General features: G+C 43.2%; 1 protein-coding gene across 1 annotated transcript; it reads right to left on the minus strand.

Moving 5' to 3' along the window:
• Window positions 1-13,213: 13,213 nt before the first annotated feature.
• On the minus strand, window positions 13,214-16,311 carry LOC148020151 (F-box protein FBW2-like). Its single transcript, XM_087700437.1, has 4 exons — window positions 16,148-16,311; window positions 15,704-16,053; window positions 14,911-15,623; window positions 13,214-14,482 (listed from the first exon to the last, which is right to left on the minus strand). Exons 3-4 carry the CDS (start codon window positions 15,261-15,263, stop codon window positions 13,855-13,857), a joined length of 981 nt encoding a protein of 326 aa, XP_087556563.1. The 5' UTR covers window positions 15,264-15,623; window positions 15,704-16,053; window positions 16,148-16,311; the 3' UTR covers window positions 13,214-13,854.
• Window positions 16,312-144,179: the final 127,868 nt, after the last annotated feature.

Genomic DNA, 144,179 nt, shown 5'->3' on the forward strand with positions numbered 1-144,179 from the left:
ATCAGTTGGGGTTTTTGGTTGCCATTGCTTGCACAAGGGCCCTGATTAAGGGGGCTGCATAAGCAATGTGCTTAAAGGGCCAAGTTCAAGCAAAAAGCTAAGGGTGGCTTGATTGTCTTGAGAAGCTCAGGGGTTGCTTATATTACAAGATGGGGGTCAACTTCTTTGTTTGACATAGAGAAAGAGAAGAGAGGAGAAGAGATTGATTGGTGACTAGAGCCATTGCACTCCAAAGTTCATTGTGCTACTCAAAGACATCCTCACGGCCACCCTTTCTTTTTTTTTCTTCTTAATAAGGTTCATTTTTAAACTTTAGCCTAAACCTTATCACTAGGGTTTGAAAATCTTATCCATAAAAGCCCTTTTCACATTTACTTGGATTTGAACTGGTTTGCTTTAAATATCTATTCACACTGTTTTATCTGAGTTGGACATTTGTAAACTACTTTTACACTGGTATCTTGAACTAGATTGTAAAAAAGGGATGTCTCTATGTGGGATTTGCATTGTCCAAACCCCGATTTTAATATTTCCTACTCTTATAATTGGAAATCATATATTAAAAGACTAAAAGGGTTGCTCTTGATCAAGTTTTTTTAAAATTTTCAACCTTCATTGTAAAATCCCAATGTTGTAACTAGATTAGACACTATCATGTGAGTCATAGTAAGACCTCTTTGTTTCCAAAATTTCTAAAATTTAGTGGAAAAATTCAATGGCAAAAATTTTCACACTTGGAAAATGAAAATCATGTACCATTTAATGCAAAAATTTATTTGGGACCTAATGTTTTGTTCTCCAACTTTGGATCAATGGTTCTAAAGCAGGACCTCTAGTCTTGCATGTTGCCATTTGACAATGCTTATACTTTTCATTTTGCAAAGTAGTTGGGAACTTGGAGTCATTTGGAATGCATATATGTTATACATGATAATTCATGCTTGCTAGATGCTTTGAAAATCAAGGTTTTGAATGCAACATTATGTACTTTTTGATCATTTTCCACCAGAGTTTGAGATTATTAAACATCCCATTTATCTTTTCAAGTGATATTTGAGTAGGCTATTATTGCGTTTTAATTCTTCTTTCCTTTGACATGGAATATTTGGTGGCTACATGTGACTATTGTTAGATAAGCTTTCACTTGTTTTTCTTATTAAGGGGGCTTCTTCTTTGATTTATTAGTCTCTAATGTGCAAATAGTTGCCATACGGTATAGAATCCGTCATGCTACACTTCTTCATAGATAAAGATTGGAGACTATCGAAGAGCTTTTGAATCCATTCTCAGTTGGTGCTTCATGGCCACTATTTCTCTTTTTCTTATAGTCAACTCCCTACCTTCTTCCTCCCAAGAACTAGAAGTTTCTTCTTCTTGAATCATTCTAATGGCATCTACAAGTCATCAATTGTGTCCTTCAGACTTTGTCAAGGCTATTTATGTTCATAATACAAAGGACAAGCATGGGTGATGGATGGAAGAAATGTTCAAGAAAGATTCATGGATGTACATGCAACAACCAAGAGCACCAAACTCTCATCGAGTAAGATGTGGTATATTGAAGAATCATTCGAAAGGTAGATTGCTCAAGTTTAAGGAAGTTCAAGATGACAGTCTAATTGCAATAGTGCAACATGTTTACACTGCAAAGGATTTGGAGCTTGCTTGTAATGATATGCACAATGTATTCCCATCTAATTGTAAGTCTCCATGGTAGTACTCCCTTTCTTGGTTTAATTGCTTTTCAATCATGAATTTTGTCTACTTATATATATGTTGATATAAGCCAAAAATTTATGACTAGAAAGTCTCTGCAAAGCCTTCTTAGCTTTGAATTTTTTTAAAAACAAGTATAAATATCTAGTATCTACATCTTTGAATCCATATGGTACTCTTAAACGTCTTCCTTGCCTACCATTCAACTTTTTTGAGTGGTCGATCTCTAATCAATGGTCAATATAGATGCTATTAACAAAGATAAACGTTATTTACAACTCCATGAAGTTCTCAAAAGCTTCAAGATTTGTGAGCCTTTCTTGTTTTGTGCCAATTCATATTTTCATGCATATTTTCAAGGCAAGGGATCTACATCATTGTCCTTATATATCCATTTGCAGCCTTGCCCTCCTCAAGGGCTCATCCGCAGAGGCCACTATGCTAGTGAGGAGGATGGATCCTCCATTCAAATAGTGCCCTAAGTCTGCTTCATAACTCAAGACTAGGTGGATGAGAGTCAGGATGTGGACAAAAAAGTGTCCAGCTTGGCCAAGATCTTTGTCAACCTAATTGACTTCGTCTACCTCTATGATATAGAGAATATGTTTGGTGTATGGGAGGATGAGGCACTCTCCATTCTAGCAATAGCATGTGAGTTTCCTTTGGACACCATGCCAACATTGTTGGCTCCTGCCTTGTCGCCCAAGCTCAAAGAGATTGAGGGTGCAATTGATGCCCTGGTAGCTACAATTTCCACCTTTGAGTAAGTTGCTTTTGAGAAAAATGAATTCAAGGCCATCCACATGGGTGGAGGCGATGAGACACCCCAACCTTGCAGCTCAGGTAAAATCCCCCCTCCCCCCCTTGCCACACATGATAGATGAATCAGCATGGATGTAACCCAAGAGGCCAAAGTTGAGAGTGATGAATCCCAAGAGGTAAATTTTAATTGCTCATATATACTTTTATTTAGTTTAGTGAAATTTCACTAATGGTTTCTCTTGTGATTTTTGCAAGACATATTGGATATAGATGAGTTTACCAGTAGGGAATCGAGGGGCTTTTGAAAGAGATGAGACCCTCGCTGAATACATAGAGTGCATTCCCCCTTGATACATTACTATGGTCCACATTGACTTTACCCCACTGCTTGTGCCTAGCTCACAATCCTCAAAGTGGTTTCAAAGGTGCTATGTGTCTCCAGTATCACCACAAATGCCAACAAGATTATCCTTGTTGAGAAGGAGTTGGTGAGATCCATTTTTGGCATGTGCTTATGTGCAAGAATCATTAGCTTGATAACATTGGGGAGTGCTTTTAAGGCTTTGAAACCAAGGATCATGGCTAACGTGGTGCAAGGGTGATTGTGACGATGAATAGAAGCCGAAAACAAAGGACTAAAGCCATAAAGAAGCTACATCTTCATAGTGCCAACTAATTGCCCTTGTATAATTGTATTTGTAACGTTGTCATAGCTCTACACTAGTGCTTGGCTTAGAAGCCATCTAATGTAAAACATATTATCATGTTAATATATTTTTCTCTTTCTACATGACTTCTATTTGCAAAAATGGTATCTCACTCTTGTTCTATTCAACACATGTATGCAAGTGTGAATGTGTAGTGTTAACCAGTAAACCGTTGTTGTGGATTTTGTTATATCTAACAACCGGTATTCAAACTTAGGCTAGCAAATGCACCTAGGTATAAGTTCACCATACATGCCAAAGTTTAGCATAGTAATCCCATTGTAGAGATTAGAAATGATTGTCTATGTGCTGCCAAGGCCTAGAGGGGTAGCAATCCTTTCACATGCTATAGCGTACTTTTTTTGTTATAGTGCTCCTTTGGCCTTCAAAGCATTCCTCTGGCCTTGGCAACACACAGACAAGTGTATGCAATATCACATCATAGCAGCTATATGGCAAGCATTAAAAACATGTGATTGATATAACTGAAAATATATAAATCACTAAACACTTTTCAAAACAAGAGCGAAAATAGACAGAGATATACAAAACTCAATTTCATTGATATACATATGTATTTCTATGCAAAAAGAATTACAAATCCTCCTTGATTGTTAAGATTTACAAACCAAGGACTTTCATCCCATTCCCCTCGAATTCTCCTAGCTAGTTGCATATGTATATGCATGTCTGCAGCATGCTTTGCATGGATCACACAAAGATACGTGTCTTTGAATAGGCTAACTAAGCCTGCCTATATTGCCTCTTGTAGGCCCTCTAAGGCTGCAGTTTGTGTCTTCTTGTCATCCATGTCGTTCCAAAAGATTTATTTTATTGATAGGGTAAATGATACTTTACATATCAAGAGCTTAGTGTTATTTTGATACTTAAGCTCTCTCAGGGCCTTCAAGTGGTAGTTCCCCCTTCTCATCCTCCACTGCCATGGAACTCATGTTGCAAGAGGTCCTCTCTTTGGCCCCATTCGCAAGGTTGTGTTGCTTGTGTGGATGGTGGGGGGGTTGCTACAATGGTGTGGGAAGTGCAAGGATTTGTCACAAAAGAATGGAATCTTTAATGGTGAGCATCCTTATAAGCACTTTGCCATGACCATGGCACTTTGTTTCATCTCAGTGCTTTGTATCTAAGTGTGTTTCCTCACTTTGGGAAGTGTACTCGTCGTCTCCTTACTCCTTATCTCTATGCCCCTTATCTCCACCCTCATTGAATGGCACATAGGTCTCGTCATCATGGAGGTGTCATTGTCATCCTCCTACAACCTCTTCCCTTTGTATTTATTGAGCATGGTCTTCTTCGTTGTTGTTGGGTGACCTTGGCTATAGGTAGAAGAAAAGCCTCTGTTATGCGAGAAGTTTAGTCAATTTCATTCTTATCATGATGGGAGCTTTGGATTTTACCCCAAGTAACGAATGGGGTTGTGATTCATGCAAGCCATTCCTGTGTAGAGGGAAAGTTCTGAGTCCTAGAGATAAATAAGAGTGAAGTATGAAAATGAACTACATACTTTCTATTTAAAGGGCAGAGAGGCAGGGGGGGGGGGGTGTTTGGGGGGGTGGGGTGGGGGTTGTTTCAAATGAAAAAGTGGAGATTCACGAAGTTTAAGTAGAATCCCATTGGAGCCTTGGTGTCATCTGTTGTTATGCCATGTAACACATGTATTTTTTGTACTGCTAGTTTGCCATCTTTCACTATTGTGAGCATGTGCTTCGTTTCTAATAGACTTAACTAGAGCATTGGCCCTTGTATTTTCCAATGTGATTGAATGATCAAAGGCGCATCTATAGAATCAATTGAACATGTCAACAAGGTAGCTCCTTTTTTGGTGGCCTCCATAGCAAATATTCTTAAAATATTCACCATGAGCACAATAATGTAACTTCTCTATACCTTGTATACTTCACATTTCCAAGGATCCATTCTTGTTGAAGCAATTTAATTAGGTTGACAAAAATATTCTTGAACTCATTATCCTCGTAGAAAATAGTTTTTTTGGATTTGCTTCTTTCTATTTCCATATGCTCCTTGATAAAAAAGTATTGTCATACTTACTCTCTAATTGATGCATTTTGTGTTTGTTGCATAGATCTAAGTCAAAATGGATGAGGCAAGGCCATATGTTTTATGGCATTATTTATGAGCTAGTGCATTTGCTATTAGGTTATATATGGCCCCATAACCCTATCAACTAACCCAAGTTGTATCACAAGTGATTTGAACTTCTTCCACCACTAAAATATTAAGAACATCCATAAAAACCTCCAATTGTTGGCCCTCACCTTGGCCTCTAATATCATAAAAAATGTTCCTTTCAATGGGAGATTATGAACCTCAATACTTGCATATGCCTTTTCCACATTCCATCATTCAAGAATAGTGATAGCATTGGTCGTAGTCGATGTTTTCTTTCCTTATAACCCATAAGAGTTTGCTTGCACCTTTGCAAGAGTGTAAAGTGAGTATGTAACTATCTATGCATAGTCCTAGACACCACATGTATAGATATTAAATAAAGTTAACTAATTTGGAGATAATTTAATACCAAAAATGTATTTAAAATGAGTATTTCAACTTGTAATATAATTGGATATCCTTTGAGAAAAAGAAAGCATGCAATAATGACTATGGAAGAGGAACTAATCCAAGATTAAGGATTCCTAATCAATTTCTCAGGAGACCCTTTTTGAGTCCATTTTTTTCCTAATGTCCTATATGTAGAAAACCAATTTGACCATCTAATCTAGTAGTATACATTTAATTTTATCCAACAAATTTTAAAATAACATTCTTTCTTATATATTGAAAAGATGGCTTGTAAATAATAAAAAACACACATCCAATATACTTTCAAGTTTCAACCACTCCTTTATTCATGATTCTTTCATAAATTGAGACATACCCCTTAATGGTAGTAACATATTAAACATTGATGTAGCCTCCCAAGTTATACTAGATAGTTTCCTACATCCTATTACAACTTTCAAGACTCTACCTCACCTTGTCTCCCTTTGTCGTTTTGCTTTGATTATTATCCTAACTCTCCTTAAAGTAGTTGCCTATTGTATGGTATAAGTCAAGGTGCCTAGTTTTTAAGTGCCTCCACATCCCTAACTAAATTTGATGGACAACATATCCACATTTGTCTACAAGAAATGATACACAAGTAGGTGATGAACATGATCAAACATGTCTTGCCCCTCTATTTAAAAATTCCCACTCCTTTCTCTACTAGAGCTAGTAGTCAAAAGTAGTAACATACTCATATATATGGTAGCAATGAGGCCCAACCATGAGGGGACCCTAAGCCAAATCTCCAAAACCACATAATTAATCCACCCATCAAAGCATCCCATTAATTGTGCTTGTTCAAGATGTAGCCCTATTTGTTGTTACCTTATTCCACTTAAGACCTACAATCATCAATATATATCGTAGATGAATGTTAAAGGTTCACCACTAGAGCATCCACAATCTCACAAAACAACCCAATGATAAGTTTCCAAAGCTAAGGCCTATAGGGACCAAGAAATTTCCAAATCCATATCAAGAGGCAATCATTCATGTTGCACAATCTCCCACTCATTAAATGTTTTTATAATGGCTAGCTCGACATTAATCTTTATACTCCAACTACCTGCCCTATACGAAAAAGCTTCCCAAATAGTGGAGAGAACTTGCCAACTAGAAGGCTAAACCAACGCTTTGATCCTAATTGTAGAAACCAAGTTCATTCCCCCACTTATTACAAGAACTAATGTAGAAACAAAAACAAGAAAGAGCGGACATAGTTCATAACTAAAAGCAGACATAATATTGCAAACATGTAATTTGGCAAAACAATAAATTCAACAACTTTAAAACTACTCCTACACCACTTGTTACACCTATTGGCCCCAATGCTTGGCACCCTTCAAGATTTTCCTTGAAGATTATAATATACAACTTCAAATTAAGCACATGAGCCTAGATTTTGAACAATTTCTCAAGCACAACTAATCCACAAGACTAAATATCCATAAGTAGACTCCCACCAACTTCAATTTACCCAGAATCCACTTATAGACTTCAAGCTACTAAACCCTACAAAGCATAACCAAACAAAGCTCAAATTCATGGAGCACTCCATGTAAATCTATCATACATTGTTTCTATGCATACCCACATTCTCCTCACAAGAAATGAGTTTTCTCATGACAAAATTGTGAGAAAGACACTTTATCCACCATGACATTCGTGTCCAAAATGTGGAGATATCAAAGAAGAGGATAACATCTCAACCTTAGGTGCCGTATAAACCTTTTCCAACAAGGTTTAGAACAAAAACTTCAACTTTATCTATTGAGTTTCTCACAACAAAATTGTGAGAAACACACCTTGTTTGTTATGTAAGTGTCCAAAAAGTAAATGGATCTCAAAGGAGAGGAGAATATCTAACCCAAGGTTCTATATGAACTTATTCCAACAAGGTTTAGATCAAAAACTTCACTTTAACTACTCAGAGTGGAGATTTAGAACCACCAAAAGGATTCCCATGATTGGAAAATAAGATTGGTTGATATCCCCAAACCCATTTTGTCATTGCATACACCATGGCAAAAATTTGCAATTTCTATGACCAAACTAGTTGCTCAACCATCCAACATGGCATGGATTACTGAGGGGGAAAAGAAAAGAGACAAACAAACAGAGAGAGTTGCATGTTGGAGATGAATGCTCCATTGCTCATGTAACCACATAGGTAATTGATGACTCTCTTTGTGAGTCCCCCCCACATGAGAAGGCATCATGAGCAACAGATCTACCTCGTAGGTCATAGTTTCAACACCATTCATCGCCAAATAGCTAGAGACAAACCCAAGATGGGATTGGCACAATGCCAACAAGGGTACATGCATGCATAGAGTCATTATCACACTAGGTCCTTATTTGGAGGACCTGTCACAATGCAGCTTTTTCCACTAGACTTCTTGGAAGGAGAAAAAGGGGGATGGAGACTACTACTACTACTACTTATTGGGCAATGTAACTTAATTCTAAGGTTCAAACTTTCAATTTAATGAAAATTCTGATTTAACCTTGATCCATTACTATGCCCATGCACAACATAGCCCATACCCTTGTCCGCTTCATACTCAATGTCAAATCCTCCACTACAAATGCACTGGTCACCGTGTGCAGAGCTATGGATACCAAAACTAGAGTTTAATTATAATCGAAACTCTTATTGCACATCTCATTCTGGTGACAACCTATACAGGCAGCAACGATGAGTTCAGACAGGAGAAGAAAGGCTATTAGTAGGTGAAGGTGAAGTGCAAATGAGTGGAAATGAACAGGAAGTCCAGTCAATCTGCAAGCACCACAAATGAGGCTCTTAAACAAGTGAAGGCAGCTAACTCTTTTGGGCTTATCTAGCTGGCTGACCTGACCTGTAAATATAGTTTTTCCATACCTGAATCAAACATCAAACGCAAACACGTATGAAAGTATGCTTCGAGTATGATTTGAATCCTAGACCTGAATCATACATGACCCTAATCTGTTGACATATTTTAACAAATAATGCAAATAAAAAGATCAATGAGAGAGACAGAGAGAGAGAGAGAGAGAGAGAGAGAGAGAGATCAGCTTTTACAGTGCTGGCTGATTGCACTGCAGACTTTTTAAGGCAGAGAGAGAGAACTTCAGATTTCAGCTGTGAATAGTAACAGTACAGGCTGAATACATTGCACTCTTGTTGAGGCAGCAGTGTTTCTAGCCAGGCAGCTATGTTTCCCACTGTTTGTGGACTTCATGCAGGCTGAAATCAGTCATTTTCACTCAACAAAAGCCATTTGCAGGCTGCACACACTCACAGACCAGAAAACAGAGAAAAGCCACCAAAAATCATCATTTTTGAAAACAAACTCCCCAAATATTTTAGGCCCCAAAAAAAATCAGGTATTGATTTCAGATAACTGTTTTTCAAACATCTGAATTTTTTTTCATACGAGTCCGAAAACAACTATGCCTGTAACAGGTCATTCTGCCAAATGGGAACTAGTCAGCCTGCCATGTCATGACAGTCCAGATGTGAGCCCACCATCTCCACCCACCTATGCCATCACTGACTGTTGTCCATGCCGTCTTCCCCAGCTTGACCTCTGTGTCAATGAAATGATCCAGTCAAGTCACGATTCAAGAAGCAGTATCATACAAGAGCTTGACCAGGCTAGACAAGGGTCGATTATAGTCAAACTGTTTCCCTCCACCCTCCCCCACAACCACCGCCACCAAAACCTTCTTATCTTTTCAAATGTGCTGTAAAAGCCACTGCCATGTCCTTACCCAACAATACCCAACACAAGCATCCACAGCAACATCCATAGTCACATGGCAGGGTCTCTTCTGACAGCCTGAAACAGCTGGAGAGGCCACAAGTCAGAGCAGAAAACACAAATCTTTTAATTATTTTTTCCATGGACCACGATGAACCACAGCCATGAAGCTTACATACTCCACAATAAGCCATGAACACTCTTTATCACAGCAAAGTGTCTTCAAAGCGCAGAAGTTCACTGTCCTTTCCAACACCCCTACAACAGCAGGTCCTGAATATTAAGGGGCAGGCCTAGCTGAGAATACAAATTCTCATACCAACTCAACCTGTCTCAGTAGCACATACTTTCAAGCAGCAAAGCAGAACATATATTTAAGGCAGCAAGAATACAACCATGATCTCATTAATGTGGGGATGAGAGACAATTGGGGAGTAAGTGGGAGGAACATGGATGTATGCAGAAGTAAAAGTGCGCCCTTTGCTTGCATTGACTCGGACAAATGGGTAGATGCATAGAGCACAACCATACACAACAAGCTAGCTTATGGCTGCACTGGACCAACCTGCCTCAAACATGGCTTTGCCACATGCCATCAAGATGCTGATGACCAGCTCCCCAAAGTCTCAACAGGCCCTTAAGCTCAGCCTTTGCATCAGTGAATGCATAGAAGTTGTTCTGCAGATTGCCTTGTGCCAGTGGGTTGATCGTAAACTACATTCCAAGCCTCAAGGAGAAGCCCAGTGGCTAGACTGGGAAGTTAATTTATCTGCTAAGTGTTGAAATAATTCGGAAGGATGCTGGTGCTCTGATTCATCATAGGTAGTTTGGAGCACGACATTCCCTGCATATTGAGAGATTGTTTGACAAAGTCAGCCTTTGGAGGCAGGAAGTCAACTTCAATTTTCCCAATATTCTTTTTCCATTATATCTAGGGTCTTCTCTTCGATCAGCAGCAGCCTAGAGCAGCGCTTTCTTCAGCACTTGTGAGGTAGCAAGAAGGATAAATATGGTCAAAAGTATAATAGACTGAAGCAATGGGCACACAAGTAGAACTCATGAGCAGAAGACAGAAACTTAAGGGCACAGATAAAGGCAATGAGGAAACAACAATGGTGATAAAGGCTGATGCAATGAAAAACCCCTACATGTGTCACAGCTGTCCTATAAATAGGCACATGATCTAAAATGGCACCAAATGTGTTCAGAGCCCAAACCCCAAACGACACAATGAACAAACATGGATTGAACCACCCTAAATGACCATGACTAGACAGAGCTCTTAAGGTCCTTAACTGACTCACTCTAGAGCTCACAACCAAAAGATGAGCATCACTACTAACGCTCCCTCTTAGATCCTAGGTGTGCTTGAACTCCCAAGGAGTGCGAATGAAGAAAAAGTGAAAGCAATGGAAAAGCCTTTGTGAAGATGTCCACCACATTGCCAAGGAGTGTAAAATGAGGATTCTTGGCTATGGCCAAGGCCCCGGACCACCTCTGTCACAATGAAAAATTGTAGGTTCTCTTTGCGGAAAGCCACTATTGGCCAACCACCACCTCAATCTTGGCATGCAAAGCAAGCAACTTTGTCCTCTACCTCTATAGAAGAAAGAGCGATGGTAGGATGTCACTTGCTGCATCAAGTAATAGCAACAACACCCAAACTAAAGCAGACATATAATGCATCTCTAGGTGTCTGGTGACCCCCTCTCCATCATAATCCCATGTGTTGGTGTGCCCCACAAATACTACAGAACTTACAAAGCAATCGATGGGACTAAAGAAGTCTCCGCATGAAAGAATTCAAAATGGTGACTAATGTAGAAACATCGGGTCCAATATGAATGAGCCAAACATCCATCATTGCACCCTCCTTATACTCCAACAACTTGAATCCTAGGTCCATGGCGCAAGAAACAACCCTGCAAGCAATCATCCCAAAGCCTATCAACATCTTAGTCAAATATTCTATTGTTGAGATAAAAATGCATTGGGGTGATTGAAACACCTCAAGCCCAACAAAGGAATGAAGTAAGCCAAAATCTATCATCAAAATTCTAAGGGTCATCCCACATCAAAGCAATGTGCTCCATATGACTCCCCATAACGATTGAATCATGCCACATCAAAGCAATGTGCTCCAAAGCAATGTGCTCCATATAAATCCCCATAATGATCAAATCATCCACATAAAAGAGCTCTTTGGGGTCATCCCACATCAAAGTTCCATATGACTCGATCGAATCATCTGCATAAAGGATAACACGGGTCATCAAATCATCTATCAATTTGAAGTAGAGATAGGAATCACTAATATAATCCTAATCACCTTTCTCTATTAAGGACATGGAACCAACTCCAACTAGAAGGGATGCATCATCTAAGGCAATGGGCTAGGAATCCAAAGAAGGCAATAAGTTGGACCTCCCCTAAGAAAGGACCACCTAGTGAGTACTACACTCACAACATCCTCGAGTAATACCCCATCCCTACCAACAACGAATGTCTAGACTTTGGATCATGTAGCCAACATCCTTGGGTAACCAACATGGCATCTAAGATTGCACTCCTCTCTTGCATTTAAGACCCTAAAACTGAGCAACCAATGGCTTATGCCCAAAATGAGCCGCATTGGGAGTCATTCTTGGAGCAACAGCAAGAGATATTATGTGGATATACATCACTCGAAAATTGCCTCAACCCAAAGAGAATGAGAGAGTCCCCTATGCTCCAATATCGAAATAATGAAAGACACAATATTGATGAAAGAGACAATGCACAAGATGAAATCTAGAATGGAAATCCACTAAGCAAATCAAGTGTACAATGGTTAAGCACCAACTCACACACTCCATAGGCTCCCTCTCTCCACACCAAGAATCTGCAAGTCATGAATAGCATGATTGTAGCCACACTCCCTCCTTTTATAGAGAAAACTAAGGGAGTTGTTCTACACAAAATAGGTTGGGCAATAATTAGAGAAACAAAAAAGAAGCTTCCCATAAATTAGGATGTGGGCACCCGTGAACCTGTGATATGACCACTTATAACATCCTCTCCCAAAGCACAAGTGAACAAGCAAAGAATAAGAACAAACAAGACATGCCAAGGATACTCCACTAGTGCGCACTCCATTGAATGTGTCTCCAATAAGCAAGCACCCTAAAGAAGTCCAAATGCCATGATCCCTCTATGAAATCAAAGTAGTCAAGCTATCCACCTTGCCCCTCTTGTGGCTACACAAACTCCATGGATAGCTCATTGTCATAATATGGGCAGCAATCAATGGCTCAACGTAGGGCAAATGTCAACATCGCCACAGCCTAACACGAATGCAGCACATGGAGGAAACATGGCGTATCATATTCCAGAGGCAAACACAGCACTGTGATCCAGACAGGCTCAATGCTGCAACCATTTAGTTGAAATCAGTGAAAAAGGAAGGCGCAATGCAGATCAAGGGCAAGCACATTGCACGGACCATGGAATCATAAAGATGGAAACATAACTCCTATGCATATGTAGTTGTACAGCGGTGTGTTTTGGAAAAATAGGAATTTTTGGCCATTAACTCTGTGAAAGCAGTGAATGAAGTCAATGGATACCAAGATGTGAAAAGTAATAGATGGATACTAAAACTCAATGTGAAACAAGATCCACAACTTATGGTCAATTTGACCATCCACATACCTAGGAGAATGCAAGATTATAACGATAATTTCTTTACAGCTACTACATAATACCAAGGGTCAAAAACACTTTTGAAAAGTCACAGTTTTAGAATCAATTTGTATTCAAATGCACAGCCTCACACCAACCATGAAGTCAATACATCTGGAAGTGATGAATTTCTCTTCTGAGCTTGAAAAGAAAGAAAATGCAGTAACCTTGGCTTGCACTGTTTTGGCAACCAGGAAGATGACAAGCTTTTTGTCAATCCAATCTACTTCTTGCAGTCTAGATTCTTTTTCTCGACTGAAGAACAGCATTGCCAAAAAGCTCTCACATGTGCACTTGGAGCTATCACACAAATCCAGTCCCCCATCGCTATCAAACAATGAGTAACTTCCAGAGAACCACCTGCTAGCAGTGACAAGATCTGGTACTTCACATAGAGCGTTGTCTTCAGTAGAATCTGCCTTGACTTCAGTATAAAGCAAGTATCAAATTTTCAACCCACTTTTAACTCTAAGCCCCATAAGAAGTAATCCAGCAAGAATGGATCTGATTGCACCTGTCATTATGTTTGGAGACAGAGAAGCAGTCCAAAGGAGTTGAAGTACCTGTCTATTGAGTTATGGCAGCAATGATAAATGCCTCTAGGTTTCATATCAGGATCATGGAGAAGGTGATGTATCAGGCCAGAAATATAACGTGCCATTAATCTCTTCCTCATGCATGTCCATAAGCAGATCATCAATATCTTCAAATTCACTATCGTAGCCCCACATATCCACATCTGAATCATAATCATAAAAGTCTGACCCATCAAAATCTGATTCATCTATGTTGTAAATATCATCCTCAACAACTACCGGTGGATAAAACACCTTCATCCGTTTCAATGCTTCCTTCACAAAAGTCTCGTCCATATTCAAGTGCCAACATCCACGCAAATCAAGATGCTCCAGACTTCTGCACCTATCTAACAGTGCTTTTAATCCTACATTTGACAGCATTCCATAGACCATTCCAAGGTGTTTTAGCTGTGGCATATACTGAGCTATGGTAAAAGCCACATCATCATCACTGTATGCAACACTAGACGTTTGTGGATACATGTTTACATCCAGTCGAGTGATGTGTCGACAATTCTTTCCAAATGATTCAAGAGATGCTTTTGAAAGTGACACACATCCACTTATATCCAAGTAAGTGATTAGAGGAAAGCTAGAAGTGAGCTGACAGACACAGTCCTCAGTCACCAAACTGTAAGGAATCCGAAGTACTTGAAGCAGGGATCCACTGCATACAAAGCAATCATATGTCACATGTAAAACCTATGGAGTGCACTGAGCAACAAAAAACAGTTCAAACACCCAAAATATGTGCATTATCGATTACTGAAGAAAAATTCAGAACATGAGTCAGAATTTGCTGGTTAATCCAGGATGGAACCATTGTGTAGTTAGTGAAGTGATTAGAGTTCTGATTGCAAAGCAAATTCATCGAAACTTGGCCTGCTATTGACGTACATGCACAGGCATGCGGTTGAACATACAAACAAGCCACCCCCCCCTCCCAGTGTGCCCGCATGCATCCACACATAGTTGCTTTGATGTGAAAACACGATACCACATATATGCACGTGCACACCCACCCACCCACAGTCACAGACAAGCAAAGGCATAAGCATTCTTGTTCCCCTATTCCCCGGAGGATGGAAAACAAACCTGGAAGCAATGGCTCGGAGCATATTATCATTAGCAAGGTTGGGAGCACAAATCTCCCTAAGGCAGCCCCGGCTCCTGTTGACTAACAGCTTGATCATCTTCTCCATTGTTTCTGGCTTTCTTCCAACACGGCTCCATCTGTCAAGGTCCACAGTTTGCCAGCACACCGTGTCTTGCGAGATAGACTTCCATGTCCGACACACTATGGGCACCTTGGTCAGCATGTCTTCTAGAGATAGTCGGCTGAAGATCTTAGCAAGGGCATCAGGTAGCATGTCAGCCCAGGAGGGTCCCCCTGCTCCATCTGCCTTTTCTTCCTCCTGTCCTCCTGTAACCCCCTCCGTTATCTTCATCTTTAAGACAGCTCGACCACTGTGGGAGAGATAAAGAGTGACAACTCGGGATTCAAACTAAACCTCGGCAATCCCTTTCTTCTACAGAACCCTAGCTCTATAGAAGAGGAACCGGTCTTCACTGCTCGACTTTTTCAATTCAAAAGAGACCAATGGGATGCAGAATGTGGTAGAAAGAACTGTAATCCTTCTCCAATAGTCCTCCAGCAGCCTGAATTTATGCTTGCAAGTGACAGAAAAGTCTTAACAATCCTGTTCTGGGCAGGGAGGAACAGGGGAATGGCTTTGTGGGGTGAATATGGACACCGAAATGGAAGAAATTTTCTTCTGTACTTGTTGTACTTCAAAGAGCTCTGGTGCCTGAAAAACCCAACCAGTTTGCAACTTTGCACTCTCCTGCCTCACACGGAAACCATTAATCAATGAGAACAGGGCAGTACCTGGGTGCTCTGTTCGAAGCAAAAAGCTATTGAAATGGGTCGAAAAGAAGGCCAATCGGCCATCAAAATTCCAACATTGTGCAGCTTCTTTAAGGAGCCCTGCCCTGCTACCTGGCCAGTGGCCCTTGACATAAAAGATTGAATGCAGCAAAATCACAGTACACCTACCACCACCAATGTCGCAATAGGAGAGCTCCGAGAACTGAGTGGAAAAAACCCCCAAATTCCCGATCAAATGTCAAAGATTTTTGGGGACTCGCGATTCATCATCCATTTCCTCAGATCAGTAGTAGTACTAGATATTCCTCTCTCTCTCTCTCAGAGTCTCTCTCTCTCTCTCTCGTGTGTTTCTGTGACGCACATGAACACAAGCCTTCAAAATCCAGATGGGTTCTGACAAACAGGACACAGAACGACAGAGACAAAGATGGAAAAAATGCATACTTTTTAGAGGAGTAAAGGCTTGTTGTGTCAGAGAGAGAGCCTCAGAGGACAGTCAGCCGGCTCCTTTATATAAATGTTCCCTCTTTCATCAACCGAACTTCAAAGAGTTTTTTTAAACAGCTTATACAAACTTACACAGGCTACGGGGCCTGATGCCATTATTATGTAGGGCTGTTCCCCACGGAGGGAGAGAGGGGGGGCGGGGGGGGGGGGGGGGGGTGAGGAGAGAGGATTGGAATCTTAACTACTAACTCTGTCACACAAAACATTTTCAGGCCAATGCAAAAACTTTCCACATTCATGGTCCATGGAGCACAAGGCCTAAAGAATGCAATTAGGAAGACATGTTAAGTGTGGTTTAATTTTATCCTTCAAGGAAAGAGGATGTTGTATCATCTCACCCTCACTGCACTACAATTTTACGTATCTGCGATTTTTCTAACTTGTGGTGTGGATGGCACCTTAACTTTAACCCAGGAGTTCTTGAATGAAAGAGGATGTTGCCTAGTCTCATCGTACAACACTTTTAGGTATCCGTGATTTTTTTAACGCGTGGTGTGGACAACACTTTAACTTTAACCCAGAAGTTCTTGAATTGGCAAATGGAAGCACAAATGAGTGGCTTAGAGCAAGTATAATTTTTTGAGGTGCAACATCATAGTTCGAAACGAGGCAAGGCCATGTTGTTGTAGCCCTCAATAGTTGTTGGAGATTGTGTGCATGTTACTAGATTGTGTTTACTTAATTGGATTTTTTGGATGATCATATTCATCAATTGGTGGGTTTGATCTGATGCCAAGAGATTTCTATGTGTGCTTGGTGCTATACATTTGGGGCTCTATCTTGTTCACTATGAGACCATGAATTGGCACTCAAAATATTAAGATTGTGATGTGTTTGCATTACCTATTAGTTTGCTTTCTGATCTAAAGCTTGCTCATTGTAACAACATGTTGAAAAAGAAACCTTAAATTTGATGGTCTCAATGGAAATGAATGAATCGTAATAGCTTTTTATGCACTCATACAAGATTGCCATAAGCATCTCATAAAGCACTTTCGAAATATAATTCACATATGGTTTTGGTGATGCTACAGTCTTTGTGGTACTTGTAGAATGTGAGGTTTTGTAAGTTTGGTGGCCAAGTCCACCAAGTGCATGACAATATTGCCTAACCTTGTTAGCTTTCATTGTCATTATCTCTGTAGGGGAGGTGTCTTGTGTATTCGACAGCCTCGCTTCTTGGCACTATCAAAATTCGCATGCATTTTAAGGCTACTTCATTAGGCGATACGGTGTCATGTACCTATCTAACAAATCCTTGATATCACGATTTTAGTAGTCTATGAAGGGGTGTATCTAGGGGACTCCGTCTGGAACTTGTTAATAGGAAATGTGGAAGGCTACAATTAATGACAAAGTCGATGAAAGTCAAATAAAGCACAAGTGCTAAGCATTATTCTTTGGAATGATATTATTTTTGGAGCTACAATATATTATTTTTGGGCCTTTATTCTTCATGGGCATCATTGTGCACATGGATTTATAATCAAAATAGCATAGACTAAATCTAATTGGACTAAGGAACAAGTATGCTTCGAGCAAGGACCAACCTAGGGCCCACAAAAAGTGGGTAGTAGGACACTCAAAAGAGGACGCAAACCCTAATTTGTAGTTGTGGAAACCCTAACATGCAAAGTGGGGTGCAAACCCTAAAATGCAAAAGTGGGGCATAAACCTTAAATCATAAATGGGGTGCCACCCTAGAGAAAGGGTATAACCCTAACCCTAATTTTGATCCATGTAAGGCTGGGGAGGTCTTAGTTGTATTTACCATTTTCGTGTATCCACACTACAAAAGCTCTATCATTTCAACTATTAAAGCTTTCCATTCACTTTTTCTATTCTACTTATTTGGTCTTCATTGTTGAGATCAAGGGAGAGAGTGTGTGAGAGGTGTAATGAGCAAGGGACTAAGGGAAGGTGAAGTTCTACATCTTATTGCAATTCTTATTCTTCTTCCCATCCATGGTAAGAGGGTTGGGTTTAGAGTTGTGTGTGAGATTGTAAGATTGTGAAAGAATGAGGGATCTAGTGAGGTGAATCTCTTCTTCTTCTTCTTCTTCTTCTCTCATCATTGCATACTTGGTGGTGGATACAAAGGAGTAACAATATCAAATTGTATTGCTTGGGTTATGGAGCCGTCTTTGAACCTTCAAGATTTCAAACTACAATGCAAAAAGATAAGATAGATGAGTTTATTACACCTCAAAGCTAGTCTTGTGTTCTTACTTTCTCGAATTGGAAAGAAGAATATATAGTTAGTTAGAACAAAGTGTTGAGAAGACAAGGTAAGAGATTGTGGATGAAGAAAAGTATAGCTTTTGAAAGAATAGAAGTCGGTACAATGTCCCAATCATTATGTATTTAACCTAATATTTTGGTTCCGTTGTCAAAACAAAGGACAATGCAATCATTGAGGTCCTCGTACTCCTACTATGTGGCAAAATAGAAAGCTTGTCTACTTGAGTGTGGATGGGATTGATGGGGTATCGATCATCTGCACTTGCAACTTGTATATTTTTGAAACACATTGCTAGTTTAGGAAGGTTGAATAAGAAGGAACTGGTTTGTTAGATTGAGATTTATTAAAATAAAATAAAACAAAAAATTCAAAATAAAAAGCATAGTAAAACGCAAAAAAACAACACAAAATTTGCAAAAACATAAAAATGACTCAAAACACAAAATACAAATTGCAAAACTCAAAACTCAAACTCTTCTTGCTTAAACAAACCATGTGACATTATTTTGGATTGAAGATACATCATACTTGTCATGCTTGTTTGGTTATGTGTACATTAAAGTGAAAACAACACAAAAACACAAAACACAAAGTGCAAAACATAAAATACAAAATTCAAAACTCAACTTTTCTTGCTTGAATAATCATGTGATTGATTATTATAGATGCATCTTCCTTATTATGGGTGATTGATTATGTGTGCATTAAAGAAAGGAAATTGAGAAAAACTCAAAAAAAGTTAAACTTAAAACACAAAACTCGAACTCATCTTACTTGAGTAATGTGTGCCACATTTTTGTGATTTGAAAATACATCGTGCTTGTCGTTGTTGTTTGGTTGTATGTGCATTATTGAAGGAAGGGAAGTGATCAGAACTAGAAAAAAAAAGAGCCTAAACTCAACATGTAAGCATGGCCATTATTTTTATTATTTGGTTAGTTATCATGTCATATGCTAGGTTGGCTCTTTGCTTTTGGCTCTTGTTGTTTGCTTTTATTTTTCTTGATACCCCTCTTACTACATTCATGCATGTATCACTTTACTCTTACATATAGAGTTCACTCATGAAACTCACTTATCCACTCATCTTGGCCAATCATCTAGTTTAATCATTTAGCTCACTTGTCCACTCATCTCAATCTCTCAGTATTAACCTCTCAACTCACTCTCTCATCCAGGCTCGACCTATTGTCCATTGGCGCTCATCTCAACCTCTTGTCCACTACCTCTCATCTCTCATCACAAGCTCCCATTCACTAGCTCTTGTCTCTTGCCTCTCATCCACAAGATCTCATCCCTCATATCTCATTCATCACTAGCTCTCGTCTCTCGTCTCTCGTCTCTTATCCACTAGCTCTCATCTCTCATCTTAACCTCTCATCCACAAGTGCTCATCTCAACCTTCCACAAGCTCCCCTCACTCTCTCAACCCCACCACTATCATCTCTCGCCACAAGCTCTTGTTCACTAGGTCTTATCTCTCATCTCTAATCCACTAGCTCTCATTCCTCATCTCTCATCCACAAGCTCTCATCCCTTGTCTCTCATCTCTCATCTCTCATCCATAAGTTCTTGCGAGGCTCTTGCCCACCACTAGTTCTCATCTCTCATCTCTCATCCACTCTCATCTCTTATCTCAAACTCTCATCCACAAGCTCTAGCATCAAGGTCTTATATCTCATCTCAACCTTCCACAAGCTCTCTTCTCAACCTTTTGTCTCTCATCCACTAGCTCTTATCCAAACCTCTTATCTCAACCACTCATCCACTAGCTCTCTCTCGACCTCTCATCTCATCACTTGTCTACTAGCTCTCATCCACTCATCTACACTTGTCTAATCCACTAGACCACTCATCCACTCATTCACTCACTTACTAACACTCATACCCACTCATGCCAATGCAAGAAGATTCACGAGTTTCATATGGCTATTGAGAGCCCGATACTCACTTGACATAATTCATGTAGAATAGATTGAGAAGTCTAGAAGTCCTAAAACCTTATAGATCAACTAAGAATGTATGTCCCCATTCAAATATCCATTGATAAGATGATAGAGCTAGTAGCAAAAATGCCATAACCACAATTGGCAAATTGGATGGAGATAGATAAATCCACAAAGGTTGACCTAAGGTGCATCGAGTGGCAATACTACTCACATGTATTGTGATTTTCCAACATGTAATGTGTCCTCATTGGTAACCTAACTAGATCTACAATGCCTAGCATTTGGAAGGTCAAAGCCATAATAACTGACCCTGAAAGATGGAGAGCCGATACCTCTTGCATATATTTAGGTCAAGCTAACTACCACCAAGCAAAAGCTCCTCATTAATGCTCTCATTGATGAATATTTGGATTACAACATCCTCAATTATGATGCATGGACTAGACCCAACAATCTGAACTTGTCCCAACTAATGTAGCTATTAGACCTTACAGAGGATTATTGTACTCCATCCTAGGCATATGCAAAATTCTCATAATTGTAGAGACTAGAAGAATTCCCATCATTTTCTATGTGCTTCCAAATCAAGAGAACATAGGCAAGGAAGTCCTCCTTGGAAGACCTTTCAAGCATGCAACTCAATTTGAAGTCGACTATATAGCACACAAGATATGCTTGAGCTTGCCAAGCATCAAGTTAATCATTTCTTTCAATAAAGGCGACCTTGTCTCTCCTCAGGGGAAGGCCAAGACACTTGCCTCTAAGTCAAAACAAATCCCTAGTGAGGACAACCAAAGAGTTCTAAAGGAACTACTCAAGGTACGCAATAGCAGATGTCATGAGGCCCATATCTAAGCTAAATAAAAGGAGCTTTGCTTGATTCCCTCATTCTATACTAGCCACTATGAAACCAACAAGAAAAAACCTAAAGCATTGGCATGGAAGGGAAAAGGACAAAGCATGTTTGAATAGAAATGGTATTCTAGTCGATGTTTACCAACTTGAATTTGATGTTGACTAATGGCCAATGTTTAGCAAAGAAGGGCGCTTTAAATTTCAATGCATGATCTTACATATGTAGCTCCTACTTCTCTCAAAGTGTTTGTAGCCTTACAAGATTTTAAGCTACCTAAATCAGTTTAAGGCCACCCTCTACTAGATAAACTCCTCACAAAGGAATGTTATCATGACTATGCTCCACTTCAATACAATCCCAATATCTTTAATTTATTTATTCCAAGGCTAAGTGGCACAATTTTAAATCTTTTCTCTATTTTCATGACCATGGAGAACTCTTGATTGAATATTGTGGAACAAATGACGTATATAAATCTTCAACTAACAATGATATAGTAGTAGAAAGTAGTGCACTTGAGACTCTAGACCCTAAGCTCAAAGCTACCAATGTCTCTATTAGATCCACCCACTAGTTAGACCAGGTTGAGCTAGTTGAATCCCAAAACACTTCAAAGGAGGTTGCTTAAACTCACCTACAAATTAGTGCTACAAAACCTAGTCTACTTGCTCATATAAAATGTTTTCTAGTCTATTGATCTTTGAGAAACATGGCTACTGATTTGATCTTTGAGCAACATGGCTATTGATTTGGTCAAAATAAAATTATTTCTCTAAAGTAGAATGGCTAATCCATTTTGAATCTATATTCACTACTTATGCCAAGCTGTTTGCAATGATTGATTTGGGCCTTATCCATAATGATATGATTCAAGTCGCTTTCAGCGTTGACATCCCATTGGGAAAGAGAGTGAACATCTCGACTGCAAAAGCCTCTTAGTTCAAACCAAGTACGCTAAGACTCTCCCTTAGAAGCAATTACATCATGCCAACTTATCCCTTCTTATGCTTTTTTGACTGAAATCGAATACTACTTATACTCAATCAACTTCAATAGATTGCCATTTCTTGAGACCATTTTTATAGAAGTGGTTTTCTCATCAACTTGAGCTTGCTGACAAGGGTAGTTGCCTCATGACAATTGTTGAGCAACAATGTACAGTTAGTACACTTCAATTAGGCCCAACTTACTATAGGACCACTTCATTACAGTTAGTCATCATGGCTTAGAATTTGGGCATTCCATCATAGTTGCAATATCACCCACTAATTGATAAGATTTTGATTGAAGAGGAACTACATATTGCAATTTTCTTTGTAGAAGCTTCCTTGCTTTGCAATCTAACTACTTAGCTTTGTGGACTGAGCAACAAATTAATTAACTTGGATTATTTTGCCGAATTGGAATACAATTCAATTTTCTACAATTGTGGATTTTTAAAGTTGAAAAAACATTACTTCTTGTATGTAACTAGCCATAGTTAGCCTTCTATATATTTTATTATTCAGTTCAATGTGTTGCATTGGCAAGAGCCAAAGCCTCTCCAACTTTTGAAATAATACTACATCTTATGTGAGGGCAAGATCAGAGGTACAGGCTCTATACTTTTATTCTAGGTACAATGGTAAAACATGATAAAGTTGACATCGTTATGTTATCTTTTTCACTCCATGGTACTCTCAAAGTTTCACAAAGTAAATGTAGGAACATGATAGATTGTATCGGCACTCTCAAAGTTTCACCAAGTGAATGCAAGAACATGATAGATCACATTGGTGAGACAAAACCCAACAATCAACATTCAAGACTTGAAGAAGATGGCACTAGCACCAAAAACTTTTCTAAAAATATCAAGCCCTACAAGCATCAAGACAGAAGATCATATGAATCACAAGCTACCAAGATCATCTGAAAGACTCCAACAAGAGACAAGGACATCAAAGAGACATTGACCATGACATCCCAATCTCTTCAAGCATGACATATCTTGATGATAATATTCAATGGTCATCCACTTTTGTAGGAGGGGTTGCAAATTGCTTCATCAATAAAGCACCCAAGTCTTCATCAACAATTCGATTTTTTCTTTAACAATAACTTCAACAATAAGGATAGATTGTGCTTTTAATGTCCAAGCTCAATATTTAATCTTCCACATGTGCACTTTACTCAACTTCACTCTTTGAGCTAAATCTACTATTTGCAGTTAGCCTTCAAATATTTCATAAATCAATTTATATTTGTAAGATTGCATGCCTAGTCATATGCAAATGTGATTATTCACAACAAAAGGGAAGAAAGAGAGAGAAAAAAGAGAGGAAAAGAAAAGGAGAAAAATGGAGAAAACCAAATAGAAAAAAAGAGACCGAGAAAAAGAAATATGCACTCATGACATTGCATCGCACCTAGGGGCTCTCAAGTTTAGATGTATCTGGTGACATTGGTCAACCATCTCCATCTTTAACCCACTAGTCTTCTCCCATTTTTCCCCATATTTGCTTAGGGAACATTAAGGTCCAAAAATACCTAGGGAGTCTTAGCTTGCCTTGGTTAGACCTATCTCCCTGAGTTACTTGTACTTTTCTCTTTCTAGTTCACCACAACTCTAAAGAAAGGAGGAAAAGTTTCTTTACCTTAAAGATTCCAATTCCATCAACTACCACATGTGGTTGATCCTAAGGAGAACCATGTGCTTCAAGGTCTTATCAAAGTAGAGTACTCTTCTTTAATAAATCTTTTTCTCTCACTAGCAACAATTATTCTAATCATCATCACTCTCAAGAGTTCTTTCTTTACCAATCTTCATCATCAACAGAAGAACCCATAGAGTAGTCTTTCAACTAAGTATTAGCCTATTTAAGCATGTGCACTCATTGTATATTTGCACCATAACCTATCCAAAATTTTGGATCCTCAAGTGTGGGACAAGACCATGACTACTTGGAGTTCAATTCATGTGCCAAATTGATAACATCAATGTCTTGTGCACAAATAAAAGACTAGCACTCTCCCCTAGGAGGTGAATGCACATGAGGTTCTACTTTATAGGTACTCAAGGTATGTCCTACCTTGATGTGCCCTGGGTAAGTGTGGGAAAAATTGGGAAAAGAGCGAGGGGATCATAAACAGAGCTGGGCGACCAAGGTCACTGTACACATCCAACTTGAGGACCCTTAAGTGTAATGAAACGTGAGTGCACCTAACTAATCATGGAACTTACTCTCTCTCTCTCTCTCTCTCTCTCTCTTTCATTTGTTTTTCCTTATTTTCTTTCAAATTTTGTTTTTTTTTTCCTCACTTTTTTTTCTTTTCTACTTTTTTGGCATAGTAATAGTCTTTTACAACTTGGCAAGCAACCTTTTGGAGTTGAAATGGAAGGAGAAGAGTTTGAAATGTTGATTGACGATAGTAAACCTAGCTCACAAAAGAGCTAGGGCACTGAGGTGTGTATAATGAAGATGAGAGATTGAGCTTGGACATTGGAAGCACATTGTTGGGTTATTGATGGGAGCTATTACTAAAGAAGAACCTATCCTTGTTAGTGAAGACTTGTGTGCTTGTTGATGAAACTACTTCTTAAGAAATACATGACCATTAGATGTTGCAATCAAGGTATGATATTGATGAAGAAATTGGATATCATGGTTGATGGCGCTTGGATGTCTTTGTCTTTGGTTAGAGTGGCTCAAAAGGGGTTGTTGGCATGAGTTTACTAGAGCTTTGAATCTTCAAAGAATGCTTTCATTGCCAATGATATTGTCTTCATGTGCTATAGCTTGAATCTATAGTGCTTTTTTATTTTCCATGATATTGTTGTCAAGTCTAAATGTGCAATGCATTGCTTTGTTACCTATCATTTCCTTGCATTCATGTGGCAAAGCTTTGAGAATACCATGCGGTAGATGCAAAGTCAAAAGATAAAAAGAATTACAAACAACTTTACTAGATTTCACCATCGTACCTTGAGCAAAAGTTGTGATATTGTACCTTTGATTAGACCCTCACATATGATGTAGTGTTGTTCCAAAATTCAAAGGGTGTTGGATCTTCTCAATGTAACAAAAGAAATAATGTTAGTTATATACAAGGATTAGTATTTTGTAGTTTTTAAGATCCATCAGCATAAAATTTGTATATAACTAAAGTTAGTTAAATGCGAGGATTAGTATTTTCTAGTTTTTGGGATCCACCAATCATAGAAATTTGGATTGCACTTTGACTCAGCAAAAGTGAAGTAAGGATGGTCCTACAATGCGACTAGTAATGTGTAACTCCTCTTAATTAGAAGTGTATCGAGCAATGGGTGATATTTTAACTTTTGTGGCAATGCTAGATTCTGAGAGAGGAGGATAGAGTACAAGGAAGTGGTATCCTCGGCTACTGTCATAAGACGACTACTATCACAAGTAATCTCAAGTTGATGAGAATACCACTTCTGCAAGAATGGAACTGAGGAATCACAATTCTACTCAAGCTCATCAAGTATTAACCAGTCTTAGATGTTGGTTATAGAAGTATAAGAAGGAATGAATTGGCACGACTACAATTATACTCAAACTCATCAAGTATTAATTGGTCTTGGATGTTGGTTATAGAAGTATAAGAAGGAATGAATTGGCATGACTACAATTGCTTCGGAGGAAGATTTTAGCATATTCAACTTGAAACAAGAGGCTTTTCTAGTAGAGTGTTCACTCGCTTCCCAAGTGGGATGATGCCATTTGGAACTAACTTGAATGGTCTCATCATCAACAAGGCCTACATCACTCATTGTAAATAGCTCTGTATAAATAGTGAATATGGTATCAAATTGGAGTAGCCATTTTTTTTCAGAGAAATTGAATTTCTTTGCCAGATAAGCAACAGGACATTGAGTGGTCGACAAACAAGAAAAGATTGGAGGCCAAAAGGAGGGATGATTTGGAGGCGAGTCTGAGCAATCTCTTTTGAAGGGTTTAGGGATTCAACCAACTCACTTGGGTCTAATTGGTGGGTTGTATTAGTAGAGACCTCACTAGCTTCAGCCTTAGGATCTAAAGTCTCAAGCACATTGTTTTTGGCTATTGTGTCCATATGAGTTGAAGTTTTATGCACATCACTCTACTTTACATAAGGTGATGAAGATGCATTCTGGATGGTGGTAGAAGTAGAGAAAATATGAGGTTCTATGTCACTAAGCCTTGGGATGAACCATTCATAGAAATCAAGATCATCCTGCAATGAAGCATGGCCATCTAGAAGTTGTGGGATATGTGTAAGGTAGAAAATACATCTAATGACATCAATCATCATGTTGCTTTGTCTCAATCGACTTTTGATGTGTAGCTCTTCCTCTGAAATGAGTTTGTCACACAAGCGATCTATTTCATCAAGTTTAGAAATGTTGACATTGTGGACCAGATGTGAGTACTTTTAGAGATATAGGGGCTACATATGTTGGATCACGGAGGGAAGTGCTCAACAATAGTCATGAGACAACTGCCATACCTTGTAGCTAAACCTCAACTTGAATACCATTCCCTTTCAAACTCACTTTGACCTTCTACTTTCTTGGCTAATGCTACAGCTTTCTCCTTGCTTGCTTAACACTACCTAGGTGGAACACATGAATCAAGCGATGCTTTTCTTTCTTTGCCTAAGTCATTTTCTTCATGTCTTCTCCCATGGTTTCTAGGTAACACCAACAAATTTGTGATTGCTTTGACCATGCCAAAGGAATTTCTAAGAGCTTCTCATCCTCAACAGTCTGAATTCCAATGTTGGCATGAATATGTGCACGAGTGAGCAAAGTTAAGAGTCTTTTATCTAGTTCCTAAGAACTCGTAAACTTGGTTTTTTGCCCCATATTTTCTAAACTCTCCATGAGAAATCTCTCCATTGGCTTTAAATGCAATGAAGCTTCTGTCGAGAAGAACAAGATTTATGAAGCATTGGAGTCATTGTGCTGTTTGGGCTAGAGTTAGTATTCTATTGTGAGGCTAAAGCACTAGAGGCGTGTTCCTTAGCTAAAGTGACAGGTTTGGTTATAGCCAAAGGCTATGACTATGTGGGTTCCACCTTAGAATTGGAAGTAGTAACTTTTGATGTATTAGATTGGTTAATTGTGACAGTCAAAGAAGACTGTACACTTAGATTTTAGGACTAAGTGGAAATAGACTCAATTTGGGAATTTCTAGCAATGTTCTTGACAAAACTCTCAGAGGGAGGTTATCGATACTTTGACATTTCCTTGGCTGTCCCTTGTGGATCCATTTTTTAGGATTGAGCAACTACACAGACTGCTACTGCTGGATTTTCAATTTGAGCTTGGGTAACAAAGGTTCTTTGTTTCTGGGAGACTCTGGTTATTTCGAAGGACCAATAACAACTAAAGGTTGTTGCTTGTCAACGCTTTAGGGCTCTATCTTCTCCTTCTTTGGATTGGCTATTTGAGCATGAGCAAGATCACTAGGAGGGACTGTTTTTTTTCTTGCTCATGACTCGATGAGTTCTCAAACACTACAAATTCCTCATGTGAATTAGCAATTATTGCAAGTGGTTGCTCTTCCAAAATTCAAGATGCTAGTATCACAAGAGCTAGCTTTTTCATAGTCTCATTAACTTGTCTATTTTTAGCTCTTCAAGCATCTTGATCATTGACCTAAAACCTATGTTTGGGTCTCTTTCTCTTTCACTTGGATTTCAATGGGACTTGGGCTATGTTCAGTGGAGATGGCTTTGCGGGTGGTTTCAACAACCAAATCTACATAAAATCCTTGAGCATGTAGCAATGATTTGGAAACCCATCATGGCGTTGTGCTAACTCTCGATCAATGCATGCAAGGATATGCCCTAAATCTCCTCTTCCTTCTAGATGAAGTGCTCTTTTTGACAATTTGAGAAGCTGTTGTATTGGTTTTAGTATCTTTAGTCTTTCCTTAGATTCTAGGAGGATTCTTATTGATAGGTTCCCACTTGTCCTCATGTGCCAGGAGCAGTTTCTTCAAAACCCTCTAGCTATCCTCACTACGTTTTTGGGATGACTCTAAGACAAGTTGCTTGCCTTTCCTTAGAGAAGAGACAAGGTTCCCATTGTTGAAAGCAATGACAATCTTAACTTTTGGTAAACTCAAGAGTATTCAATGTGCTTCATAGTCCACATCACATTTGGTTACATGTGTGAAAGGTCTTCCAAGAAAGACTTCCTTGCCCATATCTTCTCAGTTTGAAAGCACATAGAAAATGATTGGTAGGCTCTTGTCTCTACAATCAAAAGAATCTTGCATCGTCCTAGGAGGGAATATGGTGATGCTCCATCTGGTCTAATGGCTACATTGGCTGGGACGAGTTTAGCAACATGTTGTGAAGGCTACAATCAAAATGTTGAATTTGAACCTTCTTAATGAGAGCATCAATGAAGAGCTCTTGTTTGACAGTTAATTCTAAGCTACATAGGAGATATCATATCTTCATCTTTTGGGTCAATGTTGGTGGATTTGACCTTTCAGATGGTAGTCTTAATAGACCTAGTTCTGGTGCTATCAAACACCTTGCATGTTAGACAATCATGATACATGTGAGTGATGCTACACTTGATGCATCTTAGGTCAGCCATTGTGAATATATCTATGCTAATCTAGTCTGCTGGCTATGGCCTAGGCTCTTGAGTTGATAGCTCAGTCATATTATCAATGAATAAATGGAGGGGAAGGTTTCTTTTTGTTGTTGACTTCTAAGATTTTAGGACTTGTAGACCTAAGGCCTAGTCTGCATTGAGGCATGTCAACAGAGTGATGGGATCCTATTAACCAAATAATAATTCTTTAACTTTTCTTGCAAAATTCTTGTGTGGTTCCTTACGTATGTGTTCTTTTCAGCTCTGTAGGCTTGTAAATTATTATTGATCTATCACCTTGTTTCTTGGGGTGTTTATCCTTTAAATTTGTCTTTCTTTGGTCAATCTTAATTGTGATCATGCACTAAGTGCAAGTATTGAAATTGTGGACCTAGTGGTTTGCTTCTTCTCTTAGTCGCTTTGGTCTTGGTGCTTTCTTTGGATGGGACTCAAAATGATTCAAAGTTGTCTAAGGACTCTTGGTAGCTTGGTCAATAGATTCTTACTTGTTGTCCTACACAATGATTGGAATTCAGCTCATGGTGGTAGCTTGGATTATTTTCCCCTCTTCGACTTGTAATGGGTCATATGGCTAGATACAAAGTTAGCCTAATGTATGTGTGGCTAAGGTGTGCAATGTGTGCTAGGTTGTTGCAATGTGACAAAGTGTTTCCTTAGTTTAACAAGCTCCTTGTTGAGTTCTTATAGCATTATGGTAGTTAGTTCAAATGCTTGATTTCAAAACATAAAAGTTCTCAAGGTACTTTGCAAGACTTTGATTCCAAAATTCAAAACAATGAGTTGTGCAAAATGAGAATTTTCTTCTTTGCAAAAGTAAGGTGCACTTGTGCAAGCAATACCACAAGATGTCAATGTGTTAAGACTAGTCATGCACAATGCAAGAACAAGCTACCTGGATGCAATGAGATGTGAGCATGGACAAGTGAGTGCATGGAATTGGGTGTGTGTGGAGGTAGTGTGTGTGTGTGTGTGTGGATTTATTATATGTGGAAGTGCCAAGTGTGAAATTGAGTGCAAAGGCTTGCGTAGAAGCACAAGGCTAATCTAGAAGTCCAAGGTGAGTGTAAAAGGGCTACGCAAAGGTAGAAATCCCAAGGTAGTGTACAAATGAGTAGGGTGTAGAAGTGGGTGAGTAGAAGTAGAAGTGGTTGAGTAGAAGTGGATGGGTAAAAGTAGGTGAGTTGAAGTGGGTGGGAAATAAGTAGGTAAATAGAAGTGGACAAGTAGTATTAGGTAAGTAGAAGTGGATAGGTAGAAGTGAGTGCCCAGGTGGAAATGAACTTGGTGGAAGTGACCTTATTGGAAGGGAAATGGTGGGTGCCTTGCTGGAATTGAATTCTAGAGTGGAATTAATCTTGAGTTGGAAGTGAATGAATTCTAGAGTGGAATTGATGTTGTGTTGGAAGTGAATGTAATGGAAGTGAAATTAGGGAAAGTACATATGGTGGAAGTGAATTCCTTGTGAAAATGAATGTGGTAGGAGTGATTTCCTTAGAGAAAGTGACCTTGTGGTGAAAGTGAATCTAGTGGAAGTGAAGTTGGTAAAAGTGATCTCATAGTGGGAGTAAATTTATTGAAAGTGAGTTTGGTGGAAGTGAAGTTAGTGGAAGTGATCTTGTGGCAGAAGTAAATTGTGTGGTGGAAGTGAACTCATGGTGAAAGTGAATTCTTTGGTGGAAGTGCATTCCTTAGAGGAAGTGAACTTGTGGTGGAATTGAATTCCTTAAAGGAAGTGAACTTGTGGTGGAAGTGAATCTAGTGGAAGTGAAGGTGAATTGCATAGTGGAAGTGATCTTAGTATAAGTGATCTTGTAATGAAAGTGAATTCCTTGGTGGAAGTGATTATGGTGGGAGTAAATTCCTTAGAAGAAGTGAACTTGTGGTGGAAGTGAATCTAGTGGAAGTGAAGTTGGTGGAAGTGATCTTGTGGTGGGAGTAAATTTAGTGGAAGTGAATTTGGTGGAAGTGAAGTTAGTGGAAGTGATATTATGGTGAAAGTAAACTATTTGGTGGAAGTGAAGTACATTGTGAAAGTGATCATGGTGGAAGTGACTTCCTTGGTGGAAGTGATTGTGGTAAAAGTGAATTCCTTAGAGGAAGTGAACTTGTGGTGGAATTGAATCTAGTGAAAGTGAAGTTGGTGGAAGTGATATTGTGGTGAAAGTAAATTGAGTGGAAGTGAATTCCTTGGTGGAAGTGATCATGGTAGAAGTGAAGTGCTAGTAACATTAAGCCATTAGCAGTCAGAGAATAAGAGCAGGAGAGATTAGGTTTCTAAAGTCTAGAGCTTCTATAAGTGGATCCCTACTACAAAGAGACCACCACCAAGGTAGTCACGAAAGCTTTCATCAAGGGCATTTGGGATGAAAGAATATATGAAACCCTAGCTAGAAACTTTGAACTTGTTTGCTCCATCAACTATATTCTAAATGAGGCTATCTATGTAGACAACCTCCATCACGAATGCAATAGAGATAAAAGGTCACGTGGATTCTATCAAGGTACCCTTGTAGGATCCACAAGACAAGGCTGCACAAAGCTCAAAGACTTGATCAAAAATGTTAGGAAGCCATCTTGATCTTGCACAAACTATGGATGGTTTGGCCATGAATAACATATTATAGAGCTCATGTAGGTTCCTTCTCCTAACTTTGCCTACAAATAGTTTAATTGAAAAATCAATTATGCTAAATAGTCCCCGCTTGCTCCATAGCTGCATTGCCAACCCCACTAGCAATAACTATGCAATGTATTGAGACTAATCCCTCAAGAATTCCTATACCTCTAGTGTCGATTGTCATACACCCACCTAGTGATACCCTAGTCCATTTTAGCAAAAAGAACTAAAGGAAGTAGGGAGATGCATGAATCATTTTGCCTATTACAATGATGAAGGACATTTTATCCTTATGGATTACTGTCATGTACCTATTATGATATTAGGATAAGGCCACAAGTGAGGCATGCCTATAAATTGAGATCCTATAGCCTGTTGGAGATGTGGGTAGCCAAGTCATGTTTCCTCAAGGTGTCCCCAAACAAAAATAGCAATCTAAGGTCAGCGATGTTGACTGACATTGCCCTAAATGCAAAATCACTCACATGTACCCAAATTGTCCACACCACAAGATGACTGTGCCATATGTTCCTTTGAGCCTATTCACAGTGGGAATGATTAATGACAAATATAGTATTCCAATTCCAGTGTAGGCCATCACTCATGCACAAAGAAAAATTAGAGGGTCAGCATTGTAAGACCTATGATGAACAAGGGGATTAGTTATTGGCAAAAAGAGAACCAACAAAAGAAGAAATAAATCCAAACTCAATTGAAGAGCTCACATCACCATCCAAAATAGGTCATTTTTCTAGTGCGAACCACACCAGAAATTGCTAAAGAAACCATCATCACAAGGATAAGGAATGTCCTGATCTAGTTTAGTAGTTAGCTAGATTGACAAGGTTAAAGGATGGGTAAAAGAAACTCAAGATGAGTTGCTAGTAGGACTAGCCAAAGAAAACTTGAACCTTCCAAGCTTGTCCCACACACCTCCATAAGAGAAGCCCCAATGTCTAGAAAAAATCACAAGTGAGACCTTACATGAATCACAACCCATAGAACAAGGGAGTTATTGTTCTTGATGCAAGCAAACTACAACACCTCTCAAATTGCATATACACGGAAATAAATAATGCATATATATGCAAAGGCACATATCTATAGGTATAGCACTTATATATATCAATAGACATGTGTGCACACACACACCACATACACTTAAAATCAAGAAGAATTTTAAGCTGGTCAAGTTCATTAAGCTAGTTAGGCTAGCAATGGTTAGTTAAGCTAGTAACTAATGATATAAATAATTTAAAAAAATTACAAAAAGTGAAAGGACTTAGTAATTTAGTTAATTATGGGGGGTAGTTATTATTAGGGGGTGGCGGTAAGCAATCAAGCTACCATGTTAGCCCTCCCTCCACCTCATACCAACCTTGCCCTCCCCCCTTTGCCAGCTAGGGGAGGGGTCTCTATCCCTCCTACCACTTCACAACCCCCCTCTCCTATAAACACAAATCCATATCATGGTGGGAATACCCATGCGAATGCATGAAAGCATCAAACTTATGATACCACTCCCTAGGTACCTACTTAAGCCCATAAAGACTCTTCTTCAATTTGAATACTAGGTATTCCTTGCCTTTCTCTGCAAAGCCCTTAGGTTGCTACATATAAATCTCATCATGTAGGTCCCCATGTAAGAAAGTCATCTTAACATCCATCTGATAGAGATCCAAATCAAACTAAGCACCAAGCATGGGGTAGTCATTTTCACCACAAGAGAGAAGACTTCATCAAAGTCAACACTATGCTCTTGGTTAAAACCCTTTGCAAGCAATCTAGCCTTATAAGTTGGCTTAGGGTGACCAAGGGTACTCTTCAACTTGTACACCCACTTGCATGGCCAGGAATGCCTTCCATCAAGCAAGGAAATTAATTCCTATCCTCATAGGTAAGCAGTTCAACAAAGTTTGTCACCATGACATAATCCATAGAGGGCTTGTAGCAATCAAGAGAATGTAAACCTCTAGCAGATAGCCTCAAAACTAAATGCTGGGCTTGTATGGCATGTTCTCACAATCCAACATCATGATTCTATGTATATGCAAATATTGGGCCACTACATCATCAACAACTATAGCAAACTATCTCACTTAGGTTGGCTGTATGGTAACAATAGGCTCCTCCTAAAAGATCTCCCTGCATATCTCAATCCCATGCTCTAGTCTCATATGTATATTATCCTCATTGAAGATAACATCATGGCTAAGAATAACCTTATAAGCTTGTGGATCCCAAATGCAATAGCCCATCTCACTTATATCCCCACATCCAAGAAAGATGCATTTGATAGACTTTGGATCCAACTTATTGTGCTTGTCTTTGGGAATATGGTAGAAAGCCTCACATCCAAAGACTCACAAGTGTACATAATATGAGGGAAGTTTACTAGACCATACCTCCTTTATAATTATACCATCAAGAGCAGTGCATGAAGATTTATTAATGGCATGCATAGTAGTGGTAATTGCCTCAGTGCAAAAGTATTGTGGTAAGCCTACAACTAATCATACTATGGACACATTCTTGAATAGTCATATTCATGCACTCTACAATACCATTTTGGGGTGGGGTGTATAGAGTGGTCAAATGATGCTTAATACCCCTCTTGTCACATAGTTGCTCAAAAACCTTAGATACATATTCACCCCCATCATCAATCTGTAGGCATTTTAGCTTATATCCAGACTAGTTCTCAACTATGGTGAGAAAGCATTGAAACATAGGTAAAACATCATATTTTTGCTTAATGAGACATGCCCAAAAATTATGCGCAAAAAATCATATCTAAATGTAACAAAATACTTTTCACCACCCAAGGACTGACATGGCATGGGGCCATAAATATCTGAACGCACAAGAGCCAAAGGCTTATCTGCACATGTAGAACCAAACTACTTATGCAAATACTATAAAGGCAATGATCACATGAGTCAAAACAAGAGTAATCCAAGGGTGGGAGATATTGCAAACAAGTTAATATTTTCATTTATTTTGAAGACATGTACCCAAGGCTATAATGCCATAAAGACACATTGCATAAGATCGGTCACTAGTAGTTACATGGTCAACAAACCTAGAAACAAGCAAAGGGTAGAGGTTGTTAACCTTGGCTCTTCTAGCAAAGCCCAAATTGCTACATATAATCTTACATAAAGAATCACCAAAGAATACATGATACCAGTTGTCATCTAACTATCTAGCAGAAATAAGGCTTTTTATCAAAGCCAAGACATGACATACATCATGAAACACAAACAGAGTACCAATACCAAATTGTAGTCTAATATCACCTATACCAATGATATCCAATGCAATAATGTATTCATCACACGACTATACTCCAAGCATTTATCTCCTCTATCTTCACACTCAACTTAGGTACAATCTCAATGGACTTTGCATTTTCTTGTACTTCCTCTTGCCTTTCTCATTGTGCTTGCCATTGCGCATTTTATGGCATTGCAACCTAATATGACCTTGCTACCCACAATAGTGACATGTTAAAGAAGACTTACATCATCATGACTTATTGCGAGATTACCCATGAGACTAAGACTTTCGCATGCTAGGCAAAGAGTCTCTACCATAGCCGTTATTGCCATTTCCACCATTTCTACTTCTAATCATCAATGCATGAGATGTGCAGGCTGCATCAATATTCTTCTTATTTACTTTTTTAATCAATGGAGCTATATTTAAAACCACATGCTAGGGGATTAGCACTCATAGTATTACGAAAGGTGTCCCATGACTCAGGCACTGTGAAAAGCAAGAACGAAGACTTGATTTAATCATCAAACTTCTTGATGTCTTGTGAAAAAAACTAGCTGAAAATAGAATGAAACTCATTCAAATGAGTAGATATAGACGTGCCCTACTTCATGTGAAGGTTCACAAGCTTCTTAAACTAATACAACTCAAATGTAGGACTCTACTTGTCATAAAGATCACAAATCTTTTTCCATAATGCATAAGCACCACCCTCATTGTCAATGACATTGAAGTACACCTGCTTTGACAATGGCAAAATGGTAGTGGACTTCATAGCTCATCAAGTTTTGCCTAATCCTCTACATCACAAAGCTTTGGCTTTATGCCCTCTCACTTCAATGGCTTAACCTATCTCTTCTACACTAAGACTTGCCATATTTGCATCTTCCAATATTAGAAGTTATTGCTATTGAGATTTTCAATGTTGAAAATAGCACTATCGAGCAACTGATGCATGAGAACGTGTCATAATGACTACAAATGTTTGCAAACAACAAGAGTATGGGTTGTTGTAGCTACAATAAAAGAACCCCAAAATTAATCCAAAAGGGCAAGCTAAAGAGCAAGAACGAAGGAGGGTATAGATTTCCACAAACTACAATCAATAGAGTGCCAAGACAAACTATCTACTCTCTAAAGAATGCTAAAAATAGTAATCACAATGCTACTTAATAAATGCATTAGTGTATGTCAACCAATTATGGGAAAATAGACAAGAAAGCAAGCTCCCACCATTTAGGATATTTGGGTAGCAACTGAGATAGAAAGAATGCAACTAGCAATGAATAAGCATAGACCACTAATACCAAAAGACTATCATGAACTTAAGGTGTCAGTAGACAAGTCATCCCATAAGTATAAACATCATGCACATAGAATATCTTAAGAGAAACTATAGAGATCCGTCAAATGCATAACTAATTTTAAAAAGAGCAATGACACTCGTCGCTAGTATATAACCAATATGCATGTATATACATTGACAAACTATTGAGATAAAGGTAAGTGTCAGTGTCCAAAGCACACAAAATCAAATCAGCCAAGAAGTAGGAGTAATTGAATCAAGTAGCATACATGAGAGTGTAGACATACATCAAGAGAGTCCCAATGTCTCAAAGGACTAAGTTTGCCAAGTAAATACAAGCATCTCCCACTAGAAGCGAATCCATAATGATAAATGTGCAAATAAACATGTACATCAAATCATTTGAAAAGTCCAAGTGCATCAAAAACATTTGGGAGCACAAGTATCCAATGAAGCTTCAATGCCCATAAGTGATAATCATCATGAAAGCTTGAATCAACTAACCAAATCCCAAGTACATAAAATGTAGCTCAAATCAATGTGCCAAAGCATATCATAATCATATCTAGGTGCATACATGAATGCTAGGCATCACTATAGAAATGTAGTATACCCAAAAGACTAGTAGACATAATTGGCATATACCTTCTTAGTAAAAAAGACTTGCTATTGACACTATTACAATAGTGAATTCCCCATTGAAATTGAGGCAAGCAAGCTCAGAACACCTCAAGAATCACTTCAATACATCCTCCAAGTATCCTAGCAATAATACATGAGAATATAAGCACCAATAGAAGCATGAACAAGCTCCAAACACTAAAAAACAACTATTTTAGACATGTATGCAATGGGCTTGTTGTATATAACAACAATGATAGAGATTGGGGAGCTCCAAAATGATACCCAAAAGCAAGTATCCAATGCTAGGGAAGTTTCCAATGATTGCCAAGTGCTAGAGCTCAAGTATGAACTAAAAGGAGATTGTAATTTGCCAAGGATAGGGGACTCGGAACCATGTGAAAATCACAGTGACTTGGCTAATCCCTTTATTGATCCTATTGGCTACTACTATTGAGCCTCAAGGAAAGCTTAATGAGGCCCTGGAACCCTTGGAACAAGTCTTGACCAATGTGGAACAAGCTAGGAGAAAGGAATGATCAATGCATACCTTAGGAAGAAGGGGCAATGGCTGCCGTGAAACCTTCAATCAAATCTTTGAATTTGGGTTGAAACAAATGAAGATGGAGCTCCTCAAATGCCCACTTTGATACCAATTGAAAGGTGAGTGGAAGGTGGAAGCATGAGCAAAAGTAAGAAGAGTGCAAGAGCTATGGAGGTTTAAGCAAGAAGAAGAATGATTGGTGTGTGGAAACTCCAACAATCACAATATGTGAACTACCTTCCCTTATTCTATTTGTTGCTAAAAGAATAAAGAGTAAAGTGACAATGATGGGCACTTGCCATCTATAGTGTACAAGTGTAAAGGCGGCGAGGTAGGCCTTTAACCCCCAACAGTGCATATACCTAGTGTACTAGCACATTGCACAACTGCACTAGAACCAGCCCTTACACCACCATTAGCCTTGGAGATATTCATTTATGAGGTTTGACATATATTAGGCAACATTACATGGTTTCATGATGGATGATCCTACCTTAGAGATATCTATTTATGAGGTTTGATGGCAACATTACAAGGGAGAAGATCCTTGAAGATATCAAATCTTTGATTCCATCCACTAAGAAGAAGCTTAAACTAGTAGTGGAGCTATTTACTACATGCAAAAAGACATGCCCCATCTCAATCCTTGTAATTGTTGAGTAATGTTTGAATCCCATAAGTTGGAGCAGTCAGGCTACCTTGTATGAACTATTCACTATCAAGAATTTCCATAATGAGAGCATATAGTGACACATGCAAAAAACATTGACATGGAGAGTAGGGAAATGAAAACATCTCACAGTGAGGATCTAGAAGCTAAGGATATTTTCTTGCACAAGGAAACCAATTTACTACCAATTGAATAAATTGTATTTATGATCTTCCCTTGGGAAATGGCAATTTAGGTATGGTTCAAGATATAAGGGTGGTGAATAAAGACTTCTTAGAGGCATCGTATGCCACAATATAATTTGAAAGACATTAGAGCACTTCTAGTGCAACCATAGGTATGCTGGAAATCCTACATATAAATTTTTACCATTGTGATATTGTACATAAAATTAGGTTTGTATAACCATAAAGGGGCCCTATGAACTTGTTTTTCACTATTGGAAGAGTTCAAATCTCCAACATTGGTTAGATGTGGCCAATTCCAAGAGATATCCAAATGCTATATTCCCTAGATATTTTATTAACCTACCCCAAGACAATGACTGATAATGCATGTATTCAAGAGAATGCTCTCTTCTTGATGGTTGAATTTGTGAACATGATGAATGTTTTGCATTATAAAATGTCACTTCATAAATATTTACACACTAAAAATGTCATATTTCACTTTACCAAGGCATTGTGGAGGTTTTTTATTGGAGTTATTGATTGGGATATGGCAACAGAGTTTAATATGCAAGCAATGTATTCCCCATAACCACCAAACAGGGACAAACTTGGCTCATTGGGCTTGGTGCAATTGAAAAATCCTCACTCACATTGTCAAGAATCTCTTTATTAAGCGCTTCATGGAAGTTAGCTATAATGATAACCTCATATAATGAATATTTGAGCAACAAGAAGAGGAGAGCATGTGAGACTATGTCTCAAAAGTGAGAAGCCTTTTTAAGCAAACCCCACTATAGAAAGACCCATTACAATGGTTCTGACTAAGGTAGTCCTCAATGGCATCCATAATGAAAGGATTTACAAAACCATGGTAGGAAATTGGAGTCACAATTTCTCAACATCAACAATGTGCTAGATGAGGCTACCCATGTTGATGATTTGCATAAGGAAATAGGGACAAAAAGGCTATAAATAACCATGATAGGATCCTTACTAGCCAAGGCAAGGTGAGATGAATGATACACAAGACTTTATGGCACATATAAAGAAGTAGTAGCAAGAGCTCTTGAAGATGGCTGAAACCTTGAAGTTGACGTGACTGTAACATTAGAACATGTAATATATACATTGGGATAGAGGCCATCTCCCTTCAAAATGCTCATGGCCACACTAATTGTGGATTCTTCAAGTATGTGTAAGGGCTTATATTGGCTAAACTAAGTAATTATGATATGGCATGTCAAGATTGTGAGATACTTTATTAGCATTGGATTTTGTTGAGCATATGCAAACAACTCACTTTATGTATGTGAGAGCCCTTATGCTCAATGTTATGCTGAGTATCCTCACATGTACAAACATAACCATGCTTATCAAGAACTATGCTAGTAAACCATTCACTATGTGGAGTCATGTGATTGGATGCTCCTGAATCAATGTGCCATACAACATCTGATCATCCTTACATTCTTTGAACATAGGTCATAGCAAACAACCTATCGGTAGTAGCATCCTCAGCATGACTAGATGTAACATAATATCCCTATTGCTTGTATATTTTATTTGCTTGCTTCTTCTAACATTTAGCAATATGCCCATACTTCCCATAGTATTGGCATTCCTTATCTTATTTGTATTCTCATGTGCATTCTAAGATTGCCATGAACCTCTACCTTAGGAGTTAGATATCCCCCTTTCTTAGAAGTATCCACCACCTCTAGCATTCTATACTTGCTGATTATTCACATTTTGAGATGCATTCTAATGAGTTCCTTGACCACGAGAGGACCCTCTACCACAGCTACCTCATCCTCTTTGATGTGAGTAAAAGAATGTGTCTCTATCTTTTGAGCTACTTGAGCATGTAGCTAATCTAAGCTTAACCTCTTCATGAAAAAGCAAGGCAATTAGCTCATTAAACTCAGGAATTTCTAATTAAATTGATATAAATGTATCAAAGGACTTATACTCAGATCCAATGCCATTGAATGTAACTGCAACCAAATATTCAACATTGACTTCAGCTCCAACAGATGCTAGCTGATCAATAATGGTCTTTATCTTTGTGACATAGTCTTGTATTGTCCATCCTTTCCTATCCATGGTGTTAAACTTTTGTTTCAGCTAGTTTTTCTATGCACTGGTAGTAGTACCATAGTACCACATCAAGATATCCCATGCATCTTTTGGTGACTTGCAATTCAAGATTTGCATGACCATTGTATCAGAGATACATAGTGAAAGCCAATGCAAGACTTTGCGAGCTCGTTCAAGCCACAGACAATATGCTCTCTATTGTTTAGTAGTTTCTAATTAGGAAATTCTCCATACAAAATTTCCATATTGCATAATTGTTATTATCTAGCTTTTCACCCATTATTTGTGTGATATTGTCTATTCTATTAGCATTTGGCATGTTCGCAGCTCTATGTCTTTAGTGCAATATTCAAGCTATCAATGCCCGAATCCCTACAAACCAAGGTTTCTTTTCAATGATAAAATGCTTGCATACCATTCAAGTAACACATGTACATTTGTAAGTACTCAATATCTGGTTCAGTTCCAGCTCATCCTGGACATGTAGTAGACATTGATTCTTCAGTTAGAATCCCAAAATTCTTCAAACAAACAACATAGGTATGCCACTTTTCAAATAGGATAGTTTCAATCCTAGAGTAAATGATAGTAAAGAACAACCAATTTATTTTAGTTCAATAACATACTAAGACATCTCCAAACATCTATAAGTAGTAGCATATAATGTAGATATCATTAAGTGCATAAACCTTATGCATATATGAAGAAGAGCCTTTCAATAATCACTAACCAACAAGCAATTTGAAGTAATCAATGGTAAAATCTCTGCATAACAGGGTGTGACCAGCCACTAGACTTGTTAAGCCAATTGTGAATGGCTCCAAGAGCTGAGCATTCAATGCTCATAAGCATCCATAAACCATATGTCAACCATGTTGCATCATTCAAGAATTGATGGCCAACAACTCAAGCTTTAGGGAGCTCTAGGCATTACATACAAGTTGTCATAGACTTAATGACATCACTTAGTTTGATACATATGGCTTTAGATCACTTCAGGGTACTCCACTACATAACCATCATACTTTGGTGCCAATACTTAGGAGGACCTTAAAATTTCTATGTTATGCCAACTCCCAAATGAGCTGCCAAGTGCTTTAATCAATGCTCCAACAATAGAACAATTCCCTGCGCTCATCCTAACCTGTCCACATGCATACCAATGCTTAGTTGCTACCATTTCCAACATCAAATGATGCCTCTGATGTCACACAATAATACCAAAGGTTTAGTGGAAGACAAGTAATGTATTAGTCAGCAGGTATGGTAGCCCTTCCAAAGTATGAATGTTGCCCATGTATCCTTCAAAAAATAGGCACAACTTTAGGACTGATCCTCACATGTTTGCTGCTGACTGAAACTCCAAGTATTCAGTAGTCAACAATGCTCCACAAGCATTAGAGATGGGCTATTTGTCTTTGTTGAATGCCTTTCTAGAGACCGATCAGAGGACACACCATAGACATGCCTCTTATATGAGATTCTCACTAACTGTAGTTCACCTGTTGCTCCCAGTTATGCTCAGCAGAATGTGCTCTGATACCATGTTTGAAGAAGGGGGTGAAATAGAGACAAAGAGGTGGAGCAGAAAAATAGAGAATTGTGTGCTTTCATCTTATTCATCATACTTCTACACCGACTTATCTCTTCTTAGTCTACAGTAGTGTAAAGATAAGATAGGTGTAACTACTGACCAAAGTTAACTAACTAGAGTTAATCTACCCAACTTATTTATGAAGTCACACATGGCTAGTGACAACTATAGCTCTCAATGTCAAGATAAGTTGAGCTTGACTCTTAACAAAGGACAAGAAATCTTCAAGACAAGGAGGATTTGGACTCTAATTTGGTCGATCAAAATGGCCATACCATTGTGAAAATCTATATGGATCCCAAACCAACTTAGAATGAAAGCTTGCTCATTAATACATGTATTGTAAGACTAAACTTAGAGTTGGAATGGCTCGAATGCTGTAGAGTCTTGGATTATGGACAAATGGGATACCATCTTAATGATCATTGTCCAAACCTCGAAGTGTTCATAATTGATGATGACTTAGCTAAAGTCGCGAAGAATACCACCACAATGAGTTTTTACTCTAGCATGGAAGGAAGCAATGATTCTGACTCAAAAATCCCCCAAGAAATCCAATTTGTGATATCTAAGACTAAACTCCCAATCCACTTGAGATGAAAACACTTAAGATGCAATCCTCCTAGGGACAAGCCAAAAAATCACAATCAGAAGAAGATGCAAGATCTCCCACCAAGATTTATGAAGTTCAAAAAGAGTGATTAGGGTAGTTGTCTTACTAGGTGCAAAGAAGTGTAAAGGCTCATCGAACAAGCCCATTCAAGGGTCAACAAAGATCAAAGAAGTGAACATTGCAGTATCAAGAGAGTCCTCTTAGCCTATTTTCATCGTTGAGAATCTTAGTGCTGAAGACAAGGACCAATTGCTTAACAAAGAGGAGATTGACAAGTTACTAAGCATGCTTCATCTATGAAATCAAGCATAAAGACTAGATATCACTAATTGTAGTATTACTCAAGAAGAATGGAAACATTTGTGTATGCATCAACGAGGTCTTATCGGTGCTTTGGGTTAAACTACATTGCCATTGCATGACCACTCTACAAGCTGTTTATTACTTGGCTTGGATGAAGGAATGCCAAGCTTCCTATGACACATTTAAAAAGGCTCTTATGACTTCCCCTATCTTACGAGCCGTGTTGACCCATAATGTTCCATGCACACATTGGCGCCTCTAAAATTGCAATGATGCAATATTATGCTAACTTGGTGAGTATAATATGGATTTTTTGTGACCTTCCCTCTTTGCCAAGTCACCCACGCAAAAATGAACTATTCCACCATTGAAAGAGAAGGGCTACCAATGGTTTACACTATAAAAAAGTTTTTCCATTATCACCTTGCTACACCTTTTATCTTTTTTGTTAACCATCGGGCACTACTATATATTGTAAATAAACCTTTTGCTAGGAGATATATCACTAGATGGCTTTTATTGCAATGCTACTAGAGTTTGATTTCTTTTTTGTGGTGTGCAAAGGGAAACAACATTTCATTGTCGATCAACTATCACAAATGACTAGTGGCAAGAAGGTCATAGGAGTTGAGGATCAACTCCCTGATGCTAATCTATTCCATGTTGACCATGAAGCTCAACTCTTTTGTGACAAGTGCCAATGCACATAACTACCTTTTTGAAAAGATAAAATGCAACTTACATCAGTAATCACTTGTGAACCCTTTGAGAAATGGGGTATAGACTTCATGGGAACTATTAGTCCAGCCACATAATATTCACAAGCTTAATACATCATCATAGCCACTGATTACGTGATTAAATTGGCTAAGGCCAAGCAAACCCATTAAAACAATGTATGAACCATAGTGTGGTTTCTTTGGGAGCGAGTGATCTCAGGATTCAATTGTCCCACTGAAATTGTCAATGACCAAGGGATGCATTTTTCTCAACCAAGTATTTGAGTACCTACTATCAATGTTTATGGTCATCAATATACCTACTATCAATGCTTCTAGCCCTTATTATCCCTAAATGAATGGCCAAGCAAAAGCTCTAAACAAGGTTCTCATCAATGTATTGACAAAAATTTGATCAACATTGTGTTTAGGCTAGGATCATAAGCTCATGGCAACACTATGGGCATGTCAAACCACCTACAAGGCTGCCATAGGACAAATTTCATTTCAACTTGCATATGGCGTAGATGCTATCATGTCTACTAAGTTTTTAGTCCCTAGCTTGCACATTACAAATGAAGAATGCTAGGAAGGCACTAGAAACCGATAACATCGCCTTGAATATCTTGAATACTTAACTAAAACATGCCTACTAGCAAGCCATAGTCCCTAGCTTGCACATTACTAACCAAGAATGCTAGGAAGACACTAGAAATTGGTAACATTGCCTCAAATATCTCAATAACTTAACTAAAACATGCCTACTAGCAACCCATGCCTTGCTTATTGAGAAAGCTTGACAAAAGGCATTGTTTGATAGGTGCCAAAACTGAAGTAGAAAATGAAGTGTTTGTGGTAAAAAGTAGGTGGCTCGGATTACATTAGAAGCATCCATTCATCAATCAAAGTTTGTTAGATGGCCCATTTAAAGAGGTGCCATTTTAGCATTACAAAGTAGCTACTTGATCTAGAGGCCAAAAATAGCATCCAGGAGGCTAAGTTAATAGAAAATGACACTAGTGAGGCCAATAATAAGAAAGCCTAAACCTTTGGGCATTGCATGGGCGAGAAGGTTACGCTTGGTTTACTAGGTTTGATGCAATAGAAAAAGCTTCTTCTCAAGACTTTCTTCATTAAGAGATTTGCAAAAAATGGTTGTGAAGCAATATGAAGACACCTCATAAGTCAATTGATCAAGCTTTCATTGAACCTTTACATAGCACTTCTATTGAAAAGAAAGGATCACTAGCTCCATTGGCAACTCGTTCTTCACATACCAATTCCCTAGTCAAAACAACTCTTAATCCTCTAAATTGGATACCATTGTTGTCACCAATCTACCTCCACAAGAGGATATTTTGATGTAAGGGGCATACAAACCCTCCCCTTAAATAGTAAAGGAAAAGGAAAAAAAAAATCTTTAAAAAACTCAAATTTTTTTACTCCCCTTCCCTCTCTCCCCGCCGACAGTCGTCGGGGGGAGGAGAGAGGGATTGGGAGTTGTGGAATGGCGGGAGAGGCATGCACTCTCCAGGTGGAGGGTAGCAATGCCAATTATCTTCTTCCCTCCCCTATATAAGGGGAGGACTTCTACCCTCCCCAGGCAGAATGTAGGGGAAAGAGGAGGCCACGCCGTCGTCATCATGCCGTCCCTCCCAGTGTTGCACAGGGCCACCCGGCTCCATCCATAGCCACCCCCATTGCCTGGGCTACAGGTGCTCGCCACCTCTCTAGGCCTTCCGAACGGGCACGTCATTTCCTCCCTTGTGGTTGGCTGCAGTGACAGCTCTGTCGGCGGATGCTCCGCCACCCAGTTCCACATGTCTTTCCCCCCCTGTGTCATACTACAACGGCAGTTCTACGGGCCGCTCCGCCACCCAGTTCCCCCCCCTCGTCAACTCGACGCAGGCCATTCAGGGGCCTTTGGTCCTGGTCAACCCCCCTAGCCGACTAGCATCACAGGTCCCTTTCTCGAGCCCTCCAAAAAAATTAAACGGCCTCCTTGTTGGACTGTGAAGGTAAATAATGGAGGGAGGGGATAAGAAAAGAAGGGAGAGAGAGAGAGAAGAGAAAGAAGGATTGGGAGAGAGAAGGGAAGAGGGAGAGAGAAGGAGGAGGTGAAAAGAAGGAGTAAGAGAAGGGAAGAGGGAGAGAGAAGGAGGAGGTGAAAAGGAGTAAGAGAAGGGAGGAGAGAGAGAGAAGAGAAAGAAGGTGAGAGAGTGAGAGAGAAGAGGAGGAAGAGGATAAGAGAAGAAGGTGAGAGAATGAGTGGAAGAAAGAGTGAGAAAAGAAGGAGGAGGTGGAAGAGCAAGAAGGGGGAGAGGAAGAAGAGAAGGAGAAGGAGTGAAAGAGTAGGAGTGAAGGAGAAGAAGTAAAGAGAGAGAAGAGGGAGGAGAGGGTAAGAAGTAGAGGAAGGAGAGGATAAGAGATAGAAGGAGGAAAGAAGTAGAAGGAGGGAAGAAAAAGGAAGAGGAAAGAAGAAGTGGGTAGAGAAGGAGAAGGAGGTAGAAGAGTAAGAAGGAGGAGAGGAGAAGAAGAAGGGAAAGGAGAGAGGAAGAGGAACAAGAAGGAGAGGTAGAGGAACAAGAAGAAGAGGTAGAGGAAGAGAGGTGAGAAGTGGTAGGGGAAGGAAAAGAGGAAGGAGCAAAATGAGCTACCCGAACCACTCTCTCGACAACGAACCCCATTCAGTGGGTTTTTCCGCAACCAAACATATCTATCCAAAACTCGTCAAGGACCGCTACTGCCCAACCTCCGCGAGGCGAATGGCTCCCAAGAAGAAAGTCGTGGGAAGCATAGGCGCCCAAGCCACCGGTAATGCTAGAGGGACGAGCTGAACAACCAATGCAGTGCACATGAATCAAGCCCAGGTTTCAAGCATTTAAAAAAGTTAGTTTAGAACTTATTTCTCATGGAAGGATTAATGTCTTGCATGAGGTTTTATTTATACTAAGAACGAAGTTGCATGTAATGGTAGGGTTGAACTCGCATAAGTTTTTACTCACCTAAAATGATAAGGATCACCTTATCTCACATGAAATGATAACTTCTACACACATAAAATGATAGGGTTATCACCTTATTTCACATAAAATGATAGCTTTTTAACCAGTTCGGTGCATGAATAGCCATTTAAAATTCACGTTGCACAATTATGGTTAAAAGAAAACACATGAAATGTTAAATTCTGTTCATAAGCTACATTTGCTTCGTTAGGAACAAAACCCTAGGACTTTCATAGATGCAAGTCACATGTGATCCGGTGCATTAGAAATAATTACTCATTGCCAGGAATAAAGGGAGATAAAATTTATTTTAGGGGAGAACTATACTAAAACGCACAACGTGTATAATGGTTGGGAAGTCCGGCATAGAACCGCACTAAGAGAATTGGAAGGATCTCATGCATCTAAACTGCATCTTGAAAGTTTAAATGAGGAATCATGTGTTGCCATATGTGTTAACTGAGCTTGGCTGGAATTAGAGATTATAAGACCCTTGGTTGGGTTGCGAATAAGGCATATCCATTGCCTTGACTGACTAGCTAGTACTTGAGTTAGGGACTAAGATACCCTAAGAAGGTAAGTCAACTTACCAAGACCATTTTCTCATGTTGAAATTATTGGGATTTTGCTAAGTCGCAGAAAGACCCAAGATCGGGTGCTGGGCATCCGAGAAAAAGGAGTGACACCTTAGCAGTCGGTCGCACAAACGACCTCTGAAATGTGGTGCTTGTACTTAGATACAGTATTTGATTTCTTTGCTCCAGGAACTAATTCTAGGAAAACACTTAAATGCTTCAGGTTGAAAGCCTAGAGGAGAGGCATGAACAGTTACCTCCGACTGTCTGCTTGGCCCTATCCAAGGGGGTTGTTAGTCGCGCCAGGTATATGGACCTGACCCACTGCAAGAGGTCTCTCCGTGGGTACTACTTGGAGCGGGAGGACGCTTGGGTGCTAGAGGATGCTCTGGCTGTAAACCCCTTGCCTCTGGATCCCATACAAGAGGCCGACATGACTTGAGATGGGATCTTGAGGCCTGTGTACTAGTCTATGGGCAGAACTTGGAACAGCGATCTTGTAGATTGCTGGGATGGCCTTCGGCATGATGTTGGATGTAATATGGAATTTTGATAAATAAAGAACAAATGCTTGAGAAGAAGGAACTTGCTTGACATTGTTTTTGTGTCAATGCCTAAGTTACATGAAGTAACCCGTGATTAAATTGTTTAATTAAGGGAGTTGATTTTGCATGTCAAACGTAATGTATTAGGTAATTAGATAACTAAAGCAAACTAAGGAAAGTGCGGTGGACGTGACTTAGGTCCGTCCTACGAAAGGGTGGTCCCGGGTTAGCCGAAAACTTTTCTCAAATGTTGAGATAATAAAGACCTAATCAGTGGATGTAGAATCTTCGGTTTATTTTATTTTAGGACAAAGGAATGGGTCTATGCTACTTCGGCAGAAAGGTTAAGACTTTGCCAGTAGGAAAGGGACCCTGACCTTAGGTCGATCCCAAGTGGGAACGGCGGGACTCTTCCGCTCGGGGTAGACTCGGGAAGACCTAGATCGCAAACCCTGTGTCATTCCCTATGAGTGCCAGGCAAAGCCTTCTAGACCCTCCTCCCGATGGGCTGCTAAGACGTGTCCTGCAATTGGACAAATGGGCATGTTACAGTTGGTATCAGAGGGAACCAACAGAATCTAATATTTACAAATGAACTTAATAGAGGAAGGAAGATAGAGCAATGTTTGCTATTGAGAACATCTCCTTACTTACTTATGGATGTTGGGCTTCAGAGTCACGAAGCGTGGAACAAATTCTTGGTGTTCTAGGTTATGTTTATGACTGCAATGCGTGCTTTGGATTATCGACGGAGGCTAGGCATGATGAATATTCTAGACCGCATCTACAATCCTTCACCCCTGTACGTGGAATGGAGATGGATGGGTGAATCAGAAATATATTACATAGCAGCCCACCGACTTGCGTACATTCAGACCAACTTGAAGAGAATCAAGTGGATGGAAGATTTAAAGATTGTGAAGCTGTTCATCTTTGTCGAAGCTCATGCAAACGCAACCCTGCATGTTGGCGGTCGGCAAATCAAGCAGAACAAATATGTGTATGAAGAAGTGACTTGGGTGATCCCTGCCAACAGAATCAAAGTGCTGGGGTGTTATGAGAAGAACGGGTACCAAAGGAAGGGATACTCCAAGCTTCCTATGGCTTATCGATTCTTGAAAATCCATGACCCCTCTGCATATTATTACTCAGTCCCTATAGCTGAATGTAACACAATCCTATTTTCCCTAAACTGATGTGCCAGTCAGCTTGTTCTACTTTCCCAAAATAAATGTACTCAAAAGAGCTATGCCCTCATGAATGAATAAGATTTTTATTATTGTCTATCATGGTTGTAAATGTTGGCAAAGGAGTTAAGTGATTAGGTCACTTGGTAAAAGTTGTACTGGTCATATTAATGTAATGTGAGAAACGCTTGGTAAGTTTTTAACGTAAAGAATCTTATTGCCCAGGCGCAACCTCAAGTGCAGATTCCAAGTCCGACCCATGCACTAAGTACAGCTGTGATTCAAGAGAAGAAGTTCCTTCTCAAACAAATCAAGCCACCTGAATTCGATGGTAAGGGAAGGACTTTTCAAACTAACGCCAAGGTCTGGATCGAGTCCATGGAGGAATATTTTGAGGCAGCAGGAACTGCACCTGCTAACCAAGCTATGGTTGCCAAACTTAAGCTTACAGGTGAAGCAAGACTTTGGTGGAAACAATGGTGCAGAGACCAAGGGATCTCGGAAGGGATAGTCACTTGGGAGAAGCTTAAGGAAGCTGTGCAAGGGAGGTATCTACCACCTTCCTACCGCACACAGAAGACAAACGAATTCTATGAATTGAAGCAACTTGGACTATCCCTTGATGCATATTATTCAAAGTTCGTCTCTCTCTTAAAGTATGCGGCACAAATGGATATGATACAACAGGTGTCAAAGTTTTGTGCTCGGTTAAATCCACCCATAAACACCCGCTTGGAATCAATGCACCCAACGGACCTACAAGATGCACTCATTTGAGCTACACCAATAATATAGGAGGTGCAAACCAAGCCAAGGAACAATAGGACTTGGCCTTACAGGGATCAGAATAAGGGAATGTATAGGTCTCAAGCTAAGAGAGCGCAGGGCTAGAATTAGGGACAAAGGAAGAAAGCTAGGACCAATGTTGTCAACAACTTTGTTCCTACACAAGGTAATGGCCGCAATCTCCATTGCTTCCATTGCAACGAGCTTGGACACTTCAAAAGGCAGTGTCCCAAGCTTAGCAGAGGGCAATGCCAAGGGCCATTCCAAGGAGCCGCCCATGGCCAAGGAGCCACCGTCATGGCCAGAGGGAGAACCTCCAATGTTGCCAACAAGAAGCTGGGTGATGAAGAAGATCCATCCATGGAAGCTGACATTGAGAGGGCAACGGTTCACGACGCTCTTCACAAGAAGGGACCGAATCGCCAATTCTCGGTGATCCAAAATCCATCGGATTATGAAGGTAAAAGCTTCAAAATCTTAATCGATTGTGGCAGTACACATTCCTTCATTTCACTGATTTGTGCAAAAAGACTAGGGATAGCCACAATAAGCACACCTACTTTACTTGTGGAATTGGCAAATGGTCATGAGGTCTCTTATACCAGGCAAACTGCTAATGTGAAACTCCTACTGGGTGGGAAGCCGACTTCGGTGAAATTCAGGGTAATGAACCTAGGTGTCCACGAATGTTTGCTCGGAATGGATTGGCTAATACCCAATGTTGTCCACATACACTGTGGTAAGGGCCAAGTCTCCTTTCAAAATTCTGAAGGGGAACTAGTTACAACTCAAGGAGAGGCTGGTAAGCCAACAATTCAAATGGCAAAAGCAACACGGATAATAAAAGGAGTTAGAAAGGGCCTACCTGTCTATTTGATTAAACTAAATAAGCTAGATCAGAATCAGGAATCTGGGGGTAGAACCTTCATGGCTAAGGGAATACACAGACATATTTCCTGAAGAGCTGACAGAACTTCCTCCTCAAAGGGAATACACAGACGTATTTCCTGAAGAGCTGACAGAACTTCCTCCTCAAAGGGAAGTCGATCACGAAATCAAGCTGGCGCCAGGAGCTGCACCAGTAGCAAAGAGACCATATAGGATGTCCATCCCGGAAGCGATTGAACTGAAGGAGCAACTCAAGCAATTGTTAGACCAAGGCTACATTCATCCTAGCAGTTTGCCATGGGGAGCTCCAGTGTTGTTTCAGAAGAAAAAAGATGGAATGCTTCGGCTATGCATTGACTACAGAGGGTTGAATCAATCGACCATTAAAAACAAATACCCCATTCCAAGAATAGATGAACTTCTTGACCGTCTTCAAGGTGCGAAGATCTTCTCTAAGATAGATCTCAGGTCTGGATATTATCAAATAAGGATCAAGGAATAAGATATCTCGAAGTCTGCATTCAGCACAAGGTATGGACACTTTGAATTCCTAGTGATGTCATTCGGGCTGACAAACGCTCTGCTACCTTTAATAGGTTAATGCAGGATATCTTTAGGCCCTATCTTGATGACTTCGTACTCATCTTCTTTGATGATACCCTAGTCTACTCTAAGAAGGAAAAAGATCATGAACCCCAGCTTCGCATTGTTCTTGAAACAATGAGAGCACACAAGATTTATGCCAAGAAGAAGAAGTGTGCATTTTTCAAGCAACAGATTGAATATCTGGGATTCATTGTATCAACGGAAGAAATTTCAGTGGATCTGGCCAAGGTCAGAGATGTTCTGGATTGGCCAACACCAACTTCTGTCAAAGAAATACGTAGTTTTCTTGGGTTGACGGGATGGTACAGGATCTTTATCAAAAACTATGCTTTGATTGTAGCGCCTCTGACCAATCTACTAAAGAAGCAAGTAGCAATTGTATGGTCACCTGCTAAACAGACCAGCTTTGACAAACTAAAGCAAAGCTTGGTATCAGCACCCATCCTGAAACTTCCTGATCTTAGTAAGGAGTTTGAAGTGGTAATTGATGCTAGTGCACTTGCCTTGGGATGTGTGCTTATACAAGAAGGTCATCCCATAGCATACTCTTCGAGGAAACTGAAGAGCCATGAAAGGAATTATGCTACCCATGATCTGGAGCTATTGGCTATCATCCATGCTCTCAAACTTTGGAGACACTACTTGCTGAGTAACAAATTTGCCTTAGTGATGGACCACAACAGTCTTAAATGGATTTTCACCCAGAATGAGCTCAATATGAGGCAATGTCGATGGATTGAAGTGCTGGAGAAATATGATTTTGAAATCAAATACCGGCCTGGAAAGGAGAATGTAGTTGCCGATGCACTCAGTCGCAAGGCATTTCTGAATTCTCTTATTTTGCAAGATCCATCAACAACAAGATCTCTAGCCACAAAGGTATCAATGCCAAACAACCCAATTCTTGAGCTAGCTAGAGAAGAGGCATGTCATGACCCAGTCTATCAAAAGTTGCTAAGGGAGATCCTCATCAAAGATCAAGACCCAAAGCGAAAGACGAAGTATCAAGAATTCTCTATCAGTAGTGGACTTGTCTACTTTAGGATGAGATTATGTATCCCCGCAAGCCAATCTCTCAAGCAGAAGATACTTTGGGAAGCCCATGACTCCCCTTTCTCAGGACATCCTGGCTATGCCAAGACCCTTAATGTGGTCAAGAAGAGCTATTATTGGGATAGGCTCAAAGGTGATGTCCTCAAATATGTCACGGAATTTTTGTCTTGTCAACGCATTAAGGCAGAACATGTCAAAATGCCAGGGAAATTGCAACCACTTGACATTCCCCAAATGAAATGGGAATTCATTAGTATGGACTTTGTTGTTGGTCTACCCCAAGTTTAGGGAGGATACAACTCTATTATGGTTGTAGTAGATATGCTCACCAAGGTTGCACATCTTATCCCTGTCAAGACAAACTATAAAGCCTCAGACATTGCAAGATTATTCATCAAGGAGATATTCAAATTGCATGGGTTACCCAGAAGAATCATTAGTGATTGTGACTCCCTCTTCACATCACACTTTTGGAGGGCTACCTTCGAGGCCATTGGGACTCAGCTCTGTTTCAGTACAGCTTACCATCCCCAAACTGATGGCCAAATGGAATGAGTCAACCAAGTCATTGAAGATATGCTCAGGGCACACTGCTGTCGCGAACCCAAAAAGTGGATTCAATATTTGCCACTGGTTGAGTTTGCCTACAATGCTTCTTACCAACAAAGTATTCAGATGACCCCTTTCCATGCATTGTATGGGCACGATTGTCATACTCCTTTGAGCTTCTCGGATCCAACCTTGAGGGTTGAAGCTTCAAAGAAGATGCTAGAAGACATGGATGACCAAATCAAATCAATAAGACAAGACATCCAAGCCGCCAAGGACAGACAGAAGGCTTACGCAAACTTGAAACGGCAAGACAGATCCTTCATTGAAGGTGATATGGTCTTCATCCACGTATGCCCTAAAAAGAGTTCACTATCCTTGGGTGAGTACAAGAAGTTGAATCCAAAGTATTGTGGACCTCAGAGGATCATTAAGTGCCTAGGACCTAATGCTTACAGACTGCAGTAGCCCGCAACCCTAAAGGTTCATAATGTATTCCACGTTAGCCTATTGAAAAAGTATCTACCTAATCCAAATCATGTACTTGATGATCAGCAAGTTGTGATGCCTAGCCAAGGAGTCCTTGAGCTACGGCTTGATAAAGTCCTAGATGTCAGGGAGAGGCATTTGAGGTCCAAGACCTTGAAGGAATACCTCGTCCAGTGGAAAGATTATCCCAAAGAGGATGCCACCTGGATGGACAAAGATACTCTCAACCAACAATACCCCCAGGTCCTCTCGAGATGAGGACATCTCGATTCCTCTAAGGGGGAGAGAATGTAAGGGGCATAGGAACCCTCCCCTTAAATATTACAGGAAAAGGGAAAAAAATTTCTTTAAAAAACTCAATTTTTTTTTACTCCCCTTCCCTCTCTAGCCGCCGACAGTCAAGGGGGAGGAGAGAGGGATTGGGAGTGGTGGAATGGCAGGAGAGGCATGCACCCTCCAGGTGGAGGGTAGCCATGCCAATTATCTCCTCCCCTCCCCTATATAAGGGGAGGACTTCTACCCTCCCCATGCAGAAGGTAGAGAAAAGAGGAGGCCACGCCGTCATCATCACACTGTCCCTCCCAGTGCTGCACAGGGCCACCTAGCTCCATCCATAGCCACCCCCATCGCCTAGGCTACATGCACTCGCCACCTCTCTGGGCCTTTTGAACGGGCACGTCATTTCCTCCCCTATGATTGGCTGCAGTGGTAGCTCTTCCAAAATGGACGCTCCGCCACCGAGTTCCACGTGTCTTTCCCCTTGTGTCAAATAGCAACGGCAATTTTGCGGGCCACTCCGCCACCCAGTTCCCCCCACCTCCCGTCAACTCGGCGCAGGCCATTCAAGGGCCTTTGGTCTTGGTCAACCCCCCTGGCCAATTAGCATCGCGGGTCCCTTTCTCAGGCCCTCCAAAAAAATTAAACGGCCTCCTTGTTGGACCGTGAAGGTAAATAGCGGAGGGAGGGGATAAGAAGAGAAGGGAGGGAGAGAGAGAAGAGAAAGAAGGATTGGGAGAGAGAAGGGAAGAGGGAGAGAGAAGGAGGAGGTGAAAAGAAGGAGTAAGAGAAGGGAAGAGGGAGAGAGAAGGAGGAGGTGAAAAGGAGTAAGAGAAGGGAGGAGAGAGAGAGAAGATAAAGAAGGTGAGAGAGAGAAAAGAAGAAGGAGAGGATAAGAAGAAGAGGGTGGGAGAAGAGAAAGAAGGTGAGAGAGTGAGAGAGAAGAGGAGGAAGAGGATAAGAGAAGAAGGTGAGAGAATGAGTGGAAGAAAGAGTGAGAAAAGAAGGAGGAGGTGGAAGAGCAAGAAGGGGGAGAGGAAGAAGAGAGGGAGAAGGAGTGAAAGAGTAGGAGTGAAGGAGAAGAAGTAAAGAGAGAGAAGAGGGAGGAGAGGGTAAGAAGTAGAGGAAGGAGAGGATAAGAGATAGAAGGAGGAAAGAAGTAGAAGGAGGGAAGAAAAAGGAAGAGGAAAGAAGAAGTGGGTAGAGAAGGAGAAGGAGGTAGAAGAGCAAAAAGGAGGAGAGGAGAAGAAGAAGGGAAAGGAGAGAGGAAGAGGAACAAGAAGGAGAGGTAGACGAACAAGAAGAAGAGGTAGAGGAAGAGAGGTGAGAAGTGGTAGGGGAAGGAAAAGAGGAAGGAGCAAAATGAGCTACCCAAACCACTCTCTCGACAACGAACCCCATTCAGTGGGTTTTTCCCCAACCAAACATATCTACCCAAAACTCGTCAAGGACCGCTACTGCCCAACCTCCGCGAGGCGAATGGTTCCCAAGAAGAAAGTCGTGGGAGCATAGGTGCCCAAGCCACCGGTAATGCTGGAGGGACGAGCGGAACAACCAATGCAGCGCACACGAATCAAGCCCAGGTTTCAAGCATTAAAAAAATTTAGTTTAGGACTTAGTTCTCATGGAAGGATTAATGTCGTGCATGAGGTTTTATTTATACTAAGAACGAAGTTGCATGTAACGGTAGGGTTGAACTCGCATAAGTTTTTACTCACCTAAAATGATAAGGATCACCTTATCTCACATGAAATGATAACTTCTACACACATAAAATGATAGGGTTATCGCCTTATTTCACATAAAATGATAGCTTTTTAACCAGTTCAGTGCATGAATAGCCATTTAGAATTCACGTTGCGCAATTATGGTTAAAAGAAAACACATGAAATGTTAAATTCTGTTCATAAGCTACATTTGCTTCGTTAGGAACAAAACCCTAGGACTTTCATAGATGCAAGTCACATGTGATCCGGTGCATTAGAAATAATTACTCATTGCCAGGAATAAAGAGAGATAAAAGTTGTTTTAGGGGACAACTAATACTAAAACACACAACGTGCATGATGGTTGGGAACTCCTGCATAGAACCGCACTAAGAGAATTGGAAGGATCGCATGCATCTAAACTACATCTTGAAAGTTTAAATGAGGAATCATGTGTTGCCATGTGTGTTAACTGAGCTTGGTTGGAATTAGAGATTATAAGACCCTTGGTTGGATTGCGAATAAGGCATATCCATTGCCTTGACTAACCAGCTAGTGCTTGAGTTAGGGACTAAGATACCCTAAGAAGGTAAGTCAACCTACCAAGACCATTTGCTCATGTTGAAATTATTGGGATTTCGCCAAGTCCCGGAAAGACCCAAGATTGAGTGCTGGGCATCCGTGAAAAAGGAGTCACACCTTAGCAGTCGGTCGCACAAACGACCTCCGAAATGTTCGTGCTTGTACTTAGATACAGTATTTGATTTCTTTGCTCAAGGAACTAATTCTAGGAAAATACTAAAATGCTTCAGGTTAAAAGCCTGGAGGAGAGGCAGGAACAGTTACCTCCGACTGTCTGCCTAGCCCTATCCAAGGGGGTTGTTAGCCGCGCCGGGTATATGGACCTAACCCGCCGCGAGAGGTCTCTCCGTGGGTACTACTTGGAGCGGGAGGATGCGTGGGTGCTAGAGGATGCTCTGGCTGTAAACCCCTTGCCTCCGGATCTCGTACAAGAGGCCGACATGACTTGAGATGGGATCTTGAGGCTTGTGTACTAGTCTATGGGCGGAACTTGGAACAGTGATCTTGTAGATTGCTGGGATGGCCTTCGGCATGATGTTGGATGTAATATGGAATTTTGATAAATAAACAACAAATGCTTGAGAAGAAGGAACTTGCTTGACATTGTTTTTGTGTCAATGCCTAAGTTACATGAAGTAACCCGTGATTAAATTGTTTAATTAAGGGAGTTGATTTTGCATGTTAAAACGTAATGTGTTAGGTAATTTGATAACTAAAGCAAACTGTGGAAAGTGTGGTGGACATGACTTAGGTCCGTCCCACGGAAGAGTGGTCCCGGTTAGCCGGGAAGTTTTCTCACATGTTGAGATAATAAAGACCTAATTAGTGGATGTAGAATCTTCGATTTATTCTATTTTAGGACAAAGGAATGGGTCTATACTGTTTTGGTAGAAAGGTTGAGACTTTGCCAGTAGGAAAGGGACCCTGATCTTAGGTCGATCCCAAGTGGGAACGACAGGACTCTTCCGCTCGAGGCAGACTCGAGAAGACCTAGATCGCAAACCCTATGTCATTCCCTGCGAGTGTAGGCAAAGCCTTTTAGACCCTCCTCCTGATGGGCTGCTAAGACATGTCTCGCAATTGGACAAACGGGGACGTTACATTTGACCTATACCAAAGCTCCCTTGTATCAAGTGAGCAAATATCAACCTTCTCCACTAGCCACATTGAGGCAACCCCATCAAGGTTGATCTCTCTATTGAATGATAGAATAATTATCCATCCAAGCAAGGAAGCCCAAGTCCAAATGTTTTTTGTAGCTTGACTCCACGTTTGACACATTTTCTAAACTATTCACTATGATTAACCTTGGACTAACTGATGCCGATATGATCATGCTTGCTTTATAATGACACCCAACTTGAGAGGAGCAAGAACACCTCTTTTGAAAAAGTGTTCTTGCATGGGACCACCTGGCTAAGAGATCCCTAAAGAGCAACTACAAGCTTGTTGTACACTTCCTACTTTCACCACATCAATGCTCATTAAGGATCTTTTTGCCATCAAGAGACTCCACTATCTATATTATGACCACTCATTTTCTCAAAAGATGGTATGCCATGCATTATGAAGTTGCTATTACTAGAAATAGGATTGTCACCACGATTGAACAATGCAAGATCATCAATGTCCTCAAATATGATTGGATATATTGTGAAACCATGTCTTTACACACCATCGTCGAGGCTCACATATTGACACTCCCCAAACAATTGCTTCATCATTTGATGTTGATAAACAACTCATTGAAGAAGACCTCCATGTGGCCAATTAGCTCAATGGTCCATATCTCCTCTAGGACATTGTGTCCTATCTCTACTAGGTGCTAATTTGACCTAACACCTTGGATGCCCTAGCAAAGTTTGAGTATAACCCAAATTTTTACGACTAGTGGATTCATGAATCTTATTTGTTGTACAACCCTAAATACCCCTTTCCCCTGTCAATAATAATAGAACTGCAAACCATGAAAACTAACACACACACACACACACACACACACACACACACACACACACACACACACACACACACACACACACACACACACACACACACACACACACACACACACACACACACACACACACACACACACACACACACACACACACACACACACACACACACACACACACACACACACACACACACACACACACACACACACACACACACACACACACACACACACACACACACACACACACACACACACACACACACACACACACACACACACACACACACACACACACACACACACACACACACACACACACACACACACACACACACACACACACACACTTGCTCTCCCAAGCTAGGAATCTAGTTTGTAGAAGGGGAGATAAGAAAGGACTAGTTTGACAAGGACCAAAGCCAATGACCATCATCAATCTTCGAATGGATAATGGTAAAGTCAAATATAAACATTCAAGACTTTGGAAACCACAAGGCCAACCTCCAGAGATCAATTTTCCACCAAAAGATCAAGTTTTTAGGACCATCCAACCAAGAACTCAATCAAGTAAAAATATTATCGTGTGGTAAACCTAAAGATATGGGTAAGAATTTTGTGATTCTAGGATATGCAAGGTCATAACCTAAGTTTTTAAAGTGTGCAAATATCCATCAATAATGAAAAATATATATTATCTTTTTTATACAAAATTACTTTGCAAAATCTCCTTTCAAGAACTCATAAAAGTACTTTCGATTTGTAGGCTGAAGATGTGAAACAACAACAACCAAGGATGGAGAATGTAATATCCCTACCCCATGTGTGAATGGGGGTTTGGGGGGGATCAACTAAGGTTCTAAACTTTAAATTTTTTAAAGAGAAAAAAAATCTTGCATGATCATCACCCACCATTGCCACCACAAATGACACCACCACTCCATCGTGTACATCAGCCTGGCATTGTGTATATCACCCCTAGTCCACCAAAAGTCTCATCCTCCCCATGTGGCTAGTCATGATGGCTCTACATGAATGTATGAAAGGGAGAGAAGATTTGTTCATAATGAGAGAAAGAGAGGAGGGGTGGAAATACGCCCCCTTAAGCTATATAAAGCCTTATTGCTTAAAGCCTTCCTATTCTTTTTTGGCTAGGGGGTTGCTATGTGAATATGAGAGAGAGAGAGAGAGAGAGAGAGAGAGAGAGAGAGAGAGAGAGAGAGAGAGAGAGAGAGAGAGAGAGAGAGAGAGAGAGAGAGAGAGAGAGAGAGAGAGAGAGAGAGAGAGAGAGAGAGAGAGAGAGAGAGAGAGAGAGAGAATCGTAATTTTATTTTCAAAGTTCTCAAGACTCATTGGTCAAGCATCAAAGCTTCAAAAGATGGGAGTATTGAGCCAAGCCAAAGAAGCACTTTGGGTTCAAAGCATCTAACTGCAAATATAATAACTTCCTGGTTGTAACACAAACCCAAGTTCTCCATATCAAGTTCGACTTTCTTTTACCTAGGTAAATGGTTAGAAGGATAAGTGTTTTAAGAAAAGGTCAGACTAGCATGATTAATAATACAATTTACTTTAATGGCAACTTAGTCTACATTTACATTGTATAACTGGTCGAGGAATTTACTTAATGAGAAACACTAGGGAAAGTGGCATATATCCCTTTGAGATTGCACTCTAAGGAAGAATATTGCATCTTCTTTTGCAAAGTATCCAAAGGACATCGATTTGGTTTATTGACTTTGTCTTTCTAAGAAAATGTTTATTGTTTTGGAAGAAATGGTCTTCCTAGCCAATATAAGTTGGTTGACTCTCATGTGATATTCAAGTGTGTTGGGGGTAAAGGCACCTGTGCATATCCGACCGTGTATTAGTTGCACTGACAATACCTACATACCTGCATGCTTGTACACTACAGGTGGTGAGCATCTATCACTATCATCTCATTCTTTATTCTTTTACTGACATTTGAATAAAGGGAAGGTCGGTCACACATTGTGATTATTGGAGTTCCCACATCTTGTATCTCTCTCTCTCTCTCTCTCTCTCTCTCTCTCTCTCTCTCTCTCTCTCTCTCTCTCTCTCTCTCTCTCTCTCTCTCTCTCTCTCGCTCTTGCTCCTTCAACCATAGCTCTTGCTTTGGCTCTGTGCTTCCACTTCGTGGCACTCTCTTCAACTGGTATTAGAGTCATCTTCCTCGAGAGCTTAAGCCCACCAGCCTGCAGCTTGTGGAGAAAGGAGCTCACAATTTCAATGGCAGCCATGGATTCTTCACCCCAAGCTATGCATTGAGCTCTATTACCTAGCTTCTTCCCCCCTCCCCTTTTCAACTTCTTCTAGGGCATTATTCAATTTATTTGAGCACCTTAGAGTGCTTCCAAAGCCTCAATACCATCAACAAGAGTAGCAACATCAACGTGATTTGTGTTTATTTGCTACCCCCTCCTTCCTAATCAGTGTGCCTCATCCTCCAGCTCATGGCACTCTTCCTAGCTCTTGGAAATCTTTGAAATATTCCTTGATATCTTTGGCATGATTTTGGGCATCAATTGGAGCTCTTGGGTTCAACCATTAGATCACAATTTATGATAGTTGTTGTATCATAGTTCTGGATAGTCCTTCACCCATAGTCCTTCACCCATTGTCTAAAGGTCACATGCTTTTCGATATGTCTATTTGATGTCAGATCCTTTGGGGATGTTATGCCAATGTATTGGAATGATTTGGGACTGATTTGAGCATTCTTTTGCTTAGTTTTATAGAGGTTTTTTTTACTGCTATAATAACCAAGACTATTGCTCTTAGGTGCTTACTGATTATTCCAAGTGGTGTACCAATGCTTACGGTTCATATTACATGCTTAGTTATGCTTTCGACTTGCTTTTGAGCTAAGAGTGAGCCTTGAATCTTGACATTTGTTGTCATTCACTGTTATGTATGGTTATTTGATGCTCTAGTATATGATCTTGGGTCGAATGCTCCTGAATATATGCTACTTGGATCTTGGATGTATGGATGCCTTCCACATGATGTTTTGAGCTTTATTTGCTCATCTACCATTCGACTTTCATTTTAGTGGGAGCCACTTCTTGAAATTTGGATATTACATTGAGCACTTGGTTACACATTTGAGCTTAAGGGTCTTACAGTGAGACCGTGGGACTTGGTGATATGTACATGCTCTTGCCATGTTTTATGTACGCAGTTGATTCTTAGTGGGCTGATCTGACATTACTTTTGGCTGGCACCTATCTCTGCCATGATGTTGTCAGTGATGTATGCATCTTGGTTGGTTGTGTATTGAGCTTTTGTTACATGCTCAGTCCATTGTGCCTCTAATCTATTACCCGTGTGAGACCCACTCTATGCATGATGGTTATGCCTATGGGATGTATTTGACACACTGATTCTTTGATAGTTCTTGGTGCCAATTGCATATTCACTCATTGCTATTAGGAGCTATTCCTTGGCAATTGCAGTTTGTCTTATATCAGTGATTGCCCATTTTTTGCATTGATTTCTTACTAATGTACTTCATCTCTGGCATGTTGTAATTGCAGTTTATTGCACTATTTATGCACATAGTCACCTTCATTTGATAGTTCTTTGCATTGAATTTGTGGATAATTCATTATTTGGTCAGTATCCCTTATTTTTAGCCTGATTTAGCAATGGTTTTAGGGCTAATTGCAATAATTACAACATGTTTTGACAGTTTGTGCACTTGTTTGCCTTCATTATGGTTGGTGGCTCGAGTGATAGTGCTATATTTAATATTGACAAGTTGGATGGCACCAACTATAGCTACTAGAAGGCCTAAACCTGACAAGTTTTAGTGCATAAAATGAAGATTAGGCCATTGAAGCACAAAGGTATCAAGCTCAAACTTATTGATGCAAATAATTAGGCTAAACTAGATGAGCTATGTGAGTCCATCATCATATTATCCCTCTCTAAGTAGGTGTTCTATAATGTTGTCTTTGATGGGCAGTCCACATGGGGATTATGGGAAAGATTTGAATGTCTATGACAAACAGAGCCTTACTTCTCAGATGTATTAGGTCAATGTTGGCTTGCTTTGGTTGAGAATCAGTCTAGGTATAGGTTGAAATGCCTAAGGTTAGATAATGGGGGTGAGTATGTCTCTAAAGCCTTTGAGCACTTTTGTGACGAGAGGGGTATTAAGTGTCAATTCATTGCCCCGTACACCCCACCCCAGAATGGTATGACTGAGTGCATGATTAGGGAAATTCAGGAGCAAGTTCGTAGTAGGCTTAGCCATGAAAAACTTACCACAATATTTTTGGGCTGAAGCAGTTACTACTGCTATACACTTGATAAATCAGTTCCCATATACTACTCTTGACTATCAAGTTATAGAGGAGGTATGGTTTGGAAAACCTCCCGCATATGCTCATTTGCATGTCTTTGGTTGCGAGGATTTTTTCCATGTACCTAAGGATAATCACAATAAGTTGGATCTTAAGTCTAGGAAATGCATCTTTCTTGGTTATGGGGATGCAGGTGAGATGGGCTATTGACTATAGGATTCATAAGCTCGAAAGGTTATCCGTAGCCATGATGTTGTTTTCCATGAGGAGAAAATGCATAAGCAACTTAAGCTTGTCGTTGAGGTATGTAGGGTGATATTTCAGGAGGAACCTCTCGGTATTGTACAACCAGTTAGATAGCCTACAATAGCAAAAGCTGATGTCCCAGTGGCCCATGTCCTTGATGCTCCATAGGATATACAGGCCCCACAACTAGCTTTGAGACGGTCTACTAAAGATAGATGACAGCCTACGCGGTTTGAGTCCTCTTCTGGATTATATTATGGTGATAGAATGGTGAGTCTCTTACTTATGATGAGGCCATGCATATAGGTGATAGTCACTCTTGGGAGAGAGCCATGTAGTCAGAGTATAAATCACTGAGAAAAATCATATGTGGGATTTGATTCCTTTTCCTAGTGGCAAGCATGCTTTGCCATGCAAGTGGATGTAGAAGTTGAAAAGTGTCCTTGGTGGATGCCCCAAGCCAGGATATAAGGCTAGATTGGTTGCTAAAGGTTTCAAGCAAGAACATGGTATGGACTTTGATGAAGTCTTATCTCCTATTATGAAGATGACTACCCTATGCTTACTACTAGCTTTAGTTACTCAACTTGACTTCGATCTTTACTAAATGAATATCAAGATGTTGTTTCTTCATGGAGACTTGCATGATGAGATTTACATGGAGAAGCCTAAGGGCTTTGTAGAATATGGCATGGAACTGTGCAGACTGTGAACACCTAGTGTGGTAGATTGTGAAAGAGTCTTTATGGCCTTAAGCAGGCACCTAGGGAATGGTACCACAAGTTTGATGATTTTATGCATTCATAGGGATATTCCCACAATGATATGGATTCGTGTTTATACACAAAGAAGGCTCGTGATTACAATCTTATGATTTTGATTCTCTATGTGGATGATATGTTGATTGTTGGGAGTGCTCATGATGAGCTAGATACCTTGAAAGGTCAGCTCAAGAAGAGCTTTGAGATGAAGGACATGGGACATACTTCACATATTCTTGGGATGTGCATTACGCATGGTCGCTCTAAGAGACTCCTTTACTTATCACAAAAAAAGTACATTGAAAAGGTCCTTGAGCAATTTCATCTACAAGATGCTTGGCCATCCTCTACCTTCACATATGAAGGTTAGTTAGACTGATTGTTTGCAGTGATGAGAAGAAGGCCGAGATGGCCAAGTCCTTATGCATTTGTAGTGGGTAGTTTGATGTATGCCATGATAGCCACTCATCCTGACATAGCATTTACAGTGGGAGTTGTGGCACACTATGTGGCTATCCCTAGTTGATGGCATTGGAATGCAATCAAGGGTATCATACAATACCTGAAGGGCATAGTACCTATGCGTATCTGTTACAGCGGCCAAGATACAAGAGTCATGGGATACACTGACGTTGATTATGCAAGACATGCATACAATAGGAAGTCCATCTCTAGTTATGTCTTTACCTTTTCTAGAGGTGCTATTTTTTGGATGTCCAGGTGTAGAAATACACAACCCTATCTACTACAGAGGTAGAATATATTATAGCCATTGAGGCTTCTAAAGAGGCTCTCTGATTAGGCCATTTGGTGGCAAAACTGTAGCCATTGAGAGGCTTCCAAGAAGGCTCTCTGGTTAGGCCATTTGGTGGCAGACCTTGGCATTACTGATGTGGTCCCTACACTTCATTAAGATTCTATGAGTGCTATTCAGTTGGCCAAGAATCCGGTCTTTCATGCAAATAAAGAGCATATTGAGGTGGGTTACCACTTTATTTGAGAAGTCATTGAGGATACGTCCATTGAGCTTATCAAGATCTCAACTGTCTAAAATTTTGCAAATCTGCTCAGTAAAAGTCTCTCAACAGAGCATTTTGCCTTCCTTAGGAAGTTGATGGGTGTCCGATGAGATGACATCTTTCATCATCTTATTGTACTTATGTACAATTGTACTTTATCACTTTCATCTTATTCTTTCCTCACTAGGGGCACATTTACCTTTAAGTGGGAGGTTGCTGGGGGTAAAAGGTGCTTGTGTCTAGCCAGTCATGTATTAGTTACACTAATAGTACCCACATACTTACATACCTATACATTGTAGGTGGCAGGTGCTCATCACTATCACTTTATTCTTTATTATTTCATTGACATTTGAATAAAGTGAAGGCCGGTCACACATTGTGACTATTGGAACTCCCACATCTTCTCTCTCTCTCTTTCTCTCTCTCTCTCTCTCTCTCTCTCTCTCTCTCTCTCTCTCTCTCTCTCCACCATAGCTCTTGCTTCCACTTCAGGGATCACTCTCTTTAAATTGATTTCTTGATTGATGTTATGGAAAAGGAATATTTTTGTAGAGCTGATTATGACATTAGAATAATTGCATTGTTTACGTATTCTAAGAAGGTTAAAAGGAAGGATTGCATTGGACCTTTCCCAAGGTTATTTGTGGAACCCTATACCAAGGGTATTGGTTTTACCACTTTGGAGAGTTCAAATCTATTGGAAGAGAGGGAGAGACAAAGAGTGAAGCAAAACCCATGAGCTTCAGCTAATCTTCATTATGTTCTCATTATTCATTACTTGACTACTAAGTAAAAAAGAGACTATAATAGTTTTTACACTAGCCATCATGTAACTATGGTTAGATCAAGTCTACACCAACTTATTCAATGTCACATACATGTACATTGTATCCAGTTGGTGTCAGTCAGTCACACCGCCATAAAGAGATACAGGTGTGGAGCTTAATTTCTAACACTCCCCCTCAAGCTCAAACCATCTACAACACTCCAAGTAGCTGCCTAAAATAGATGAAATTTTCTTTACCAAGTGATTTGGTAAAGATATCTGTTACCTGGTCTTCACTCTTCACATGTATCAAGTCAATCTGCTCTGCTAGTACAATTTCTTTGATGAAATGGTAATGTACTTCAATATGTTTAGATCTTTTGCATGGTAGAAAGGATTTCTTGCAAGCACCACACTGCTCATATTATCACAATGTAGCTTCAGTTTGCTATCCAAGTGTATCCCCAAGTCATTCAGTAACTTCAGCAACTAAACAGCTTCACAGGCCGTTAAGGCTACCACACCCTTGTACTTAGCTTCTATACTAGACAATGCAACTGCAGGCTGTTTTTTACTTTGCCAATTGATCATGCTACTTCCCAATCCAAATGCATATCCATTGGTTGACCTCTTGTCATAAGCACAACCAGACTAGTGAGCATTAGTGTACCTTGTCAAGTCAAGGGGTTTTTGATATGCATAAAACAACCCATAATCTGTCATGCCCTTTACATATCTCATTATTCTCCAGATTGCATCCAAATGCGGTTTGCGAGGCTTTTACATGAATTGACTGATTGGCCACACAACATAGCTCAAGTCAGGTCAAGTAATAGTCAGATAGATCAAGATGCCCACCCTCTGTCTATATATGGTAACATTCTCTATCTTAGTCCCAACATCAATCTGCAGCTTGACTTTTTGGTCTAGGGTTGTATCCATAGCCCTACATTTAGCCATACCATACTTCTGTAACATGTCATAAGCATACTGCTTCTGCAATAACCATATGCCTTGAGGCGTAGACACTACCTCAATTCCCAAAAAATATTTCAGCTTACCAAGATCTTTGACTTTGAATTTAGCCTACAACAATGACACTATTTCAGTAAGCATCATCTCCAGTAATGATTAAATCATCGACATAAACAACCAAAAACACATAGCCATGATCTGTCTTCTTCACAAATAAACTGTGATTTGCATCACCCAATCTAAATCCATGCTGCTGTAAATAACTGCTAATTCGAGCATTCCAAGCTCTAGGTGCCTATTTCAATCCATATGATGCCTTTTTTAGCTTGCATACATGTGTCGGAAAATCTGGATGCACATAGCCTTCAGGCTGCTCCATATAAACTTCTTCTTGTAAGTCACCATTCAGAAATGTATTTTTTACATCCATTTTCCATAACTTCCAGCCTTTAGTTGCTATCAATGTAATGATTGTGATGTCTATTGCCATTTCAGCTATAGGGCTGAAATCTCCTCATAGTCAAGGCCATACTATTGTGCATACGCTTTTGCATTCCAATAACCCATCTGACTTGCATTTAACCTTGTACACCCATTTGCAGCCAATGGGGACTTTGCCTTCAGGCAACTGAACCAAATCCCATGTTTCATTTTCAGCCAAAGCTAAATAGTCTATGGCAGCACACCATTTCTCATCTACAACTACCTCATCAAACTTAGTGGGTTCTTTGAAACCTGTCCCCTTATATAGGCGTAATGATAGGCTGGATATCCAGTGTATGTGTACTTGTCAACTGGTCTTCTGACCTTTTCTGACCTCCTCAACTGTGGCTCACTCTGAGCTTTCATGAGGTGCTACATACCGATTCTGCCTTCACTAGGCATCATAACAGAAGGAATCCCCAGCTCACTATCCAAGCTATCACTGTTGGACAACTCATAACCTGTAGTAAGTGGACCTGCTACATCCTCAAACATCTTTTCTTTTCCCTTGTCCACCAATGACTCACTGTAGGAGTGTGATTCCGCAACCGTCCTGACCAATGACTCACTGTAGATGGCACATCACCTATCAGACCACTCATAGATGTACTAACTACAGGGGCATTTTTACCATTACTTGTGATGGTTGATCCATCAGTAGGCACTGTAACTAGATTCCCATACCAAGAAGCTAGCTCGTCAAATACAACATCTTTGCTAATCAATGTCTCATGAGTAGACGACACATAGTATTTATAAGCCTTCCTATCCTATGTATAACCCAAAAACACGCTTTTCACAGCCTTAGGATCCAATTTTTTTCTCTTTTCATCCGAAATATGCATGTATGCAATGCATCCAAAGACCTTTAAGTGCCTAATGTCAGGCTTATGACCATAAAACCTCTCATAAGGTGTTACATCATGAATCCCTACTATAGGGGTCCTATTCAGCACATATATAGTAGTCACCACTGCTTTAGCCCAGTAAAAGCATGAGACAAACACTTTTCATTCAGCGTACCTCTAGTTGACTCCATCAGTACCCTATTTTTTCTCTTTGCAACACCATTTTACTGCCATGTATAGCTGCAAGTAAGCTGTCTTTTGATCCTATACTTTGCAAGATATATGTCAAACTCTTTAGAGACGTATTCTCCACCTCCATTTGACCTATGAACTAAGACAAGAGATATAACAACCCAACTCATTTTTAGCATGCTTCTTGAAATCTCTAAATGCATCAAACACTTCATCCTTATATTTCAATATGTACATCCAAGTGTACCTACTTAAATCATCAATGAAAGATACATAGTAACGAGTACCTCCAAACGAATGTAGGGGAGCTACAGAGCTCTACCCCGAGACCTACGGACCGCTCAAGCATTTCAAGCGGAGCGGCCATGGCTACGTCTCACATAGTCAACGCGCAATGCCTATCTTGCGAGTGTAGTAAGCTTACCTTGATGCTCGATCGAGTTCCCTCCTCTCTCTTGCACTCCGATAGCTCCATGATCCTTGTGGCAAGCTCAAGCAACCTCAAGCCCCCTCCATCAAGCTCCATCCTCCATAGCTGCGCGAGACAAGAGAAGAGAAGAAGAGAAGGGATGATGAAGAGAGAAGATGAGGAGCTTCTTCTCCATGATCCCTCACTCTCACACACTCACTCCCTCACTCCCTCACACTCCCTCAATCCCTCACTCAAGCACAAGCATGAAGGTAAGAAACAAGAGAAGAAGAAGAAGAAGCTTTAGCCACACCCAAGAATGAGCTTCTCATTCACTTTTGAACTTTATATACATGCCCTACTTTTTGGGTGGTCACCCCCACTTTTTACATGGCCGGCCCTCTTTTCCTATTTCCCACCGTTCTAACTTATCCTGTTCCCACTAATGCATACAATTTGCACAAGAGTGAGCCCGACGCTCTTTTTATAAGGATTCGGGAATGCCTTCATATTTAATGGCGCGCTTTTACTCTTTTCTTTTCTCGAGGCGACACTGTCATTCAAATCATTCAAATTTTTAGGGTTTGGCCTTCATATTTAATGGCGCACTTTTACTCTTTTCTTTTCTTGAGGCGACACCGTCATTCAAATCATTCATATTTTCAGGGTCTGACCTCCATCCAGGATGCCTTTTCCTTCCTTTGTCCTATGCCTTCTTGGTTGTCTCCTTCTTCCATTTTTCCCACACTTCTACTCCATTTTCCATTCCTCTGTGCTGCAGTAAACATTACCCCCTCCTAGCGGAGTGCCAATCCCATGGCACTAGGCTGGGGAGCAGCAGGGAAGTTGGGATTGGTGCTAAGTGGAATTGGCGGGCAAATGACCACAATAAAAAGGTGGTGCTGTGAAAGAGACATGATGGGGTGTTGATTCTTAATGATTTGGAGAGATTCCGGCTTGCTTTGATCTTCATGAAGATTCTCGGCCTTTGTTACACAGTTGGAATTTGTTGTCAGCGATGACTATCAAACCCAGGGCTCCGTAAGTAGTTGAAGAACACGTGGTTCCAAGATCTATGCCACAAGGGCGGGCCCCAACTGAGTTACGAACAGCCTGCAAGAGAAGGTTGTGCACTCCCTAAGGGGTGTGTCTGTTTCCTGGTGAGGTGTAAGTGCATGTGCGGTGGAACTGGGAGATGGGTCTAACCTTGAGCAAGCCCTTGGTAATGTCCCACACTTGAGGACCTAGTTCGTGTGTTGTTGGAGGTGCAGTACAGAGCTTAGAATGACAGGTCTGGAAGTCCTGCCCTTGATGTGCCCTAAGCGTGAAGTGGGGAGAGGGGCTAGGGGTGAACCCTAGGTGCGGTGAGCAAAGTGAGGCTTCATGCCTTTGTCTTGCTTTTACTTCTTTCCTTTCTTTCCTTTCCTTTTCTTTTCTTTTCTTTCTTCTTCTTCTTCTTCTTCTTCTTCTTCTTCTTCTTCTTTTTTAAAAGACTGTATGCATAGAAGGCGGTTTGGCTAGTGCCTATCACCTTCAGCCGAAGCGCGGGGTGGTTGCAGGCATTGGGATAGAAAGGCATGGCTTTGGAGATATTCTTTAATAGCAACCTGGGCCTTCAGAGAAGTGGATGACAAAAAGGGATGGTTACACCTCGTGAAGCGGGTGTCATTCATATTTTCTAAGAGTTCTAAGCAAAAAGAGGGAAGTAGGGTTGCCCTCATCATTAAGCTAGTCACATCCCTATTATCTATTCCTAGATTGATGTCAAAAAAGAGAGGGAAAAGGTGGGCTTTCTCAGCGGTAGTGAGAGCGGAGTTTTGAGCTCGGGATGTGTCTAAAATTTGTCAAAAAATTCAGAATTTAGGGGAAAAATATTCAACATCGAAGGCGGCGGCTCCAGCTAAGACGATTTTAAGCACCAAGTGAAATACGACTCTTAAAAGGCACCCGAGCGACACTTGTTGATTTTTGATAATTTTTCAGACTATTGTGCGGGTTTTCAGGAGTTGCCAGCCAATGCGGGATGTCAAGCCAGACGCCCAAGATTTTTCAGAGCTTGATTTGGAGCCCGGATGGGGAAATGGCCAACAAATGGGCAAGATGCGAAGAGGTGGACTTGTTTTTGGCCAAAGTGGGCATGACCTTTGGGAGCCCAAGAATTTTATGCAACATGAAACTTAGCATGAAATGAGGATGAAGAAAACATGGAGAGAGGAGGCGCCAGGATGCGCCAAAATTTGCGCTTCCTTCTTGATGGATCCATCATGGGGATTGCATACAACCTACCCAATTGATCATGGGCCTTGATTCCCTTCTGTCTGCTGATCATTTCGCCACCCTTCGCTCGAGCAATGATGGCCTGGATGGAGAATTCTGATTCTAGTATTTCTCTCTCCTCCCTCTCTCTCCCCTAAGGGGCTGTTCTTGTGTGCAAGAGGAAAATGAAGAGTGGTGGAGGAAAGCTTATCCGGATGAGACCGGATTGCTTCTGGATCAATGAAGACATGAAGATTACTGATTTTGAAGATGCTAGACATTAAATGAGGGCTGACATGCAGTCCTCTACCAAAACCGAGATCCCGAGACACAAAGCCTAAGCGGTAAATCAATTTTTTATGAAGAAAAAATGAGTTTTTATGCTATTTGGTTGATGAAATATTGTTCCCATGGGCTGATTATGCATCATGATGTTGTTTGCTATGAGCTTGATCAGTTTATTCTCTGAAAATCAGAAAATCATAAGTGATACAGCTGAAATTAATGGTATTAAACTCGTAAAACACGCGTTTAAGGGGTAAAATGGGGGTTTTTTGCAAAATAAATGGGAAATATGAGACATAATATGCACAAGACTTGAAATTTTGCTGTCAAGAAACCTAAGGGCCACAGCCCATAATCAATCTCAATTTTTAGTCATTTTTTATTGAATAAAATAGAGGAAAAATACCAAAAAATTGTGAAAATGGGTTTTAAATGGGAGAAAATTAGAAAACGATTAAAAAATTTCCAAAAAATTACACAAGTATTTGTGCAATGTATAATGAAGGTAGAGCATGAGGATGGCCTCGGTTTACCCTCGTTTCTATGTTTCTGTCCATGTTTATCGCTTTCTTTAAAAAGAAATACACATAAAATGACTCTTTCACCTATCAACGAATGCAAAACATTAAACGGTAGGGTGAGAGGGGAGTTTGAGCGTAAAAATATAAATTTAAACCTGATTTATGTGTTGCATCATGCCTTTAGGACGCCATTTTAAAATAAAGGAAAAGGCAGCATGAGCGTAAGGCTCCGTGTCTCTCCTCGTTTCGATATATAAACGCTAGTATGGAAATCATGAAAAGATTGGTTTCGCACGATGCACAATGCTAATTTTCTTTTGTTTGTGCACTAAACCATTCACATTATGCATTATGCATGGTTCATGGTATCAAAGGAAAATCTCCTGGACTGCATAGCAATTGTTTTCTTAGGAATTTGACCCACGATTGAGAGTGTGAGGTTATCCCTTGCTGTAGGATAGAAGGTCGATTTCCTAAGGGACTGTTAAGTGAGGAAACATGGTATATCTCCTGGAAATACGAGAAATATAAAAGAGAGGAGTTTGTGTTATATGTTTAGCAGCGCATCAAAGGGCCAATCCCTGCGATGTAGGAGAGTTGCAGTGGGGATGCGGTGTTTCTACCGAGAGGTTGCCTCCATATGTGTGTGATCGTGGCATTGCCAATGTGTAAGGGTTCTCCCTTGTTGAGATGACAAGCTCAATACATGCGGACATTGATGATGGACTGCCTGGGTAGATGGGTCCACACGTCTACACTTAGCACGTTGGTGGTTATTATGACTCTCACATGGCCACTGACTCATTACTTATTATATTCAGGTTGTTACACCTATTTATAGCTGGCATAGTTATAGCACCAGTCGACTAGTGTAGTCGGTTATGCATTGTTTGACTTAGTAGGCCACTTTCCTTTATGTTGTATCTTATCTATACTTTGTGTACATTGTAAAGTGTGTGGAAGAAGAAGAAGAAATCAACAAGAAAACGTTTTGGCCTCCATCTCTCTTCTTGTCTCTTGAGTGAGCTTCTCCTTGTGTATTCTGTGGGTGTTTGGCGCAGCATCTTGAGCAAGTCCTCCCACCATGCGATTCTTGACATCCCTCTAAGGAGTTTAAGGGAAACGTTGGACTATAAACTATAAATGCATGGGTTAAGCTTTAGGGCAGTTTGTCCTTTAGCATTAGATTGACGCTCCTGGTCCGCAAGGCCGTGAGGGTGTTTATGTGTCATGAGCATGAGGTCCGACTAGTGCTATAGCCAGTGCCAGCCCATTTCAGGTCCCATCAGTGGTGCATCTGCCAGGAGCTACCAATAAGTGGTGGTTCTCGAATCTAGGGTTCCTAGGGACCAAAAGAAAGTTGGTTTATGTCCTTTGACAAGGACTGTCAAGCCGAAATACAAAAAGCAGAACGTGCTGAGAGGGCTAGACGGTGGTTAGAGATCGTAAGTCGTTATTCTCCTCAAAGGAGTAGCCCGATACGCATAAGAGGCAGTGGTCCTAGTAACCCAACTGCTCCAGATAGTCCGTTAGGTGCAGGAGGAAGCGCAAGTTCTTCCTCTCTTCCACCAAGTCTACCCACTTCAAGTGGGGGTGTGAGTCCATCAGTCCAAGCTCCTATTGTTAATCTGATTGTCGCCATGGCACAATCCATTGCAATTCCTGCAGCAGGGACACTGGATTTGCCAGCTTTAGGAGTTCCTTTGCCCAATTTCAATGGGTTAGCTGAAGAGGATGCAAAATTTCACATTTGTGAATTTCAAAGATTGATGTTCAATTATCGCATCCAAGATGAGGGACATCTCATGATGTTCTTTAATATGACGTTAAAAGGAAGGGCTGCGGTATGGTATCACAGCATAGAGTCTGGAACCACAACCACAATTGATCAATTCTATGCAGCTTTCTAAGGAGAATATGCCCCTGAAAGAGGTGGCTAATATTGGTTGCATGTCTTGAATGTAACACGCCAAGACCCCCATGAGAATGTGAAAGCATATGCTAAGAAGCTGAAGGAAGTGTTTCGTAAGTTACAAACTTACATTTCTATTCCGCCAGCTGCCCAATTGCAATACTTCTTGCATGGATTGGACTTTAATATTCAAGTACAATTGAGCAGTGTGGCTTTGGCTGATATAGACACCGCTATTACGCGGGCAGAGGGAGTAGAAGCACGATTACAAATGGCCTACGCCTCTCGAATAAATGTTAATGCGGATTTAGTACTTGGAGGCAATCTACCATTGACGAATGGAAGTCAAGGGATGGCTATGACTAACCTTAATGGGAGAGGAAGCATGGTTCAAAATGTACCTTTGCTGCCAGCTCCTCCCAGTGTGACTATGCCTATGGCAAGTCAGTTGGCTCCACCAAATGTTGGAGGCCAAGTTTCAAACCCTAATGTTGTTCCTGTGAGTCAACAACCAATGCCAAATCAAATTGTTAGGCCAATGGAACAACGGGTAGACGATCGAGGCTATGAGTTGAGTGCATCTAATGTCCTTGGTGAAGTTAAGGATAGGATGAAGCATTATACTGACATGATTTTCGAACAATATCGACAAATAGCTATTGACGTCAATTTCTTGAAGAAGCAGCAGAATCTAATAGGGAGTCGATGCCCTGAAGAGGGTGGACCCTCAAGATTCAGCTGTAAGTGGTATGGTGGACAGCATTTCCCTAGAAATTGTCCAAATGTTAAATGTGACATTTGTGGGAAGTCGGGCCATTTAGCTACTACCTGTTGGATTAAGATTAGTTCCCTCCAACAAGGGAGTAAATAGTCAGGCCCTGTTAATCATAGAGCGCAAGGAAATAACTTGCAGCAAAATGATGCACCAAGACAAATATTGCAGAGGGGAAAGACCACTGTAGAAGAGTTGCCACAAGGAAATGGAGTCAGCCTTATTGAGGCTGTACGAGTCAATGATGCTGAAATCTCTAACTTAAGAGCCGTGACAAGAGGCCAAAAGGCTAAAGAGGTTGACAAAGATAAGGAAAAACCGATTGAGGAAAATCCTAAGCAAGGGGATAAGGGGACACAAGTCCAAAGTCCTAGCATGGAAGGTGGACCTCTAAGGCCCGTTGACAAGAAAGTCGATCCTAAGAAGGAAGAGGAAGTGCCAAGAAAGAAGGCAACAGCTAAGAAAGAAGCCCCAAAACCAGTCCAAAGACCAAAAGAAAGGATGATTTGGCAAGAAAAGAGAGCTTTGGCTACCTATCATGACTTTGATTTAGCAAGTTATCTTTGTGAAGTTAAACCAGACATAAACCTTCTACAATTGATTAAATTATCCCCAGGAGTACGCAAGGAATTCAAGAAGATCCTGCGTATTGGTTATATTGTAGAACCTTTGGGCATAGCACAAGTAGGGGAAGATTAGTTTGATCATGCTGAAAAGAATTGCCCTAGGGTTCCAGCATATGTGGATGGAATATTAGTGGAACATGCTATTGTAGACACTGGATCCTCCGTCAATATCATGAGTTCAGAATTGATGGAGAGGCTAGGTCTAGGCATCCAAAAAGACAGCTCCACCCTTCTTAGAATGGCTGATGATAGTCTAAGACAACCAGAAGGTTGCGTTACTAGAGTCCATGTTACAGTTGCGAGTGTAGAATGTTTCTTGGACTTTAGGGTGATAAGATTTGCACGATATCCTAGCTATCGAGTTTTGCTAGGTAGACCTTGGATCTTACGAACAGATTGTCAAGTCGATATACCTATCGGTCGAGTGGTTCTAAGTAGAGGTGCTAATTGAGTAATAGTCAATGCTTACCCAGAGTCTCCTCAGAGTGAGAGAGCTCCTTTATCCTCTACTGAATTAGAGACAGTAGATGATCCATCTGGTAGTGAGACATCATCCAGTGATGAATCTAAAGAGGGGTCCACTACAGAGGATATTTATCAGATAACTCTAAATGAGTCGATAGAGCCGCAAGATAGGATAAGAGACGCGGATGTGATTGAGTTGGACCTTGGCACGCCGAATGATTCGTGGCCAATTAAATTAGGTTCCATGCTCAGTTCAGCATAAAGGGAGGACTATGTATCCTTGATTCAAGAATTCCGCGACATCTTTGCTTGGAGTTATGATGAACTGAGAGGCATTCCTCCCAGCCTGGCTGTTCATACTATTCCTGTAAAAGAAGGCAGTTGTCATGTGCATCAGAAGGTAAGGCGTATGCCTTTTGAATTGAGGGACGGGTTGTTTGAGAAGTTACAGAAGCTAAGAAAAACTGGTTTAATCTTCCATGTACAACATACAGAATGGTGTTCACCAGTTGTTATCAGGAAGAAGAAAAATAACCAGATTCGACTATGTGTAGACTTTAGAGAGCTGAATAAGCAAACGGTTAAGGATTACTACTCGTTGCCATTTATTAACCAGATTTTGGATCAATTAGCGGGTAGGGAAATATATTTATTCATGGATTGCTTTGTAGGATATAACCAGATGGCAATTGCAGAAGAGGACAAGTTGAAAACGACTTTTATTACTATCTTTGGTACTTTTGCGTACCATGTGATGGCCTTTGGTTTGTGTAATGCACCTAGATCATGGCAACGAACAGTAGACAAGACCTTTGATGACATCTCCCCAGACGAGTTAAAAGTATTTATTGATGACCTGGGGGCAGCCACTGTAAGGGAAAAGATGTTGATTATTTTAAGAAAGTGCTTTGAGTGCTACAGACAATTTTGCATCGCTCTTAACCCACGGAAGTATGTCTTTGGAGTGCCTTATGGGCTATTGCTGGGCCATGTGGTCCGTTCAGTGGGAATCACAACTGACCCTGAGAAGATCAAGGTCATAGTCGCTATGAGTCCATCGCGCACTCCGAAAGAGGTTCATAGCTTTCTGTCATCGATAGGGTACTATCGAAGGTTTATCAATGCCTTGGCAGAAAGGACATTGCCATTAACAAATTTATTATCCTTTAGCTGTCTATTTGAATGGAGCGACCCTTGTAAGGTAGCTTTCGAGGATGTGAAATAGGAGCTAGTAAAAGCGCCCGTTTTAAAAGCACCCAAAAGAGGCGAGGTGTTCTATATATTTTCAGTAGCCACCATGCATAGTATCAGATGCTGTTTAGCCCAAATCTGGGAGGAAAAGTGGTATCATCCGATAGCTTTTGCTAGTCGGAAATTGGGCGTATCGGAGATCAATTATACCTATATGGAAATTTTGTGTCTTGCGATGGTCTTTGGGACTAAGAAATTCAGGCACTACATCCTCTATGAGAAAGTAGTGTTCTATACGAAGGCGGAAGGGCTTAGATTGCTTATGAACAAGCTACAGCCACCTGATCATTTGGCAAAGTGGTTAATCACTTTGCAGGAGTTCGATTATGAGATTAAGAGTAAGCCACCGAGGTTGTAGGGTATTGTGGAATGCCTTGTGGATTTCGGGGAGCCGAAAGAGACTTTGGCTGAAGGAAATGATATTGAGGCAATGTTTAAAATTGATACAGCTTCCATCCCATCTTGGTATGCTGCTATTACGCATTATCTATCAACAGGAGAGACTGGAACTGGTTTGTCAAAATCAGAAAAGAGGAAAATCAAACAACAGGCATTAAAGTTTTCCTTGATCGTAAGAACACTATATCGGCAGGGTGTTGATGATATTTACCGCCGATGTGTGATGCCTGACGAGGTTCCTTTCATCTTGGAAGAGTGTCATGACTCTGCATGTGGAGGGCAGGACGGTTGACAGCGCAGAAAGCTTTAAGAGCTGGATATTGGTGGCCGTCCATCTTCCAAAATTCCTTTGAGTATGTTAAGAGGTGTGATACCTGTCAGAGACATGACAGCAGAGAGAATAGGAAACGCCTACTTACGCCTATCATGGCTATCCTTCCATTTGAGAAGTGGGGCATTGATTTTGTGGGTCCTATCACCCCGTCGTCTACTACTCAAAAGAGGTATATTATAGTAGCAACTGATTATTTTACAAAATGGTCAGAAGCGTGGGCGACGAGGCAGGACAATGCAAAAGAGATGGCAAGTTTCCTTTTAGAGCGGATTATCTGTTGTTTCAGTCCACCGAAGGAACTAGTGTCGGACCGTGGAACCCATTTTTTGAACAAAGTGATCAAAAGCTTGACTGAAGCTTGGCAAATCAAGCACAATAAAACGACCCCTTATAATCCGCAAGCAAATGGGCAAGTTGAAAGTACTAATAAGCAGCTTGTGGGTATCTTGTCTAAGATAGTCTCTGAGAAGAAACGAGACTGGGACAGGAAGTTGTATGTGGCAGTATGGGCATACAATACAACGTTCAAGCAAGCTACCGGCCATACTCCATTTAAATTGGTTTATGGGGAAGAGTGGGTATTACCCCTCGAAATCGAGTTGCCAACCATAGGGTTTGCAATTAACCACTCTTTGGGAGATGAGGATTCCCTTTTTGAACATTTCACGACCATAGCCCACTTGGATGAGCTGAAATTGCAGAGCTTATTACACCAGGAGGTAGCTAAACGTCGAATGAACCAGTTGTACGACCTTAGAGCGTACAAGATTTTTAGGCTAGGGAAAAATAGGTCTACGGCTCTATTAGCTGATCTACAGGGACTCGAGTTTAAAAATAAGGTTAATCTTAATAAGATTAAACCTTATTATTTCTAAGTATGCTAATATGTAGAAATGCATTGCAGGTCCATGCTGGGGATGATTTGAGACCTGCAAAAGAGCTTAAAGCTGGTTGATGGGGCGACTAATTCCTTATTTGGAGCACCCATATCTAGAGCAGAGATACCATCAGGGGAAACTCATCTGGTGGAGTAAAGGATACAAAGTGATTGAGCAAGAAGACGGAACTTTTGTGTGGGAGATCACAGTCTTCTGCCATCACTGCTTACGACTGTTGACAAGTATCCCTGTTGAGTTCAATGAAGAAGGTGGGATGGAGCCGTCAGTTCATCCTCTTAACATGCTAAACTTTGATTACCATAATTACGAATAGAGGCGTTCGTGATGGCAGGCTATGTAAACCCATTGTGGACGTACACATTATATTTTGACGGAGCGTCCAGGGTAATAAAAAAGGGAGTGTTGGAGTAGTAATCTGAGATCCCCAACATAGAGTTACAATGAAGTTAGCTGCTTATCTCGGGGTAGGATTCACTAACAATATGGCGGAGTATAAAGCCTTGATTATGGGACTGCATATTGCCAAACAAGGTGGTATTCGACAATTGTTAGTAAAAGGGGATTCCCAGTTGATCCTGAATCAGCTAGATGGGACATACACAGTGACGAATCCCATTCTTTGTATGTATCATCGGATTGCCATGACCCTGCTTGAGGAGTTTGAGAGAGTGTCTTTTCAGCTGATTCCACGTTATTGGAATCAGTTTGCGGATTCACTAGCAAATCTTGCTTATGAAGAAGAAATTTTCTTCAACTGTGGTCCTAGTTTGGATATTGTGATCAATGATGAAACAGGACCCGGTCGCTTGTGGGGAATGTTATCAGAGCATGCTATATATGGCAGACGATGGTTGATATGGGTGATGCAAAGAGTAGCCGAGACCAATCTACCGTTATTATCCTGGACCCATAGGTTGATTAGACAACATGTTATGCGTACGCCTCTTGCTATATATGCAGGAGGGATGGGTCATAACCTTATGCATTTAGTTTAGGGCTGCGAGCATGTGTTTTTCCTCCTTGAAAAGGGGCATGTTATTGTATATTTGTGCTATTTCAGGGAGGGATGTGTAGGTGCTATTCTGTTTACTCTCGTTAGGCCAAGAGGGCCCGTTTTGCGAGATTTTGAATGCTATATTTCATTAGGCCAAGAGGGCCGACCAAGTTTTGTAGTGAAGTGCTTTATCTCATTAGGCCAAGAGAGCCAGTTGTCTATTTAGTACAGGTACGATTAATGGTTTCTTGTTTTAGTTTTGTGCTAGACAAGTTCGGAAGAAGAGCTTGGAAGGAGCCTTTTGTTGCGCGAAAGCTTCTCGTGGCCCTATCCAGGTGATATCTCTCCTTTATGAGTACCGTGTTTTTATGCTATTTGTGTATGTGTACTTGTAAGGGGATTTTCTTTTCTTGTTGGGGACCGGCGTCCAAGGCATGAAGTCCTAGGTTTAGGTTAGGTATGGCTGAGGGAGGTCTGAGTAGTCGTTGCCTCCTGTAAAGACATTGCTAGACATCAAAAGACCTATTTTAGAAGGTGGTCCTAGTGACCCTATTCTGCTAGCATGCTAGGCAGCCGTTCTAGGAGTTCTTGTTAGTTGTGAGGCAGTTAGAGAAGCTTGCCAAAAGAAAAATAATGATGATAAAGGAAAATAAACCCTGAATATCTTAAGATAATAAATATATACAAAGGTGTGTAAAAAGGGGTTCTAACCCCCTATCAAAAAAAAAATTTAAAAAGAAAGAAAAAAATTTATAAGCAGTTGATCATCGCCTTGCGAAGGCCTGGTAGGTTCCTGGGGGCGAGTCAAACCCGGGGCCGATGCCTTGTCTTCCTAGGGGTGGCTTCTTGCTGGAAAAGAAGAAAGTCAGGAAGGTTGGAGTGAAAATAAAAGTGAGCATCAGAAAAGGATTAAGTGTCACCTTGCGAGGGCTTGGTAGGTTCTTGGGTACCGAGACAGGACCTGAGGCCGATGCCCTATTCTCCTTGGGTCACTACGCTCAGCTCCCTCCTTTTTACATGCCGAGTATGGAAAAATAAAACCTTAAAAGAAGAAATGTGCTGAAAGAAAATGCTTCTTGATCAGGCTATAGGAGTCCTCGCCTAATAGGGGCTCCCAGTTGTGTTGTCCTTAGTTAGGTAGGTAATTCAGACTACCACTTAGGGCACCCTCTTTGATAGTTCTTTTTAGTTTGGCCGTGCTGGAGCAATTGGTTAGTGACTAGCTTCGGACCTTCTATCAGATTATGCTAGGCCTAATCCTTGTGGATGTCATGCCTTGGTTTTGTCAGGGGGTAGGGTGAGCATTGTGCTGTGTTTTAGTATGTCTATTTTGTATCAGCTTGATGCTTCCTTTGGTTGGTTTGTGCAGATCTATTGTGGGATTTGACGGGCTGAGTCACCCTATCCCATGGTCGCCAATGAGAGCGGAGTTTTGAGCTCGGGATGTGCCTAAAATTTGCCAAAAAATCTAGAATTTAGGGGAAAAATATTCAACATCGAAGGCAGCGGCCCCAGCTAGGACGATTTTAAGCACCAAGTGAAATACGACTCTTAAAAGGCACCCGAGCGACACTTGTTGATTTTTGATAATTTTTCAGACTGTCGTGTGGATTTTCAGGAGTTGCTAACCAATGCGGGATGTCAAGCCAGATGCCCAAGATTTTTCAGAGCTTGATTTGGAGCCCGGACGAGGAAATGGCCAACAAATGGGCAAGATGCGAAGAGGTGGACTTGTTTTTGGCCAAAGTGGGCATGACCTTTGGGAGCCCAAGAATTTTATGCAACATGAAACTTAGCATGAAATGAGGATGAAGAAAATGTGGAGAGAGGAGGCGCCAGGATGCACCGAAATTTGCGCTTCCTTCTTGATGGATCCATCATGGGGGTTGCATACAGCCCACCCAATTGATCATGGGCCTTGATTCCCTTCTGTCTGCTGATCATTTCACCGCCCTTCGCTTGAGCAATGATGGCCTGGGTGGAGAATTCTGATTCTAGTCTTTCTCTCTCCTCCCTCTCTCTCCCCTAAGGGGTTGTTCTTGTGTGCAAGAGGAAAATGAAGAATGGTGGAGGAAAGCTTGTCCAGATGAGACCGGATTGCTTCCGGATCAATGAAGACATGAAGATTGCTGATTTTGAGGATGCTGGACATTAAATGAGGGCTGACACACAATCCCCTACCAAAATCGAGATCCCGAGACACAAAGCCTAAGCAGTAAATCAATTTTTATAAAGAAAAAATGAGTTTTTATGCTATTTGGTTGATGAAATATTGTTCCCATGGGCTGATTATGCATCATGATGTTGTTTGCTATGAGTTTGATCAGTCTATGCTCTGAAAATTGGAAAATCATAAGTGATACGGCTGAAATTAATGGTATAAAACCCGTAAAACATGTGTTTAAGGGGTAAAATGGGGGTTTTTCCAAAATAAATGGGAAATATGAGACATAATATGAACAAAACCTGAAATTTTGCTGTCAAGAAACCTAAGGGCCACAGCCCATAATCAATCTCAATTTTTAGTCATTTTTTATTGAATAAAATAGAGGAAAAATACTAAAAAATGGTAAAAAATGGGTCTTAAATGGGAGAAAATTAGGAAATGATAAAAGGAAAATTCCAAAAAATTACACAAGTGTTTGTGCAATGTATAATGAAGGTAGAGCATGAGGATGGCCTCGGTTTACCCTCGTTTCTATGTTTCTGTCTATGTTTATCACTTTCTCTAAAAAGAAATACACATAAAATGACTCTTTCACCTATCAACGAATGCAAAACATTAAACGGTAGGGTGAGAGGGGAGTTTGAGCGTAAAAATATAAATTTATACCTGATTTATGTGTTGCATCATGCCTTTAGGACGTCATTTTAAAATAAAGGAAAAGGCAGCATGAGCGTAAGGCTCCGTGTCTCTCCTCGTTTCGATATATAAACGCTAGTATGGAAATCATGAAAAGATTAGTTTTGCACGATGCACAATGCTGATTTTCTTTTGTTTGTGCCCTAAACCATTCACATTATGCATTATCCATGGTTCATAGTATCAAAGGAAAATCTCCTGGACTGTATAGCAATTGTTTTCTTAGGAATTTGACCCACGATTGAGAGTGTGAGGTTATCCCTTGCCGTAGGGACTATTAAGTGAGGAAACATGGTATATCTCCTGGAAATACGAGAAATATAAAAGAGAGGAGTTTGTATTCGTTTGTGTTATATGTTTGGCAGCGCATCAAAGGGCCAATCCCTGCAATGTAGAAGAGCTGCAGTGGGGCTGCGGTGTTTCTACCGAGAGGTTGCCTCCATATGTGTGTGATCGTGGCATTGCCAATGTGTAAGGGTTCTCCGTCTGAGGAGTTTAAGGGAAACGTTGGACTATAAACTATAAACGCATGGATTAAGCTTTAGGGCAGTTTGTCCTTTAGCATTAGATTGACGCTCCTGGTCTACGAGGCCGTGAGGGTGTTTGTGTGTCATGAGCATGAGGTCCGGCTAGTGCTATAGCTAGTGCCGGCCCATTTCAGGTCCCATCAGGTAGGCTTCTACATTAATAGGAATTTGATCAGCCTAAGATAATTGCAGGTGGTTAGGAAGGCAGGATCCGGGCAAGAGGAGAAGTCCACGAGGAAGCGGTTGATGGATGGAAGGATATCCTCTACTCTAAAAACTAGGCATTCCTCAGGAGTTCGGGCATTTACATTATATATTGTAGGAAAAACAAAATCCCCATGGATAGTGCGGTTGTAATCCACTCCATGCTAGCGGGGGTAGGGCATGTAGGTGGGGTCATTTTGTTCCTCAGGGAGTGAGCTGCAGAAGGCGGTCCAGATGTCAAAATTGGTGTCCCAAATCCTCCTCCGCCATTTCGACTGCGCCTCATAGCCTTGGACGGATTTGGGAATCCAGTTCACCTTGTCCTGTCAGTAATCTGTGGGCTCTTGCCTCCACCTGGTTATAATAAGGCTCCTCTCTTCCATACATCTGTTCACCAGGTCATTGGCTAGGTCCTTGATCTTGGATAGGATGCTTAGAGGCAACGTACGGTCCAGCAAGCATGGATAGGAAAATGACAGCTCAAATGGTCTCGTCTGGAACTCCCAGTCACGCCAGATGATCAATTCCTGAGGCCAATCGATAGGGTTGGGATCCCCTCGTAGTGGTACCGACTCGTCAGAGAATCGTCTGGGTAGTGACCGTGCTCTGCGTTGTGCATCCCCTGCCAGCTCCTGCCTCCTTCTTCTAGCTGCCACGATGCGCTCAGGCATGTGGGCATCTTCAGGCTCGTCTAGCGGGAGGTCTGGTAGAGGCGGACTGGCCGTTTTTCGTTGTTCTTCTTCGGCCTCCTACTCCAAGTCCAGGCCCTCTTCGGTATTTTGTTGGGCCACGGCTGGGGTCGCTTGTGGTGGTGGTGCGGGCTGCTCCTGTTCTTCGAACCCCAGTTCCTTGAGCTCAATGGTGGAGAGGCCGACATGGCACAGGTAGTGGAATTGCTACTCCTTTGTGAGTCACGTGCCGGTGGGGAGCTCCCGTTCCTTAAGGCCATATCTTAGCCCTCGGGTAGTCAACTCCAGCTTCCTTTTCACCCTCTCCACTGAATCATCGCCCTATGCTTGGGTGACATGTAGCACGGTGCTGAGAAAGGCTTGCCTCTGTGCATTGGTGCATACATCGGCTGCTTCAACCCTGGATTCGGCAAGCACTCTCTCGCACTCGGAAGCGCTCCGTTAACTGCTTGATTCTTTCAAGGTTGTTCTTTTCCCACACGTTGGCCCTTTCATCCATCTTTCTTATTTCCTCTTCCAGCTCACTTGCTAGTGTGGTTACCACCTGCTACTACTGTTCGTTTGTTAAGGCCCATAGTTGGTGCCACTCCGTAGACTTCCGAGCTAGCTGTTCTTTGGCAATTTCTTTCGCTTGATTTGCAATACTGAATTTGTGTTCTGCCTTAGCAATTAGTTCTGACCTTTCCTGCGCTAGCTGCTCGTGGCTCTGGATCTCCGCAAGGTGCAATCTTCATTGCATGAAGGCCATGGCCATGAGGGCCTTTGTGTCTTCCTTGGCAACTTCCAACGCACCTTTGCAGTCGTAGTGCCTCCTGTTGTTGTTCTTGTGCTTCTGCTGAGGGTTGCCGGCCGTTCCCATGCTAGGAACTCTATCTCTCTCTCCAGCCTATCTTGTTCCTCGAGTTCATATTGTAGCTTTGCCATGGTATTCTCCTACCACTCACTCGGCTCACCCTCTTGATTTGCCAACTGTCCATACCCTTCCAATCTGGCCGTTCTCTGTTCTAGGTCAGCATATTGCTACACTAGCAACTTTAAGCTCCGCTGCTCGGCCACCAAGTTTTGTTCTTCATCCTCTAGCCTCAGTCTCAGACAGTTTTCATTATCCTAGGCCTCTTTCTTTTTTGCCTCCAGCTAATCTTGCAGCGCTTTGACCTCCCTTTGCCGATTTGCTCCTTGCCTTGAAACTTTGAGCCTCAGGGCTGCCGAAGTTTTCCTTTCCTTTTCCAGCTCCAATAGGGCCACCTTCTTGTCTTCCTTTGCTTTATCCAACTACGCCAGGAGCTCAGCCACGTAGGCATCGTAGTCTGCACCAGGTGGCATGGGAATAGGAACTATGGTGGTTGACACTTCTAGCTTTTACTGTTTCGGGTCTTTCCTGGGGACTCAACATTTGCACTGGCAGGTCTTTTCGCTCCAGTCTCTGGGACAATCTCAGCCACTCTACTGACAAGCATCTGCATCATGCTCATCAACTGGGCCATGTCCAAAGAGGGCGTGGGTTGTGGGGTAGTTGGGGTGTCTATTGGCGCCGGCACGAAGGAGGAAGGCGAGGGTGTAACAGCGACTTCCCCTTGCCTATGATCATTGGGGTTGCCCTCGCATTGCCACTTGCTTCGGCCTCATGGTGAGGACTATAGGGGTTGATTTCTCCTCTTCCATGAGTTTCTTCAACAGACCTGCGAGTGGCCTCTGCCAACTCAGCCAGTTCCTTCATCCTCAACTCGTGGGCTTCCTCCTCCGCCCTTCTTTGCCTTTCCTCTTCTATCTTTTTTGACTCTTATTTAACTCTTTCGAGTTCTTCCTCCTCCTTCTTCTGTCGTTGTTCCTCCAACCTCCTTGACTCTTTTCGAGCCCTCTTCACCTTGGCCCGCTCCTCTTTGCTCAGTCTCTCCTCCTTTTTTTTTACTATTGTCGTTCTTCATTTGCTTTTGAGGCTCAGCCGTTTGAGTGGGTGGTATTTCAGGCTCTCCTTCGTTGCTTGCCGTCTTTTCGCTCGAGCCTTCCTCCTCACGATGTGGTGAGCCTTAGTGCTTAACTTGCTCTCCCTCCACGCTGGCATCCTTGATAGCCTCGTCAATGATTGCTGTCAAGATACCTCTGTACCTGATTGTAGAGGCTTTGATGGTAGGTTTCTTTCTTGTGGATCGTGCGGTAGAGGCCAGAGATTCCCTAGCAGCTGATGCTGCGGTTGGAGCTAGAAGGGCGATTGAACTCTTGATAGTCTTCTGGACAAAGCCGTTCCAATCCACCTCCTCCGGGACTCCTGTCACAATGCTTTCCAGCAGTGGCACGCTGATTCTATTCATGAGTGCATTGTATCTGTGGCTGGAGAAGAGACAGTGGATCATCTTAACATGCATCCTTGTTGCAGGGTCTGGAATGTCAGCTAGACTGATTCCATCGACCGTGTGCACATCCTCTTTTCTGACTCCCAGCATGGCGTACACATCTCTTTTTGGGTGTCTTTCTTTTTTGGGCACAAGTCCCAGGGCTCTCTCGATAATGATTACATTAAGGGGTACCTGCACCTGATGCCAGGAGGCATATTCCACGGTGGATTCCGTGCCACGGTGGATTTCGTGAGGTTTTACGGTGGATTCCGTAAACTTTGATGACCGGGGCTCATACAAAAAGTGGATTCTTTGTGCGAGAAGTTGATGGGGAAGCCTGTCCTTTTTGGGCGTTTCATTAATTTAGTGCGTACATGGGTGATTCCATAGCGGGTGATTCCACAAAATACATATTAAATTAATAAACGTTTATGAGTTTAGAGTGCGCACTCGTAATAAATTAAGGTTAGGATTTATTTCTAACTAGTTGATTTATTTATGTAGCTGAAGACTGCTAGGTATTCACTTTTGTCGGTTTAATTGTATTATTTTACTAACGATTGTGAATGCTTCAGTTGATGTGTAGAGATAGCAGCAGTGGCGGAGGAAAGCATTGGAGTCTAGCGAGTATTCGACCTATGGATTATATTTTAATAGGCGCCACGCCTATATTTTGTCATGTCTATTGAGGCATCGATTATTTATTATTATTTTGTATGCGTCTATGCGCACGGATATGTTATTTCTATTTAGACATTGTGTTGGGCATGCCAGACTCTATGGACACCGTTCATTAGCTTTATCTCCTATTTTTGTAAAAGCAAACTCAAAAGCTAAAAGCTTGTCATATTTTTGTAAATTGGGCTATTATTGAGCATGAAGATGGAAATATACATAAAATACATGCTTTGTGAAGCGCTCACACAAGGCATGGGCGGAGATTGAACCCAATTGGTCTCTTGCTCTTGTCGTTCATGCTTTTTACATTGTAATTTGTGCAAAAAGGTAGAGTTCATTATTCTTGGGGACCTTTCGGGATTCACTACGTGAGCATACTGCGACCGATCTGCGCACCAGCACCCTTCTTTCTTGATCACCCGCCCTCACTGTGACTGTGCCACAGCTTTGTCCTTCATCGAAGTTCCTTAAGAAATCTGCCCACATACTGTAGTCTACTGCCTGCCCGACCTTCTCTATGTACTTTTGGAGGTTACATTTGTCCACCAACTCTCTCACGGCCGGCTCTTCCAAGATGGCTTCATCCAGATTCATGGTATGCTTGAATGTGAATTGGCTAAATCCCCGCATCTCGATGCTGATTCCATACTTCATCAGCGCTTCCGTAAATGGGAGTCTACCTTGTCCTGCCATGGTAGGTGCCTGTCATCACCCAAGTCAACGTTAGAGTTACAACTTGATTCATTCCTAGCAAATCCCAAGAAAAAATGTGTGTGACAGTTTGCCACGTGGATTCAGAGGGATGAAACTTAGAATTAATTCACAACCAACATCTACTTCCTCCTTGCTTTCTTTCCTATTTGAATTCAGTTGAGCACTTTCAGCCTTTACACCTCTTGCCACATCACTTGGTTTATCACTTGGTTGTCACTTGCTCTCCCCCCCTTTTTCCTAAGTGTTATGGGAATCCTTTTTAGGATTTGCGGGAGAAGGAGGAGGGCTTGCATGGGCTGTGTGGGGTGAGCTACTTGGCCAACAACCACGTATAAAGATTAGGGTTGTACTCAAACTGGGCATGACGATCAAGTTCACATGGTTGTAGGGAAGCTTGAGTGATGTAGTTCAAGACATCATGAAAGATGTCCCCTGAGTTGAGGCAACTAGCAACATGCAACTCCTCTTCCGTGAGGAACTGGTCAATGTACGGGTGGGCCAATACCTGATCATCTAAGTGTAAGTTGCGTGTAATGGTCAAAACTCTGAATGAAAGAGGTGCCACATAAGTAGGGTCACGTTCAATTGTTTTGATTGCCCTCCTTTGCTCAGCATTGGTCATGATCCGACGGCCTTTTTTCTCCCATTGGAGTCGTAAGGCATACCACAGTTGTAAGAATGGAGAAGCTGAGCTGGCAAGCTGCGTGAGCTCCTCCAATTCTCGTTCAAAAGTAGAGCGAGCAGGTTTGCAGTACGAGGTGACTAGTCATCTGAGAACAGCTTGCTCCTTTGAGATTTCTCCATTAGCGATTAGCTCGGTCGCAACTTTGGGAAATTTGATGGTCATAAACTCATAGTCTTCCCAAGTGCATGGCAACACGTGGACATCAGAAGCGAGGGGTTCGTCAAGAAGTCCTAGGTCAAGCCTCTCATAGCTTCTAGCAAATGTAGTGAAGGTGTCATCCAACTCCTTGATGCATGTCACTACGTCATTCCCCGAGGTAGCAAGATCCTTGGCCGCTGAAAGGAAAGATCATCTTTTGTACGAAGGCTTAAGACCTACTGGTGGCGATGGCGCAGTTGGGCTGGACAGTGGTGATTTCCTTGCTGGTGTCACCAATGGGACTTTGCACTCTGGAGCATTTGGAAACGCTACAGCGGGCTTCCGTGCCATAGGAGGCGTGCTGCATTCTATTCGAGCCGGCATGGGGGTGTGCACCTCCTCTGACTTGGATGGTCCTGGGACATCCAGTTTGGGACAATGGATGTGTTGGGGGTCCTTAATCATCACCGGTGCTAGTTCGACATTCTTTGCGACTTGTGCTTTGCCTGTGCCAGCCTGTCCAGCTGGAGTGGGATTGCTTAGAGTTGAGCTTCTTAGGTGTCTATCCTTAGGCACCCATATCCAGGGGTTGCCCTCATAGTACCTTTGTGCTCGCAGGAGATCTTTCGATATCCATCGTGGTGTGGCGATGCACCTATGTCGATAGCGTCTGGGCTGCCTCTTAGGCTGCGATTGATAGTTTTTGCATTTAGGAGCGTGTTTCTGTGGTCTACCAGAAGATGGCCTTCGCCGTTTTGGCACCCATATGCGCATGGGCTCTTTGGCCATGTGAATGGCTTGGGTGGGTTTGCTTCTGGAGGTTGGAGCATGGGGTAAGATATCCATGCCCTTATCCTTAAGCTTGGTCGTGGAGGTCTCTATCGGTGGCTCTGCAATTGTAGAAGGCACAAGATGGCCCTTGCTGAAAGTAGTTACTATGCGCACATTGCCTACGGCCAGATGGATGCGATCTAGGTTGTAGTCCACATTGCAGTTTGTCTGCTTTTTGAAAGTGCGGCCTAGCAGTGATTTATCATCGGCCCCCTTAGTGTTTGGTAACACATAAAAGATGACTGGGACACTTTTAGACTTGACAGAGATAGCCACTTGGCATTTTCCTAAGAGAGGGTAAGTGTTGCCCCCAAATGGGCTAAGTTTCGCGTTTGTGAGCTATAATTTAGGCTGACCAATGTGTGTCCAATGGTCATGTGTCAAGATATTACGGTCGGCACCTTCATCAATCAGGGCATCAAAAGAATACCATTCTGCAGTGACCGATCTTTGTAGGTAGGCAGGTGCTACTACTTCTTCATCTTGATCTATTAGTTAGGTAATTATGGCCACACTGACGTTGACAGGAGCTTCACGAATCGGTGGCTTGTGCAATGGATGGGAAGGAGGATAGTACTTTTTCATGCGACTACCATTGAAGAAGCCTATTCCTTCCCATTCGAGCATCTCCAACTCGACATTGCCCGTTCTACTAATAACACGCACCCGGAAAGGTCCTAATCCTCAAAATTTCATTTTCTATTTGTGACCTTTCACCGAGTAGAGTAGGACAAGGTCTCCTTGATCAAAGTTGCGTTGGTTGATATGCTTGTCAAACCACAGCTTTTGTCGTGCCTTCTCACAGATCAGAGCATGGGTGGCTAAGAGTCGAGTCTCTGTGAGACCCTCTAGCTCCACTAAGTGGCTAGTCCAAGCCTCTCTTCCCTCCCAATGCTCCTGCACTGCTATTCTTAAGCTAGGGACAAAGAAATCTAAAGGTAGAATGACCTCCATTCAGTAGGTCAACCTAAAGGGCGTTTGTCCGACAGCCATCTTATAAGCTGTCTGATAGGCCCACAAGGCCACCATTAGTTTATTATCCCAGTCTCTTCGTGAGATGTGGATACTACCTTAGTAAGCACGTTGACTAGGATTTTATTTGTGGACTCCGCTTTGGCCATTTTCTTGAGGGTATTAGGGAGAGGACCTTCTATGAATGATTAGGAAGGTTGAGAGCAGGTAGGATATCCCTTCACTAACGAAGTGCGTGCCTTGATCACTCACTAGTTCGATTGGACAACCAAACCGTGAAAAGACATGTTCCCACAGGAACTTCGCAGTGGTCCTAGCGTCGTTCTTTCTAGTGGCTCTTGCCTCCGCCCACTTTGTCAGGTAATCCGTTGCCACAATGATGTAGCATGCCTGGGAGTATTGTGCCGCAGGACTGATAGGTCTGATGAAGTCAATGCCCCATTTTTCGAAGGGCTGTCGTGCTATTACGGGGGTCAACTCCATCTTATCTTTGCGCATGGGCACCTTAGTCCTCTGGCACTCATCGCAGTGTTTGACAAACTTAGCGGTGTCACAGAATAGGGTGGGCCACCATAGTTGGGATTGTAGCACCTTACGGGCGGTCGTATCCCCACTAGAGTGCCCGCCAACTATCCCGCCATGCACCTCTCTCAATACATTGTGCATCTCGTGCTCACACATACATTTACGCAACAACCTGTCATGTCCCAACCTATAGAGTTGGCCAGCGATCAGTTGGTATGGCTGCATTTTTAAGATAAGTCTCCTTAGCCTGGCTTTCTCAATAGGCCTCTCAGGTAGACCGTTTTCTAGCACTTGGACAACATCATCGGCCCAATATAGCGTCAAATCATCCCTAAACAAGTCCCCTTCGCTAGACAGGCCAAAGAGATGCACGTCCGGTAAGTCATTAGGTATGCCTTGTCCAGCAGCTTCCCCTATGGGTATGCAAGACATGTGATCCGCCACATCTAGTGCTACTTTCCCTTATGTACAACCACCGAGAAATCAAACTCCAACAGGAGAAGTAACCATCTCGCTATGCAACCTGTAGTGCAGGCTTGTTCACAAGATACAGCAAGGCTTGATGGTCAACAAAAAAGACGAAGGGTGTGGCCAACAAATAATGCCTAAATTTCTTTACGGCAAACACCATGGCTAGCCCTTCCCTTTCTGTAGTGGAATAGTTCATCTCCATTTCGGTGAGCTGCCTCCTGGCAAAGCTCATAGGGTAATCAAGATTATGTTCACCAAGCTAGCATAGAATGGCTTGGATAGCAAACTTGGAGGCATCTATGTGTACATGGAATGTTACACTCCAGTCTAGGGCTCACAAGATTGGTGCAATGGTGAGAGCCTTCTTTAACTGTTCATACGCACATTGGCATTCCTCAGTCCACTCGAATACAATCAGCAGCTTGCACAATGGTCTAGCAATCAGCGCGTAGTTCAGTACAAAGCGTCGGTAGTATCCCATGTGACCTAAGAAACATTGAACGCCCTTGTAGTTGGTGGGTGGTGGGAGGTCAACAATGACCCTGACTTTTGAGAAGTCGGTGGCAATGCCATTCCTTGACACTACGTGCCCTAGGATGCATCCATGCTTTACCCAGGACTGGCACTTCAAGGGGTTCAACGAGAGTTTGTATAACCGACATCGTTCGAAAACAGCTCTCAACCTCTCTAAGTGTTCGGTCCAATTAGAGTGTATGCACAAGTCGTCTACGAACACCTCTAACTCGTGTCGTAGCATATCCTTGAAGATGGTACACATTAATCATTGGAAGGTTCTAGGTGCATTCATTAGCCCAAAGGGCATAACAATGTAGGCGAATACACCCCACTTCGTGGCAAAGGCAGTCTTGTGCCTGTCGTCAGGGTGCACTTGCACTTGATTATAGCCAGAGAAACCATCCAGGAAGCTGTAAGCTTCTTTGCATGCCACCCTCTCTAGCATGTGCTCGGTATATAGCAAGAGGTAGTTATCCCTCTTTGTAGCGGCATTCACCTTCTTGTAATTCATGCACATCCGAATTTTACCTTTCTTTTTCATAATGATCACTATGGGTGATACCCAATCTGTGTGCTCGATCTCATATATAAATCCCGCCTTCATGAGCTTATCAATTTCTTCCTTCACTGCATGGGCATGTTTGGGATTCATAGGGTAAGGTCGCTGCTTCGTTGGCACCGCTTCTGGAACCATTGGAATATTATGGGTCACAACCCTAGGATCGACTCCTCTCAATTCCTCCAAGGACCAAGCAAACACATTGACATGCTCTCACAGGAGAGCAACCAGTCTTGTGAGGTGCCCGCCCATCGGCGTTCCAGGCACTCTTTTAGCGGTCTATCGAGAAACAAATCTAAGCGTCGCTGCCCGGCACTCCCAAGGAATGTTCCGAGTTTTGTCGCCTAGGGTTTCCCGAATCCGCCTCGCAACGGAACGTTCACGCCCAAACCCACTAGGATCGACCTGAAATTCGGGTTCCTAGTTGTCAAGGTCTCCTATTAGCATTCTAGCATCGGGTTTTGGACATCCTACTTTACGCAGAGATACCCAACCCGAAGCAGATCTATGCCGCACTTGGTTCAAAGAGAATGGGAAACGAGAGGGATGCGTTGCTCAACCTCTCTGCCCATAGGGCATAGTCCCATTCCGGTCCCCTAAAACGGCATGAATCGGGTTCTAACCTATCAATACCTAAAGGTCGAATAACGATAAAAACTTGTGAGAAGCTTCCCAGTTCTCTGGGACCACCCTGCCATAGGACGGACCCGTCGGGGATTCTGCCCACCCGCTTCCCTTAATAGCTTTAGTTTTCTAATTAGGTCCTACCACATTTATGTGTGACACTTAAAATCAGCTTCATTAATTAAGCCTTTTAGGGAACAAGGTTCGTTCGCGTAAATTATAGCACAGACACGAAAACAGGGCAAAGCAATCTATTGACAAACAAGATCAAACAAGTTCCTTAACTTATCTTCAAGTTAATCTTTGTCTCCCGCCCATACAGGAGAAATTATGTTTCACTTCTGTCCAACAGAAGTATCCCTTCTGCCCTGCAGAAGTAACTGGTCCAATTCACATGGCACCAAAACTCAATCCTTTATCTAGAATAGGATCTCCCAACATGCCCAGATGTTGGGGGCCACGGAGGTCTTCAACTCCATTCTAGACCTAGCAAGGGGTGTCCAGAGCTCCAACTGACCCGCAAGCTGTCTAGGAGCGAAACATCATTCCCGTGGTTGGCCTTTTCACCACTCGACCTTCGGCCCATGAATCGAGCAGTGCCCTCTCGGGTTACTACGCGGTGCGACCATGGAGGTGATCCACCCGTACAATATATCCTTCCTTAATTAAATCCTTTAAGAATCAAGCACAAACAAGGCATTCAGCCTAATATCATTTTCTAAGAAGACATTCCTTTATTCCCATGGCGACTTGTCATCACAAACCCTTGCCATGCATTTACCATAACTCACAAGCACTTGGAATAATCATCCAAACAACAACTAACAACCAGTTGAATGTAAAAGCATTTAGGATATTGTTTGATCAACCAACAAAACCAATTGCATTCTTTCCAAACAATGCAAGAATAGACGATATAACATTTCCATCGTATATTTGCTCTCTCCCTTGGGATCTAAGAGCAATACCATGCAAACATGTTCTTAACACTTCCTTCCTTCGGCTAGGGCATATGTTAAGGGTTCAAACACTATTCATGATGTAAGTTCTATAGGTCACTTACCTTGATCGATAACCCAACCCTGAATTTGGATTGGCAAAAGTCATCGTTATCCAACGGATCTCAAGACATCCTAGCTTTAACCCTTATGATCAATTTCTTGTACTAGCTCTTAGTCAAGTCATGGGGCAACTAGAAAATTATCCTCATATATCAAACATGTCATAGGCATAACATATAAATACTTGATAAGATAAGTGTGAGATTATCTCAAGTAATTAGACTTTAACATGCCTTGCCTTGAGCTAGAATATAATTCTTCTTAATATTTGGGCTCTTAAGCTAAGTACTTTTGAAGTATCTAAACTTTAAACTAGTACTTCCCTATTCATAATTCTTAATGTCATATTCTTTTAGCAATCATGCTAGTTATAACCCTTGACTATACTTTAATCTAGTACTTGTATGCCCAATCCTTTAATGTCGTTCTTTTGACGACTATGTCATTCATAACGCTTGATTGATTCTTCCTTGTAATTGCTCTACTAGCAAATAAGTCATATGTAACTAAGTGCAATTATCTTCCCTTGATATATGCACTTCACAAACTCCATCTTCCAAGTAAGCGAGATGAAATTTATCTTTTCCCATGACCTATACTCGTGCAATAGTATGAGGCCTAACGTATCTCATACAAGAATCAAAGCAAGCATCTATCAAATTGAAAATACATTACTTACAACCGGAACCGCAGTTGGATTGATGGTGATGCCTTTGCTCGAAACCTTGTTGCTAGTTGCAGGATTGTCATCCGCACGCGACATTCTTTGCTTGGAGGCCATCGTCCGCAGCTAGACTCAAGAGATTAAGAAGGTAGAATAGATTCAAGATGGAAGAGCGTAAGAGAAGATGGTTAAGTCGAGGATCGAGATAGAGGGAATTGAGCTAATTCTCTTCCTTGCAGCCTCTCGAGGTGACTCTTCTCTCTCTCTCTCTCTCTCAAGCTCTCTTTCAAGATCTTCCTCACAATCTCTTGGAGGGGTATCCTTCTCTCTACCTCTCTCTCGCAGCCTCTCGAGGTCTCCTTATGCTTCCATATGCCTCTCCCATGCCTCATATTTATAGTGAATTAGAGAAGAGGGCTTGTGGTTGAGAAGTGGAGCTCTTTGTGGAGGGGGATCTTGGAAAGATCAGTGATCTGATGCTCAGATCATAAATCTGATGGTTCCATTGGCTCCGAAAGGGGGGTAAAACTCCAAGACACTTGGTTAGAAAGCTCTCAGTTCACTCCTTCTTCTTTTCTCTGTTCGAAGTGCTGTCTACTGCCTGTAAACTGCGATCGCAGCGCGCGCGATTTCGCCAGTCACTTTTCTTTATTTTTCTTTTTATAAAATCTTCAAACTAACTTAAATATCACTTGTCTTTTCTTTTAAATGACATCCAGTTCCATATCGTTTTTTTAGGATAATATCTAAAATATCTAAAATATACTAGCTTTGCCCAAAATCTAATGTTTTTGGACCTTTCAAACTATACACATGAACTTAGTGATTAATATAACTCATAAGTCTCGTTCACCTTGTAATTTTACGTGAAGGGTAGCTACGGTTTTTACCAATTCGAGAAAAATATCGAATTTACGACTCTTGATTTTTCTAAATAAAATATTTTAAATTAAATAAAAATTATCAATAATTAATATTAGTTAGTTTTTACCTTAGTTAGTCTTTAGTTAGTAATCTTACTAACTTATTAATTGACTAACTAACTTACGAACCAACCAACTAACTTTTATTGTGCGGAGATATTACAAGTCTAGCCTCCTCCTCCTTGGTCAAGTCATCAGCAATGAACACAGGTCGAGGCTTCTTGCCTTCCCCTGCCAGGTCAACTTCCTTGACCCTGGCAGGTCCCTCAATTGGTTCACTGGCTTGCCCTTGTCTCTTTGCTCCTAGAAAAACCACCACTCTATCACCCTTTTTAAACTGTGTGAAGCATTTGGGGAGGTCCTATGGCTTCTTTTGCCTCTCTTCTTCAGAGTCTTTAGTTTGCTTCCTGGCCGCTTCCTTTATCTGTCTATGCCTTAAGTGGACTGGCAAGTCCCCTTTGGTGCATCTAACCTTAGAGGGTTGGGGTATTTCAGGATCACTCTCTGTACTGACTTCAAACTCTGAGTTAAACTCACATCCCTCGCTTGAGGAAGGAGTTTCTCCAGGGGGTCATAGTTCAGTAGGTGAATCCGTCTTCAGTATTTGAGCTACCAGTGACTGCACCACCCCTGCCTGCCTGTAATCCACGGCTCCCATGTGCTCCAACCAGGACTTATCTTACTCCGTCAACATGACTCATTTTTCATTCAGGCCTACCCTTTCCCTTCTAGGCCTAGAATCTACCTTGATCTGCTCGATTGTTCTCCCTTCAGTGTCATATTCTTTTGTGTCCAACTCCTCTTCGCTCTCGTCCCCCACAGAGCAAAGGTGCTCGTAACCCTCGTCATCGGAATCTTGCCCCTTTGACCACTCGTCATCCTCTAGGTTTTCCTCTCCAATCTCCTCTTCGCTAGTGACTAAAGCCCAATTGTATAATAGGTTAAGATTGTGAATTTTGGTCCATTTCCACTCAGGCCAAGCCAGGAGATCACTTAGGGGTTTTAGATTAGCCGCCTTGTTGCCTTTCAGTTTATTGGTCAGGCACTCTACGATTTCCTGAAGCTCAAGCTTGTTGGTGGGGATATGGAATGAAACCAGTCTCCCTGGGTCATGTGAGCTTCCTGCCATCATGCAGAGTGGCACAGTGGGCTCCTTTGCTGGCATGCTTGGTGATTTAGCAGCTTGCTTATATAGCTCTTCCTCATTTGAGAATGCTAGATCAACGGTTGCCAAGACATGCATCCAATCCTTCTCGTCCTCAGGGCAGGGGATGTACTTGGGCAATGACCCATAGGGCTTGCTTGCCTGGGCATCACCTTTTAGCATGGTTGAGATAGCATCGAGATCGACTGGGGTAGTCTTCAAGGTGTCCATCTCAACCCTTACCACTTCCGTCCTATTTCCCAAGAAGATGAGGTTGTTTCCCCAATCTTCAATAACTCGCGCGTTCCTCATCCAGGGCCAGCCTAGCAGTATGTTGTAGTCCACACCCTTCATGACAATGAAGTTCACGGAAAATTGCACTCCTGCGACCTTCACTGGCCAGTTTTTTAAGACCCCGAATGGTCTGACCTTCATTTCGTTGGCCAATGTAACATTAAACCTAGCCGCTTCCATAGGTGGGTTTCCCCAAGCCTATAGAATTGCGTGGCTCAAGACACTGACCCTGACATCAGTGTCTACAATTCCTTTTCGTGTTGCGTCCCCCAAGGCTAAGATAGGTAGGACTGCATGCATCTTTGTGCCTTCCCAGAAGGCATTGATGTGCAATGACCTTGGAGCTGAGTGCGGCGTTAGGCTTGGAATTTGCGTGACTGCGTCCTGCTCTTGCAAGTCAGTGGGAGCATGCTCCCTCTTTCCCTCCACCCAGTGCCTTAATTCTTACCATAATGGAGGGTGATGCCTAAGTAAATCTCCCAGGCTCATAGTCACTGGGGTGGTTACTAAGGTGGTGAGGAGGTTGCTAGGTAGTCGGCTTCCTCCTTGGTCACCATTCTTTGGCCATATGTCCTAGTTAGCTTGTTGATAGCTTCTTCCTGGTCTTGCCTCTGTGGTATCTCTCGTGGTGTGGGCGTGTTTCCCGATTGAGGTCGTGATGGCGAAGCGGGTGTTCTCACACTAGAAAGGTCTTCCATTTGATCCTCCAGTATGGATTCTACATCTTTAAGGTGTTCTTGGGCATCCTTGACCCACTCCTTAACTTTGGCTATAGCCTTGAGTTGCCATCTGGGATGGGGGTATTCCCTTACCTTTGCACTCCCTAGTTCTGTCGTCTTAGGAGCTGAGGTCTCTGCCTCAGCATCAGTGACCCCCTTTCGTGCCACTAAGGTTATAGCTTTCTTAGTCTTAAGGGTAATCCTTGGGTCTGTTCTCTTTCTCCTTCTCCTCTGGCTTTTCTTTCCCAACGAGGCTGCATCCAGGTTATTTGGCCCAGGCAACGAGATGCCTGTTCGTTTTGTTTACGCCCACATCATGACATGCAATGGGATGGGCGTATCCTCCCCACCAAAGGTCTCCACACCAAATAGTCCCAAGGGCATGGAGGGCACATTGGCAGAACTGGCTGATGGTTTCCGTCTAGGGCAGTCAGGAAACAGGTGTGTGATCCCACACTCGGTGCATCGAAGGTCAGCCTTGTCCTGGTTTGCATGTTCCCTTTCTGGGTAGTGTGATGAAATATGGCTTGGATGACCGCAAGTCCAACATGAGATTGGATCCTGGCTTGGTCCTCCAAAGCCTCTACCTCTTCCTCTGCCCAGCGCCATCACCGGTACCGGTCGATAGTCTATCAGGACTGGATTGCCTTCCTCGTCATAGGAGATGTATGGGTTCACGTAGCTTTCTTCTTCACTAAGTTCTTCCACATAGTGAACAGGAGCGTCACTCGGTGGTTCGGTTACGTAGGGTCCTGGTGGTCTGGGTATGCCTGTTGTGTTCATCTCTAGCCTAGGGATGGCTGGTCTTGCGTCATTTGGTGTTGGAAGCGCCAGCTGGGCTCCCTTGCCCAAGAAGTTAGATGGCCTATTGCCTAAGTATAGAGGGTTGTATTGTTGTGCATATGGGAACCTCCTGGGCAATATGCAATGCAACGCGTCATGACCGAACCTACCACAGTTCAAACATGGCCTAGATCTAGGATCTTGATACTTGGTTGGGAGGTGGTTTCCACCATAGTGTATACACTAGACGTGAGTCTGCGTAGGCTTCCTTATTTGTTCTTGCAATCGTGCAAGCTCCATTCTTACCTCAACCAAGCCTTGGCCTTGGTCAACACCCTTTCCCTTATCCCGTAAGCTAGAGCTCTCTCTCTCTCCCAACGTCGTTGCCTACTTTGAAGCTCTTTGGCTTGTACCGTCCCGACTAGAGTTCCTCATGCTTCGCTCCCTAAGCTGGTTGTCCACCCTTATTGCCTCTTCAAAAACCCTAGCTAACACATCTCTGTGCAGGGTGGAGTTACTAGCCAAGGCCTTGTAGAGCTCCTCGCTTTGGATTCCATTTATAAACACCGTAGACACAGCCTTCTCATTAGGTCGCTCATTGGCCGGGATCCTCTTGAAGAGGCTATGCACATGAGTGACGTAGTCCCTTACATCCTCCTTTTCCCTCTGACTAACATTCATCAACTGGACGATGAGGTTGTCAGAGTATCATGCCTCAGAGAACCTCTTGATAAAATGGTCTTTAAGACGGGCAAAGTTCGTGCGCTCGGCTGCATCTAAACTAGTGTACCAAATTCTGCCCTTATCACCTAAACACAACCCAAAAGCTTGAGAGTGTTGTGCAAGGTCTGTGAGACCGTTTGCTTCTCAAACTTGCTCAAACTGCTCCACAAAGCTATATGGGTCATTGCTAGGTTCATACTTGTCTAGTTGCTTTGCCACCACAAGGATCCTAGATTGCCCTTTTGCCCCTTGTGTAACCCCTAATCCCGAGAGTGATGCTGTGGCAGCGAACGTGTTGTCCATGTGCCGCCTAGCTACAAGTTCACTTAATGATAAGCCAGCCTCCACTGCTCTCTCTCTCTCTACATTTGGTCCTGCCTTGGATCCTAGATTGCCCTTTTGCCCCTTGCATGACCACTAATCCCGAGAGTAATGCTGTGGCAGCGGACGTGTTGTCCATGTGCCGCCTAGCTACAAGTTCACTTAATGATAAGCCAGCCTCCACTGCTCGCTCTCTCTCTGCATTTGGTCCTTCCTTGGCTGCTCCAGCCAGGGCTAGCACGCACCGGGCCTCGTACATATCTAAGCCAGGGCTAGCATGCGCCGAGCCTCGTACATATCTACATCTTGTTGGAGTTTCCTAGCCTTTTGCTCGCGGTTATAGGTGATCATGCTCTCTAGTGCCTTCTGATCGCCTTTCTTTCCTCTTCTAGGGTTGCTACCACTTCCTCTACTGGCCTACCCTAAACTACCGTCCTAGCCAACAAGTCATACTCGTTGACTAACTCCTGCACCCTGATTGGGAATTCTCCCAAGTCCAGTCAGTCCTCTCCTTGTTTGCCTTGTGATCCTGACATTGCTCCCACTTCTAGCTCCACAAGGTCGTCGATCAACTTGAGTAACTCTGGTAGTGTCTGATCCTCTATGTTGTTGCCTTCCAGATCTTCGTGTCCTCTTAGGGCCCTACTGATGGGGTTCTCTGGTAGTCAGCTATGTTTTGGGATCTTCTCCTAGTAGTGGGTTCCTTGAAGTTACTATGTTTCCTGATGAGCTCCTTGTTATTGAAAACCATTGTCAATCTTATCCACAACTTGTGCTTTGTGCTTTCTAGTGCTCAGTGCAAAAACAGGCTTTTCCTTTCCTTGTAGTGCACCATAGGTGATGAAATCAAAAGGTGAGGTGAGGATGCACGAAATGCTCAATGCAGACTCCACCCTACCCCTTACGTTCGTAGCCCGATGTGGCTCTAAGCGTAGGTTCTAACCGATCTAAAGTTTTACTGAAAGACCCTGCTGCATTCTCTATTCTGCTTCAGGGTTGGTTAGTTGGTTGGCTGGTCGCCGAACGTCATGTCCAATTCCAAATTTGGTCTATCCAATGTCTAGCTATTCAGGGTGAATCTTCGGTCACCCTGTCTGGCCTCTAGCTTCTAAGGTTAAACTGGGTTCCCTGGGGGATCAGAGATGTGACCAAGGTGCCCAGGACTGTGGGACAAGTTTTAAAACCTTCTATTCAAACTCTGGTGAACTGGTCCAATTCTAGGAATCGGACGAGATGGTCCGATTCTGGGAATAGGACGGGATGGTCCAATTCTAGCAATCGGACGGACGGGTCCAATTTTACCTAGGTCTGACCTCCCCAATCAGACGGGGGTGGTCTGACTACTACAATGGGTCGAGTGGTCCAAGTCTAGGACTAGGATACGTGGCCTAACTTTGACACCGTATCCGATTCTAAAGATTGGAATCGGACAAGTGGTTCGATTTTTGGAGTCGGGCAGTCTGATTGCTGAAATCGGACAGTCCTATTCTGGGACTCAGAGCATTGGTCCAATGGCGCAGACTACGGCCCGCGAGTTGCGCGCGGTGCCTCTAGGTCAACGTTTACTCTACCAAACCGTGCCGTGCCTTCCAAATAGATCGAAGCAACAGAGGGAACCGCCTGGCATACCTTGAAGCGATGTGGTGCTTGAATCGATCAGCACTTCACGGTATCCCGCAACTCTCTCTCAATCTTGCTCTCTCCTGGCTCTCAAGCTCACTCTCTCCTCAAAAGTCAAAATGTCAAATGTGGCATTCCCTGGCTCCCTGGGCCCCTTATTACCTAATCCAAGCCTGCTATAGACCCAGAGATTAATCTCGCACACTCTTCCAGCCAAATGTCTGAATTTGTGCCCCTACTTCCCTGTCTCCAGCAGCAGTAAAACCCTTCTGTTTCCTTCTTTTTCCTATCCTACACTTAACCTAATGCAACAAAAATAAAAAACAGAGATAGAGATGGATGGTCCTACTCTAACATTCAACAGCAAATCAAAATACTTACTTGCTGCAGGGATTAAAACCTCCTAAATCTCCTAACTATCTCGAGCACTGGTTCAGGCTGCAAACCCTACTGCTATGCTCGATTCGATGCACGTGGCACTCAAGGCTCGATTCCGTCGATCGCGGCAACGGAACCAAAATGTAGGGGAGCTACGCAGCTCTACCGCGAGACCTACGGACCGCTTATTGATCAAGTGTTTCAAGCCGAGCGGCCATGGCTACCTCTCACATAGCCGACGTGCAATGCCTATCTTGCGGGTGTAGTGAGCTTACCTTGATGCTCGATCAAGTTCCCTCCTCTCTCTTGCACTCCGGTAGCTCCACGATCCTTATGGCAAGCTCAAGCAACCTCAAGCCCCCTCCGCCCCCCTCTCTTTTCCTCTAGCCGCACGAGACAAGAGAAGAGAAGAAGAGAAGGGATGATGAAGAGAGAAGATGAGGAGCTTCTTCTCCATGATCCCTCACTCTCACACACTTACTCCCTCACTCCCTCACACTCCCTCAATCCCTCACTCAAGCACAAGCATGAAGGTAAGAAACAAGAGAAGAAGAAGAAGAAGCTTTAGCCACACCCAAGAATGAGCTTCTCATTCACTTTTGAACTTTATATATATGCCCTACTTTTTGGGCGATCACCCCCACTTTTTACATGGCCGGCCATTAGCCTAGGCCCTCTTTTCCTATTTTCCACCGTTCTAACTTATCTTGTTCCCACTAATGCATACAATTTGCATAGGAGTGAGCCTGGCGCTCTTTTTACAAGGATTCGAGAGCACCTTCATATTTAATGGCGTGCTTTTACTCTTTTCTTTTCTCGAGGTGATACCGTCATTCAAATCATTCAAATTTTCAAGGTCTGACCTCCATCCAGGATGCCTTTTCCTTCCTTTGTCTTGTGCCTTCTTGATTGTCTCCTTCTTCCATTTTTCCGGCACTTCTGCTCCATTTTCCGTTCCTCTGTGCTGCGGTAAACAATGAAGCATTATGAGACAGAACCTAGACATCAGAGTGTATCAACTGCAAGGGTCTTGAGCTATTATTCACATGTCTCATAAATGGAAATCATGCCTGCTTTCCAAACTGACATATAGGACATACATGGCTAAAGGTATTATACTTGAATTTGGGCAATCCGAGTACCACTTCCTTTTGCTACATAGATTTCAGCTTTTGTATATTAACATGGCCAATCTCTTATGCCAAATATCAACATCCCGAATAGCACCCTCATCATGTGCAAACATGGCTGCCTTAAGTTCTGGAATGGTTGCATCCAATGTAAACATCATGCTATCCCTTCTGCCTCGAGCAATTAATTTGCAGCCATTGCTGTATTCTTCAATAAAGCAACTATCTTTATTGAATCTAACCTGCAAATTTTGTTCTTCCATCTATCCCACTAACAAGAGATTCTTAGTTATTGATGGTACATGCAATACATCATGCAAGCTCTTTTTCTTGCCATCAGGCAGCATCATCAACGAAACAACTCCTGTGTGTTGAATGTCATTCTGGATGTCATCCCCAGTACAAACATAACCATGTGAACTTGCAACCAACTCATCAAACCACTGTCCATGGGGTATCATATGGTTAGAAGCCCTAGAGTCAATGTACCATCTCTCATCTCTGTTCTGCCTAGGTGCATTCTTGGACACATGCTACATAGCAAACAATCTGTCACCCTGCTCATCATGAGCACCATTAGAAGATGCATAGTTCCCATGTTGTTTGCCCTTAGCCTTCATATCTGACTGCTTCTTATGACAATCCTTTGCGATGTGCCCATATCTACCACAATAATGATAGTCGTTGTCCTTCTTGAACTAATCTTTCGATTGCCAAGATCCACCAGCTCTGCCTCGGGTCGATCTCCCCCTGCCTCTAAAGCTGCCAAATTCACGTTTGCCCTGTGTATTTGTGCCATGCCAATTACTATGCTACTGTTGTCCATAAGTGTTTTGAGTGTCTCCACAACCTTGAAGAGAGCCACAACCTCTGCCACCTCTGCCATGCTTGCTAGAATAAAGGACATTGTCTCTGCTTTGAGACATACTAGAACTTGTGTTCAATCCAAGCTTTACTTCCTCGTGCAACAACAAGCCAAGCAGCTCATCCCAGTTAGGGGATTCAAATCTAACAAAAATAGATATATCAAATGCTTTATATTCCTTGCCAAGTCCATTTAGAGTGAGAACAATCATATCATCCTCAAATACCTGTGATCCAATAGTGGCAAGCCGGTCCACTATGGTCTTTATCTTTGTTGTATAAGTCTGAATGCTTTTGCCATTCCTATACATGTTGTTGAATTGGTGTTTTAGCTAAATCTTACGTACACGTGTTACATTTCCATAGTTCTTCATGAGTATGTTCCAAGCATCCTTCGAGGAATCACATCCAATGATCTGTATTGCCATAATATCAGATATATATATAAGGAAAACCAATGCAACACTTTGCATGCTGTCTTTGTCCATTGTTTATGAGCCCTCTTTTGTTCATTAGTTGGATTCTTCTCAAACACTTCAGGTTCAGCCACATCACCTGTACATAGGTCCCAATATCCTCTGCCAACCAAAAAGTTCTTCATTCTGAATTTCCACAAGGCAAAATTCTTATTATCCAACTTCTCACCAACAATTTGGGTAATGTTGGCATTGTCCTGTGCATTTGTCATGTTGTAACAAACTATGTTTGACTACTTGCAAGCCAACAAGTATCACTGACCAATTGCAGTCTTTGACTATTTATGATAGTTTTCTGCAACAAATTCACTATTAAAACCAAGGTATTTCAGCCCATCAACAATACATATAACATGTAGTTGTTGTAACTTTGTATCATGCAACCTTACTGCCAAGGTACATACATGTAGTCTGAAATCTGTAAACTATCATTGACCAAAAACCGATTCATAGCTAAAAATGAGATGTATACATGTCATACATGCTCCAAATCCTCCAAGATATCTGCTAGTGCATATAGGGTTCCATACATGATCATTCGGGCATAAATCAGTGTGCATACACATCAAGTACAAGTGTCAAATATCTTGCATACAGGTTTAGTCAACAAATACTCAGTCAAAGTAAGGTATATTCCAACTCAAAGAGACCTCAAACCACTTCATACATGTGCTATTGTGTGTCGGGGTCAATACATGACCATACATACAACCATAGACACTCTATCTTCAAGAAGCTAAGTCATAGATTGCATTCCTTGCTTGTAACTAGCCAAGACAATGTAATTGCATTTATTTCCAGCTCCAGACTTTAGTTTTTAGTAGTTTAATGAGCTTTAGCTCGTCTTCATTATCTTCTCATTATTCATTACTTGACTACTAATTAAAAAAGAGACTACAATAGGTTTTACACTAACCATCATGTAACTATGGTTAGATCAAGTCTACATCGACGTATTCAATGTCACACACATGTACAGTTGTATCCTGTCGGTCAGCCACATAGACACAAAGAGATACGGGTGGAGATTGATTTCTAACAAAATGGGCCCTGATGGAAAGATGTCACTTTGTAGAAAGGACATTAGATAGGAGCTTGTTACCAGCAAGAGTGAAATGCGGGAAAATAGAAAATTTTGAGAAGCAAGAAAAGGAGTAGGGCAGGCATGGAGAAGGCACCCAGAAGAATAATAAGTCCGTACAAAATCCAAAAGCGGGGGAACAACCGCCAAAAGTCCAAGGTGCAGCCGCCAAATCCTAGAGGAGTTAAAAGCAAGAAAGCGCACCTTTAAATGCACATGCGCTCTCAAATCCTTGTAAAAGAGCGCCAATCTCCCTCCTGTGCAAATTGTGAACTTAGAAGGGTGGTAGGACCAGCTAGGAAGGGAAAGAATGGAGAAAAAGGGCCTAGGCCATGGCCGGCCATGTAAAAATTGAGGTTGACCACCCGTGGGAAGTGGGACATGTATATAAAGTTGAAAAGTGAATGAGAAGCTCATTCTTGTGTGTGGCAAAAAGCTTCTTCTTCTTCTTCTCTTCTTCTTTCCTTCCTTGCTTATGTTTGAGAGAGGGAGTGAGTGAGTGTGAGAGAGTGAGGGAATGAGTGTGTGAGAGTGAGGGATCGAGGAGAAGAAGCTTCCCATCTCCTCTCTTCATCTTCTTCTCTTGTCTCGCACAGTTATGGAGGATGGAGCTTGTTGGAGAGGGATTAAGGTTGCTTGAGCTTGCCTCAAGGATCGTGGAGCTACTGGTGTGCACTGGGAGAGGAGGGTACTCGATCAGGCATCAAGGTAAGCTCACTACATCCATAGGTAGGGAAGGCATGTCGACTATGTGAGAGGTAGCCATGGCGGCTCGGCTTGAAACGCTTGACCAATAAGCAGTCCGTAGGTCTCAGGGGTTGAGCTTCAAGCTCCCTTCATTTTGGTTCCATTTCCGGGATAGATGGAATCGAGCCTTAAGCGCCACGTGCTTGGAATTGAGCATAGAAATAGGGTTTTTAGCCCAAACCAATGCTTGAGATAGATAGGAGATTTAGGTGGGTTGATCTTCGGAACAAGTAAGTATTTTGGTTTGTTGATGAGTAGGCAAGTAGCTAAATCAACCTCATCCACTGTTTTTGATTTTTGTTGCATTAGGATAGGATTAGGACCAAGAAAATAGGGAAAACAAAAGGGTTTTCTGCTGCTGAAAACATGCTAAAAACTGGGAGAAAGGGGCATAAAATCTAAATCTTGAATAGATGGGTGTAGGAGGGGCAACCATAAGGTTGAAGGAGACTTGAGCAGGGCAATAAGAGATTCAAAAGGTTAGGGGAAGCCTCATTTTGTAGTCAGACATTGAGAGAGAGAGCTTGAGAGAGTGTGTGTGAGTGCAGGTGCAGAAGGGATTCGATCCAGTCATTTTGCTGTCGCCCAGCCATCCTAGGTATTCCTTGACCTTCTCTGAGTTGTGCTTGTTGGATCTGGAAAGTTGGAGCTTGTGCCAGGACCCCAACGCATCGCATTCATCATTCGCGCCCTCACAAGTGCGCCACGATAAACCTGTCAGACCACTCTACACAGGTGTCCGAGTCCCAGATCGGACACTCAGACTATTCGACTCTTGGAATCGGACCGTCTACCAATGGAACCACCTGACTTGGGAGCACCACCTTAGAGTCGGACCACCCGATCCGATTGGACCAACTACATGACTTGACTGTTTGACCCTACCAGTCGGATCCTGCCACATGGCAATAGACCCATTTTGAGTAGACCCATTTTTGAGACTCGGACCACCCAGTCCGATCGGACAGTCTGACTCCCCTAGTCGGACCAATTCCAGTCGAGGACCACCCAGACTCAGACGGCCCGACTCCCAAAATCGGACCACCAGGGCAAAACATTGTAAACTGGTAAGTGAGCCACCTCCTCAGGCCAAGGCCGCTTCGAACCCATCCCCAAACATCTCTGAGTACCGGACTCAGCTCTAAGAAGCCAGAGATTGGAGAAACCACACCTGGGTAGCCTAGAGTCAATCTCTTGAAGCAGGCCATAGAACAGGTGAGACTTAGAGCTGAATTTGGCCCTCAGATTCCAATCAGGCCTTGACATAGTGGAGTGTGTAGCATAGACCCTAGACAATATGAGAGGACAGGCAGAAAATGCGCTTAGAGCCATATTAGGCTACGAATAAAAGGGGGAAGAGCAGGAACTGCATTGGTCATGTTGCATTCCTCACCCCACACTGATTTCATCATTTAAAGTACACTAAAAGGGAAGAAAGCCTGATTTGGCACTGTGCATTGGAAAGCACTAAGCATAAGTGTAAATGAAATTCACATTTGCTTTCAATAACAAGGAACTCGTATAGAATCATAATAATACAAAGAACACACCAGTAGGAGCAGACCCTGAGGCATAGCTGGGTGCCACAAAGCCCTGTTAATAGAACCCTGAAGACCTCGAAGAGTTTGAAGACGACAGGATTGAGGGCAAGTCACTACCCGAGCTGATTGGACTAATCGACAACCTCGTGAAGCGAGAGGCTGCAGAAATGTTAGGAGCAGACATGGACTGAGAGGATGACCAGCTAGACTTGGGTGAATTCCCACTCGAATTGCAGTGTATGGTCGATCAATACGACCAGGTAACAAGGACCATGATCCACGGCAAACCGATCGAGGAAGTAGTTGCGAGCCTTGAGGAAGAGAGGAGGGCAGCTAGGAAAGCGCTGCAGAGCATCACGGCATATAACCGCAAGGAAAGGATGAGGAAATTGCGGCAAGACTTAGAGGTGCACGAGACACGACGCATTCTAGCTCTAGCTAGTAAGGCCACAACAGGGCCAAACGCAGAGAGGAAGAGGGAGCTAGAGGCAGACCTGATGCTGAGAGAGCTTGTCACCGAGCAGCTCATAGACAACACAGCTTGCAGAACAGAGTGCAAGTGCACTAGCCACCTCTTTACTCAAAGGCTTAGGAGTCATGCAAGAGGCGAGAAGTCACAACAAGATCCCTGCAGTGGCCAAGCAATTGGACAAGTACCAGCCCAGTAATGACCCCTATAGCTTCGTGGAGTAGTTCGAGCAGGTTTGCGAAGTAAATGGTCTTAGGACCTTGCCCTATGCTCGCAGGCTTTCGGGCTTTGCTTGAGTGATAAGGGAAGGACATGGTGCATCAGTTTAGACGTAGCAGAGCGAACAGATTTCAATCGCTTGAAGGATCTCTTCATCAAGAGATTTTCAAAGACAGGGTACTCGGACAACCTCATGGTCCGACTGTTAGAAGGACAAAGAGGACATCAGAGACTATGTCACTCATGTACATAGCCTGATTAAGAGAATCCCTACCAACAAATGATCAAACGAGAGAGCAGTCTCTACCGTCTTTATAAATGGAATCCGCAGCAAGGAACTTTACAAGGCACTAGCAAGCAACTCGAGCTTGCAGAGAGATGTGCTCGCTAGGGTTTTCGATGAGGCAATAAGGGCAGATGACCAGCTTAGGGAGAGAAGCACTAGAAGCTCGAATCGAGATGGCCCTAAACAAAGAACCACAGAGAGAGCCACAACCTATAGCAAGAGATCAGCCCTTGACATGCAAAATAAGGGCAAGAGCACGGCACAAGACCAAGAGCACGGCATAGGATGGAGCTAGCACGGTTGCAGGAGAGCTGGTAAAGAGACCCACTAGACTGCATGTCCAGTGTGTGCACTGTGGAGGCAACCACATCCTTGCCGAGTGCCAGGATCCAAGATCCAGGCCTTGTGCAAATTGCAAAAGGTTTGGACACGACGCAATGCATTGTCGATTGCCAAGAAGGTTTCCTTACGCACAACAATACAACTCACCATACTACAAGAATAGGCTGCCTAACTTCTTCAAAAGAGGAGCCCCATTGGCCCTTCCAGCACCTAATGATGCAAAGCCATTCCTAGATTAGAGATCAATCCCACTATCATACCCAAACCGCCTGGATCCTTCATGCCACATCCACCGAGTGACGCTCCCATCCACTACATGGACAAGCCCAATGACGAGGAGTCATATGTGAACCCTTATATCTCATATGATGAAGAGGGTAATACGGTCCTCATGGACTATCGACCAGTGCCAGTGATGGCGTTAGGAAGGGGAAGAGGCATAGGTTTTTTGGGGACAACCCAAGATCCAGTCGCGTGCTCACCCTGGTCACATATCGACACGATGCCTAGAAAAAGAGCAAGCTAATAGGGAGAGAGCTGACCTTAGGTGTGCCGTGTGCGGCATCACCCATCTCTTCAGGGAATGCCCTAGACAAAATTTGTCCTTAAGCTCAGGCAATGTACCATCGGTACCTTTGGGGTTGTTTGGCATTGAGACATTTGATAGTGAGGATATACCCATCCCGTTGCATGTAATGACACATGCACAAACGCGGCAGGCCAGCATATCACTGCTTGGGGCTAGCAACCTAGACGCTGCCTTGATAGGGAAGAAGAGTCGTAGGCAGAGAAAAAAGAAAACCGATGCTAAGTTCACTCTCAAGACTGACGGAGAGACAACTCTAGTGAGTGGCAGGAAGGTGACTGATGCTGAGGCTGAGACCACTGCTCCGAAAACAACAGAGAAAGGGAATGCCAAGGTAGGGGAGTACCCCCCGCCCAAAGCGCCAATTAGAAGTGATTGAAAAGGTCATGGAGTGGGTAAAGGAAGCCCAAGAGAACTTGAAGGATGCTGAGGCCATCATAAAAGACGGAACTGAGGATTTTTCTAGTGTGATTACCCTAGTCTCACCCTCTCGACCAAGGTCAAGAGATGCGCCTATGCCACGGGCAGCACCACCCAGGAGAAGCTTGGGAGCCATGGGCCAACAAAACACCCCAAGCCAATGGCCTAGAGGTGTGGGAATGGAGGAGAGGCAAATGACGAGCAACCTCCTCATGACATTAGTAACCATCCCAGTAACCCTGAGCCTAGGAGACATGCTTAGGCAGCATCCGACTCTTTGGCTGGAACTGAAGCACTGGGTGGAGTAGCCAACGGAGCAGATTGCTGCTAACCTGCATGAGCATGATGCAGTCACACAGATATCGAGCTTGACGCTGCACTTGGTACCTAAATCTGTGCATGTAAATGCTTTTCGGGAGGGCACCAAGATGCACGTGGTGCTACCTATCTTGGCCCTAGGAGACATGACGCGGAAAGGAATCGTAGACATGGGGGCGCAGGGGTTAGTGTCTTGAGCCACTGTCTTGAGCCACACAGTCTTGCAGGCTTGGGGAAACCCTCCCATTGAGACTGCTAGGTTCAATGTCACACTAGAAAATGGAATGAAGGTAAGGCCGTTCAGAGTTTTAAAGAATTGGCCAGTGAAGATTTCACGTGTCCAGTTCTCTGTACACTTCATTGTTATGAAGGGAGTGGACTAAGACATCCTGCTAGGCCAACCTTGGATGAGGAATGCACGATTCATCGAGGACTGGGGCAATGGCCTAATCTTCTTAGGGAATTAGAAGGAAGCAGTAAGGGTGGAGATGGATACTTGGAAGACAACACCTGTTGATCTGGATGTCATCTCAGCCACATTGAGGGGTGACACGCAACCAACCACATTGTATGGGCCGCTGACCAAGTATATCCCTTGCCCTGAGGATGAGCAAGATTGGATGCAGGTCGTTACAACCATTGATCTCCCATTCTCATACGATGAGGAGGAGTATAAGGAAGCCGCACAAGCCATGTGCATGCCAGATGAGGAACATTCAGTACCACTCTGCATGATGATAGGGAGTGCGTGTGGTTGGCCCAAACCTGTCACTTTCCATGTCCCAAATAATGAACTAGAACTCCAAGAAACCCTAGAGTATTTGACAAACAGATTGGAGGGTAATCCTTTCGCTAATCTCGTGCCTCTCAGAGACCTCCTAGGTGAGCACAAGTGGAAGTGGACCAAAATTCATGACCTGAACTTGCTGTACAATTGGGCTCTAGTCAGCGACCAAAAGGAGGACCCAGGAGACGATGAGCAGCCAGGGAGTGATAGTTCTAATAATGAATATGAGGATTGTTCCTCCATCAGTGAGGAGATCAAGGAGGAAATGGGTTCCGTGGAGTACGATACTAATGGAAGGGTGATAGAGCAGATAAGAGCAGACTCCATGCCCCAAGAAAGGAATGCATATGAGATCAAGAGAGGAGCTATGAGATTGGATTGCGATCTCTCTTGGTTGGAACACATAGGGGTAGTGGATTATGAGCAGGTTGGAATTGCCCAACCACCAGTGGTACATGTGTTTAGGACAGATGCACCTGCTGAACTACGACCACCCGAGGAGACTCCTTCCTCCAGTGAGGGCTGTGAGTTCAACTCGAAGTCTGAAGCCAGTATAGAGAGCAACCCTGAAATACCCATGCCATCCAAAACCAAACACACCAAGGGGGACTTTTCGGTCCACCTAAGGCATAATCGGCTAAAGGAGGAAAGAAACAAACAAACAAAAGAGCCAGACGCAGAACGACAGAAGAAACCGTAGGACCTACCCAATCACTTCAGTAAGTTCAAGAAGGGTGACAGAGTGGTGGTCCTGCTAGGGGCAAAGAGGCAAGGCCAGACCAAAGAGCCTATCAAGGGACCCGCCAAAGTCAAGAAAGTCAATCTGACAGGGGAAGGTGAGAAGCCTAGACCTGTATTCATAGCAAAAGACCTGACCAAGGATGAGGAGGCTAACCTTGTTGCTCTCCTACTAGAGTACATGGACATGTTTGCCTGGTCTCTGAATGAACTTAAGGGGGTCAACCCCAGGGTTGTGACCCCCACAACATCCCTATGGTCCCTGACACTATTCTTGTAAAACAATGCCCTTATCCCATGAATCCAAAGCATGCCCATGCAGTAAAAGAGGAGATTGATAAACTCATGAGAGCAGGATTCATCTACAAAATAGAGCGCATGGACTGGGTATCACCAATAGTGATCATTATGAAGAAAAACGGAAAGATCCGAGTGTGCGTCAACTACAAGAAAGTCAATGTCGCTACGAAAAGAGATAACTACCCATTGCCATACACCGAGCACATGCTTGAGAGGGTGGCAGGTAAAGAAGCCTACAGTTTCCTGGATGGTTTCTTGGGTTACAATCAAGTGCAAGTACACGCTGACGACAAGCACAAGACTATCTTCGCTATAGAGTGGGGATATTCGCCTACATCGTTATGCCCTTTGGGCTAATGAAAGCACTCGCAACCTTCCAATGTCTGATGTGCATGATCTTCAAAGACATGCTCAGACACGAGCTAGAGGTGTTTGTGGACGATCTATGCATACATTGTAGCTGGGCGGAACACTTATAGAAACTATGGGCAGTCTTTGAGTGGTGTCGACTTTAGAATCTCTCGTTGATACCCCTGAAGTCCCAATTTTGGGTGAAACATGGATGCATCCTAGGGCACGTGGTGTCCAAGAACGGCATCACCACTGATTTCTCAAAGATCAAGGCTATTGTCGACTTGCCACCATGCAACAATTATAAGGGTGTTCAGTGCTTCTTAGGTCACATAGGGTACTATCGACGCTTTGTACTAAATTATGCACTAATTGCAAGACCATTGTACAAGCTGCTAATTGTGTTTGAGTGGACCGAAGAATGCCAATGTGGTTACGAAGAATTGAAAAAGGTTCTTACCACCGCACCCATCTTACGAGCCCCAGATTGGACCAGAATGTTCCATGTGCATATAGATGCATCTAAGTTTGCCATTGGAGCTATTTTGTGCCAACCTGGTGAACACAACCTGGATTACCCAGTGAGCTTTGCTAGCAAGCAGCTCACTGACATGGAGATGAGCTATTCCACTACGGAAAGGGAGGGGCTAGCCATGGTGTTTAACATTAAGAAATTTTAGACATTATCTTTTGGCCACACCTTTCACCTTTCTTGTTGACCATCAAGCATTGCTCTATCTAGTGAACAAACATTGCGCTACAGGACACATTGCACGATGGTTATTGCTTCTTCTAGAGTTTGACTTCTTTGTGGTTGTACGCAAAGGGAAACAACATTACATGGCAGATCACATGTCCTGTATACCCACAGGTGAAGCCGCTGGGACAAGAAATAACATACGAACTTCCAGACGCAAATCTCTTTGGCTTGTCCAGTGACAAGGAATTATTCAAGGCTGATTTAATGCCATATTGGGTTGACGATGTCATCCATGTGCTCAAACACAGTCTACCCGAGATACCTATCAAGAAGGCCAAGCTTAGGAGGCTTATTGTGAAGATCCAACCCTATCAGCTGATTGCCGACCAACTCTATAGGTTGGGGCAAGATGTGTTGCTACGCAGGTGTGTGTGTGAACATGAGATGCATGACACATTGAGAGAGACACATGCCAGAATTGCTAGGGGGCATTTTAGTGGAGACATGACAACCCACAAAGTGCTGCAGTCTCAACTGTGGTGGCCCACACTATTCTGTGATGCAGCTAGATGTGCCAAAGGATCAAGGTCCCCGCACGGAAGGACAAAATGGAATTGACCCTTGTAATAGCATGACAACCTTTCAAGAAATGGGGCATTGACTTCATCGGACCCATTAGTCCTGTGGCCCAGTATTCACACGCTCGATATATCATCGTAGCAACTGATTATTTGATGAAATGGGCTGAAGCAAGAGCCACAAGGAAGAATGACCACCATGGGAGACCGGCTGATGTCATAGTAGCTGATCTTGAGAAAGAAAGAATATTGGCAAGGATATCATTGCAACGTTCTTATGGGAGCAGGTCATCTCGAATTTGGGTGCCATATTGAGATAGTGAGCGACCAGGGCACCCACTTCATCAATGAGGTGATTGCCCACCTGCTGTCAACCTTTTTGATCATCCATAGGAAATATTCACCATACTATCCCCAAGCCAATGGCCAAGCAGAATCAACAAATAAGATTCTGGTCAACGTGCTCACAAAGCTGGTATCCACTTCTCGGAGCGACTCTGATAACAAGCTCATGGCAGCTTTATGGGAACAGCCTATAAAACGGTTATGGGACAAACGCCCTTTAGGCTGACATATGGAATCGAGGCTATCCTGCCTTTAGAATTTTTTATCCCTAGCTTAAGGATAGCGATGCAGGAGCATTGGGAAGGGAAAGAGGCTTGGACTAACCGTCTTATCAAGTTGGAACGCCTCATTGAAACTAGACTCGTCGCCACCCACGCTCTAATTTGTGAAAAGGCACGAAGAAAGATGTGGTTTGACAAGCATGCCAAACAACGTGATTTTGACCAGGGCGACCTTGTGTTGTTGTACTCTATGAAGGGCCATAAGTAGAAAATGAAGTTTCGAGGGTTAGGACCTTTTAGAGTGCGTGCCATCAACAAGACGGGCAACATCGAACTTGAAACATTGGAAGGCGAGGGAATAGGCTTTTTCAATGGTAGTCGCAAGAAGAAGTACTACCCTCCCACACATCCTTTACATGAGCCCCCTATGATAGAGGCCCCTGTCCATGTTTGTATCACAATCATCACCGAGATAGAGGATGATGAGGAAGCTATTGCTCCAACTTATTTACAATCGCGGCCACAACCCAAAAAACACATTCTTTTGATGCTTTGATCAATGAGGGAGCTGACATCAATATCCTAACCCATGCTCATTGGACCCTCATTGGTCAACCCCACTTGCAACCAATTAAAATTAACCTTAGCCCATTTGGGGCTGCATCCTATGCACTCCTTGGGAAGTGCAAAGTCATTGTCTCTATTGAGTCTGAAAGTTTGCCAATCATCATCTATGTGTTGCCCAACACGAAGGAGGCAGCAAGGCATCGCTGCTAGGGTGCACTTTCAAAAAACAAACCCATTGTTACGCCGATTATGACCTGCAGCATATCCACCTAGCCATAGGAAATGTATGCGTCGTGGTAACTTTCAGCAAGGGTAGATAACTTTTAGCAAGGGTAGTGCGGGTCCCTCCAAGACCGCCACTCCATCAATAGAGAAGACTATGCCTAAGGCTAAGGAGGGGGGTCGTGATGTGTCGCACCCCACTTAGCTCACAAAACACCACCGCACAAAAACCACTCCTAAGGTTCAGCAACCTACATTTCAATAAGTACCTAAACATCAAGACAAGCCTTCCCACAATAAGCAAATGTGACCCTGCAGACCTAGGAACTCTCATGCAAAGCCTAGAAAGTAGCCTAGACGCCAAAGCCGTAAACACACCCTTAAGCCGCGATGGGTCCCCATAACCCTATTACGTGCTCAAGGATACTATGAGGGAAATAGCTGGATTTGGGTGCCCAAGACATCCGTCCTTACGAACAAACCCCTTACACAGCTTGCGGCCACACCTGCTTCAAGCAACGTGTTCACTGAACAACCAGCCATAGCTAAGACACCAAGCTGTCAAATCTATGACAACCATAAAGGCTGAAGCCCCAAAACCTGAGCCCATCCATTGGCCAAAGCTGCAACCTCCTGGCTCTAAACCAGCCACTACTGATGCCAGAGAAAAGTCTCTAGAGACTCTATCGATCAGTCCCGTGCAGCCTGAACTCACTATGTCTCTAGAGATCTCACATCAACTTATGCAGCAGCTAGACGTCCCGCAATCATCTAACGCAATGGACTCTTGCATGCTCAAAGCAGCTCGCGATGAAGGTCGCATGTCTTCCGAGCCGCAGGACACACCACTAGCCTTCCAGGCAGATGCTCCTCCCAAGGTGCAATCTAGTGGAACATCATCGCTAATGCATCCATCTAATTCTGTTCCACCACAGCCACCAGCAAGTCTTAGACTTTCATATGATCAATGCTCATTTCTTGCTATGGCCAAGGACCTTGCTAGCAATTCAGGTGATGACTTGGTCACTTGCATTAAAATACTCAACAACACATTCATGACCTTCGCCCAAAGTTATGAGCAGCTAGACCTTGGCCTTCTTGATAAGGCACTTGCTTCTGAAGTCTGTACCTTACCATGCACGTGGGAAGAGTACGAGCTCATGACCATCAAATTCCCTCAGGTTGTAGCTGAGCTTATCGCTAGCGGTGAAGTCTCAAAAAAGCCTATCGGCACTGTACCAATCCTATTGGCTGCTTTGAGCATGCAAGAGCTACTTTGAGCCTACGGCTTTCAGCTCTGCACCAATCCGAGAGCTGGAAGAGCTCCTGAGTCTAGCAAACTCTACCTCTTCATTCTTACAGTGATGGTATGCCTTACGCCTCTAATGGGAGAAAAAAGGTTGCCAAATTATGACAAATGCCGAGCATAGACATGCAATCAAGGCTGCAGAATATGACCCCACATATGTAGCTCCTACTTCTTTTAGGGTTATGGCCATCCTGCACAACAAACTGCTTGACGACCATTTATTGGCCCATCCTTACATCGACTAAGTCCTTATAGACGAAGAGCTACACGTTGCTAGCCATCTCGAATCTGGCCATGTGCTCCACGATGTCCTAACATACATCATGCAAGCATCCATTAGACCGCATGAACTTGACCGTCATGCTCAATTGGAATACAACCAAAATTTCTACCAGTGGGGCTGTTGTCGAATTAAACACACCACGTTGTACTTTAACGCCCTTGCCTCATCCTATTCAATTGTTACCGTGTTTCCGCAGCACAAAGGAGCGGAAAATGGAAAAAAGGGAAATAGCAAAAAAGACACATGATAAAAATAAAAGTAAAAAAAGGTGCCTTGACCGGCAATCAATCCCTGAAAAATTCAAATGTTCGGGCACGATCCTCAAAAAGCTTCGGTGTCGGGCCAAGGCAACGAAAGAGAAAAAAGGCGCACCATTAAAATGCGGAAGCGCCCCCAAATCTATGTAAAAGAGTGCCAGGCTCGCTCCTGTGCAAAGTGTATGCATTAGTTTGGAATAGGATAAATTAGAATGGTGGGAAATGGGAAAAAGGGCCTAGGCTACGGCCGGCCATGTAAAAGAGGGAAAAGGGGATGACCGCCCAAAAAGGATTTAGGGCTTTGTATATAAAGTTGAAAAGTGAATGAGAAGCTCATTCTTGGGTATAGCAAAAAGAGTCTTCTTCTTCCTCTCTTCTTCTCTCCTTCTTGCTTGTGTGTGCTCTTGAGAGAGGGAGTGTGAGAGTGTGAGGGAGTGAGTGTGTGTGAGAGTGAGGGATCAAGAGGGTGAAGCTCTTCACCATCTCCTCTTCTCTTCTTCTCTTCTCTTCTCTTGCACGCGCAGCTATGGAGGATGGAGCTTGGAGATGGAGGAGGCTTGAGGATGCTTGAGCTAGCATCAAGAATCGTGGAGCTACCGGAGTGCAAGAGAGAGAAGGGTACTCGATCGGGCATCAAGGTAAGCTCACTACACTCGTAGGATCAACAGCACATCGGCTAGGTGAGAGATAGCCATTAGAGCTCGCTTGGAACGCTTGAAACAATAAGCGGTCCGTGGGTCTTGGCGGTTGAGCGAAAGCTCTCACATTTTGCTTCCATTGCCAGGACAAACAGATTCAAGCTTGAGCACTTGCACACCTCATATCGAGCATCGAAGTAGGGTATTCATCCCCGAAACGGAGCTTGAGATAGGTAGGAAGTTGGGTGCTTTTAATCTTCAAAACAAGTAAGTATTTTGGGATATTTTGGTTGTTTGATGATTGGAAAGCATGGAGGATCTATTTCACTTTCTTGCCTTAGATTTTTGTTGCATTTAGCGTAGGTGAGAGTTAGGAAATCGAACCGGAAAAGGGTAGGGTTTACTGTTTCAAAACAGGGCAAAACAGGGAAAAAATCGTGCAAAATGCGCAAAAATGCTCGCTAATAAGGCCTAAGATTGACAAGAGAGTGATTGGGGGCGTCAACGCCACATTTGGGAAGGCATATAAGAGCCAGGAGGCCAAAAGAGAGCTCATTTGTGCCATTTCAGTGAGAGAGAGAGAGAGAGAGAGAGCTAGAGAGCCCCAGCCCGTGTGATTCGATCGCATCACCGACGCACTCACTGACACGTTCAGGTATATGAATCCCTTCCTCTACCCCCTAGATAGGATCTGGAGAGTTGTGCTTGGTATGATTGTGTAAATCTCAAGAATCGAGCGAGATCGACATCACGCTGTTTCCGTCGCACCGCGTTCGGCTCGTCCAAGCGGTCGCTTTTGGGCTGAGTCCCAGAATCGGCCCTCGGCCCCTTACCATTCAGCCACTCGGCCCGAAACCCTAGTCGCCCTTGGACCGTCCAAGGCAACGGTCCGAGTCTATCCACTCGGCCATCCGAGTCAAAGCTCTTGCCACGTGGTACATCCACCATTTGGCCCGTCCGAGTCCCAAATTCGAAACTCAGCCACACCCAGGATTCGGCCCTCGGTCAAGCACCGTTCGGCCCGTCCGAATTACCCTGTCTGAATCCGCCATTTGGCCCGTCCGAAAAAAAATTGTCCGAGTCAAATCCGGAGATTCGGCCCTTGACCCCGTGCCATTCGACCCGTCCGAGTGACCCACTCGGACCCTGCAATTCAAACCAGTTGGTCCAAGTGCAACTTTTTGTCAAATCTGTCAGAAATTCGACCTGACCCGGCAAATACGCATTAGCGCAACTTGTCAAAACCCTTCAAGCGCTCAGAACTTGATTCTGGCACACGTGATAAGAGAAATTGTAGTACACAACCACTTAGCAGTTAGCAGTAGACAGTTGAGGGACCCAAGGACTCGGATGCGAGCCGCTGAACCGTAAAACCTGATCGACCGAAAGCGAACAAGGCAACGTGCAAGGAAACCCTAAACCCTGACTAAACGGCCAAAAAATGGACCTACAAGCCTATCAGGCCCAAAAGGAGCGAGAGAGTAAGACGCCGGGGAATTGCTTGCGGCACTCACATTGAATTTCCGCACTTGAAGTACACTTAAGAAAGCTGAAAGCCTGATTAGGCACAAGTGCACGAGGAACAACACACTTTCACCGAGTGACCATAAATTGAGGTTTGTATTCAATAATCAAAGGAACTCACTCAGATAAATCGCTCAAGGAACCCACCAATAGGAGAGGACCCAAGACATAGACAAACACGCAAAGCTCAGGGTAGAATCAAGCAAGGAGCGCCAACGACGAGGATCTGTCACTCACGACTATTCAACCTAATCGATAGCACAGCGGGGCGCAAGAATTCGACCATGACGGAAGAAAGCTCAAACCATCGGTCGAATGAGGAGCTCGATTTGAGTGTATTCCCAGATGCTATACAGCAGATGGTGAGCAATTACGACGCGCACGCCTGGTACGAGCACCGCGGCAGGACACCAGATGCAATCATTGCAGACCTAGAGGAGGAGAGAAGGCTAGCCCGCAAGGCATTGCAAGGCATAGCTAATTATAATAGGGATCAACAGGCTAGGAGCCAAAGGCAAAGCACGGAGCTGCATGAGGTGCATCGAGTGCTGAACTTGGCTGGCCGAAATCGAACAGGCCATGAGAGAGCACTAGAGGGAGACCTGACACTGAGCGAGCTCCTCATGAAAGGGCTGCTTGATTACACCGCAGTGGAGCAGAGTGCCACCGCACTAGCGATGTCTCTGCTTGTAGGATTAGGGGCAAACCAGGGCTCAAAGAGCCAGGCCAAAATATCGATTGTTGCCAAGCAACTCGACAAGTACCAACTGCATGACGATCCGTACAGCTTTGTTGAGCAGTTTGAGCAAGTCTGCGAAGCCAATGGCCTCAATGACCAGACTCAACATTTGCAAGCATTCAGGCTTTGCTTAGGCGACAAGGGTAGGACGTGGTACACAAGCCTGGATGCCGTGGAACGAGCCAACTTCAATAATCTCAAGGATATCTTTGTCAAGAGGTTCGCCGAGCCCGGATACTCCGATAACCTGCTAGTACACTTGATGAATGTCAAGCAGAAAGAGAAGGAGGACATCCGCGACTACGTGACCCATGTGAGAAGTCTCTTTAAGAGAATCCCTCTAGGCGAGCGACCAACTGACAGAGCAGTTTCAACTGTTTTCATCAGCGGAATTAGAGACGAGGAGTTATATAAGGCATTGGCAGGCAATTCAAGCTTGCAACGGGACATGGTGGCTAGAGTATTTGAGGAGGCCATCAGAGTCGATGACCAGTTGAAAGAGCGAAGCTCTAGGAGCTCAACTCTAGAAGAGACCAACCCGCGAAGCTTAGAGAGAACATCAGCCTCTAGTGAGCGGTCAAACCCATCATCCCAAGATAAGGGAAAGACCACCGGGACAGACCAAGGCTTGGCAGAGGTCAAGATGGAATTAGCCAAGATACAAGTCATGTTGAGACGACCAACGCACCCGCACATCCAGTGTATGTACTGTGGCAGAAACCACTTGCCGGCCAAGTGTCAAGACCCTAGGTCAAGACCTTGCGCTAACTGCGATAGGTTCGGCCACGATGTCGCACATTGCAGACTACCACAAAGACTTCCATACTTGCAACCCTACGGCCAGCCTTATTTAGCTAACAGGCCGCAGCTATTCTTCGGAAGGGGAGCCCCATTGGCTCTACCCGCGCCTAACGATATGAAACCAGATGTCCCTAGAATGGACATAAATCCTATAGGCATTCCTAGACCGCCTGGTCCTTATGTGACCCACCCACCGAGCGACGCTCCAGTACACTACGTGGAGGAGCCGAATGACGAAGAGACCTACATATACCCTTACGTCTCGCATGACGACGAGGGCAACGCGGTCTTCATGGATTATCAACCCTTGCCGGTGATGGCATTAGGACGAGGACAGGGTAGAGGCCTAGGAGGGCAGCCACAGGATCCAGTCACTTGTTGGACTTGCGGCCGGACACCCCGGTCATGTCTCATCACGCTGCCGTGAAAGAGAGCAGCAAAACAAGGACAAGGCTGACCAAAGGTGCGCAGAGTGCGGAATCACCCATCTTTTCATAGACTGCCCAAAGCGGAAGCCGTCTTCTAGCTCAGCTAATTTGTCATCCATCCCATTGGGGCTGTTTGGTGTCGAAAACCCCGATGGGGAGGCCACCCCTATTCCCTTGCGAGTTATGACCCGAGCCCAAACGAAGCAAGCCGGCATCTCTCTGCCAGGATCTAGCAATCTTGATGCAACCTCAATAGGAAAGAAAAGCCGCAGGCGGAAAAAGAAGAGATCGGAAGCTAAGGTTGCATTAAAGACCGAGAATGCTACGTCTTTACCTACTGGGAAGAAAGTCTCAGATGCGGAGGCAGAGACTTCAGCCCCTAAGACAGCTGAAAAGGGAAGCGCTAAGATAGGGAAATACCTGCATCCAAAGCGACAATTAGAGGCCATAGAAAAGGTGAAGGAATGGGTGAGGGAGGCTCAACAGCATCTCAAAGATGCTGAACCCATCATAGAGGACGAGATCGATGATCTCTCCAGCATGAGCACGCCAATGTCACCGCCTCAACCTAAGTCGGCCGAAGCCACTGTGCCACAAGCAGTGCCGCTGAGACCAAGCCTAGATGCAATAGAGCCACAGATCAGCTGCGGCCATTGGCCCGGACAGTCTAGGCTAAAAGAAGGACGAGTATCTAACGACCTCTTGACCACGCTAGTGACCACGCCTGTAACACTTAGCCTGGGGGATCTGCTTAAGCAACACCCTGCCCTATGGCAAGACCTTAAGCAGTGGGTCAAGGGATCGCAAGAGCAGGTCATGGTAGACCCTCGAGACCAGGATGCAGAAACACAATTGCCAAGCCTCACGCTGCGCTCCGTGCCTAAATCTTTGCACATCAACGCCTTTTGGGAAGGCTTTGAGATGCACGCAGTCCTGTCGGTCCTAGCCCTGGGTGACACAACAAGGAAGGGAATCGTAGACACGGGAGCCGGGGTTAGTGTGCTTAGCCATGCAGTGCTGCAGACTTGGGAAAACCCACCTGTCGAAGCTGCTCGGTTTAATGTCAAGCTAGCAAACGGTATGAGAGTGAAGCCATTCGGGGTCCTAAAGAATTGGCTAGTGAAGATCGCAAGTGTCCAGTTCTCTGTCGACTTTATAGTCATGAAGGGAGTGGACTACGATGTCATATTAGGCCGACCCTAGATGCGCAACACTAGAGTCATCAAAGATTGGAGTAACGGCTTGATCTTCCTTGGCAATAGAACTGACGCCGTAAGAATAGAGATGGACACTTGGAAGGCCTCACCAGTCGACCTAGACGCCATCTCTGCTATGCTCAAAGGGAACATTCAGGTCAGGAAGCCCTATGGCTCCTTGACCAAGTATATTCCATGCCCAGAGGATGAGCGGGATTGGATGCACGTTCTCGCTACAATTGACCTGCCATTCTCAGACCATGAGGCATATGAGCAGGCCATCAAAATGATCGGCAAGACAAACGAAGCACTCTCTACACCAGTCTGCATGATGGCAGCAAGCCTCCATGGAAGGCCTAAGCCTGTTACCTTCCAAGTGCCATCCAACAAAAGGGAACTCCAGGGGGTACTAGAATACCTAACGGACCAGCTAGCTGGCAACCCAGCCGCCAACTTCACACCAATCCAGGACCTCTTAGAGGATTCCAAGTGGCAATGGACCAGGGTGCATGAGTTGAACCTCATGTATAACTAGGCCCTGGTTCCTGACCAATGACACGGGGCATACCAAGCCCTAAGAGACGATGAGCAGTTGAATGACAAAGATTCCTGCGATGAATACGAAGACTGCCAATCCTTCAATGATGAGAGCGAGGGTGAAGTGGACACCATAGAGTACGACACTGAAGGACGAGAAATTGAGCAGATACAAGCAGACGCCAAGCCGCAGAAAAGGTAGGCCCTTAGACTGGAGCAAGGAGTTATGCGCATGAGATGTGATCGTGCGTGGTTAGAATGTACAGGAGCCATAGACCTTGAGCAAGCAGGCCTAGCCCAATCAGGAATGACATCAATACTTAGAACCGAATCGCCATCCGAACTGCGGCCACCAGGGGAGACCACCTCTTCTAGCGAAGATGGAGGGTTTGACTGTGAATCAGAAGTTACTTCGGATAGCGACCCAGAGATCCCTAGGCCGCCCATGACAAGATGCACCAAGGGGGACTTACCCGTCCACCTGAGGCGCAGACGGTCAAGGCAGGATGGGGCAAAGCACCCTAGGGATGCACGATCAGAAGAACGGCGAAAGCCACAGGACCTCCCTAAACGCTTCACTAAATTCAAAAAAGGGGATAGGGTAGTGGTTCTGCTAGGTGCCAAGCGTCAAGGGCAAACGAGCGAACCAATTGAAGGACCAGCCAAGGTCAATTAGGTAAACCTAGCCCTAGAAGGGGAGATACCCCGACCAGTGTTCATCGCCGATGACTTGACTGGTGAAGAAGAGTTGAGTCTTGTCGCTCTTTTGCGGGAGTACATAGACGTATTTGCATGGTCCTTAGAAGAGCTACGGGGGGTAGATCCAAGTGTTGTGACTCACAACCTACCCATGACATCGAATGCAATGCCGATCAAGCAGCGACCGTACCCCATGAATCCAAAACACGCTCATGCTGTCAAAGAGGAAATTGACAAGCTGATGAGAGCTGGATTCATTTACGAAATTGAGCACACATACTAGGTATCACCCATGGTCATTGTAATGAAGAAGAACGGCAAAATTTGAGTGTGCCTCAATTACAAGAAGGTAAATGCTGCTACAAAGAGAGACAACTATGCCTTGCCGTACACCGAGCACATGCTTGAGAGGGTGGCAGGCAAGGAAGCCTACAGTTTTCTAGATGGCTTCTCAGGGTACAATCAGGTGCAAGTGCATCCTGTAGACAGGCACAAGACCGCCTTTGCCACTGAGTGGGGCGTCTTTGCATACATAGTCATGCCCTTCGGGTTGACCGATGCCCCTGCCACTTTCCAATGCCTCATGTGCACCATCTTTAAAGACATGCTTTGCAAGGAGTCAGAGGTCTTTGTCGACAATCTGTGTGTCCATTCGACCTGGATCAAACACTTAGACAAACTCCGAGCAGTCTTTGAACGGTGCCGCTTATATCGTCTCTCCTTGAACCCCTTAAAGTGCTAGTTCTAGGTGAAACACGGATGCATCTTAGGGCACGTAGTGTCAAAGAACGGCATTGCCACTAACTTTTCTAAAGTCAGAGTCATTGTTGACTTATCACCACCCGATAACTACAAGGGAGTTCAGTGCTTCCTAGGACACACTGGATATTATCGACGCTTTGTACTAAATTACGTACTAATTGCCAGACCATTGTACAAGCTGTTGATAGTAATCGAGTGGACTGAGGAATGCCAGCGCGCATATGAGGAGTTGAAAAAGGCTCTCACTACTGCACCAATCTTATGAGCCCCAGACTGGAACATAACGTTCCATGTACACATAGACGCCTCTAAGTTCGCTATTGGGGCCGTGCTATGCCAGCCTAATGAACGTAACTTAGATTACCTGGTGAGTTTTGCCAGCAGGCAGCTCACAGAGACCGAGATGAACTATTCCACGACAGAAAGGGAGGGGTTGGCCATGGTATTTGCGGTAAAGAAATTTAGGCATTACATGTTGGCCACTCCCTTTGTCTTCTTTGTTGAGCATCAAGCCTTGCTGTATCTTGTGAACAAGCCTTGCGCTACGGGACGCATAGCTAGATGGTTACTCCTTCTACTGGAGTTTGACTTCTCTGTGGTTGTACGCAAGGGAAAGCAGCATTACATGGCTGACCACATGTCCCGCATACCCACAGGAGAAGCCGTTGGACAAGGCATACCTGACGATTTACTGCACGCTCATCTCTTTAACCTGTCTAGCAAGAGAGAATTATTTAAAGCTGATCTGACATCGTATTGGGCCAATGACATAATGCAAGTGCTAGAAAACGAACTACCTGAGCAACCCATTGAGAAGGCCAGGTTGAGAAGACTTATCCTGAAAATTCAGCCATACCAGCCAGCCAGCTCTACAGGTTGGGACAAGACGGTTTATTGCGCAGATGCATATGTGAGCACGAGATGCACGATACATTGAACGAAGCACATGGCGGAATCACTGGAGGACACTTTAGCGGAGGCACAACAGCCCGAAAGGTGCTACAATCCCAACTATGGTGGCCCACCCTCTTCCGCGATGTAGCTAAATTCATAAAGCACTGCGATGAGTACCAAAGGACCAAAGTGCCTGTGCGGAAAGACAAGATGGAGTTGACCCCTGTCATAGCCCGACAACCCTTTGAAAAATGGGGCATCGATTTTATTGGACCGATCAGTCCTGTGGCACAATATTCCCAAGCTCGCTACATCATAGTGGCAACCGACTATCGAACGAAGTGGGTAGAGGCACGAGCCACGAGGAAGAATGATGCTAGGACCACTGCAAAGTTCTTGTGGGAGCAAGTCATTTCACGGTTTGGCTGTCCAATTGAACTTGTAAGTGACCAAGGCATGCACTTCGTTAATGAAGTGATTGCCCACCTGCTCTCTACCTTCCTAATAATTCATCGGAAGTCCTCTCCCTATTCCCCTTAGGCTAATGGCCAAGCCGAATCCACAAATAAAATCTTAGTCAACGTGCTTACAAAGGTCGTGTCTACTTCAAGAAGTGACTAGGTCAACAAGCTAATGGCGGCCTTGTGGGCCTATCGCACAGCTTATAAAACGACTGTAGGACAGACACCTTTTAGGCTGATGTACGGAACTGAAGCCATTTTGCCCTTAGAATTCTTCATCCCTAGCTTAAGGCTAGCAGTCCAGGAGCGTTGGGAGGGAAGAGAGGCTTGGACCAATCGCTTAGTGGAGCTAGAGTGCCTAACGGAGACCCGACTCCTCGCCACTCACTCTCTAATTTGTGAGAAGGCTCGACGAAAGATGTGGTTTGACAAGCATGTCAAACAGTGAGACTTTGAACAAGGGGACCTTGTTCTACTATACTCTGTAAAAGGACATAAACAGAAGATGAAGCTTCGAGGGCTAGGGCCTTTCAGAGTACGCATGATTGGTAGAACAGGGAATGTTGAGTTGGAGACACTTGAAGGCGAAGGAATAGGCTTTTTTAATGGCAGCCACATAAAGAAGTACTATCCTCCTTCCCATCCATTACATGAGCCACCCATGCTAGAACCCCCAATGAACGTCTACATGGCTACTATAACTGACCTTACATATCAGGACGAAGAAGCAGTGGCATCGGTGTATCTACGAATCACAATCATAGCAGGAGTGACGTATTCTTTCGATGCCTTGATTGATGAAGGTGCCGACTACAACATCTTGACGCATGACCATTAGACACGCATTGGTCAACCGAAACTACAGCCCACTAATGCCAAACTCACCCCGTTTGGGGGTACTGCTTATTCACTCCTAGGGAAGTTCAAGGTAGTCGTTTCCATCGACTCTGAAAGTTTACCAGCTTTCTTCCATGTGTTGCTTAACACTAAAGGAGCCGGTAATGTGTCACTATTGGGTCGCACTTTCAAGAAGCAAACGAACTATAATGTGGATTACAACCTAAACCGCATTCATCTTGCTATCGGCAATGTGCGTATAGTGACAACTTTCAGCATGGGCTGTCATGATTCCTCCACCATTACGAAGCCACCGGTAGAAACCCCTATGACCACGCTTCAGTCCAAGTCTAAACAGAAGAAAACTACGGCCTCGTGCCAGGCTCTCGACCCCAGGCCCAAACCCACCAAGAGTGCTCACCAGGCCAAGGAGTCCAAGCTTATATGGGTGCCAAAATGGCAAAAACCAGATCCGGGTAGACCACCCAAACGTGATCCTAAACGCCAAAATCATCAGTTGTCACGGCCTAAGAGGCAGTCTAGATGCTATCAACGTAGACACACAACCACGCCACAATGGATCCCCAAAGATCTCTTGCGAGCACAAGGATACTATGAGGGCAACCCCTGGATTTGGGTGCCTAAAAATGGCTAGCTAAAAAGCTCATCTACAAGCAATCTCACCCCAGTGAGGGAGGCTTGCACACGTGGTGCCCAGAACATAGTCAGCACGCAATTGCCAGCTATGGCTAATAAGCCCCAGTTCATCTATCGACCAAAGCAAACGCCATAAGCCTTAAACTTACCTAATCCAGAGAACTTAAAAACCCCTATGACTGCTCACTCAGAACCCAGCACAACCCCCATGCCCCCAGACCTTCCTACAGCACCTCAAAGTGCTTTGGAGTGCAAAGCCCAACCTGTGACATCGATGATGGAGACACCACTATCCAGTCCAGTTGCACCATCCCTACCAGCAGATCTTAAACCTTCCTACGCGATACGACCTTTCCTCTCCTTGGCTAAGGACCTTGCCGCGGCTTCTTGGGATGACTTAAGAACCTACATCAAGATGTTGGACGAAACTTTCACTACATTTGCTAGAAGTTATGAGAGGCTAGACCTAGGCCTTCTTGACAAAACACTTGCTTCGCATGTTCGTGCATTACCATGCACTTGGGAAGAATACGAACTTATGACCACTAAATTCCCCAAAATTGTTGCCGAACTGATAGCAAACGACGAAATCTCAAAGGAGCAAGCTGCCCTCAGATGACCAATCACTTCATATCGTAAGCCTCCTCGTTCTGTTCTTGAACATGAGTTGCAAAAGCTCACGTAGATGGCAAGCTCGCCTTCCACGTTCTTGCAGCAGTGGTTTGCTCTGAGAATCTAATGGGAGAAAAAAGGTTGCCGGATAATGACCAATGCTGAACAACGCAGGGCAGTTAAAACCATCGAATATGACCCTACTTATGTGGCGTCTATCTCGTTTAGAGTTTTGGCCATCACCCGCAATCAGCATTTGGACGACCATGTGCTTGCTCACCCTTACATTGACCAATTCCTCATGGAAGAGGAATTACATGTTGCCAGCTGCCTTAATACTAGAGATCTCTTTCACGATGTCTTGACCTACATCTCCCAAGTCTCCATCCAACCATCTGCTCTTGATTGTCATACTCAACCGGAATACAATCCAAAATTCTACACGTGGCTTCTTCACACGTAAACTCCTACCCCAACAGGCCCAAAGCCCTTCACCTTTTAACCGCCCATCCTAGGAAGGATTCTTTTCTAAGCCGAAAGAGGAGGGGGTATGTGGGTATGTGTATGTGGGTATGTGGTGAAGGTGAAAAGAATCAGATAGGAAATGAATAAAAAGGGGGTACAGTGAAGTAAAGGTAGTGAAAAGCATAAGCATATAGTATGAGAAAAATGGCTTCCTAAAAAATTCAGTCAAGAGTTTTTATTTTCGCATAAACAACAAAGTGCTATGTGAAAAATGCTAACGAAAGTTACGAATTATGGCAGGAGCAGAAAATGTCGCAACAAGACGGCGCCCATCGACTCCCGTTCACAGACGAGGAAAGGGAGCAGTATCGCATCCATTTAGAGAACCGCGCCTTCGGCCAGCTCAAGTTCCGAACCATCACAACATCGAAGTCGTGGTGGCGAAGGAGGAGGCAGCCAGGAGGGTAGTGGAACAGTGCAACCTTACAAAGTATATTGAAAAATTCTCGCAGGAGCCGGATCACTTAAAATGCATAGAATTCCTCAAAACATACAATCCGGACCAGGAAGGTGGCATTGTAACAGTGGGTCGAGGAGAGGATGCAAAGCAGGTGCAAGTCCGGTTGGATACGGCCTTGGTGGAAAAGGCTCTGGGATTGGTACCAAGGACAAAAAGGAGACAAAAAAGGGACGTTTATGCCTTGCTGAAAATGAAGAAGGAAGAGGTGCTCACGAATGACGGCATAAGCATCCAGGACATCCCTGACACAGAAGCCAGGTTGCAGGCCAAGTTGGTGCACGTGCTCTTCTCCAGCCAACGTTACAATTCCTTAATGCATCGAATTAGCATGCCAATGCTAGAGAATGTAGCAGCCCACACCCTAGACGAGGTGGATTGGAATGGCTACGTGCGGAAGACGATTGATCAAGCGGCCAAGGCGCTAGCCCTGGGAAGTGCACCAACAGGAGGAGAATCTCCGGCTTCTAAGGTAACGGAAAGGAAGAAAGCCTCCTCCAAGGCCTCTTTCATCGGATACGGAGGAGTCTTGACTGCACTCATTCAGGAGGCAGTAAAGGCAGCACAGGAGCCGAAGGAGGGCGAAGGAGAAACGCCGGAGAGGTCGCCCCCTCGTAAGGACAAAGACGGGTCCACCGACAGAACGGAAACAGAAGAAGAAGGGGAGGGACAAACTAGTAAGAAGACCATCAGGACAACGAAGAAGAAGGCCGTGCAAAGGAAGAAGAAGAATGACGAAGGCAGGAAGAAGGAAAGGGAAGACTTGGAAAGGGCGAAGAAGGAATCCCTGAAAGAAGCAAAGGAGAGAGAGAGAACAAAGAGATAGGAGGAGGAGAGGGAAAAAGAGGAGTTACAGAAAGCAAAGGAGGCGTCAAAACAAGAAGCTGAAGAGGAGAAAAGGAGGGAAAGAGAACAGAAAGGGAAAAAGAAGGAGGAGCAGAAGAAAAGACAGGAGGAAAGGAAGAGAAAAGCAGATGAGGAGGAGGAGGAGCTACGAAGAAAGGAGGAAGAGGACCTGGCGGAGGCCACCTGCCGGTCCATCAAACAACAGTGCCGAGCAGACGAACTAAGGAACCTAAGCCCATGCAGAGAAGAGGGGCTAGGGTCCAGCACACAGGTGCCAAAGTTCGTGCCACCTCCAGTTCCCGAAGGCAAAGGCAAGGCCCCGCTCCATCCGATCCCTACCCTCCTGGTGCCTTCCGCGGAACTCACCACCATCACCACTAGCATCCCCACTAGCGCAGATGTGTCAAACTTCGTGGCGTGGATGCAGTATTTTATCAACAAGGAAATGGGCCAGGGGCAGAGCATGGAGACTACGGCCACAGGATAGAAGAGGCCAGCCACGGATGCAGAGTCCAGGCAAGAGCCTAAAAAGCAAAAAGTCGAAGCCTCAACCTCGCCCATTCACACAACGATGATGCCACTGGCTAATTACGACGAATACGTCGCCGAGCTGCTCTCCCAATTGGAGAGAGCGAAGGAGGAATGCAAGATAGCCATGGCTGAGTTGGCAGAGCTGAAAAGGAAACCGTGGCCGCCTTCCAGTTGGACAAGACAAGAATGATAGCCTTGCAGCAGCGCGAGATTGCAGATCTGAAACAAGAACTGTAGGCTAGGGATGAGAGGGAGGAACATTGGAGGCAGCTGCTCGAAAACAAGACTCAAGAATTAGTAAGCATGCAAAGAGAGCACAAACTCTTAGTAGTGCAGTACCAGGAGCTTGCTGCGCAATCTACTCAGATTGATGCACTTGTGACAGAGCTGAATGCCAGGGACGAAGAAAGAAAACGAGGCATGGAGGAGCAGCAGGAGGAACTCAAGCGCCTAACAGATCAGCTGACTTCTGAAAGAGGAGAACAAGAGAGGCTAGTCAGGGAACTAGAGGATTATGAGCAAAAAATCATGATGCTGACCTTAAGACAGGGAGAGGGCTTGGAAGTAATGAACAAAAGGGCAGAGGAGTGGGCTGTCCACAACGAGAAGAGGGTGAAGACACTGGAGCACCGCCTTGATCTGACAGAAAAGGAAAAAATCATCGCGGAGAGCAAGGCGGAGGCAGCCCAAGTGGCCTTCAGCACTCATCAACAAAAGGCCTTCCTCGACACTATCCTGGACACCATGCACGCAGTGCAAGGAGAGCCACTGGAGGCAATGCAAAGAAAGCTTGGCATGGCAAGAAGAGCCCTACATACTGGACTACAGATGCCACCATTACCTGCGGAGGTTAGGCTGAGTTTGGATGAACAGCAAAAATACCTAATGCTGGCCGGCCTAACCCCCCAGGAGATAGACGCCCTAGGATTCGAGGAAGAAGCAGCACACGCAGAACGGCAAGGGGAAGAGGCAGAGCTGGAAATCGATGTGAATCGATTTAGGAAAGACGTAGTCCCACAACCCCCCTCGCCGCAGGCCCAAGACCTGCCACAAGAAGATCCCGCGGCAGAAAGAAAAGCCATCTCTAAAGAGAGACACAAAAAACTGGTGGAGGAGGCCAGACAAAAACTGAGAGCCAAGCCAGCCGTGCTATTTTTCGCGCCTCTCCCTCCGTGCCCAGATGATCTTCCCGCAGGATTCCACGCAAAACTGGTGGTGTGGGAGGTACAGGAACTAGGAAAGGATCCATTCTCCTTCAGTTTCCTCCTACCCAACAGTCTGCGGAGGGTCCTGCCTCTCAATGTGATGCACGAGGTGATCACGGCCGGTGGCTGGTTGGGGAAAAAATGGCTGGAAGAGCGGGAAAAGACCCCAACCTCTTGGGGCATCGAAGCGGCCGACTATTGGCAAGATAAAATTTTTAAAATCCCCCACATTGTACAAAACTACAAGAGCCAACCCCTGTGGAGGAGGCGAGTATGCGACATAAGCATGCTCGCCTGGATGGTTTTTTGTAATACCCTGCCGTTCGAGCAGAACGACCATACCTACATGGCGTACCCTCGAAGGATAGGGGTAGATTTTGATGCCACCCTCCACGGGCGGTATGACTTTCCCGTTATTTATAACTCCACTGTAGCATCCTTTGAGAATGCCCTTCTTTTTACCACAGAAATCCTAGACGAGTCTATGATCCGCTTCCTTGCGGACTTTTCCTCATGTCCTGACCCCGCTTTTATAACCACTTGTAATTATCTTAGGTTACTTAGGCTACTTCTTAAGCAGGACCCGACTCCACAAGAGCGCGGCCTGCCTCCCCTATTCTTTGACCCTAACGCTATAGATAATTGCGCCATGGCTCATCTCATGATGAGGGCTAGTCTCATTCCCTCTTTTTGCCTAGCCCTCCTAGAGGACATGAACGACAGCCAGTTCAGTAGATGCAACCACCCCTTTCTCTCCACCACCTCCCTTCATGTCCGCATGAATCTAAAAGATTACATGCAAAGTCGCCAATTTTTGAGCAAGTAACTCCGACTCCCTTCTCCTCCTCATTCCAACCAAGACAATTAGGCCTATGTATCATTTCAAAAAAAAAAAAAAAGGGAAGAAGAAGAAGCACCACAGTCACTGCACCTAGGGTTCTCCCTAGCCCCCTCCCCCACTTCACACTTAGGGCACATCAAGGGCAGGACTTTCAGACCTGTCACCCTAAGGCTCACACCGCACCTCCAACGAAGCACAAGCTAGGTCCTCAAGTGTGGGACGTTACCAAGGGCTCACCCAAGGTTAGACCCATCTCTCAGATCCACTGCCACGAGCACCACACACTACATGGCAAGTAGACACACCCCTTAGGGAGTGCACAACTTTTCTTGCAGGTTATGTTCGACTCTCAAGAAATGGCTACCCGCGGAAGAGATCACCCACGGCACCCTTTAATGACCCAAACGTGCCGGCATCCAGCCATCCGCCTACTGATGGCCACCATGATCGAACCATGTCAAGGTAGAACTGCCATTAGCATAGATCTTGGAACTGCATCGTCCAATGATCCATGCCCAACGCCTCAAGATCCATGGATCGCTTATTGATTCCACAAGCTTGAAGACCTTCAACTCAAAGACAAGAATCTTCAATCGAAGCCACGAGTTTTCAAAACAAATAGTGTTTGAGGGGTTTCTCCAGAATAAATCCCTCCAATACCATCATCCTAAGGGATTGCTTATTGCTTCAAGCGTTTCTCATACTCAAAAGATGACCGGCTACGTACCCAGTGCCACAACTGTGTGATAGATGCCGAGTATCTTTCATGGAGCCTAAAGCATGCCGGAATCTCTCCTGGTCATCATCCCCAACCTCCATCACCTATCAATCCCCCCAACCACCCACCTACCTGTTCCGCCTAACAACCGACCTAACTAGCCACTATGTCCCACCGCAGTGCCATGGGACTGGCACTTGGCTAGGAGGGGGGTAATGTTACCGTGTTTCCACAGCACAAAGGAGCGGAAAATGGAAAAAAGGGAAATAGCAAAAAAGGCACATGATAAAAATAAAAGTATAAAAAGGTGCCTTGACTGGCAACCAATCCCTGAAAAATGCAAATGTTCGGGCACGACCCTTAGAAATCTTCAGTGTCGGGCCAAGGCAACGAAAGAGAAAAAATACGCACCATTAAAATGCGAAAGCGCCCCCGAATCTGTGTAAAAGAGTGCCAGGCTTGCTCATGTGAAAAGTGTATGCATTAATTGGGAATAGGATAAATTAGAATGGTGGGAAATGGGAAAAAGGGCCTAGTCTACGGCCGGCCATGTAAAAGAGGGAAAAGGGGATGACCGCCCAAAAAGGATTTAGGGCTTTGTATATAAAGTTGAAAAGTGAATGAGAATCTCATTCTTGGGTGTGGCAAAAAGAGTCTTCTTCTTCCTCTCTTCTTCTCTCCTTCTTGCTTGTGTGTGCTCTTGAGAGAGGGAGTGTGAGAGTGTGAGGGAGTGAGTGTGTGTGAGAGTGAGGGATCAAGAGGGTGAAGCTCTTCACCATCTCCTCTTCTCTTCTTCTCTTCTCTTCTCTTCTCTTCTCTTCTCTTCTCTTGCACGTGCAGCTATGGAGGATGGAGCTTGGAGATGGAGGAGGCTTGAGGATGCTTGAGCTAGCATCAAGAATTGTGGAGCTACCGGAGTGCAAGAGAGAGAAGGGTACTCGATCGGGCATCAAGGTAAGCTCACTACACTCGTAGGATCGACGGCACGTCGGCTAGGTGAGAGATAGCCATTAGAGCTCTCTTGGAACGCTTGAAACAATAAGTGGTCCGTGGGTCTTGGCGGTTGAGCGAAAGCTCCCACATCAATCCTAGGAAGGATCTTCATCTTCCCACGAGAGGGAGGGGGTAAGAAGGGGGTAAGGTGATCATGGAAACATAACACAGGAAAAACATAATGAAGAGTGAACTACTCATAAAAACTTGAGAGCAAAGCGCACTTGAAAAATTCATGTATTCTCTTCCAGTGTGTTATTTCTCAAATTTCACATTCTCATGTAGCTTTTCTAATTGTTCAAATCTTTCATAAATCCATAATTCAGTCTTGCCTACCCCATCAACACTATTTATGAGTACTGTCACATGGCAGGTACCCACAATGGTAGGCAGGAAAAAGGCGGTAAGCTTCTGTTCACGAAAGAAGAACAAGCCAAGTACGAGATAGGTGTGGAGACACGAGGATTTAATCAGTTCACCTTCAAGCACACTCTAAACTTGGACGAAGTCATCCTAGAGGAGCCATCAGTAAAGCAGCTGGTGGACAAGTGTGCTCTCCAAAGTGGGACAAGAAGTGGATTACAATGCTTGCGTAGAGTTCTTGAGGAGTTTTGATGTTGGTAGGAACTGTGGCACAATGACAGTAAGAAAAGGGGATGTTGTCCACCAGGTGGAGGTACCGCTTAACACAGAAGTGGTGGAGAAGGCCCTTGGCTTGGCCCCCAAGGCAGTAAAGCATCATAGGAGAGATATATATGCCATTCTGGGGATGAACAAGAGTGAGGTGTGCATAGTGGATGGAGTAAGCTTGGCAGACATCCCAAACCCGGAAGTGAAGATGCAAGCAAAGACGGTCCATGCCCTCTTCTCAAGATAGAGGTACAATGCTTTGATAAATAGGATCAGTGTCCTGGTGTTGGAAAGCATAGCGACAGGGTCCCCTGAAGAAGTGGATTGAAACGGGTTCGTCATAAAGACCATCAAGATAGCAAACAAAGGCCCTTTCTATGGGCACGGCAGCGGGCTGGAGGAGAGTCCCTAGTCTCTAGAGCGAGATCATCCTGCAAGAAGTCCTCTGCCAAGGCTTCTACCATCAGATACAGTGGTGTATTGATGGCCATTATTCACGAGGCCACCAAGGAAGCAGGGGGAATTGAAGAGATAGCCGCACCCTCCCAGCTACTGCATCATGAGGAAGACAGATCCAGCGAATGCACCATGAGTGACAGAGAAGTGCCTGAAGCACCATCCACTCAAGCCGAAGCTAGGGCACAAGGAAAGGCAAAGACTGCCAAAATCCAAAAACAGAGGAAGGAAAAGATAAGTAAAGAAGAGAAAGCTGAGTTGAAAAGAGCACAAGAGGAGTCCAAAAGAATGGAGGAGGAACAAAGGAGAAGAGAAGAGGAAGAATTTGAAAGAATCAGAGAAGAGTCAAGAAGAGCCGAGGAGGAGAGGAAGAGGAGAGCGGAAGATGAAGCTAAAGAAATGAGGAGGAAGGAAGCTACAGACTTGGCAGAGGCAACTCATAGGTCCATAGAAGTGATCCATGGAGGGGGAGAGATGAGCCCATTGAGCCTGCCTCATGAGGCTAGAGTTAGTGAAAGTATAGAAACAACCCCGATGGTTGTAGGAAAGGGCAGGGCCCCACCACACCCCCTCCCCTCTTCCCTTGTGCCACTCCCAGCTGAAACCACACCCATCACGACACAAGAGTCGGTGCCAGCTGTGGGCACAACTCAATTAATGGAAATGATACATCTCCTAGCTAACAAAGTGACAGAGATTGCTCCCAAAGTAGGAACAAAGAGGCCAGCCGCAGGAGATGCAAAATCATGGTGAGACCCTAAGCAACAGAAGCTGGAAGCATCGGCCACTATGGCCCCTCTTACAGTGCCACCAGCAGTAGACTACGATGCATACATGGCTGAACTCCTCACTCAGTTGAGCCAAAAAAGAGAGGAGAAGAAAGTGGCCTTGGTAGAGCTGGCTATCAAAAAGGAAGCCTCGGCAGCTTTGAGGCTCAATGTGTCCAAGCAGGCTGTAGCTCATCAAAAAGAGCTTAAGGATCTAAAAGAGCAGTTGGATGTCAAGACCAAGGAAGCTCAAGAGAATGAGGATCATCTGAGGTGAAGGTTGGAGGAGGAAGAATATGATGCACTAGCCCTTCTAAACAATCAGAAAATGTTAATTCAGCAGTATAATGAGCTAATGGAAAGGACCGCTCGCTTGGAGACGCACTGGCATGAAGAAGGCCAAGAGTCGGAAGAGCAACGATGGGAGTAAGAGGACGCCCTGGTGTTCTAACTATGGTATGAAATAGAGGAACAAGGAAGAATCAAAAGAGAGATCCAAGTCCTAGAGAAACAAAGGCAGGATGCCACAGGAAGAAGCACAAAGGAGGTGAAAGCTGACTTGGAAAACACAAAAAGCGATGTGGAAGCCCTCATGGCTATGGCAATAACAGAAAGAAGACTACACTTTGCAGAGTTAGAAAGCCGCGAGCTGATCCGAGAAGAGCTGTCGAAGAGATTTGCAGAGGCAGAACTGCAATTTACCATTGCGGAATAGGGAAGGAAAATAGCCGAAGAGCAACTGAATCGCCGCAATAAGGAGAAGATGCAAATGCTAGACTTAGTGAATGAGCAGTAATAGGTGGTAATGATGCTCTCTCGAGAAATGGAAGAGGGGGGGAAAAGATGGAAGAAAGGGCACAACAATGGGAGTAGCACAACTTTGAAAGAGTGCGTGGACTAACAGAACGCCTGGCGGCAAGTGACTGCGAAAGAATGTTTGCACAATCAAGAGCAGAGGCTGATAAAGTGTGCTCAAACACTCAGAGACAAGCCTTCTTGAGCACAGTGTTGAATGTCACCCAAGTTGAAGGCGAGGACTCAATGGAAAGGATGAAGAGGCAGTTGGAATTGATATCTCATGCCTTAAGATACGGCCTTCAAGAACGCACCCTTTCAACTGGCACAGGTATTAATGTGGCACAACAACATAGTTACATGTGGCAAGCCAGCCTTTTCATTGACGAGCTTAGGGAACTAGGGTTTGAAGGACAAGTGCAACAACCACCACCTAAAGACCAACTGGCGGTAGAGCAAGCCATGAAAGAGGGGCCGGACTTTGAGCATGAATTTGAGGAAGAACAACATAGAGAGCCTAGTCTGCCCCTGCCTGAATTGCCATCGGAAGGGCCAGAAGGGGCACAAATTCCTCAACATGTAATAGTAGCCCAAAGAAGAAGGCAAGAGCTTGTGGAGCAAGCCCAGAGGAGAGCAAGAGTACGGCCATAGCAACTCCTTGAAGAGCCTATGCCGATGCGCAAGGATCCCCATCTTGTCAACTGGTTTCAGGAGTTGGCTATATGGTGACAGGGAGAGTTCCAAACACGACCCTTTGAGTTGTCCTTTTCCTATCCATGAGCTTTGGATCATGTCCTACCCCTGGAGACGGTGGCAAGGATCAAGAGAATGGCCAATGACCTCGCCAATAGATGGATAGAGGAGAGAAACATTGCGGTTACCATATGGAGCCAGGAACCAATAGATTATTGGCAGGACAAAGTGAATTGGGTTCCCAAGGCCGTCCAAGGCTACGAGGCGCAGCTGAAGTGGAGAAGGAGGATTTGGGATACCAACGCTGATGCATGGACTGCTTTCTACAGCCCATTGTTTGAAGAGCGGAATGACCCCATCTACATGCCCTATCCCCGCAAACATGGAGTCGACCATGATAGGAACCTGCATGGGGCCCTTGACTTCCCAATAATCTACAACGTCAATGTATGGACTCCCAAGGGATGCTTGTTTTTTTAGATTGGAGGATATCCTTCCATCCATCAACTGCTTTCTCAAGGATTTCTCCTCATGTCCAGACTCGACATTCATAATAACCTGTAATTACCTTAGGCTCATTAAGTTCTTGCTTAAGCAAAAGCCTGTAGCTGAGAAAGCCCACCTTCCCTCGCTCTTTTTTTATATCAATTTAGGCATCGATAGTCGTGCCATGGCTAGGCTAATGATGAGGGCAACCTTACTCTCCTCTTTCTGTAGGCAAATCTTAGAGGACATGAGTGATATCCGCTTCACAAGGTGTAACCATCCCTTTTTGTCATCAACACCTAAAAGCTAGCATCAAAGAATATCTACAAAGCTGCGCATTTTTGACTAAGTGCCTGAGGCCACCTCGTGGACCCTCTGAGGATGATAGGAGTTCATCATAAGAACTCTTTTTGTATTCCACTCATAGTCATGATCAATACGTCATCCAAAGAAAAGAAAAAGAAAAGAAAAAAAAAGAAAAGAAGAGTACCAGGAATGACAAGAAAGAGGGCACTAGAGGACAAACAGGTGCAAGAAAGAGAAAAGTAAAGGGTTGAGCTCCCCATGAAACATCTTGAGTGCCACATTCACTGCACCTAGGGTTCCCCCTAGCCCCTTCCCCACCTCATGCTTAGGGCACATCAAGGGCAAGACTACCAAACCTGTCACCCTAAGCTTTGCACCGCACCCATGACAATGCACGAACTGGGTCCCCTAGTGTGAGACAACACCGTAGGCTTGCCCAAGGTTTGACCCAACTCCCAATTCCACTGCCACGTGCACTGCACGCACCACGAAGAGGCAAACACACCCCTTAGGAAGTGCACAACTTTGCCTTGCAGGTTGAGCTCAGGCCGTATCAAGGAGAAAGCACATCAACCAATGGATCTATTTCCAATTTCAAAGGCAGATCGGTGTCCTGACAAAGCAAGACCTTTATCAAGACACCTTTCCGGAGGGACCCAATTCAACACCATTTTCAATTTCAAGGATGAATCCCTCCAACACCATCCTCGACAAGGGCATCTACACAAACTCAAGAGGCCACCCGGCCACCAACACTACCATCTTCCCAGCCACCACCCACCAGCAGTGCCATGGGACTGGCCCTCTGCTAGGAGGGGGGTAATGTTACCAGCAATAGTAAAAAGCAGGAAAATAGAAAAATCTGAGAAGCAGGAAAAGGCATAGGGCAGGCATGGAGAAGGCGCCTAGAAAATAATAAGTCCGAAAAAAATCCAAAAGCAGGGGAACAAATGCCAAAAGTCCAAGGCACAGCCGCCGCCGAGCCTGGAGGAGTTAAAAGCAAGAACGCGCACCTTTAAATGCGCAAGCGCTCTCAAATCCTTGTAAAAGAGCACCAGGATCCCTCCTGTGAAAATTGTGAACTTAGAAGGGTGGTAAGACCAACTAGGAAGGGAAAGAATGGAGAAAAAGTGCCTAAGCCATGGCCGGCCATGTAAAAATTGAGGTTGACTGCCCGTGGGAAGTGGGGCATGTATATAAAGTTGAAAAGTGAATGAGAAGCTCATTCTTGTGTGTGGCAAAAAGCTTCTTCTTCTTCTTCTCTTCTTCTTGCCTTCCTTGCTTGTGCTTGAGAGAGGGAGTGAGTGAGTGTGAGGGAGTGAGTGTGTGAGAGTGAGGGATCAAGGAGAAGAAGCTCCCATCTCCTCTCTTCATCTTCTTCTCTTCTCTACTCTTCTGTTGTCTCGCGCGGCTATGGAGGATGGAGCTTGTTGGAGAGGGATTGAGGTTGCTTGAGCTTGCCTCAAGGATCGTGGAGCTACCAGCGTGCATGGGAGAGGAGGGTACTGGATCCGGCATCAAGGTAAGCTCACTACACCCCATAGGTAGGGAGGGCGTGTCGGCTATGAGAGAGGTAGCCATGGCCACTCGGCTTAAAATGCTTGACCAATAAGCGGTCCGTAGGTCTCGGGGGTTGAGCTTGAAGCTCCATTCAGAGATTGTAAGGGTGCAATGGGGGCTCTTGCTAGTAAATTCATTATGCACCTAGGAATTTCCTAAACCCTACGTGACTCAAGATGGACTTCCTAACAACCTTGATACTAATTAAGGATGAATCTTAGAGGATCAAACCTTCGGGTTGCTACTTCCATATGGGAGGAAGGAGAAATTGTAATACTCTTGTATGGGGGGAGAAAAAATCGTAATAAGAAAATGAATAAAGGGATTATTTGGAAGTACTTGACAAAGGAGTGTTTTATCCTATTTGAGTATTGTGATACAAATTACATGAACAACCCCAGTGACCTAAAGGGTTAATTAAGAAATAAGCCTTTATAATTGAGGCATAAGCATGGTAGGTAATTAGATAATTAAAGCTGATCTAAAGAGGAAAGTGGGCGGGCAAGATCCTCAATGGGTGTGCTTTTGGTTAGCCACCAGGAGCTTCTTCAAAATGCGATGGATAGAAGTTACACATTGACCCAATTAGAAGGTCAAATAGGACCCAAGTTGTGTCATTTTTGGGGACTGGAATGAGGTTGTCCTATGGATACAAGGGTTGACATGCTACGCTCTCCTTCCTTTCTCATTCTCTTTGAACTAAGTGTGATACGAGTTAGCTTCAGTTTGGGTGATCTAGTGAAAAATGAATGCTCAAAAATCGATGCTAGATAAATTGATAGGTGACTTTAATCTACTTTCAGAACCAAGATTTAGGTCAATCCTTGTGGGTGATGATGATCAAAGCTTTCAGTTGTTGTGAAGTGGACTCAAAGGGACCCTAGGTAGCAAACCCCATGTCATTCTAAAGAGTACTAGACAACATCACTTAGGAATATCTATTGATGGGCCACTAAATCGTGTCATTGAGGGATTCTCAATTGGGCACATTACACACATGGTATCAAAGCAAAATAATGTTATGAATAGAGTAGTAAAAACCTTTGCATATGTTGCCAAATAATTTGTTTTACGAATTCAAGAAAAAGAGAACTAAAGACACCTTAAAGAGATGTTGTAACCCCTCTTAAGCTATATAAAGCCTAATGGCTTAAAGCCTTGCTGTTCTTTTTTGGCCAAGACCATGCTCTATGTGTGTGTGTGTGTGTGTGTGTGTGTGTGTGTGTGTGTGTGTGTGTGTGTGTGTGTGTGTGTGTGTGTGTGTGTGTGTGTGTGTGTGTGTGTGTGTGTGTGTGTGTGTGTGTGTGTGTGTGTGTGTGTGTGTGTGTGTGTGTGTGTGTGTGTGTGTGTGTGTGTGTGTGTGTGTGTGTGTGTGTGTGTGTGTGTGTGTGTGTGTGTGTGGTAAAGGGAGAGAAAGATAGAGAGAGAGAGAGGTAAAGGGAGAGAAAGATAGAGAGAGAGAGGTAGATATAGAGAAAGAGAGAGATAGGTAGAGATTGATATAGAGAAAGATAAGACCTTAATTTTATCTTCAAAGTTCTAGAGACTCGTTGGTCAAGAATTTAAGCTTCAAAAGATGGGAGTATTGAGCCAAGCTATAGAATCACTTTGGGTCCAAAGTATCCAATTGCAAATACAATAACTTCCTGGTCGTAATACAAATCTAGGTGCTAGTTAGAAGGATAAGTCTTCTAAGCAAATGTTAGAATAGCATGATTTACTTGAGTGGCAACTTGGTTTGCATTTACATGGTATAACTAGTGGAGGAATTTACTTAATGAGGAACACTAGGGAAAGTGGTATATAACACTTTGAGATTGCACTCTAAGAAAGAACAAGTTGTTCCACGTTGCATCTTTTTTCGGGAAGTATCCAAAGAACATTGTTTTGGTTTATTGACTTTATCTTTTTAAGAAAAGGTTAATTTTTTGGAAAGATATGGTCTTTTAGACAAGATAAGTTGGCTTACTCTTATGTAATATTCATGTGATTTCTTGATTGATGTTATCGGAAAGGAATGTTTTTCTACTTGATGATGATAGACTAATTGGCTTGGTTACTTATTCTAAAAAGATTAAAAGGAAGGATTGCACTAGACCTTCCCCCAAGGCTAGTTATAGAACCCTACATCAAGGGGGTTAGTTTTACCACTTTAGATAGCTCTGACCAACCCCAATGGCAAGAGGTCGCTCCATAGGGAGGATGTTAGGTAGGAGGTGGTAAGGTTGCCAGGGGGCTTTGACTAGTAAATTTCTTATGCATCTAGGAACTTCCTAACCCCTACGTGACTCAAGATAGAATTCCTGAGAGCCTTGATACTAGTTAAGTGTGGAATCTTGGTGGGATTGAACCTTCGGGTTATTTCTTCCATATGAGCAGAAGGAGAAATTGTAATACTCTTGTACAGGTAGGAGAAGAAACCACAATAAAAAGATGAATAAAGGAACATTTTGGAACCATTTTATCATATTTGAGCATTATGATATAACATATGTAAAAGAACCATTTTATCATATTTGAGTGTTATGATATAAGGTACATAAATGAACCCAGTGACCTAACGGATTAATTAAGGAAGTTGCCTTTATGTATTGAAACATAAGCATGGTATATAGTTAGATAATTAAAGTTTATCTAAATAGAGAAGTAGGAGGGCAATATCCTTGACATGTATATCCTAAGATAGGGTGGTCTTGGCTAACTTGAAGCTTCTTCAAAATGCGATAGATAGAAGTTATTTGTTGATAAAATTAGGAGGTTAAATAGAACCTTGACTTGTGTTGTTTTAGGGGACCAGAATGAGCCTATATTCTATGTATATAAGGGTTGAGGTGATACAGTCCCCTTCATTCTCATTCTCCATGAACCAAGTGCGACAAAATTAGGCGATATAATGAAAAGCGACTGCTCAAAAATCAATACTAGATGAACCGATAGGTGACTTTAGTCTACTTTAAGAATCCAAATTTAGGCTCATCCTTATGCGTTATGACTAGAACTTTCTACTGTGAAGTGGACCTAAGAAAACTTAGGTGAGAACCCCATGTTTTCCTAAGGATTATTGGGTGACATCACTTAGAAATGTCTCTTGATGGGCCACTAAATCGTGTCATTAAGGGCTTCTCATTCAAGAACATTGGAGAGAACTAGCATGTTCTTTTCAAGGATCCTCTGAATGAGGACAAGGCTATCTTCACTACTAAACAATGTACCGACTTTGGATTATCAGTTCAAATGTATGAGATGGGCTATATTTGATTAAGGTCCCTTATTGATAGAGTTATAGCATCGGTCGATAAGTATAGTCAGCTATGCATTGTTTAACTTAGTAGGCTACCCTCTTTTATGTTGTATCTTATCTACACTTTGTGTACATTATATTGTGTGTGTAAAGAAGACGAAGAAACCAACAAGAAAATGTTTTGCTCTCCATCTCTCTTATTGTGTTCTTGAGTGAGATTCCTCTTGTGTGTATGGTGTGTGTTTGGCATAATAGTTGAAGCAAATCCCCTACTACATGATTCTTGATATGATATCAAGGCAGTGCCATTGAGAGGCTAGTTTTGGAGGTTGTTGTGAGGAAAAAGAAGCAAGGATTTGAGCAATCAAGAAATGAGTAGGAAGCTCTCCCATTTCCATTCTTTCCCTTGGATAGTACTTGTGGAGGCACATGGTAGAGCGAAAGTCTCAGATTGCTGTGAGATTTGGTGTGCAAGCAAAGTATTGTATATTTTACAGATTTACCCTTTAGGCCTTTTCCACTACTTTTTTGGCCATTGAGATTATTCTGCTGTGAATAATCAAGCTCATTTGTCATACCTAACATGAGAGCTGTAGACCTTAGCTATCACCTACATGTGTGTGTGCTAAATAAGTCGGGTAGACTAGACTTAACTCTAGTTAGTATGATGGTTAGTTAGACCTAGTGTGACCTATCCTTTGTTATGTCATTAGTGTAAGGTGAGTAAGTTAGATGGATGATTAAGTAAAAAGGAAGAAGCACGAGAGTACTCATCTCTTTGAGATGTCAAGAATCGCGTGGTGGGAGGACTTGCTTGAGCTGCGGCGCCAAACACACACTGTATACACAAGATGAAGCTCACTCAAGAACACAAGAAGAGAGATGGAGGCCAAAACGTTTTCTTGCTGTTCTTCCATACACTATACAATGTACACAAAGTATAGATAAGATACAACATAAAGGAAAGTGGCCTACAAGTCAAACAGTGCATAACCGACTACAGTAATCGACTGGCGCTATGTCTTTCCAGCTGTAGGTAGGTGTAACAACTAAATATAATAAGTGATTAGTCAGTGGCCATGTGAGTATCATAATGACCACCAATGTGCTAAGTGTAGACGTGCAGACCCATCTAGCCAAGCGGTCCATCATCAATGTCCGCACATGTTGAGCTTGCCATCTCAACACTCCCCCTCAAGCTCAACTCTATCTCTGCAACTCCAAGTAAGCTTGGGAACTTTTGAAGCTTCTCTGCACCCAATGCCTTTGTGAAAATGTCAGCTATCTGATCTTGTGTGCTGACATATACCAAGCCAATCTCTCCTGGAAGTACCTTCTCTCTCACAAAGTGGTAGTGCACCTCAATGTGTTTTGTCCTAGCATGGAACACTGGATTCCTAGCTAGTTGTATGCTGCTCATGTTGTCACAATGAATGACAACTGGACCATCTCCCTGCACGTCCAAATCACCTAATAACTTTTGCAGACATACCACCTCACATGCTGCCATAGCAGCACCTCTATACTCAGCCTCTGTACTTGATAAAGCAACTGTAGGTTGCTTTTTGCTGCTCCATGTAATTGCTGCACTACCAAGGGAAAATATGAATCCACTCGTAGATCTTCTGTCTGACATGCTACCAACTCAATCTGCATCTGTGTATCCAAAGACTTGTACGTCCTTACCTGCCTCATAAAAAAGTCCATAATGTAAAGTGGACTTCACATACCTCAATATACATCTAACTACATCCAAATGAGGCTTTCTAGGCATCTGCATAAACTGACTGATAAGGCCAATAGCATAGCTCAAGTCTGGCCTTGTGATAGTCATGTAAATCAAACTCCCTACTATCCTCCTGAACATAGTAGGGTCTTCTATCTCATCCCCAACATCAACACTCAACTTCACATTTTGTTCCAATGGTACTGAAAGAGGCTTACATGATGTCATACCATACTTGGATAACATATCCAAGCCATACTACCTTTGGGATAGCCATATACCATCATCATATCTGATCACCTCAATACCAAGAAAGTATCTCAGCTCACCCAAATCTTTCATCTCAAAGTTCTTCTTCAAGAAGTCCTTAACTTCAGCAATCCCATTGTCACTGTCACCTATAATAATCAAGTCATCCACATAGATGACTATGATGACCAACCTTGCATCTCCCTTTCTCACATAAAGTGAGTGATCAGCATCAAAAGTACAAAATCCAATATTGACAAGATACTCTCCAATCTTGTCAGACCATGCTCTAGGTGCTTGCTTCAACCCATAGAGCGCCTTCTTTAACCTGCACACATATGTGGGATGCTCTAAATCCTCATAACCTACTGGCTGCTCCATATACACTTGTTCTTGCAATTCACCATGCAAGAAGGCATTCTTAACATCCATTTGCTCCAAACTCCAACCTTTGGCTGCTACCAAGGCAATCACACATATAACAGTTGCCATTCTAGCAACTGGACTGAATGTCTCTTCATAATCTATGCCATATGTTTGAGCATAGCCTTTTGCAACCAGCCTAGCTTTATACTTACTAACCGAACCATCTGCATTATTCTTGACTTTGTAAACCCACTTACAACCAATAGATCTCTTACCCTTAGGTAAAGGTACCAAATCCCAAGTCTTATTAGCTTCTAATGCAGCCAACTCCTCATCCATTGCTACATCCCAATGAGCATGACCAACAGCATCCTCAAAACAAATGGGCTCAAGATCCTCAACTAGTTTCACCATATAAGCATAATGGTGAGCTGCATAACCTTCAAAACCAAATCTTTTAATAGGGTATCTGACCCTGCTAGATCTGCATACCACTGGATCACTCAATGGAGCCTTTACATTACTATGAGCTCTCTGTACACCTGGCGTCC

The sequence above is a fragment of the Lygodium microphyllum genome, chromosome 19, assembly GCF_053477565.2.
Source record: "Lygodium microphyllum isolate KBCC chromosome 19, Lygodium_microphyllum_v1.1.10, whole genome shotgun sequence".
In the NCBI taxonomy this organism is placed as follows: domain Eukaryota; kingdom Viridiplantae; phylum Streptophyta; class Polypodiopsida; order Schizaeales; family Lygodiaceae; genus Lygodium; species Lygodium microphyllum.

Coding starts and splice junctions, on each gene's coding strand:
- LOC148020151 (XM_087700437.1), bottom strand. CDS start 15,263: ATGAAGATAACGGAGGGGGTTACAGGAGGACAGGAGGAAGAAAAGGCA. Junction 14,483..14,910: donor CTCCGAGCCATTGCTTCCAG/GTTTGTTTTCCA, acceptor CTTTGTATGCAG/TGGATCCCTGCTTCAAGTAC.